The following is a 144,179-nucleotide window of genomic DNA, read 5'->3' on the forward strand; positions in this document are numbered from 1 at the left end:
TATTTATGCACAAACTTAAGAGGGAGCACTCAAAGCTTAATAATTTTGAATTTGTATATTCTGCTTTGAAAATGATTTATGCTATAGTCAAGTCTTTAAAATATGAAATTTTGTTTTAGCAACTTTTTAAGTGCAAAATGAATTTGAACATCTTGTATTCGATAGTTTAAACTTGCTCAAATAAATAAAACTTGATAACTTGCATTTGTTTTAATTTTTTATGGTGTTACATGCAAGTTTCAAAAGATTATAAAGCTTAAAAGGTCAAATTTTATTTTTGAATAATTTTGGGTATAAAAACTATTTGGGTAATTTTAAATTGTGATATAAAACTTTTCTAAATAATTTAAAGAATTTAAAATATATTTTTAACATTTTTACCCATCATAGTATCTTTTTTCAAAAAAATATAGGGTTTAGGAATTGACTTTTTGATGTCTTTATTTTTAAGGCCAATGACCACTTGAGTAACTTTGTTTTATTATTTAAAATTGTTGGAATGATTTAAGTTAGTTAAAAATGAGTTTGACTAGTTATGAGATTTTTCAAGGTCTTTTTCAAGCAAAAATGAGTTACAAAATTTTTAAAAATTAAAATCTTAAACATATTCAGCTTTGAATGGTTCATTCTAATTTCTTTTGGCATAAATGAATTTTTTTACATGAGTTTGGTGATAAAAATATGTTTTTATAGCTTTAGTACATTTTTTGTATGTATTGATCTTTAAATAGTATCAGGCCTAAAGAGCTTATTTGAGAAATTTGTTTATATTGCACATATTTTATAATTCAAACAAGTTTTCTTATTTATGAAAAATGCTTTCAAACTTGCTCCGAAGTTTTTTGAATAGAAGTTATAAAGGTTTAAATGTTTCAAGGGTGTTTTGGGCACTATTCATGCAAAAATGGGGTTTGGACCATTGAACTTTTGAAATACATGTATTTGTTAAATATTTGTGCTTTTATCATATTTATTTAATCATTTCAAACTTGTTTGAAGTGATTTCAATGCATAAACCTTATCCAAACATGTTTCCATGGCATAAGTTTCAAAATCATGCTAAATTTTGCTTCAAAATATTTTTGATCCAAATGCCTTATTTCTACAAGTCTAAAATAATGTTTTTAATATGTTTAAATTTTATTTTTGACTAAAAATATCAAAATCTTGGATTTTGAATCAAAAAATTGTAATTTTTCATTGTTTTATTGTTTCAGCAAAAAAAGGGATCAATTCCTTTTTAAAGGGATTGATTGATTGATTTTTTTTTTATGAAAAAGCAAATTAGATTTCAAAAAGCAAAAATGGATCAATAACCCTACATGGGGGATCAATCACCCAAATGATAAGATCGATCCCCTTATGGAGGCAATTGATTCATTCATGTAAAATGCCATCAAATTCATTTTGGCTATTTAAATGGGTTAGAATCACATGTGCAAAGCTTATGTTACACTCCTTTAACCTTTTAACTTTTGACCTTTGATTTTTTATTTTGATTTTGACATTAAATTTTCAATAATTTATTTTAAATAATAATAATAATGATATATATTTTTTAAAAGGGTATGCATTATGAATATTTATTTGATTATATTTTTTAATCTTGAAACAAGTATTTATGCTAAAATTAAGAATTTGTTTTCAATGCTTGAACTATTATTTCTCATTCAATTTCATTAATTTTATAAATCTCATATGCACATATGGTTGAAAAATATCTCTTGATGCAATACTTATGTGGTCAAAATACTTGATTCTTGAAAAATGCTAAATTGATTATTTCTTGATTTCTTGTGAAATTTTTTAAATATATTTTTGTGCTTGATTGTTATGTCACAATTTATTTGATTGTCTATAATTTTGGATTGTGATGAAATATTTTTCAAATATGCTTGCTCTTGTGTTTAATTGACTTATTTCTTGATTTGTGATTTTAATTTGATGCATGATGAGTTAATTAATTTTAAATGAAATATATTATTAGTTCATCAATTGCTCTTGTTAAGTGTGTGTGTTTATATAAAAATGATTGAGCTTTACTTGATATGCTTGCAACATAGCTTAAGTAACTAATTTTCTTATGATGTTTATTTTTGCTTTAAATCATTGTTGATTATGGCTTATAATTTATATAGACATACTTATGCTTTTACAATAAAATTCTTTTGATTATATATTTTTTATGATAAATATGTCTTTCTTGAGTTTTTGAATTCTATAAGGCCTCAAATTGGTTTTGACATATTCCTTGGTAATTTATTGAATATATATGATTATTGAATATGTCTATTTTGTGTTCATGAATGATCTAAAAGATTTGATTTTTGCACATTACATGAGAACTTTTAGCTTTAGTGCCAATATTGTGGTATTTGATACTTAACTTGATACATGGCATTTAGTTTAAGTTTATATATATCTCCTTTGCAACTGAAAAATTGAGCATAGTGCACAAAATTTTTTTTTGCCTACAATGACTTAGAATATTAATTTTATTTTCTAACAATTGGTATAATCTTTATCAATTTATATTCTTGATGCTATTAATGAACATTTTTTTATCAAGAATATTTTTTAAGTCTATGCTGAGAGAACTTGAAATAAGCATGATTGAGCTTACATTTTGGGATTTCAAGTTTAGCAAGCAAGCAAAGCATCTTTATCAATCAAACTCAAGTACCTTAAAGATTTGCTCAAAACATTTGAAATGAAGAACTCAAAGCCAAATGAGTAAAATAACATAGCTTGACATGGATGGAAGTAAATGTATTCTTTATGCTATGTGCCTATGATGATGAGTTTGAATACATGCTTGCTTTGATATGTGCTTAAAAGACTTATTTGTTTTGAATACTTGGTGTGTGTAAAAATGAGATATTGTGATTGAATTTGTGAAAACATTGTATTTTAGTTAATATTCATGCCTAGTTCTTAATTGATTTGATTAATAATTTTTAATGCATGAATATTGGGCATAAATGTGAGTTAAATAGATTGATTTTTTTTAACATGTTCATAGTTTGAAAATATTGAGATAGCGTGTACCAAATTGTGTCTAAATGATTGCATATCTTTTGAATTAAATACATTACTTATGAATGTGCATATGCTTGTATAATTAAATATATGTTTGAATTGTATTTAGATACTTGCATATGTTTAGATTAAGTACATTGCTTTGCATTGAAATAATTTGAATTATATTTGAACAATTATGCTTTTATTATTTTTTTGCTATAACATATACGTTCTTCATGTTTAAAAAAATAAATTTGTATAATTTTTTATTATAACATGATTATTTGAACCTTATTGCTCATTAATATTCATGCTTTATTAAATATATATGAGCTTATGGCTCTTATTTGGATAAGATTACTTATGAAAGATTGTTATTTGTTACTCTAAATTTATTAATTGAATCTTTCATATACATGAAATATGTTTACTTTATAAAAGTTGTTGAACAAAACTGCTAACAATTAGTATCAAAATTTTTAAAGAACTTTTTAGCTTTCATATATGCTTATTTATGTGCTTATCCTTTGATATAACTTATATTTTTCATGCAAAATTATGTGCACCTTAAATTGATTAATCCTTATTTTAAAAAGGAGAAAAAATCTTAGAATATAATTTTACTTGAATTAAAATGATTTATTTTGTGATAACAATTACTATGCTTTATGACAACATATCTTTAACAATTAGTATTCTTAACATTTGGTATAAGCTTGAATATGTATGTGCTTGAATTATATGCTTACATGATATTAATGTTCAAATTCTAAGCTAATTTTATGAAAACATGATTTGTGAGTAGCATTCATATTATTTTACTATCCTTTTGCTCATAAGTTTCTTGTAGTAAAAGTGATTTTTTTTGTGCTAAAATATTTTAAATTGGATACATTAGAAAATTATACTCTTGTGATTAAATACATGTATGTGAATTTCATTATGCATATTACACTTGATTATATGCATTCATTATACTCATGATGTTATTGGTATCATGTATTTTGTCCCATACCTTGAATTGATCTGTCTTTCTTTTGCTATAACAAAAAAATGAATAGTTTATAGATATTTCTTCTTGTATGCTTATAGCAATTGGTATATGAGCTTCAACCTTTGGATGTTTCATCACATTCATTAATGATTTTTTACATGTTTCGAGTTTGTCTATTGAATTTTTCACAAGTCTGAAACATTATAGTTTCTTAGAAAGTATGTGACCCTAGTAGATAATCAATTAGACAAAAACGTTAAAGCGTAAAGAGTAGACCAACATCATGAGTATTTGTCCAATCAGTTTAGATAATATGTGATGAAAAGGGTATTGATAAGTAGTTGACTATTCTAAGAACTCCATAACAAAATAGTATTATAAAGAAAAGAAATGGAACTCTTCTGAAAATAATGATATCTATGATGGCCTAAAAAAATTTGTCAATCACTTTTTGGGGTGATACATTAATAACCACTGCTATATACTCAATAAAATACCCTTCAAGTTAGTTATGTCTACTCCTTATAAATTATGGATTGAAAGAAACCTTAATCTCAGTAATGTAAGACTTTGGGGTTGTACTATCTAAGTTTATAAGTTCGCTCATCCACATGACAAGCTAAGTCTTCGAGGCAAAAAAAAGTATATTTGTAAGATATTCCAAGTATTCAAAGAGATATGTGTTCATAAATGAACAATCAAGTGAGAGGTAAATGAATTTGAATATCGGGATGCCACTTTTTTGGAAAATGAATTTTCAAAAAAAAGATTAGGAAATGTATTTTTACAATATTGAGGAAGTAAATTATTTGTTAGTTCTAAATCATTTAATCCATGTTATTAATCAAGAACCAACAATGTCTCATCTAAGTGGGAGTATGACTAAAGATAATGAATTTGATGAATTAATTTTTCAAGAATCAAAAATCTAGCAAAATAATTATAGAAATATTCCCCTACGTCATTTTGACATATAATGGGAAATGTTCTTCATTACCCTACTTGATGAAAAAGAGCCAAGAAATGTTAAAAAATCTCTTTTATCTTCTGTAAAAGAAAAATCGATAAAAGTGATAAAAGAAATAGCAGAGTCTATAAGATCAAATCGTGTATAAAAATTAATTGATCTTTCTAAAAAATGTAAAACAATTAGGAACAAATAGATCCTCAAGATTAAAAGTAAGTCAAATAAGACAATTAAAAGATATAAAGCCCATCTAGTAGCAATAGGGTATACTCAACAAGAAAAAATTGATTATGAAAAGTTTTTCTCTCATGTTGTAAGATTTACCTCAATACACTTAATTCTAGCAATTGTAGCTAGTTTCGATTTGGCATTACATCAAATGGATGTGAAAATTATCTTTTTAAATGGAAGATTGGAAGAGAAAATATATATGAAACAATCTATAAGTTTCATTGACAAAGGTCAAGAGTACAAAGTGTGCAAGCTATTAAAATCGATTTATGGGTCTTAGATAATCTTTCAAGCAATGGTATATTAGATTTCATCAAGTAATAATTTTATACAATTTTATCATAATTGATAAAGACCACTGTGTGTATGTCAAAAAGACAAAGATAAATTTGTGATCTTATCACTTTATGTGGATGACATACTATTGTTTGACAATGATATGGAGTATATCACTGAGGGAAATTTTGGTTGTTCTCAAATTTTGAAATGAATGATATGGATGAAGCAACTTACATATTTGATGTAAAAATTATAGGAGATTGTTCTAAGAAGTTGTTAGCTTTTCACAAGAGCACTACATTAAAATAATAGTAGAACAATTAATAAACAAAACTATAAGCCAATAGATACTTCTATATCAAAAGGTGAAAGCGTTAGCTAAAAAATGTTAATGTCGAGAATTGATGTTTGAGATGTGAAAATTAATTGTAAACAAAAAAATTAATAAAGAAGATAACTCACAAGAATTTAAATAAAGGTAAAATATGATTATTGGATTACAACGGATAAAAATTTATCACCAAGACTAGAAACTAACGGATACAGAAACACCACCTTAAGAATTCTAATCAAGGATACAAAACAATAGAAGTTCACCATTCTAAGAAATCCACCTAAGAGATACAAAATTTGAATAACAATATAAAAGATTGCCTAAGGATAAAGAAAACTATATTCTACTGCTACTAAAGAATAATAGCAAATAAATAGGTTAAGTACACCCTTTCAATAATAATGAATCTGACCATAATCTCATCCATATTCATGCTTTTCTTTTTTAGCTAATGTGAACACAATCTTCCTATTCCAGCTCACCTTATTTATGCATTTGTTTAATGGATTTAAACCAAAGATAGACCCATTTTATTTTTGGATAAGTCCTCTTTAGTCTCAACCCAAGTTGTAAGATGTGTTAACACTCCACTGTCAATCTCTTCTGATTGAAAAATACTTATCCTCAAGTCTAAATTAGTCTTCTCGCTATGATAAGGTGAGAAATTAACAACATTGAAGATGAAAGATACTCCATAAATATCGAAAAGCTCTATCTTGTAGGCATTCTCTTCAATTCATTATGAAACTTGAAATGGGCCATTTACTTGAGATTGTAGCTTACCAAATTTTTTTTGTGAAAACATTTTTTTTTTTTTGCAAGTAATCTTACACTAAATCATATTCTTTGACCTTCACATATCTTCGATGCATGATTATTACCCTTTTATATTTTTTAATTTTTTTGCAAAATCCAATTCTGAACCCATTCATGAAATATTTTGATACTCTTGGCTCTTTTTTCTACATCTTCATCAAAATACTGGTTAGTATAAAGTTGAATTAAATCTAAAGGATAGATTGCATTCTTACCAAGAACAATTTAAAAAAAGCTACAACCAATGGTTTGCCTTGATGAATGGTTGTAGGCAAACTCCACTTATAGTAAAATTAGTTCCCATTGTTTTAGTTTCTTTCCTTTATAACTTTTCAAGAAAATTTTCAAGTTGTGATTGATAACTTTAGTTTGGTCATCAGTTTAAGAATGACGACAAAGGCTGTAATTAAAGCTAGTAATAAGCTTCTTCCAAAGGGTGTACCAAAAATGACTTAAGAACTTGAAATCTCAATTGAACAATATGGACTTTGGAATATCATGTAAAAATGCTAGTGTTGGCTAATTTAAAATTGCCTCAACCTTGCTAGGATCCATCTTTATTCCTTTCTTTAACACCACAAACCTTAAAAACATAAGGCTGGAAGTAAAGAAGCTGCACTTTTTTAGGTTAGCATAAAGTTTTTGTTCCCTCAATTAATTTTATATTTTGTTAAAATTTAATATGTAATTTAATAAAGGTATTATAGTAATTTTAATCAATTATGGTAAAAAGGGCATTCCCATAATTATGATAGGAGAGACATAATAGTAATTGTGACTAATCATGGTAAGATGGAATTTTTATAATTATAGTAGGAGAGACAATATAGTAAGTTTAGTCAATTATATTATGAGGTTATTTTCATAATTATGGTAGAAGAGAATTATACTAATTTTTGCTAATTAAGGATGGAAGGGCATTATAGTAAATTTGGATACATGTCAGCTAGTAATCAATTAATTAAAGGGTGATTATAGTTATTTCTCTATGAGATTACTTTCAATATATTGTATAGATTAATTTTATTATAGTAATTTAATATGTAGTTAAGTATTATGTAATTTTCATTAAGAAATGGCAAGGCTATTTAGTAATTTAATATGTACTTAATTTTAGATTATGGTAAATTTTAATATATAATTTAGTAAGGGTATTATGTTATATTTCAAACAAAATATTACATGTCATTTTGTAATTATGATTGATGGGCCATTATAGTAATTTTGATCGATTATGATAAAAGGGATATTATAATATTTTAATCAATTATAGTAGAAAGGATATTATAGTAATTTTATCCGATTATGGGAATGGGGGTATTATTGTACTTTTGGATACGTGTCAAACAATTGTCAAAAATTAAAAGGGCAATATAATAATTTCCAAGAGGTTACTTATAATTATTATTGACCAATTATGATAAGAACGTATTTTCGTAATTATGATAAGATAAACATTATAATAATTTTGATCAATTATAATAAAAAAGATATTTTTATAATTATGATAAAAGATGTATTATAATAATTTAGATGATTATAGGAGAAAGGGTAATATTATACTTTTAGACATGTGTCAAACAATAGTCAAATATTTGGAGGAGTAATATAGTAATTTCGTAGGAATTGTTTTAATTATATAGTATAGATATTTCTTTTCCTAATTTTAAATATCAATATTCTATATATTAAAAGTATCCCTAAAAGTTTAGGGAGTTGGCAGTTGTCTTGGCTTATGGGTTTTGTGAGCTTTGAGGTATGAGAGACAGGTCTATGTTTAACTATTTGTATTTTTTTGGGTATTGTGAGCTTTAGAGTTTATGGTTTCTTAGTTATTGTTTATTGGGTTGCTTTAAATTGTTAATACTCTATATATTAAAAGTATCCCTAAAGGTTTAGGGAGTTGACAACTATCCTAACTTATGAGTTTTGTGGGCTTTGAGGTATGAGAAGTGGTTCTATGTTTAACTGCTTATATTTTTTGGGTGTGGTGGGTTTTAGAGCTTGTGGTATCTTAGTTATTGTTTGTCGGTTTGCTTTAAATTGTTAAACGAAAGCCCCGATTCAAAGGATAGATCAAAACATAAGTAGACATATTTTGTACACCATTTGGTTAGGGATTTTATTGTTGAATTAGTTTATACCTGGAAGAGAATTAAGAATTCCAAGGACTAAAGGCCATAAGCCTATGATTTCTCTCCTCCCATATGCCCAGTGAGGATGAAAAACAAAAGAAAAATAAGCAAGCATCTAAGCCAAAGCGAAAAGACTGCAAGGGCAACAGATTTCCATGTTTATTATAGACATTTATTTGGTTGACTCACAGGGGAAATATTTTTACCGAATGTTAAGGGTGAGTTAAGGAAAAAAATAAATTAGGAATGATTTATAAAATGAAGAGATTTGTCAGAAAATAAAGACAAAGGTTAGCTTAGCAAAAGAATAAAAAAAGATCTAGAACAGATGTATATATTAAAACATACAAAATAAAAATTATTTAAATATTATTTAAATTTAATAAAAAAAATCCTCAACAAAGCAGGGTCATCATTCCTATTTATTATTAGTTAAATGACTCACTTACTATGGTTTTTTACTATGATATTATTATTACTAGAATTAGGCTCGCGTTTCGTTGTATAATTGTTTTTCATTCTTTTAAATATTGTTTTAAAAATGAGAAAAATAAATTTTTTATGTTTAAGTCTTAATGGATGAAAATATATAGATAAATATAAGTATATTTATTTTTAATAAAATTATAATTTAATTATATATAAAATTTAGTTTTTTCATTAAATTAAAATATTAAATAATATCTTTATTAATATAATATATATATAAACTAAATAAATAATTAAATATATTTTTTATATATCCTAAAAAGAGTCAAAAGAGTACTATAAACCCAATCCCGATTTAATTTAAATGATTCAAAAGATAAAATTTAACCCAATTTTTATTAAAAAAAAAAAAATTGCATCAATTGGATCATTCACCATGCACCGAGCATCAATGGTATACTTGTAGTAATGGATCCACGTGAAAAGGTAGGGTGTTCATAGACAATTCACAGATTGAAAAAAAAATTGAAACAAAATTTTTTATTAAACATCCCAGATATTTTTTCCATACATCGATAGAATTAAAATTATATATTATAAGAGATCGCTAAGAAAGGTTTTTAAAATAAAAGAAATTATAGTTTATTTTTGGATAGTTAAAATGAGTAAAAGAAAGGAAATGAATGGATTAATTATAACCTTAGTTTAGTTAAATTTTGAAAAGAAAAGGAAAAAAGATTATATTATATTGCTTTAATTATATCTTTTTAAAATAAAATATTTTTTCTATCATGTGAATAATCTTAATATTAACTATTTTAAATAATTTTAAAAGTTAAAAACAATAGTTTTAATTAAAAAGAATATTATTAATAATTAATTCATAAAAAATATATATTTGAAATTTTTTTATACTACCATAATTTTTTTTAAATTAATCCATAAATGAAAAAATTAAATATTTAATTAAATATTTATTATTAAGATAAAATGAGCCCTAAATTTGTTTAAGTATTAGCATTTTCCCATATTTATACATGATTGGTCATGTTCTTTTATTTTTTTTATTTTTTAAAATTTGTCAAGTGATAACAAAATGAAAAAAAAAATTAAGATCTAAGTATAAATTAAAAAAATATAGAATTCGAAATTATTAATCAAAAAAAAAAAGTTGAGAAATGAGTTACAAAAGATTTAAAAGCATAATCAACGATTAATATCAATAATTAAGCTTGAATATTATAATAGTATTTTTTGAAAAAATGATAAAATATAATAAAAATATAAAAGAATTTTATATTTAAAAAATTTTAATTCTTTTTTATTTAAAAATTTTTAATTATTTCCTTTCTTTTTCGTTTATCTCAATTTTGGGTAATTAAAAATTGGAGCTTTTGAGGGAAGGGAGGGATTCTCAATTTTCTTTCCTTTCTTTATTAAAATGTAAATGATAAACCAAACAAAAAAAAATATATTTTTTTTTATTTTTCCTGTTTTCCTTTCCTTTTCCTTCCTATCCCTCGTCTCCCCCCAATTTAAACATAGCCTTGGAGAAAAAAAAAATATTGGATCCTCCCTGTATCATGCTCTAAGAAAATTAAACCAAGAAAAAAAAATCATTGTAACGTTCACAGGGCACAAAAGCTAAGAAGCTTTTAAGCAACATATTTCTATCTTGTTAATTCCATGCAATATCCAAATCAATTTCATTTTGACTTCCATTGATTAACAAATTTGTCAAGCAATCATGTACAAGAAAAAAGAAAAAAACCTTGTTAAAGAAAGACCCTCCAACCAGCTCTTGAGTCGTGAAGACTTTTTGTTTTCAATGAATGAACGCTTAATTCTCCTCTTCTTCCTCCGTGAATTGTGAAGGCCCAAATTCATGCTAAGTAAAAGAGAGTTTCAGCCTTTTAAAATCGAAATCATAGCTGCACCCTTTTTTTCTAATCGATCTTATTAACCTCTTATCAAAAATCAACTATTGGGGTTGTTCTAAAATATTTTTTATTTATTTTTAATATTATTAAATTATATTTTCATCACCAATGAAATAATGAGACTTAATGAATTAAAGTGAATAATATTTTATAAATTGATATCGATCATGTCATTTGATATTAATGTCAATTCTAAGAGTTTTAGTGATATCCACCAAGAACAATACCAATGAACTCTCATTGAAATGTGGAAAGAGTTTGTGATCAGTTGTATTAAAATTAATTTTAAAATATAATTATTTATATCATTTTTAATTTATGAGATATTTTTTGTAAAATAAAATTATAAGATTCAATTAATAAAAAGAAAAATACATCACAATTTACTGTGAACCATAACATCTTGTTTGACTTTAATAAAGCATTAGATATGATTTTTTCTACCTAAGCCAAACTTAAAAGGATCTTATATTAATAAATAGCATAACTTAATTACATTTTAATTTTAAAATATATTTAAAATATAAAATTTTTAATAATGAACCTAATTTTCTAAAAAAGACTAAATACAAAAATGATCCATGTATTGTACATTTTTTTTGTCAATTTAATATTTTAAAAAATAAAATTTACAATTAAATACTTGAACTTTTATTCGATCGTATACTTTAATACTTCAAGTTAGTTACTAAGGTGGTATAAATATCCAAAAAATTATGATATTTATGAAAAATGTCCAATCATTGTCATGTTCATACTACAAAAAATTTTCAAAAATTCAAAAAGATTTAGAAAAATATCAAAAATTTTAAAATTTTCAAAAATTTTAAAAATTTGTAAAAGAAAATCCAAAAAAATTTTTTAAAAAAAATTTAATCAATTCAATTTTTTTGAAGAATTAAAAGACTCAAAAAAATTTTGAAAAATTAAAAAATCAAAAAAATTGCAAAAATTTTGAAAATTTAAATAAAAAAGGAAAAAGGAAGAAAAATAAAAAATTTTGAAAAAAATTCAAAATCAAATTCTATTCAAACAAAAATGGAAAAAATAAAAAATCGTAAAAATTTCACAAAAACTCTCAAAATCACAAAAAAAAAAAAGAAAAATTTTAAAAATTATTAAAAAGGTAAAAATATAGAAAAAAATAAAATTTAAAGAAAATTCAAAAAATTAATGTAAAATTTTAATAAATTTGAAAAACCAATCCTAAAAATTTTCAAAAATCTGAAAAAAGAAAATATTCCAAAATTTTTAGAAAATCTGAAAATTTTTATAAATACTCCAAGAAAGGGAAAAATCTAAAAAATTTTAAAAACTTATTATGAAAAAAAAATCCACAAATATCTACAAAAATTTTAAAAATCATAAGAATTTTTAAAAATCTCAAAATTTTTCCAAAAATCAGAAATATTTTTAAATAATCAACAAAATTGAAAAAGAAAAAGAAAAAAAAAGAAATTTTGAAAAAAGAAAAGAAAAGAAATATACACAACCAAACTTTATGTTTATTTTTTATATATTGATATTTTTTGAATTTTTCACATTTTAAATTTTTGTAATAATCTTTAAAGCTTTCAATTTTCATATTTTGAACTTTGAAATTTTTTTTAATTTTTATGGTTTTTTTAATATTCAAAATTATTTTTTATTTCTTTCAATTTTTTAAATATTTATGGATTTTTTTAAAAAAATTATTTTTTTCAAAATTTCTTATTTTTGACTTTTTAATTTTATAAAATTTTTCATATCTTTTGAATTTTTGTTATTTTTCAATTTTTTAAATTTTTTTAGTATTTTTACTTTTAACAATTTGTTTTTGAATTTTTTGGATTTCTAAATTTTTTTATTCAAAATTTTATAATTTTGAAAATTTTAAACTTTTGGGGAATTTTATTAATTTTTTGGATTTTTGGAGATTTTTAATATTTTTGTTTTTCATATTTTTTTGAAACATTTAAATTTTTTTAAATTTTTTATATTTTTAAAATTTTTTTAAAAAATTTATTTTAATATTAATGTAACAATGATGATATAGAAATAATTGAAATGTTTTACACACGTTATAATTTTATTAAGTATTGATGCTACGTTAGCAATTTAACTAATAGTATTAGTATGAAGTTTCAAAAAATTTAACAAAATAAAAAATTTAAATACCTAACTATTAATTTTATTTCTTTAAATATTAAATTAATAAAAAATATAATAATAATTTTTTTTATATTTAACCCTCTAAAAATAAATATTTACAAAGTTAAATTTAGTCTGATTCCGCGTGCTCCGCATTTTAATATCCCTACTACTCTATATGTACTACAAAATCATTGTGTCCGACCTCCAACCGCCACTTTTTAACCCCCAAAATCACTTTGATTTTATTACTGTAATTTCCATTCTTACTCAAGATTGTAAATAGAAGGGCAATTTGGCAATGCAATTTCTTTATTCTTAATGTGATCCAATCATGATTACAAGTTATGTGTTTGGTGGGATATTGACAGTTTGGCATTGGGCAAAACTTTGAATGTCCATTTCACAATGTTCAATTGTTAGACCATTTTTTTTTATTATTATTAAAGCAATACGCCTTTTTCCTCTCTGGTTAGTGACTTGACTACTAGAGGTGGCCAATCATAGGTCGGGTTGGATCAAATCATTTGAGTCAAAAGGTAGTGTGTAATTGGAGCGTGGGGGCTAAAAGTACCTTTAAGGCCAATACAGGAACAAGTCAAATGAGCAGCTAAAAAACAATATGGTAGAAGAATAAAAGAATACAAAGCATAGGGGCTTAATGTAAAGAAAATAAATAAATAAATATTTATACATATATGTATAAAGTTTGGGGTGAGAGCTATGATTTAATTGGTTCTCACATTAAAATTGTTTTTTTTTTTTTTTTTACCTTATTTTATATATTTTATTTTAAAAAATTAAAATCAAGTTATTATTTCTCTATTTATTATATTGTAATTATTATTCATTAACTCTTAAAAATAATAAATTTATGTCTTTTACCTTTTGATTTAATGATTAAAAAGATTAAAAAAAAATATGTGAGTGTGAATTCTAACCCCACTATCTTTTTTTTTTAATGTTTTACCTTATTATAAATAAATAAATAAAAAAGATTTGCAACAAATATTAAATCACACTCGTATAAACTTTAAAAAATTAAATTAACTTTTAAGTTTTCTTAACCAAGTTTCAAGTTTTCAACGTAGTATCCAACATCAGAGATATATTGTTTTTTTAGATTATTGTACTTATTTTTTATTTTTTGTGATTTATTTATGTTGGGCTAAAAGCCTTCAATTCAATCACACCAACGTAAGTGAAATCAAATAATAAATCAAATACACAAAAAACAATAATTTAACGTGATTCAATCCAATCAACCTACGTCTACGGATGAGAAACAAGATCCACTAGTTATAGAGAATTACAAACATACATCAAATCATCAACCTCACTCAACAATCAATACTCATAAAACACTTTTAATTTTCGTTAGTCCTATGGAGTATTCTCAACCCAAACAAACACAAATCCAAACCCTTGTGCACACTTTCAACATAACCAAATACATACTCATATGTTCTCATACATCATACCTATGTGAACCATTTCAATCTCCTCTAGTCCACTCACAAATAAACATACACACCCATAAGACGTAAAGCCTCAATACTCTTATGGAGTGTCTTATCCCACAAAACCCTATAACTCTCTTACATCTTTTTCTCATATCTAACCTTATAGAGACTTCACCTATTTATAACCATGCAAATTTGCCCATTAAGAATCAATCTCCTCTTAGAATTCTTTTCTTATAAGTCAAACTTGCCTATTAAGAATTACTTTCCTTTTAGAATTCTTCTCTTGCAAGTCAAACTTACCTATTAAAAATTTCCTTTCTTTTAGAATTCTTTTTTTGTAAGTCTTATTATTCATCAAGTAATATCTAACAAATCTCAAATAAATTCTAAACAAATTTCTTATGAAATTTAAGTCAATATTCTTAATAATTTATTTATTTTTTGTTTGATAAAATATTAAATCAACTATATTAAATAATCAAATTCTTTATTTTTTTTAAGATACTCATATTCGATACATATGCGATAAACGTAAAAATAAAAATTAGATATTTTAAATGTAAATAAAAACTTAAAATAAAAATGAGCATAGTTGTATGCATCTCACACTTACTCTCAAATTTGAGTAAAATAACAAATATACAAAATACTATATTTTAAATGATTTCTCAAAGTTATAGGTCAAGTTCTGTCATTGATTTGAGTCAAGGAAATATAAATCATTTCAATTCAAATAAAAAAAGTTTTGAATTATTTCCGACTCGAGTTAAAAAATATTTAAATCATTTCAAATTTAAATTATTTTTGACGAATTCAATTTAAATTTGAATTGATTTAAATTTAAATTATTTTAAATTTGAATCATTTCGTTCTCGGGTCATTTTTTATATCTAATAATTGTTTTAAGTCGTAATGTGCATGTGCATTTATTTTTTTTTTTGTTTAATTATTAATTTTTAAAGAAAAGGATCGAAAAGAAAAGCTTTGAGATTATCAGAGAAGAGATAGATCTAGCTAAGGGTACGAGAACTTTGCCACGGCGATAGAAAAAGATTTTAATATTGTGGATTAAATAAATTTGGATATGTAAAAGTTTAAATTGTTTCTTTGTATAAATAAAATTTGCAATATAATTATCTAGCATTTGGATTATTTTGATTATATATGACTATATTTACTTTGTGTAGAAATTTCCTTATACTTCATTATTATTGGTTTGCTTTGATAGTTGACATGCAGTAACTGTTACTACGTTTAGATGTTATAAAATTCGGATTAAGTTATATTCAAAAAAAAAAAATTCGGATTAAGTTTCATAGTTATTTATTTTAGATTATAGGTAAGACAGGATAATTTTCCTCTTTTAATTGGATGTGTCATGTGTTATAATTAACTTTACCAACGACTTGTTGTTAATTTTTTAAAGTTTATGGATCTTTTTGGCTTTTTAAAGTTATTGTCTATCTATTTAATTATTTTTTATTATATTGTTAGAGTAAAAAAAATAAGCAATGGATTTTTAATTTTTTAAACATAATTAAAAAATAATAGAAAAAGGAGATTGAAAAGTATTTAAATTTATTTTTTTAATTTCATGAAATTATTAAATTTTAATAAATTAATCATTTATGTTACATACTTATATTTTTTCAATTACATTATCATTTTTAAAAATAAAAATTAATTTTAAATTATTTAAAAAAATTTGTTTAAAAAAATAATTTAATAAGGATAAAAATTTTAACATATTTATATTAAAGACAATATTTTTAATTTCACGAATAAATTTATGAGTTACAACCTTGTTATATATCCATTATACAGTAATTAAATATAAATTAATTAATACATTTATGACATGAACATTTCCCAATTATATTAGTTTATAGAATAATAATTTATAAGCTAAATAAAAGAAAAAAAGAACTCAAAAATGCTTTTAATAAGAGTGAAATGCCAACCTCAAAGGCGTAAGTAAAGATAAATCATTTGTTTTTTTAATAAAAATATCTTTGTTTTTTTTTGGATGAGAAAGATAAATCGTGTTTAAAACCAGAACCCCGACAAGAACAATTCAAAGACCAGATTTTCCAATTCGGTTAGAAAACAAATTCATTAAGAAAAAAAACATAAAAAAGAAAACTAAAAATTGACCGACAAAGGAAAGAGAGAAGCCGTAACTTCCATCCACTTTCATGTGAAACCAAACCATCTGCCCCACGCGGCTTCCACTTTCGTGTTTCCTGGGCTTTAAAACATCCATCATGTAGACGATCAACCCAATTTTCTTTCTAATCTAATACCATTTCCCTTCAACCAAACAAACAACTCAAGAACTAGAATAAGAAAAGAAAAAGCTAGTTCTTTTTGCTTTTGTTTTTTGGGTTTTTTTACCATGCCTTTTCCATGGAAGAAAGCCAAAGTAACTCGTATTTCCCGGCTGGTTGCTGACCTCCATCAATCCCCCAAACGCGGCAGATCCCTTGTGGTGGAAACTGGGTTCCCAACCTCCCTCATCGATCTCTTCGTCAAAAACCGTGATCGCTTGAGAAAACAAAGGAAATCCAGCCCCCAGATCCAAACCCCTTCCACCCATGTACCCTCCTCGCCTCCCCAATCATTCCCTTCCCCTCCCTGCATTGAAGAGCTACAATCTCCTCAAATGGATGTTAGTAAGTTAGTGTTAGTTAAGACAGAATGCGAGGAGAAGATTCCTTTTCATGCAGCGTTTAAAGTTTTTTTGGTGGCGGCTCTGGCTGTTAGTACCAGAAATGTTGCGCTTTGGATCATGGTGGCTGCATTCTTGCTTGTGCTAATAGAGTTTGTTGGGACGCGTTTTTTTGGTTTCTTAAGACCAGAATGTAAGATGGTTTTCTTGGATTCTTTGATTCGAAAGGTTTTGTTGGTTTTGAAGACATGGGGTTGGGAACAAGGATCATCAGCCGAGGAATTGGTTGTCAAACAACAAGGAACTCTTTTCCCTGATTCTTGTCGGTCGATTGACTTGGAAGATAATTGCGTTGAGGAAATTCAGATTGCGGAATCAAAATTTGATTGCGTTACTGTTGGTAAAGGCTGTGAAAGTTTAGAGACACAGATAAAAGAGGATGAGATGGAGACAAGAAGGGAAATCTTAGCATGTAAGAGTGAGCGTAGTCGAAATGCTAGAATTCAAAGAGCTTTTATCAAGAAATTTGTTCCAAAGAAGCTGCGTCATGGAAAGAAGCAAGGAAAGAGTAACAATAAGGATGAATCATATAGTGAATTACATAAAATGAACGAGATTGAAGAGGAAAAGCGAGGAAAAGATGATGAAGAAGAAAGTTACAAAGAAGTTGGAGATGTGGTTTCAACTTCTGTTCAACATTTGTGGGTTGAGTCAGAAATTGGAATTGTTAAAGACAAGGTGGAGAATGTTAGAAAAGGGAAATCAGGGTATCTGATTCTGTTTGTGATTGTTCTTGCCGGACTTGTTGGAGGGCGAGGTGTTGCACTTTTGCTTACACTTGTATGGTGCTTGATACTAAGATGTGTAGGGAGACTAAGGAGATGTTGAAATGGGCACATGATCTTTGTCTTGTGTCTTGTCTGTCTCGTGTCTCAATCTCAAGCTAGATTTCTGGGTGGGTGGCCTCTCTTCGAAGAAGAAAAGCATGTTCAGATTCGGCTTCTGGTTGAATCTGCTGCTTGAAGCCTGGTTATGCCAAGGAATCCAACTTTTTTGTTGGCAAGGGGACTTGAATTTGTTGTAATTTGAACTGTAAATTTACGTATACAATTCAGAATCCAAAATATTCGTTGATTTAACTCTGAAATTCGCAATTTGACTTATATTTCTGTTTCTGTGAAAAATTTTGCTTAAAATGGTTAAATATATAACAAAGCAACTTGGAGAATGAGAAGCCCATATTCATGGCCCATTTTCGACATGTTGAAATTCCCGAAACACCCTCGAACGCCAGGCTGTCCTCGTCTGCCGCACTGCCTGTCACAAAATCCGGGTGCCAAATTAAAAACCCTAACCCTAAAAGACCCTTTCAGAAGCTAATTCTGGCTTTCAGCCGCTTCTTTTATACTTTTGTTATTCTTTGATAGAAATGGTTGGAAATTGTTGTTAGGCTGGTGAAAATCTAAAAATAAGAATATAAAAATCATGTCTTTGGAAGTGACTAGAAAGGAGACTTAACAGTCAACGCCACCGATAGATGGTCATAAGGGGAACGGCATGGCGGTGATGCCGGGCATGGCGACGATGCACCGGTTACGGCTGAACCCTAACACGGAGCACAAGCCGGAGAGCTACGAGGGTTTGCAGTTGGAGTTCAGTCCGTTTCTGTTCAGCTCGCTGGAACGTTACTTGCCTTCTCCGATGCTCTCATTCTCTCGCGACTCCAAGCTCTATTACATGCGCGATATTGTTCTTCGTTACTCTCCTGAAGGGGAACGATCTCGCGTAAGCTTCTTTCTTGTTTTTATTATTGCTTTTTCTTATATGTAACGTCGTACCTTACGTTGCTGATTGCCAATGAAATCACAATGTATTTATTATTATTATTATTATTATTATTATTATTGTTATGTTAATTTTCCAGTTAAACTTAAGCATTTTATGTTAATGAAGGTGAAAAATCAAATGAATTTTATAATACCATACAAGGGTTATATATATATAAATATATATAAATATTGCTAGAAACTCAAAATGATTAGTGTGTGACAGTCACAGATTTTAAATTAAAGGAGTGCTAAGAAGGAATGATTAACTGTTTTTAACTCTTTTTTATTGGTTGGGAAATAGTGGAGAACATATACTGGAACAATGGCGAAAAGGAAGGGATTTTTTCATGTAGTATTGTGGCTTTATCAGCTGCCAAGTGTTGTTTAGAGTGGGATGTAGCGATATACTAATTGATCAGTTAAAGGTTTTTGTGTTTCCTGTTGTCGTTGGAAAATTTAAGTTTCAATTTATATCTATTCTTATATTATTCTTCAGTATTTTTCTGCAATGTTAATGTTGGTCAATGTTTTCCATTACTCACTTCTTTTAACTTCTAGTTTATGCTAGTTCTCTAGTTTGTGGCTATCTATCTCTTTTAATTTTCCTTTTCCATTTACCTGTCCCTTTTTTGTGCTGTATAAAATTTTTTTGAACAGGTTCAAAGGCATCATGAATACAGCCAAAAGATTATATCACACTATCAGGTACATAGTGTAACTAAGCATTGACTAGGATTGCTTCTATTCAACCTGGAATACTTAATTTATGCCTGCAAAAATTCCAAACTATGCTAATTTATGAGATATATCATGATTGACCCTTTATGGGCCATGTAGAAGTGCCTTGTAGTGGCACTTTTTTATTTTTTATTTTATTTTACAGATTGCATTTTGGTTTGTTATCTTCGTAAGGTTTATATCTTGTTCCTGTTCAAGTGATCTCTACTTTTTGCAGCCTCTGCATAGGGAATTGTATGCAATGCATGCCTCAAACTTCTTTGTCCCCTCATTTCTCAAAGCAATTAATGAGAATAAAGAGGAAAGTTTTAGAAGTATAATGGCTGAACCTACTTTAGGAGTTTTACATTTGAAATGCTTCAGCAATGTTTCTGTGAATTGTTGTTGTTGTCTTAGGTATCATCTCTGCCTTCTTCTCTTCTGGTATTTTTTGCTTTAGCTCTCTTGTTTTTTTAATTTTGGTGCACGTTAAAATTTTAATTATTGATGCTTACTCCGACTTATTCCGTTAATCTGCTTGTTTATAATACCTTTGTGTTATCTTTTCTTTTATTGGTAATGCTGTTATAGTCTTTTAGCATAAAATCTTCGTGTAAAGTTGTAGCTTGACAAACTTCTGTTCTTTGTGTTTGTAGGTTTTCACGTGGATGATTCAGAAATCACCTTAAATGTTTGCTTGGGTAAAAAACTTTCTGGTGGAGACTTGTTCTTTCGAGGCTTCATTGTGATAAACATGTTAATACAGAAACCAAATCAGATGTATGGTAATCCTTCTAATGAATTTTTCCTTGATACTGTTCATTTTAAGGCACATGACTTGAAGCTTTCCTTTGACTTAACCATTCAGCTGTAATAGCTGCATGTTCTACAAAGCATTAGGATGAAGTTTAGTGTCAGTTTGATGAAAAGATTCCTATAGAAGCAAGTCAACAAGGAGAATAAGCCCCATCTCAGATGCAGCGCCACTCCCTCCCCCCTCCCCCCACCCCCCTCCCTTTTTTCTTATTACCTCTCTATGAAGTCAAAATCATGCAAATATCAAGATAGCCTTTTATGCTTTTTTTTAATCCAGTCCCTGGCTGCTCTCTTTTGTAAATGAGAACATAAAATTACAAATCGCTTAAACAGAATGGATTGCAGATTCCCCTTTCATTTTGTAATATAATAGACAACATGTGGTAGGCATATTATTTAAATTGGTTAGCAGATGTTGATTCATTAAAAAAAAATATATATACTGGTTCTTTTTCTGCTGTTAATTTGTTAGTCATTGTAACAAAATGCTCATTTAATGTGTTCTCTTTGTTGTGTATTATAGGAAATTTTGGATTATTCCCATGTTCCAGGATGTGCAGTTCTTCATCGAGGGCGCCATAGGCATGGTGCAAGAGCGACAACATCTGATCATTGGATCAACTTACTTTTGTGTTGCAGAAGGTATCTTTCTCTTGGCACTTCCTAGTATAAATGTACCACACATATAATAACCTTTTGGAGGGATAACTAGTCAGGCCTCTCTTAGAGTTGGTAATGTAGCAAGTTGGAAAGTGATTACCACTTCAATAAAACTTACTCATTGGTTTGCATTTGAATATCTTAATGTAATATTCAATATGGAAATACGAAGAACGGTATTGAAGAAATCTTAGAGGAAGCCTAAGAATTTAGAATATTGATGTATTTCTTGGACTAGATTTAGAGTCTAGACTTGTTTTTTTGGAGTTGAAATGTGATAAAATATCAGTGAATGACAAATTTTAATTTAGTAAGCACATGCATCCTTGGAGAATGGTGCTACTTGAATTCTCTATCTTGTTTTTGTTTTTTTTCATTTATGTATTTTGCTACAAATCTAAGTTGCGGAAAAGAAAATTATAAAGTCTTAAGTTGTCTAGTATAGAATGCTTTCTGGTTTCTTACTTGTGTAACTGTTGGGCTTTTGAGGATGAGAGTTTGTGCAATTTTGTTTTTGGCCAACTGTTTAAACTGCATGCAAAATTTTGTTCTAGTTTGGTCTTCCGCGAGCTGAGGAAATATCAGAAAGATTTCTCAAGCTGGTATGGAGAGTGCCAACACGAGAGAAAAGAGAGGCAGCGAGTCTCAATCGCTGCTACCAAACAGGTATAATAAGAAAGGTCATATGAATTGCTTTTGTACAAAATAAAAACATTAATCACGACATCTACCTTCATCAGAAACTACTGAAGAGGGAAGGGAAACCTGCGACTTGAACTCAAGTTTTTGCTTGTGAAATTGTTAATAGGTGGATCCTTGCCATTTATCACCCAAAAGGAAAATTCTTGTTCATATTTCGTAAGTGAAGCAGTTTTGCCAAATTGGGTTGGTAAAAGATGGAAGTCTTTTTGTGTGTCTTCATTGTACTTCAATGCTGTACATATATAGGCATCTTGTCTGAGTGTCCTGGCCGACTAAACTCTTTTGTAGTTACGGTTGAATGTGTCTTTAACATTTTAGAATGGCAGCAGCTTCTTCACATAAAAGTAAATACTCCATTGTTTTATGGATCTAATGTTGGCTGTTTCGAGCATCTGGAAATTGGGTTTTTTTTTTTGCCATTCTGGAAATTGGTTGGCTGAGTTTTCTTGTATCTAATCATCATGCTAATTTATGAGATTTCGAGAGAAAAAAATTAGAATTCGCAAATCAATCATTCTTTTAATATAAAATGCATTAAAATCAATGTTTATTTTTGTTTTAGTTCATTAAATATTGGTTAAAGCATAATTTATCTATTGGTTTTTGGTGCGAGCATCTTTAGGTCCTTTATATTTAGTATTTTATTTTTTTAATAATTTAAATAGTGTTATGAATAAATATTTTAATTAATTTTAAATAATGACCTTATTGTTCTCAATAGTAAAATCTTTTTTTATCTCATTTTTCATAGAATTTAAGCTTAGGTTTTTTAAATTTTCAAATGAAAAAAAAAAATGATCTCATTGGATTTTTCCTTCGGCTTCAAATGGACGATATTTATTCATAGTTGATTGACTTCGGCTTTTTGGGTGACGACAGTCCATTGAGACAGAAGCCTAACTCGTGAAGGCAGAAACGAAGAAAATGCAAAGCAAACAACCCAATTATTCAAACAGATCACGAGTGTCTTCACACGATCATCTTCTTACCAACAAAATAATAATAAACTCTACCATCAAATACCATATATTAAAAAAAAAATTAACTGTTATTTTTTTTACTTTATTAAAAAAATTATACAGTTTGATAAAATTTTAAATCAGTTAATATTATATTAAAGTTGAGTTTATGTTTGAAGACTACAAATTTCAAAAAATTTATATTTTTTATGTATTTTTCAATCATATAAAGAATAAAGGTTGAAGATAGATTAAAAATAATATCTAATTTATTAATAAACAAATAATAAAATACATCATTGACCATTTATTTATGATCATATTTTTAAAATGATTATTTACTTATTAAATTTTTTGATTTAATCACGTAAATGTAATTTAATTATTTAGTCGTTAATATCTAATTATATACTTACATGACAATTATACGTCGCTAAACAAGTATTATGTGATATTATCACATCATCTATCATATCAACCATTGGTAATGTTATGTGACTAATTAGATAATGTGACAATGTTTAGTAACATATGATAATTTACGTGATAATATCACATCAATACGTAAAAAATATTTAAATTTTAGTAATTAAATTAGAAAATGACTTAAATTTAAGTGATTAAGTTAAAAAAAATTAATAGTTAAGTGATTTTTTAAAATACATATATAATTAGATATATTTTAGCTAATAAATAATTTTTTTATATTTTATTTTTAAAAATTATATATTTATCACATACTATTTATTTTTAATTATAAGAATAAAAATTTAAAAAATATTTTGGGCCATTAATATTAATGCATTCATTTTAATAAATAAATTCGCATCAACTAAATACATTTATTTATAAATTAAAAGATTTAATATACCAAAATAAGTTTTATCATTATATTAATTCCGACAAAAAAATTTAGACTTGTTTTACTTTTTCTATAACGAAAAGTAAGGCAAACCATATGCTGGTATAACCCTTTCGCTTTTTCCATATTAAACTTGTTTTACTTTTTTTGGGGTTTTTAAACTAAATTTCAATTATGAAAAAAAAAAAAACTTATTTAAGAAAGATAAAAAAAAAATTTCTGATATTATTACATGCTATATGGTGGACACTTGTTATTCATAAGATAATTACATTTATTTAAATCACAAAGACTTAAAATATCCATGAAATTTAACAAACAAGACTTCCAAAAAATATAAAACAAATCTCCATTAAAAAAATAAGTTGAATTATAATTTACTATTAACAACTTTTTTAACCTCTTCAAAGTTTTCTAATACCTAAATCATAATTTACTATTCACAATTTTTTTTACCTCTTTGACTTTTATAAGTATGACAACAAATTACCAACACCTATACAATATTATAATATAAGAAAAAAATTATAACTAAATATTTTTATTTTATTTATCACACTCCATGAAAATCCTGTATCTATCCTTAATTCAGTTGTTCTCCCAAATGTATGATTAATTTTTATTTTTATTTTTTTTGAAAACACATCATAGATATAAATAGCTTTATTTCCCAGTATTAAAAGCCCTTTTTCTTCCCTGTTCATAGCTAATAATACTTCATCAGAGCAAATGGTGTCCTCCATTCATGAGTTTCTCAGGAATCATCCAATGAAATGGAAAATTAAAAGAAACCCAAGTCTCTAAGATCACCTGCATGGCAGTGCAAGGGACAGCAATGGGATCTGTTGGACATACATCATCTCACACTTGAAGCATGATTGGCCGCGATATCTTCAAGTCTGAGAGTCACGGCGCGTTTGTGAGCATCCAGCCCCTCAACTTGAGCCATGGTGGCCACATATGGGCCAAGGTTTCTTAAGCCTTCTTCTGTCAAAGATTGTACTGTCATGTACTTAAGGAAAGAATCAAGAGACACCCCACCATACATCCTTGCATAGCCATATGTTGGAAGAACATGGTTTGTCCCACTTGCATAGTCTCCCACACTCTCTGGCGTCCACTGCCCTAGGAACACAGAACCTGCAGGAGCAGAAGGAAAGCTCTTTACAAATACTTGCCATCAAAAGCTCAACAAATATAATTTGGCACTAAAAAAAAGCTTCTTATATAGGCTAACATTACTTGTAGACCCAACAAATGCAACTACATTAGTTGCATGCCCAACAAATGTGGATGTAGCACTTTAAAAATGTCAGCATACAACAACCTAGAACTTCTTTGGCTTAAACTGATGGTAATAAGGAGCTATAACGTTTTACGATGCATGTATACTGCATTCCAAACTCCTATCAACAGCTCTCCAACAAATCTATAACATTCAGACTTCCTGATTGAAGCATACGAATATATATGTATATTGTATTCAGAAGAGCTATCAACAACTTTCTGACAAGTCTCTAACATTCAGACTTCTTGATTGAAGCATGAGAATACATGTATATTGCATTCAGAATTGCTATCAACAGCTTTCCAACAAATCTATAACATTTAGACTTCCTGATCGGAGCATGAAAATAAATGTATATTGCATGTTCTCCACTTAGATCTGGACCAATTACACCATACATGTATAAAACAGGATGCAAGGAAATTTAAAGATGCAAATGAGAAACCAGCTGGAGCATGACATTCAAATGTTTGACCAATAAAATGTTGTAGTGATATAGCAACAAACTCAAAAGGGGAATTTTCAAGCTAGAAATTAACAGCCATATTGATATCATAATGCTTATTGTGACAACGAGAAAAATGCTATAATGAGATAATATAGCCAACAGATGCAGTTTAGAAAAATACCAGCATTCTCAACAAAACCCTCCCATTTCTCCGCATCCTTCACATTCATGATCAGGTGCTCTGGTGCATATAAATTTGAGAAGGAGATTGCCTAAAAGAAAAAGATCATGAGAAATTCCATAAAACAGTAGATAAGATATTTTATATGCTTCGGTTTGAATTGCATGATTGCTAGAACCAAATCAGAAATAAACAAGAAGTAGGAAAAAGTTAGAACTTCTGGAATTTAGACATATAGCCAAAATTTTATTCACCATTTAAAGTTATTGCATGCAAATAGGGATAAAAAAAAGATTAGTGTATGAGCTTTGAACAACCAGGCAGGAAAATGAAAACTAACCTCAATGATATCATGAGCAAGAACAGTGAAACTATGGCTTAGTGCTTTTGATGCAAAATCTCCCCTCGGAAGGCTTTGGCACTGTTTATTAATTTCCTCCTCGATAGCCTTGAGATCCACACCATCACCAGCTGTTACAAGAACAACCTGGCTATCAGGGCCATGCTCAGCCTGAGAATAGCAGATTCAATACATCAGGTCCAATAGAAGCAAGATTTTTTATGTTGTGGACAGATGGGGCCAACCTGGACCTTCAGCTCTAAAGGAAGACAACCTTGTTCTATTCCCATAATCCTACCCTCCCTTCCCAAGGTTCAAATTTGATGGTTGTAAACTGAAAATCCCAAGTTTAGCCAGTGACACATCCCTAGGGGACATAAAAGTCGCAAGTTTATATCAAGACTATGCTTTATGCTCCAACACATATATTTTCTAACAATAATATGGGTGTCACAATAAGAAGGATTGAATAGTCTATTTCGCAAACTTTTGGTTTGACAAATAATTCTCCATTTTAAAATTAAAATTAAAACTCGAGAAAATTGAAAAGTAGGAAAAAAGGGATTATTAAAAAAACACACGCACATGTAACTTGGAAGGTCAACTAAAACTGTGAAAAGCAATGTTTAAAAGAAAAAAAAACTGTGAAAAGCAATAGATTATGTTGCGCTAACTCTTCATTTTGCCTAAAATGCCCATGTCAGAGAAGGGTATGGGGCTTGACCCTCCAAATACAAGGAAAAACTTTAAAAAGTTCAATAGATCAGTGTCAAAAACATTTTAATGCTCAACACTCACTCCCAAGTCCAAGCACCAAAGACCATAGATGATCTTGCACTTCAACTCCCCTATCTGAAAGATGAAAAATCTTGACTGATCCTTGACCACAAAATAGTAGATTATAACTAGCTAGCAAGATCCAATCCCTTCACTAAAGGCTAAATAAACTTTGGCCAGTTCAATCCAATATACTCTTTTGGTTTCAACAGGCCTGACTACAATTCATATGATTAACTCTTATTTTGTAAACATGGTGACCAAAAAGAATTCTTTCACTGTAAATAGTGATATTCAATCCAGAAGTTATCCATTAATAGCAATAAAAGCGCTATAAAAATCATAAATGCACAAACTGACCTTGAACTTGTGAGGTTCTAGCATCTGGATTTCCAGAAAGAAAGTCATCATACCACTTACAAGTTCATGATAAAGGCCAAAAAAAATCCTACTAAATATATAAGTGTATAAGGTCATTAACTTCAGTTTGCTTTAGAAATTATGTAAATTACAAAGCCTTTGCTGTCCTGGAGTATTTCATGAAGAAGCAGAAACCTTGAGTTGGTACTTTGACTGCCCATCAATATAGTAAAGACAAATGATGACAAAAACCTTAAGCTAAAATTTAAGTAAAAAAGTAGCTAATTTCAAAAAAAAAAAAAAAGGTAAAAAAGGAGCTAATTCGAACTAAAGAGAAACAAGTGAAAACCTGGGATAGCAAATCTGCAGCTATATGTACAGGACTGGCATGTTTGTCAGCAATAACCAAAACTTCTGAAGGGCCAGCCGGCATGTCAATTGAAATCATAGCCTCACTATTCTGTGAGGAAATAGGAACAGCAGTAGAATCAAATCAAGCAGAGGAAAATGCGTTTCTACAACTTTCTTTGATTGGATCAAACTTACAAGTTCCAAGAGCAAGTAACAGAACTTACTTGGAGCATCATTTTGGCAGCTGTTACATACTGATTTCCAGGTCCGAGAATTTTCTCAACCTGCAATAAAGGCAAAATTTTTAACACCAATAAAAACCTGAAAAAGATGCATTCATGATAAATCAAATATTATCTTTCTCCCTAAAACATACACTATTATGTCTGAGTTATAATGCCTTCAACAACTAATTATATTTGAAGTCTTGAACAACCCATCCGTTGTTGTAGAAGTACTTTGACATAGGGTATAATAGACACCTCTTAGTCTGGTATACATGATCAAATGGCTAAATAACTGGACCATAAACATGTTGCATAGCTTTCTGATCATATACAAGTTAACTGATCATCATTATAACTTTCTAAAGTCATGGCATTTCAGCATCTTTTGTCATAACTACCTATCTTATTTACATTAGCATGCTATTAATTTATCCACACAGAAACACAGAGAGAGCTGTGAAAGGGAAATTGATTGTGCATGATGAGTCTTGCCAAAGATTTGCACTTGTGTCGGATTAATTAAATTATCACTCTAGCATAAATAACTGAAGGCTTGTGCAATTCCCCAGACACTTGCATGAAATCGATGCATAAAAACAGATTAGTCACGGAGAAACACAATGTACAAACCTCAGGTTAGAGATATCATAGTAAAAACATACAAAAGAATTTGATCAATCAATTAAGCACAAAGGAAAAGACTCTTGGTTTCTGATTAATAACTTACTCATAGGAAATCACTACTCACAAGTCTTTAAAAAATTGCCATAGATAACTATCAGTATTAAAACTCAATAAAGAAAAAGTTAATGAGAAATCATTACCTTTGGGCAAGATTCTGTTCCCCAAGCCATGGCTGAAATGGCCTATTAATTCAGTTTTTTTTTTTTTTATAAAGAAAGTTAAGACCTGATAGGAATTTTATATATAAAAAAAAAGCTAAAAATAGAAGTTCAAACACAAAATGTGTAAGCATATCTTTCATGCTTTCAGACCTGAGCTCCACCAGCTTTAAGAATGTGAGTCACACCAGCCTTTTTGGCACAATATAGTACCTCCTATATAGGAAAACACTAATCAGCTCTTTCTCTCTCTTTATATGTTATTTCAATATAAGAAAAAAAATAAAAATACCTTACATATGCCACCATCTTGGCTTGGAGGAGTTGCTAGAACAACAGTTTTACATCCAGCAATCTGTGCAGGCTGGAGTGAGAAATAAACCAAGGTCAAACAAATCTATCTAGATCTACTGTTAAACATACAGAGAACTAGAAATATAATTGATGAAATTCGTTTGATCAACTTACAACAGAAAGCATTAGAGCAGTTGAAGGCAAAACAGCAGTTCCCCCTGGTACATAAAGACCAACAGAACCAATACTCCTAGCCACCCTTTTGCATTTAACACCCTATCAAAGTACTGAGATGTTTATTATGTTGACAATATAAGGAATATGCAATAATGAAGCAGTAATATTAACTTACTTTCATATTCTCAACACTCTTCTCTGCTGACTTTTGGGCAAGATGAAATGCATATATATTGTTGTATGCCACATCAAACGCCTCTTTAATAGTTGGGTCAAGCTGAGACATGGCAGCACACAAAGGCATAGCCAGGAACTTTTGTCAGTGGGTCAATATAATAGTATTATCTTCTTTATTTATAATGTTTGTTATTTAATACAACATTGACAAAATTAAACATAGAAGAAAATATCCCAAAATATAATACAATTTTCAAATAAATAAATATTTTCTTACAATTTATCCATAAAGTAAAGTTATCTCAATCGTTTCAGTAGCGGTGCTATATAAATTTTTTTTTTTCATTTTTCTCTCATGTCAATCAAAATCTTAGAAAATAATACAAGTAGATAGATGATATAATTTTTTTTTTCTTTCATAACAAAATAACATTTGTAGTATTGAATAACTAACTACATATAAAATAATTATTACATCAAGTACAACATACCAATCATTTCTAAATTGGATCAAACTCATAATATGTATTATAGAGATAATTATGGATAAAAATTATAGCCAGTAAGTGTGATGACAACAAGGTGAAAAAGACAGAATTTCAACAAGAAACAAGTAACGAAACTAAATAAAAATAAGTATTAACATGAGATTAATAAAAGATCAATAGAAATGCATGCTAAAATTTTTTTCAAACTCACAAGTTAAACTTATAATCATAGTGAAAGAACTATTGGAATTCTCAAATTAAAATGAATGTAAAAGTGAAGATGAATTTATTTTTTGACCCCTTCCTTAACAAAATTTAAAAAATTTTAGTGGTGTCAATATCCTAATTATATAGGAAAAACACTTATTTTTTATACTAATTATATATATTCTTCAATTTCAAAAGTAGGTGGCTACACCACCAACAGCATAGCAATAAAAGCCAAGTGAAGACAAAATAAAATCAATAAACAAACTAGAAATTTAATGAAATTCCAAGGACAATACATCTTCAAAAAAGTACCTCTGGATAAGGAAGCTTTGAGACATTTTCAACAATTTTCTCTAGCTTAACTTTATCAAACTTTTCGGTATAACTGCAAAAGATATATATTTGTAAACAACTGCATTCTAACCACATTACCGAAAATGCTCAGAGGAAAAAAAAGGTATATAAAGAATGAAAGCAGCACCGACACTTTAACTGCAGCATCGCCTCTGGTGCGGACATCGTCAACTATCGGCTGGATCTGAGAAGCATATCATATATGAACATTAAAAGCTAGCAGGGGTGGAATAAAGACAATGTATCAGAAAAGAGTAAATGATGATACAGGAAAGAAGAGATAGGCCCACCATGCCAAATATGGAAGAAAAATCTATGCGAGGACGAGCCTTCAAGCTTTCTACTTCAGCATGACTAAGTTCAGATAACTTGTAAGACTTCATTGCACACTTTATTCTCTTAGAATCCAATCCTGTAAGGATGTGTTTGGTACACAAGATTATGATAGAATAGGATAAGATGATATTATGAATAGGATTAGATTAAATAATGTCATCCTATCTTATATTTGATGTGTGCAAAGATTAAGATAGGATAATTTATTTATTGGCTAAAATTATCCTTTCTCAAAGTTTACACAATTTAAATTATTGATGTAATTTTTAAGGGTATAATAAGATATGTAAATTCAATCCCATGGATTAAAAGTAATCCTTTATAGGAGGATTGAATCATCCTATACGAAGAGGATGATTAATCCTCCTTATAATCCTATCCCTTTCTTTAGATGCAAATCAAACATAATATAAGATGATTATCATCCTATCCTATCCATCATCACATGCATCAAACATGGCCTAAAAGTAATCGATTACAGAAATTAAAATGGCCTAAACCCTAGACACCCAGAAATTAACATATATGTGAACAAGCATTCTTTTTTAATCAATACAAAAATAACAATTTTAGAGTAAATGAGATTCAAAACCAGAAATTATCCCCAAAAAACAGAAAGAGATTCAAACCTAGCTCTTTGAGCATGCAACAACGATTGAGCCAAATGCTCGGATGCAATGAACAAACCAATCCATTGGAAACTCAATTATGGAAATATAATCAGTAATACAAGCTTCCAATCATGTTCATATCATCTCAACAACTGCAATAGCATTTAAGAAAGTCAAAAAAGAAAGAGGAAGTACCTGAAGGAAAAGAGAGTGATGAAATACGGATGAAATGAGGGGCAGTGAAGGAACGAAAATGGAGAGAGTGTGCTGGTTTAAATCGTAGAAGCTGAGAATCCATAACAACCTTCAACTCAAATTAATCTATCAATATCAGCTGATTATTATATTAATGAAATTATTTTTAGAATTTTATGATGATAAGAATACCTGTGAGTGACAGATGGCGGCGACAGCCACTGCATTTCACCCAGCCACACTGCGGAGCGAGACAGATGACACACAAGTGAGCCCTGATTTTGTTTCCTTTTAGTTTAAAAATGAACTTTCTTTTTCGACAATAAGTAACTAAAAAATCTTAATGTCCAAACTAGGAACTTTGACTCTTATTTCCTAAACCCGTGTATTTATTTCAAATAACTCCAAATACCATTTTCTTTCTTTAACTCATGGTTTAGATTGAGATGTCAATTAAGGTTGTCAACGGGTAGGGTCAATGCGAGTTTTTATTCACCTTAAATTTGATTCAATTTTATAATCATAAAATTCGAATTCGATTAGATTCGAAAATTTTTTATTTTTTTATACTTGAACTTGATCCGATCTGATATTTATATAAATTGTATCCGATCTTACCAGAAATTAATAAAATATTATTTTTTAAAATATAAAATATTATTTTTTAAATATAAATATATAATTATATATAAATAAAAAATTAAAAAAATAATTAAAAATAATTTTTAATATAATATCAGGTTGGGTTGAGTTTGCCTAAAACCTGAATCCGACCAAACCTGAGTTTTTTTAATAATATTTAATCCAACCCGACTCGAAACTTGATTTTTAAAAAAAAAAAAAAACCCTATGAGGTCCGGTCGGGTCGAAAACCGTCGGGCTCGAGTTGGGCTGCCAACCCTAATGGCAACCCAATTCATTTCAAAGAGTTTTGATTCGATATGATTTTAGAAAGTCAATTTTTTTTAATTGAGTTTCGGTTCGAATCAAGTCATAATGACAAAAAATAGAAATCGGGTCGGGGTCAGGGTTTTTAGTAAACTTACTTTGATTTGATCCAGCATATATAAAAAAATTTATTTTTTAAATTATTAATTTAATTTTATATTTATATATATTATATATTTAATTTTTATTTATATTAAAAAATAATATTTTATTAATTTTCAATCGGATCAGATTGAGTACAATTTTATATAATATCAAGTTGGATCAAATTATGATATAAAAAATAAAAAAAAATTATCAGATTTGAGACAAATAAAAACCCACCTCATTGCCATCCCTAGTTTATACTAGAAATCAACAATACCTTCGTATATGAGATTAAGTTGATCAATGATGTTTTTTGTATTGTATTTATATCATGTTATAATTTGAGTTATATATAAAATATATTTTTATATTTTTATCATATCAAAATTTTAAACAATATTATTTTCAGCTTTCATATCTTTTTTAATATTATTTTATAGACAAGAAAATTGAGAAAGAAAAATGAAGAAAATAAAAAAAATGGAGTGCTCAACCTGTTTTCACTACTCAACTTTGGGCTGTGTTCTTGATTTTTGGATTTATAATCTTGAAATCTAAATTCAAAATTATTGTTTACAAGGTGCATAATTTTCATTTCTTTATTAACTATAAAGAATGAGATTATTCGAAGAAATTGGAATTTTCATATAGTTATGTTTTGTACAAATTGAATATGTGAATTCTCACTTTGAGCATGTTTTACCAAGTTTCTATGAATTTGATTATATTTTAGTACATGGGAGTTATGGACAAGACAAGTACAATCAAGTTTGATTGAGAACTCCTCAACGTGCAATGAACACAAGCTGAAGATATACAAGAATAGTGGCTATGGCAATAAAAGCTGGGCTCATTGAGGCTGTTCAATGAGAATAAATCAAACTGTCAAACGAAAATCGGTTTTCATGGACTGGTTATTGTTAGGAAAATGTAATTCAATCCCATGTAAGTGGTTTTGGACAAAGTAAAGGCCATGGGCCTTGATCTTTTATTTTACACAGAGCTCTAGCTACTTAATAAAAAAAGATGTGAGGTTGTTTTAGGTGTGTGTCGAAAACCAAGTAGAGAAAGAAGAAAAGCCAGGAAAAGCAGAGAGAGAAAAAAGAGAAGGGAGAGTTGGTTGAACGGAAGTCGATCCGTGGTCTGATTGAGTTGGAACCTTGTCAGGAGGTTTATGATTCAGAGTTCTACATTCTGAACGATGAAGATCGGGTTTGAAGCTCTCTATGAACAAATCCATGGTGTATTTGTTGAGTCACTTATTTGGTGAGATTTCTTTAATTGTTTCTCTAGTTGTTGATTAGCTCTAGTTTTAGCTAGAGAAGAACTTTGTATAATTATTATTTGATAGTGAAGATTTTTCTGGTGGCCCGTGATTTTTTTTTTCTCTACACTGGAGGGTTTTTCACATAAATCTTGGTGTGCTTTATTTTTTCTGCGTATTTGATTATTGATTGTTGTCTATTGCTTCTGTATTGTTGTGATTATTGCTTCAGGCGCAACAAATGGTATCAGAGCGAGGGTTATTTTGAGACATCGATACAAAAGTAACCTAAGATAGAAGTAAATTCTGTTTGGGATTATGGAGGGTGATACAAGTTCCATGATAAAATTGACAGCATCGAATTATTCAATTTGAAAGCCTATGATGGAGGATCATCTATGCTACAAAGATTTGTATGAGCCAGTATTGGGTAATTTGGCTAAACCAACAGATATGAAAGATGAAAGCTAGAAGAAGCTAGATAGAAAGACGTTGGCTATAATTAAAAAATGGGTTGATATCAGCGTGTTCCATCATGTAGCGCCGGAGTCAGATGCTCACATTATTTGAAAAAAATTGGCGGCATTGTATGAGAGAAAAATAGGTATGAATAAAGTTATGCTTGTTAAAAAGCTTGTAACTTTACAGTACAGGGATAAACGATCTGTTACAAAGTACTTGAGTGATTTTTAAGATATATTTAATCGGATGACTACTATAGAGCTTAAAATGGATGATGAAATGAAGGCATTATTTCTTTTGGGTTCATTGCTAGACAGCTGAAATACTCTAATTGTGACTGTTCTTAATTCAGCTCCTGATTATAAGGTGATATTGGAGATGGTAAAAGATAATATGCTTAATGAAAAAGTAAGGCGAAAAGATGTAGACTTTGGGAATCAAGCTCTGGTTACAGAGAACAAGGGTAGAAACATCGACAGAAGTCAAGACCCAAAAGGTCGTGGTAAATTTAAACATAGATCCAAGTCTAGAGGTAAAGTGAAGTGTTTTTATTGTGGTAAGGCAGGTCATATAAAACGAAATTGTAAAATCTTGAAGCAAGAGCGAAAAGATGAGAAAGGCAAGAGTTCAGATGATGGCAATGTTGCAGCAGTGAATTCAGATAGTGATTCAGTTACTTTGATTTGTACACATGGTGATTGTAATCATGTTAGTGATCCCGACATTGAGTGAATAGTTGACACAGGAACGACATATCATTGTGTTCCTAAGAGAGAGTTGTTTACAACTTACAAAGCAGGAGACTTTGGTTGTACCAAGATGGAAAACAAAAATGTGTCACAGATTGTTGGGATTGGTGATATTGTTGTACAAACTAGTACCGATTGCATGTTAACTTTGAGGGATGTCAGACACATTCCAGATATGAGAATGAACTTGCTTGCTATTAATGTCTTTGATAAGGAGGGATATAAAAGCCGACAAAAGAATGGACAGTGGAAGCTTCTCAAAGGATCTATGGTAGTTACAAGGGAAAAACTATGCTGCACAATGTATAAGACATGGATGCAATTAAACAGTAACCAGGTAAATACCGTTGAAAATGATGCTTCAGCAAACTTGTGGCACAAGAGGCTGGCACACATGAGTGAAAAAGAGTTACAAGTTTTGGTAAGACAGTCTCTCATTCCCTTGACCAAAGGTATGTCTCTCGATTCATGTGATTATTATTTGTTTGGTAAGCATCATAGAGTTTCTTTTCGTAAAAGTTCTCAGAGAAAAGAAAATAGATTGAAATTAATTTATTCTGACGTATGTGGTCTCATTGAAGTTGAGTCATTAGGTGGTAGCAGATATTTTGTTACTTTTATTGATGATGCTTCACGTAAGACTTGGGTGTATATGTTGAAATACAAAAGTCAGGTACTGTAGTATTTTTAAAAATTTCATGCCATGGTTGAAAGGATGACAGGGTTATCCTTGAAGTGTATTCGAACTGATAATGGTGGGGAATACACATCTAAAGGCTTTGAAGAGTATTGCTCAAAGCAAGGGATCAGGCATGAGAAGACAGAACCTGAAACACCGCAGCATAATGGTATAGCTGAAAGAATGAATCGCACAATTATAGAAAAAGTCAGATGTATGTTGAGGATGGCAAAATTACCAAAGTCATTCTGGGGTGAAGCAGTCAACACAGCTTGTTATTTACTTAACAGGTCACCATCAGTTCCTTTGGGCTTTGACATTCCAGAAAGAGTGTGGACAGAAAAAGATACTTCATACTCTCATTTGAAAGTTTTTGGGTGTAAAACATTAATGCATGTTCCGAAAGAGCAGAGATCAAAGCTTGACAGTAAAGCCACACAATGTGTGTTTGTAGGATATGGTGATGAAGAATTTGGTTACAAGGTATGGGATCCAGTAAAGAGAAAGATAGTCAGAAGCAGAGATGTGGTCTTTTATGAAAAAGAAACCATAGCAGACCTTGAGAAAAATGAGAAGACTACACGAGTTACTATTGAGTGTGATGTTTCAACACCGATAGAGATTTCATAGGAAAGAGCCACAGATGGTGAAAATGAGCAAGAAACAGAACTTGAAGATATGAATGAGCCAGCCACAGTTGGTGATCAGCCAGATGCTATTAGTTTTGAGCAGGAGGAGCAATCCTCTCTACCTGAGAGTGTTGAGCAGGGAGAGCTACCTTCGGTATTAAGTGATGTAGAGTCTCAGCCCAGGAGATCTAATAGAGAGCGCAGGCCATCTACCAGGTATTCAAGTTCAGATTTTATTTTAGTTACCAGTGAAAGGGAGCCAGAAAGCTTCCAAGATGTGCAGGCTATTTCGGATAGAGAGCACTGGTTAAAAGCAATGAAAGAAGAGATGGAGTCATTGCGAAAGAATAGTACTTATGATCTTGTTAAACTTTCAACAAGGAAGAGGCCATTAAAGAATAAATGGGTGTTCAAGTTGAAAAATGATGGTGACAAACTAGTGAGGTACAAAGCTCGATTGATAGTAAAAGATTTTTCTCAGAAACCAGGCATCGATTTTAATGAGATTTTTGCTTCAGTTGTAAAAATGAGTTATATTCGAGTGGTACTGGGATTGACAGCTAGTTTGAATCTTGAACTTGAGCAACTTGATGTTAAAACTACATTTTTGCATGGTGATTTGCAGGATGACATTTATATGAATCAGCCTGAGGGTTTTGAAGTGAAAGGGAAAGAGCACTTAGTTTGTAAATTGAAGAAAAGCTTGTATGGCTTGAAACAAGCTTCGCGACAATGGTACAAGAAGTTTGATTCTTTTATGGTGAGTCATAGCTATAAAAGAACAGCAACGGATTCTTGTGTGTATGTTAAACAATTCCCTAATGGTAACTTCATTATCCTATTATTATATGTTGATGATATGTTGATTGTAGGACAAGATGCTAGTATGGTTTGCAGGTTGAAAGAACAATTATCTAAGTCCTTTGATATGAAGGATTTAGGTCCAGCAAAGCAGATTCTTGGTATGAACATTATTCGGGATAGAAGAGCTGGAAAGCTGTGGTTGTCACAGGAAAAGTATGTTGAACGAGTACTTGGTAGATTTAACATGCAACATGTTAAATCAGTTAGCAGTTCACTTGTCAACCATTTTCATCTAAGTAAGAAATCTTGTCCAGTGTCTAAGGAAGAGCAACTAGCTATGTCTAGTATTCCTTATTCTTCTGCAGTCGGTTCTTTAATGTATCTTATGATTTGTACAAGGCCTGACATTGCTCATACAATTGGTGTAGTGAGCAGATTTCTTTCTAATCCAGGGAAGGTTCACTGAAAAGCAGTGAAATAAATTTTTAGATATTTGAGGGGTACCTCAAAAATATGCTTAACTTATGGAGTTTCACAATCAGTTCTAGAAAAGTTTACTGATGCTGACATGGCAGGCGATCTTGATGGTAGAAAATCTATTTCAGGGTATTTGTTCACTTTTACAGGAGGAGTTGTATCTTGGCAATCTAAGTTACAGAAGTGTGTTGCTTTATCAACTACAGAGGCTGAGTATATTACAGCAACTAAAGCATGTAAAGAAATGCTTTGGATGAAACGTTTTCTTCTTGAATTGGGGTTGAATAAGAAAGAGTATGTGGTATTTTGTAATAGCCAGAGTGCTTTAGATTTGAGTAAGAATACAATGTACCATGCTAAAACAAAGCACATTGATGTTAGATATCATTGGTTACTTCAGTGATTGAAGAACAGCAGATGTTATTGAAGAAAGTCCATACTGATAAGAATGTAGCAGATATGTTGACTAAGATACTTCCCAGGGAAAAGCTTGAGCTTTGCAGTAACTTGGCCGGAATGAGTTCCTTGGCCAAGGTAAGTTCCAAATGAAATTGCTATGGTGATGAATCTCCTCCTAATGGGGCTGGAGGGGGAAATTGTTAGGAAAATGTGGTCCAGTCCCATGTAAGTGGTTTTGGACCAAGTAAAAGCTATGGGCCTTGATCTTTTATTTTACACAGAGCCCTAGCTACTTAATAAAAAAAGAGGTGGGATTGTTTTAGGTGTGTGTCGAAAACCAAGCAGAGAAAGAAGAAAAGCCAGGAAAAGCAGAAAGAGAAAAAAGAGAAGGGAGAGTTGGTTGAACGGAAGTCGATCCGTGATCCGATTGAGTTGAAACCTTGTCAAGAGGTTTATGATTCAGAGTTCTACATTCTGAACGGTGAAGATCGGGTTTGAAGCTCTCTATGAACAAATCCATGGTGTATTTGTTGAGTCACTTATTTGGTGAGATTTCTCCAATTGTTTCTCTAGTTGTTGATTAGCTCTAATTTTAGCTAGAGAAGAACTTTGTATAACTATTATTTGATAGTGAAGATTTTTTTGGTGGCCCGTGATTTTTTTTTTCTCTACACTGGAGGATTTTTCACGTAAATCTTGATATGCTTTATTTTTTCTGCGTATTTAATTATTAATTGTTATCTATTACTTCTGTATTGTTGTGATTATTGCTTCAGGCGTAACAGTTATGTCCCCGAAAACCTGCGGGCGATTCCTCCTTGATGAAACAGTGTTGGCTGATGCACTTTATTCACCTTTCATATCAAATGATTCAAGCTGTCATGTTATATTCCCAATATGATCCTTAGAATCATGATGATGTTGATAAATTATGTTGGAATTCAGATTTTCATCATTGAACTCCTCTTCCCTGTTATATAGTAATTCTTCTTTTTCTTCTTCTTCAACCATGTCTGCCAAACTTTTCTTGTTTCGTGCATTTGACGGCTTTTCCACTCCAATTTCTTATTCATCTCTACTTGAAACCAATGGTTCTCCATCAAGATTCTGAGCTGAATCCCAAGTTACACTGTTTATAGTCCTCTCGAATGATAGCTTGCGAAATGAACTGCCAACAAACTCTTCTGCCCATCTTCCCATTCTTTGATCTCCATTATTTAGCCACAACAAAGAGTTTCTTGGCTGTGTGAATAGAAGGTGAAAGCACACTTTCAGTGGTTTCAGTTTGCTCAAACAATAGTTTTCGAATTGAATTTCCAACTGTATCTTCTCCCTATCTTCCTCCTCTCATCGGATCTCGTCTTGGTTGGGTAAATAAAGCTTCTGAGTGCTTTCTACTAGCTGCTGAGGAAACATACATTTGCTTCCATGCAGAACCTACTTCTTGTCCTGTCGAATATCTCCAGTTCTCCCTCAGCTTTCTGGAATACACTGACCCTCCACAAGGGCTTTCCAAATATGAACCTTTTCTCCACTTCTCAGTGAATGTGGTTGGTGATGAAGACTGCAACTTACCTTTCAATCCAATTAGTGTGCATTGTGAACTTTTGTCATCATATCTATAGAAGTTATCATTCTTCTGAAGGTCATTTCTACAGCTTAATCACTATTTTGCTCATCTGACAGCATCTTCCCTTGCATATGGCAACCTTCTGGTTTCCATATAGCCAGAGATGTTATCCTCATTTCTGGAAAGAAAAACACTAGCTTCCTTCAAACTTCTATCCCTGCATGATGTAGAGGATCTTCGAGTTTATGTCCCCTTATCTGGTTTGTGTGCCACCGGCTCTAACATCGGTTGGGATTCTACTTGGATCAGCATTTCAAGAGCACGACCATAAGATTTAGAATACGATTCATCCATCTGTTGAGTTCCTGATGAAGCTTTATCATCCTGAAGCAGTGATTTTGCTTCACTGATCCTGTTCATGTGCATCAAGCATATTGCCAGGTTGCATTGCTTATTCTTATCTGGCTCCAGAGACAAAGCTTTTCTGTGATGATACAAACTCAATGTAAAAATACACACATTTTTCTGGAAAAAAAAAAAAAGTGATGCATGTATATATTTTTAAGGAAAATAAAAAAGCATTATGCTGCTCAGCAATTCCATAATTATGTAATAGGCCCAGGCCAAATTCCCCTAGTATCCTGAAGCCTTAACAGATAATGATTTGCAGAAAATATAGGTAGAAAGAATTAGAGTAATAAAGAGCATGAGTGCAACATCCAACTTGATTTATCTTGTTCAATAGTTATCTGAATCTTCTTCCCTTGAGATCTTGCAGTCTTTGTCTTCTTTCCACCAAAAACTGTTCCTTCATCAATGTTCCTCGGTTTGTTCTGAAGGATTTCAATCTCGTCTTCAACCCTTCCAGACCTCTGCAAAAACAAGCAATTGCAGAAAGCAAATATGCCCTCAGTCTCTAAACAAAGACAATAATCTGAGCAACATATCATCATAAAATACAACTGGAGCCAGCTACACATAGAATGCCAGATAAACTCTCCAAAATAAATGAACCTGATAAAAATCGTCAGACAGACATGCACCATATCAATATATAGTTTTACAGAAGGGAAAAACAATACTGTTTTACCTCTTAGGTAGAGTTATAAATTTTTTCAGAACTAAGTTTGTACTGCTGCAGCTATGTATTTTTCCTTTATGTAACTATATACAGTTTTATCTTCTTGTGAATTCCTTTAAACTTCTCAAATTCCTGCTAGACTACATACTATGTAGTTCCTGCATTGTCGGAAAATATCACATGTATAAGCAAAATTCCTAGTGAATTTCACTAGGAGAAAACTCAGTGCAAAAATACCATGTTCTAAGCCTGGTCCCTCCATCTATGCTGAAGTGTTATTTTTTGGAGTATTGATCAATGGTAAGAAATTAAAATGACAGAATTCACAAATAATCTAAGGTGACGACGCTAACTATAAGATGTTAATAATCTTATTTCTCTGAAATTTTGAAACCCTCTACTATGATTGTTCAGAAAAGAGAAATTAAAAATGAAGAATGAACTATGCATTTCCATTCATTCCAAATGGTTATGACATTCTGATCCTCATACTGCGACCATCAAGTCTATAAGCATAGCCGGATCGGGATCAGTTCTCATTCACCCTTGCTGATTTTGTCAAATTTTAACTCCACTAGATCCTCTAAGAATAATTAAAATGAGGCAATAAGTTTATGACATTTACATCAAAATGGCATGAATTGAAAGAAAAGGAGGACATGATTCATGAGCTCCTATGCTTCCTGTACTAGACTCATTCAACTAAACTGCAAATGAAAAATAAGCTTGATAGCAACAGATATACATTGTAGATGAGATTTGCCATTGCACCATGTAGAGTTCAACAATGACATTATCAAGAGACTCCTGAGAATCACAAGGACAAAGATGACGGAAAGATTTGATTGCCTCAATAGCCTCAGCTTCATCACAATAGCCATGTCTTTCAATACACTATCAACACGATCTCCAGCATTAATAGCTGCCGAGAACAGTGAAATGGCCTTACTTGGATCCTTGTCTATCAACTGTAGGTCCAGAATACAACATTCGTATATTCAAACAAAAGCAATGAAGCTCACCCAAAGGCTAAACTACTAACTAGTAACCATTGATATGGTAATAAAGATAAAGATATTATTAAGCCCAATGTTGTCAGTCATTTATTTGGTTTTTATATTTATTTTATTGTTGTATTTGGTGTTTATCAAGGTTGATTTTCACACAAAATCAATTTTAACTCAAATGATTATAATATTATATCCAATTTAACCCTCACATCATAATTTAAGACGAATATTATTTGGCCATTTAAAATTCTCCACATAAAAATAAGTTTTTTAGATATTAATAAGGGTGAAAGTGAAAAAAAAATAAAAAGCAGTCATGTTTGTTAGGTAATTTAAAAAATTCATGATAATAAGAAGCTAGAAAATGGTAGAAAATTTCTTGGGATTTGTTTGGGTGAGATATTTGGAAGAGAGATGTCATTTCAATTAAGATTTTCAAAAGTTCAAAAAAAAATTATTTGTTTGAGAAAAGATAAAGAATAATTTCAAATTTTAAGACAAAATTTAAGAGGAGATTTGAAGACTTGATTTTTTTTTTTTTTTAAATTCCATGTAAAGAATTGATTTTTTAAAATTCTTTTAAACCTTTTCACTTTTACAATAAGATACAAAAATTAAAAACTAAAAATCATTTTATTTAACTCTAATATATATTTTTTATGTTATTAAAATATCTATTATTTTTACAAATATAATAATACTCGTATTGCATATTCTTATATTTATATGTATTTTTATTTTCAATATCATTATTCTTCTTTTATAATTAATTTTATCTCACAAAATTTAATTACCTAAATCTTTTTGTAAGAAATATTTATCTAAACAAAACAATTACAAATGTTAATTTTTTGAAATTATGCATTTTAAATGCATTTATTTCAAGATTTTTTTCTAAATTTTCAAATTTCTCATTCAAATACACTCCTAAAAAAAAACAATAAAAGGAAAATCATGTAAGGAGGATAAAGATTCAATTATTTGTGATAAGGTTATTTGGTTTACTAGTAGGTCCAAATATCTATGTTTAAAAGAATTGAGTTATGAGTTTTACCTTTCTTGAAATTAGAAAAAAAAATCAATTATTTGCTATAAATGCAAGAAGTTTAAGCATATAAAATGTGATCTCTTTTTGTAAATGAAGAGTCATTTTAAGAAAGTAACTAAAAGTTATTGTCACATGACTCACATAATTCAATTTCATTCTATTTTTTTATTAATTAAAAATAAATATTTAAGAATTCAATTGATTCGATAAAAAAATAGAAAATAAAAGTTTTTTAGATTTTAAAATACTTTTTCAATCATGTTATATAAAACTTAAATATATTATTGTAAAAAATTTATTTTCTAAAAGAATAAGATCTAAATAGTAATTTTATATTATCCATATATAATTATTATTGAATTCATCCAATCTTTCATTGTTGCTATAGAAAAAGTTGTCATATACAAATAATATAAACAAAAATTTTAGTTTTAGTTTTACTTTTTCCTTTAATTTGTTAATGGATTGTGATATATTGATATTTAATAAAATAATAAATTTTAATTTCAATAACTAATATTCAATTCTTATAGCCTTCAATATATAAAAAATTCATTGAAAATCAAGATTGATTGTTTTTTATTTGTTGAGTCCAACTCTGCTTGACTTTTCTTTTTTGTTCTTTTCACATTAGAAAATAAGAAATGAAACATTTACTTATAGGTATAGAGTCCTACTAATCTATACTTAGCTTAACAATTATCCCAAGGAGAAATCTATTTACCTTTTTTGTTTTTAATTTTATACATCCTACTACTAAATATATTTTAAATTCAAACTTAGGCTTTGTTTGGTTTAAGAAAATTTTTTATTTTTTTATTTTCATTTTCTAGAAAATAATTTTTAATTTTTGTTTTATAAAAATTTAATTAGTAAGTGAAAATAAAAACTGTTTTCTAGAAATGCAAAATTAAAAAAAAATAAAATATTTAATGATATTATTATTAATGGCATCTAATTATAAATATAATATATATTAATTAATTAATGACATTAAAAAAGTGTTTAAATATGATAACTTGTAAAAAATAAGAAAAAAAGTAATGAGTATTCCTTATTTTCACAATTAAAAAAATATATTTTTTTTCATATTTCAACCCATTTTCATTTTTATTTTTTAAAAATTATTTTCATTTTCAATTACTAAACACGTTTTCACTCATATTTTTCATCTTGCAATAAAATGAAAAGAGAAAATGACTCTATTTTCTATAACCAAACACTACCTAAGTTTTTTATTTTTACTAAATACACCTCACAACCCATTTTTCTATTTTTCGTTCTACTCTTTCACTTTTCCATTCTCTTTTCTTTTATCTTCATTTTTAATTAAAAAAACCCCTATAAATCTATCGTGTTAAACTAAAATCACCAGTGCTTTTTAGTTTTTCATTAATTAAAGGAAATATTTCTAGCTTTTTTTTTATTAATTTGGTTTAAATTTTGGTTGAAATGCATGTAAATATAGGTTAAGATTTATGATAGAATTTAGGGTGAATTCGAGTTTTTTGAAAATTCAAAATCGAAAAGCTTAAAGGATTCTCAGAAATAAAATTTTGAGAAGTTTAAAGATTGATCCCCTATGCAAGGATGATTGATCCTGTCCAAACTCGAGAGTTTACATGTTTTTAACAAGGAAGAAATTGAACTTTTTATCTAATGTCATTTTTTTTTCATTTATGAAAGTTTGTTAAATATATTCTGTAAGCATAATAAGTTTTTTTTTTTGTTACAAATATGCCTTGTACACAAGGATAAGGTATAGTCAAAGGCATCCGACTACCTCTGAGAAAACATGGTAAGTATAGGGGGCGATGAGTTGGAAAACCGTATAGTCAATGACATTCCTCGAGCTAGGCCTTCAACTTCCACCACGGATGAACATCACATGAAGTCTTTTCCAAGAGGTCTGATTGATGCCTCCATTATATCTAGTTTCATTTCTCATGTTGCATTCCAAATTTGAAATGGCCAGGTAATCACTCAAATCATAGAATATTAGTTTATGTCTTTAGAGTGTCTTAGTTGATTGTTGTTTTTTATGTTATTGTGTATGTTATTTTTTATTTTTGTAACATTGTTGATTTGTTTATTGTTGTTGTTGTTGTTATTGTTACAAAAGTGAGATATATTGAAATCGATTAGCCACGAGTCAAAGTTACAATAATGACGTTTAAATGATACACGCAGTAGGATTCGAGCCCATATTGTCTGGTCAAGGTTGTTCTCACTCGTCGACTGCATATATCATACCATCAACAACACGATACTGTCCATTTTTGTTGAGAGGTGGCAACTAAAAATGAACACATTTCATATGTCAATTGGAGAAATGAGTATCATGCTTGACGATGTGTTTACCCTTCTATACATACTGATCAAGAGAACCATAATTTCATTGAATTATTTGACGATGCATAAGGGCAACACAGTTTTTGTCAAGGTTGCTTGTAGTTCTTTATGAGGTGGCTAAATCCAAGATGTAGTGGGGTAAAAGATCTACTATTCAACTATCTTGGTTGCATGATACCTTTAAGCATATCACTAATGTATCAGATGATAACATAATTGTTTATGCATCTTGGGTTATTCTATTATATTTGATAGGGTGTATGCTATTCTATGACAAAACCATGACGAAAGTCTTGATAATGTACTTACCCCTACTAGTGGACCTCATTGCTACAAGTACCTATAGTTGAGGGATAGTTGGTCTCACTTACTTAGATAGGTAGCTTGAGATTACGAATAAGGCAGACATGCATCTGATCATTAGATATTTGACACTTATTTAGGTATGTATTTATAATTAGTTAACATATTATAATTATTTGATTTATTTATTGTTACTCATATATGTGATTATTTAATTAAATATTATTTATGTATTTCATGTAAGCATGGATTTAAGAGCATTTTTCATCATTGGGCCCAATTGTCGTATTGACATACTCAGATGATTTACAATGTGTTTGACAATGGAAGGTTCATACTTACACTGATACATTGCAAGCTTTATGGAAGCACTAGGATGGGTTGACAGTATTGGACATATGTTGGGAACCATACACCATTCGATAAGAGGCACATCCATTGCATGATAATGCTTTTTTCACTGAATGCATCAAGTGCAGGGCAATCATAGAGCCGTATCACCTGAAAAAGGTTCTATAATTGTTTGACTTTGTATGAACTATTCCATCAAGATCGTTGACTCTATCCCATGCTGATCGAATACCATCATCCAACCAGTATAATATTACATATAGCTTTCTGCACCAATATTGGGAACAATGGAATATACACATTATGTTAGTTGAGTATCGAAGCCAAAGATGTTAGAGGCTGAAAAAGTGTTCATCTGACTATGATGCTTGGTTAGCAACTATTTCACACATTTAAATTCAAAATCTGAAGCATCGATCTAGATTTCAACCTTAATCGATTGATACTACACATATGAGTAATTCAGTAAGTTATAAATTTTACCATTTTAAAGTTTTTTATTAATTGGTTAATTTTGATTATATAATATCAATATTAATAGCGTTGTTAATATTTTTATAGTGAAATTCAACTACTTTATCTTTTGTTGATCATATTTTTGACTAGCAAATCTGGTTAGAGTATTGATTATTGGAGAGTGTCATTATCTAAGTACGAGTCATATTAGACAAGTCTTACCATATTGTAACAGGTAATAACAATCATCTAAATCGATTTTGACTTCTACACCATCAGTTCATGCATTCAAATCGTCTACACCATCTAGGCTGCCCTTACCTACTTCATCTACAATTTCATTGGCACCTCTAAGCCCGCTCATGCATGCTCCATTAGCACCTCCTAGCCCACTCACAGTCGTGATCTCTCCACCATCACTAGCATTGGCCATATCATCATCTTTGCTCGATTCTCTCTCCTACGAAGATGATAATACCAGTCCTACCAGAGACGATAATACCAATCTTACCAAAAACTTCCATGCAGATAGTATAGCCCACTTATTCTATACCACATGTATATCTTTGAGACAAGAAGACAAGAGAGAGATCGAAGGAGAGGGATTGACATTAATGATTTATTATTAGCATGTACTGATACTAATTTTATATTTAGTTAATTATGTTTAGGGTATTGATTTTATATTCACTTCATTTAGTTTATATTTATCAAATATTCGTTAGATTATTACCTATGCAATATGACATATCCCATTACAAAAATATAAAATATAACAATCGTCCATATAAAATGTCCATCTGTTGCAATGTCAACGATACTCTGTATATATAAAACATGCTCATTCATTGCATAACATAAACAAATATATAAAAAAAAAATTGAATAATATCTATTGTTTCTCGAGTGGCCATATCAGAATTTGAACTAAACAATATTGGAAATCTTCAATACGAGGTACATATGGAATCTTTCACCCTCGAGCATAATTATATCGACCCTTACGTTAGTTGTATGCAATATGATGTATTTGTGAGAATGGTTTTCATAAACACCTACATAAAATATGAACGTTATTTATATAATGTCATTAATACTTGCATAAAATATGAACAATTTATAAAAAGTAACATAATCACTTTGAAACCAATTAAACTCTTTAATTAAATCTTGTTGCACCTATACCCAACCATCCACCTCAACATCAACTATGCTCTGTATATACAAATGTAACTCCACTAGCAAACTATCTAAATCACATTTTTTATTTACTATAGGGTGACAAATAGAAAGTTTAGTGATCTGTTTTGTTGATTTTATTGAGTTTGCTATGGTTGTTAGTGATGTACTAACTTAAGCTAATAACACAATCTCTTAGTGTGATAAGTAGTGTCATGTAGAGATATATGCTTTTATAGTTCTGCAACATTTTGGCTTTACTATCTCTAATGGTGGTATCAAGGCAGTTGTGGACAGATCACCAAGTTCTCGTAGTTTTCTTTTCATTGCTAACTTACCAAACTTATCACATTCATTGAAACATTTGATGATTTGATCAACCTCAGACTGGATGGTTAACTCTTTAGATATTTCATTATCTAAGCTCTTCATTAAATCCAACTTCTTCCAATGCAAATGTGCTTTAGATAAAAAAAATTGGACTTCCCACCCTTAAATGTTTTGTAACTTCATTAGCATAAGGTAATCCATACGTGCTTTTGATCACACAACCAAAAGCATTTACATCAAGTCCAACATGATTAGCTCATATCATAATATGTTAAACAAATTTTATTAAAAAAAATAAAAATTACAAAAAATTATATTGTATTTTCAAAAATCCATTTCCATGAATCATTTTGTATTCATTTCTGTGAATCATTTTGTATTTTCAAAAATGAATTTTTTATTTTGAAAATATAATATAATATTCAAAAATAAATTTTGGAGAATGTAGTATAATTCTTCAAAATGGATTATATTGCATTATCAAAAACGAATTTATGAAAACATAAAAAATTGAGACTTGACTGGTGAGTTTCCATTACCTCGTTGAGCTCATCTCTTTTATCGTTGTTTTTCATTTTTGAATTCATTCTTATACAATTTGCAGGATTTAACAAATGTTTCAAAATTTTTCTTTTAATTTTAAAGATTTAGGGTTTAGTATATGAGAAAGAGAGATGAAAAAAGAAGAAAATGAGAAAGAAGAATAAGACGAAGGTATAAAGGTATATAAGATATTGAAGGTATTTTTATCATTTACTAAAAGCTAAAATTGATATTTGCTATGTGAGTAATTTTGAAAAAAATTTTATGCATGTATAAAGAAGATTTTGTGATGCATTTAAAACACCTTTTATCCTGATAGAAAGCATTTCTTATTACCCTTTAACGAAAAAATCCCCAAGCTACAATAAAAACAAAAGAATGACCTTAAGGAGCACGTTTCTAGCGTAACCTTTTTTTTTTAATTTTTTATTAATTGAATGTTTATGGTATTTAATAAAATAATATTAAATATTTAATTTGATAATTGATACATGTATCATGTTAGGAGCTTCTAAATAAACTCAACTTTTTCCTCACGTTTCACCTTTTTTTTTATATTTTTTGTAAATAAAATTGACTGATTATCTTTCTCATAAGTTTTTAGATATTTATATTTGGTAAGTTTTATAACTTACCAAATATAGATTTCCAATAAATTTTATAATTTACTAGAAATAAATATTCGAAAAAAGCTATAAAATAAAATTTTAAGAAAAATTACAAAAAAAAAGAATTTTGTTAGAAATTTTTATTACTTGGTGTAATTAAAAAATTTTATTATTGAAAAAATCATAAATTTTAAAATTAATAAAAAAAGTTAATTTTACTATTTTTATCTTAGAAAAAATATCTTATGAGACCCTAGATAAATTTTTCAAAAACTTATTTCTATAAAGAAATGTTACAAAATTTTTAAGCAAAATTACAAAAAATAGATTTTATTAAAGATTTTTATTAAAGATTTTTATTAATTAATAAATAAATAATTATTATTGAAAAAATCATAAATTTTAAAATTAATAAAAAAGTTGATTTTACTATTTTGACCTTAAGAAAAAAACAAATTTTATGAGATCTTAATTAAACATTTCATCTCTTAATATTACGAGGGATGATTATGTAACTATTACGTCTAATCAACATTTGAGAGTTGGAACTCTTTAAAGTTGTACAAATAATACTGCTAAATACTAAATAATGTTATCAAAATCTAATATGCTAGTAAAATAAAATTATCGTGATAAATAGATAGAGAAACTTTTTTAAAGAGTTTAGTTTAGTTAAAATTATTATAAAATTTTAATAATAGATATAAAACATATATTTATTAAAAATAAATAATAAATTTTAAATTTATAAAAAATTATATTTACTATTTTATCTTTAATTTGTTTAGTATCTCATTGGATTTTATTTTTAAAAATTAAAATAATAAAATTAACTTTTTTATTAATTTTAAAATTTATAATTTTTTCAATAATAACTTTTTTATTACACCAATTAATAAAAATTTCTAATAATTTTTTTTTTTGTAATTTTTCTTAAAAGTTTACTTTCTCACTTTTTGAAAATAAATTTTAGAAATAAATTTTTCGAGTTATAAAATTTATTGGAAATAAGTTTTTAGTAAATTATAAAACTTATCAAATATTTGATATTCGAAAACTTGTGAGAAAGAAATTAAATAATTTTATTTACAAAAAATTTTGAAAAAAATAGTGTGAAATGTAAAAAGTGAAATGCATTTAGAAGCTACCAAATTTATAAAGGGGTCTTCTAAATACACTGTCAAATTTTTTATATACACCTTCAAATTTTTCTTCCAAAATTACCATATACCAAATGCCAATTTTAATCTTTAGTAAATGAAAAAAAAATACTCTTAATAGCTTAACACCTCAAAATCATCCGTATTTTTTTAAAATGAATTTTCAAGAGTCATATTATGTTTTAAAAAATCCATTTATGAGAAGAAATATAATTCTCGAAAATGGATTACCAAGAATAAAAATATATTTTCGAGTTTTTGAAAATGAATTTTTGAAAGTCATCTTGTATTCTCGAAAATCTATTTTCGATAATATATAATTTTTTTAAATATATATTTAATTATAAACTCTTAATAATAGAATAATCAGGATCTTTAATATTTGGGTCATTGAAAAATGTCATTAATAAATTATCAAATCAACAATAAAAACTGATGATTAAAAGATTAAATATTGTCGGATTTGTTAGTTTGTTGACGACATTGTCATTGTCAATATTATATGGGATGTTCAAGCTCAAATTAGCATGTATGCACATACAAGTAATTAATGTGCTCATTCTCACTTGATCATATGTTCGAATAGAAAAAATATATTAGTTCTCAAGCATACATGAAAGTAAAAATATTTTTATCCTGAGTCCAAAAAACCAAAAACTCCATTTTGCTCATGCAAAACCAAAAAAACAAAAAAAATGGTGTTATTGATTTTCTAAAGGCTTAAAAGAAAAAACAAGTTTATGCTATGTATGTTGAGAATATTGATTTCAGTTTTATTCGCAAACATGATCATTTAAATGGGTTTATAAACATATGATTAAAATTTTTTAGTAATTAAAAGTGAAATCAATTTTCTCAAAAATAGAGATTCGAGAAGTCTCAAATCTTATCGAATATTCATTTTCGAAAAATTTTATTCATTTTCGATGAATTTGATTTTAGAAAGTGAAAATAGAAGAAAAAAGAAAGAGAAGGAATAAAAAATAGAAAAATATTGAATAAAAAATTAAATTTTAAATTTGAGGTGTATTTAATAAAAAGAAAAAATTTAAATTTAAATTTGAGATATATCTAGGGTGTGGTATATAGCATTAAATGGGTGTAAATAGAATTGCCTAATTTAAAATCTAAAATGATGTTTAACATTAATTATAAGTTTCCAATAATACCCTCCCTGCCTTTCCCTCCTACTGATCCCCTCCTTCGGCCTGAAGTAAAGTAAGCCAAACAACAAAAACTCGCTCACTACCCCAGGGATAGAAAGGAAGCCCAAAAGCCAAACAGAAATTCCCTCTGTACTTCTTGTATACACACGCCTATACGCATACGTATACGCCATTTCTGCTCCGGAGGTACGATATTCACATTACTCCCTTTGATTATCACTTTACTATTTCCTTCAGGTTTGATTGGAATTTTATGTTTTTCAGTTTCATTGTTTCTGCAATTTGAACCCACTTGCATTGCCTTTCTATACGCTTTGATCTTTATTTTTCAGGTTGAGTGGCATAAAAGAATATGCAATTTTTGAGCTTTATCGAATTTTTCTGTTTTTGTATTATAAATTTCGATTTTGAGAGGCTTCAATTGTGATTTTCATAGGTTTTTGTATGAATCTTTTGAATTTGAGCCCAATATAGTATCATCAACTGCAGTTATTTTGTTGATCCTGTAGTGTGTTAATTTTCTGTTCTTTGGCTGGCTCATATTGTGCCATTAGTAAATTGCAACTCTTATTGAGTTCTCTTGGCATTTTATTTGCATAGATGATAAAATAGCTTTTTGTTTAACTTCTTCTTTTTCCAGATTTATTTATTCAAACACCTGGCGGTCGTATGGAAACTGGAGGATCGTTGACGCAGGCAATAAGAAAGCCAACTCTTACTCCTAAGGCTATTATACACCAGAAGTTTGGAAACAAAGCCTCTTATAAGGTAGAGGAAATAGAGGAACCTACTCAAAATGGATGCCCAGGATTGGCAATCCTTCAGAAGGGTCCCTCCCTTTATCGCTGCAGCTTGGAGCTTCCAGATTTTTCTGTTGTGTCTGGGTCCTTTAAGAAGAAGAAAGATGCTGAGCAGTGTGCTGCTCAGATGGCGTTGGAGAAGGTTGGTATCATCTTGCTCACCAGTCTTGTTCCTTAAAAATCTAGTTTGACAGATATTGTTTGTAGCTGCATTCATTGCTTCATTGTGAGTTTTGGTGAAAGGTTGTGGAATATATAGTGAAACTCAAGAAAAAATAAACATAGTTGCTCTTTGTATCAGTTAAATAGGTATTCCTTAATTCCTTGTCAGGTTTGCCATTGTTTAATATTTGCTTCACTTTAACAAGGTTAGTGTCTTGAAGCATGAGTTTAAAGTAAGCTTTTCATGATGAAAAATTTGATGATCCATTGAATTAAAATAAGAAAGGATTGATTGCATATTTGGTTCTCGAACTATAGTTAAATTTTTTATCTTGTACTTAAAGTTTAAAAGTTCGCAATTAGGTATTCGAACTATGCTTCTGTTAATCATTTTGCACACGAGACTAAACGCGTTATTCCACTACTTTATGTGCTTGAAATATCTAATAAAATTGCATTTAGTTTTTTTAAAAAATTAAAAAGTCAAAGAAAAATCTGAAAATTTCCAAAATGAAAATTGAGAAGAGAGAAAATGGGGAAAGGGAGGGGAAAGGAGGAGAGAGAGAGAAAGAAAGGAAGGGAAAGGAAAGGGAGTGGAAGGGGAAGGCTGGCCAGTGCTGGTCTGGCCATCTTGAGGCATATCAGTATTAATTTGGCTGGGGTGCCGATCTGCCTTGGGCTAGCCAGATCAGTGTCATCAGGCCATTCTCCTTCCCTTCCCTTCTCTATCTCTTTTTCTCTCCTTCAGTCCATCTTCCCAAATTCTTTTTAATTTTTTTTTTTATTTTTATATTTGAAAATAGAAAAAATAAATATAATTTGTTTCCAATTTTTTAATTTTCTCTTTTTCATTTTTTATTTTTAATTCAAAATTAGAAAAGAAATTAAGACAACAAGAAAAAAGGCATGGCATTTTAGACATGTGGTATGTTTCCAGCCATTTGACTAATAGTGTAGTCTGGTGGGCAAACTAATAAATGGAAGCAAAGTTCAATTACCTAATTTCGAATTTTGAAACTTTATGTACTAAATTTAAATTTTGACTATAATTCTAGTACCAAATGTGTAATTAACTCTATAAGAAACAATGGTTTTGTATGAATTTGATCTATTCATAGAAGTTTTTTCAAAAGAGTCGGATCATGAAAGCTTGCTACCATTGCAGCATCACCGCTAACATGTTGACAATTACTGCTATTGCTACCATCACCTTCACCACCATCTATATTGTCATCAATATTCCACTGTCATTGCCACCATATAGATTGGCCATAATTATATCCATTATCAATTTCTAAATCATTGTTACCCCTTTTTCCACTGTAATTTAACTAATTTCAACATAATAACTAAACAATGAATTTTACAAATGGCAGGGTTCCAACTGATGGGGTTCTGAATCTCATAATTTCCGATTTTCTGATATTTACAATTTCGTCCAGATGTGCCCTGAAAGAAAATTGCAATTAATGAAGCTTTTATGTTGGAAGATCAACTTCTAGTTAATTTCTATTTGAAGTTTGTGTTGCATAGATATTTAAAATCAACTAGGTACTGCCATTGTCAATTTGTAGCCATGTGATTGATTGTTTGCAACTGGAATATCTCTTTTTTTTTTCTGTACATGCGTATCCAGGTCATGATTCCTTGTCTGAGTCTATGATACCTGGATGCTGAGCTGCCCTACCTTGCCTTTGAACTCTTTGTTCATTAGAGGTTGCTATCCTATTGGCATCCTATTAAGTTTGGGCTTATTATATGCTTTCTTTCACTAGTTATGATAATACAGCAGCTTTCTTCTTCATCCTTATCTTGTTCCTCTGTACTTTTCAAATAAATATCTAAAAAATTATGCCTGATAATACAAAATTTATTATTACTGAAGTTTGACTTTTGCATTATGGAAACTTGGAACCAACTTGTCTGTAAGGAACATAGGGACATGTTTGAGTATCTCAATTTCTTAGTAGTCTGGTATCAACTCCTATAGCTATTGATGATGGCATACTACTTGTATATTTCTTTTTAATAAATCTTATTAAATCTACATTTTTGATATGATCATATTTTTTTTTCAAGCTTTAGCGTTTACTACGTTTAGGGCCAACTGCTTAGATTTCTAACATTGCCATCTCTCTCTTTTTCCCTTTTTTTTTGGTTTAAAATTGTTAGTTCAATAGCTCCAAAATCTACAAGTCATTAATCAGTATGAGCACTAATGATTGGAACTATTCATCATGCATATTGGGATAGATCTTGTTCCTAGATTTCAACTCTTCTTGGGATTTTTTTTGTTAATTTTTTTAGTTTATTTTTTTCTTCAAAAGATCGAATTATTATTATATTTTTCTTTTTTATCCATGCAAAAATTGTCAGTAATTTGTCCAAATAAAGCTGTCACTTTTTTTTCATTTTCTTAATTTTCTTTATTCTATGTAAAATTGCAGCTTGGCATCCGTCCTTCTGCGGATAGTCCCACAGCAGAGGAAGCATGGACAGAGTTGATTGCCCGTGTCAAATTTATATTCTCAAATGAGGTTGGTGGACAATCTGTTTGTTTGGTTGGTGTCATCAATGACATGGATTTGTGCATTTACATGTGCACAGTAGGTGTATTTATGCATGTGTATACTACTTTTATTTTTTTCTTAAGTTATACTCAACTAATAACCATGGGACATTTAGGCATTGAATTGTCTGTGGACTTTTATTTTTGTTTTGTCATACAGCAAGCAATCAATTGTTAGCATTGAACTCTACAACTTTCTACTAGAATAGAAGAAAGGATTCTAGATAACAGTATAAGGCATTTATATTAAACTTGCTCGTGGGAAACTTAGGCAAGTTAACTCTTTCCAACCTGTGTCCAACTTTTATATGAGCAAGTTTGAAAAGGTTTTTTCTTTTTATTTTTTTCAACGTTTTTTAAAACTGCATTGACTTCCTGATTCATCTTTACCAAGTGAGTTAAATGGAGTAATATTCCTCTGCACCTGGCCTTTTCCATTAGTACTTCAAGAACTATTTTGTTTTGATGGCAAGTTTTCTTGATTCTGCTTTATCCTCTCATAGGTGAAGTTGTTTTCATCTCTTTATCATGCATTTATGCTCATTTTTATCTATTTTTTATATTATGAGAGCACACTGCTATTGCTTTAAAGTAAATCATTTTCATTCTAATCTGTTCTCTCATTGGTGAAGTTTTTTCATCTCTTTATCAGGCATTATGTTCATTTTTATCTATTTTTTATATTATGAAGGAACACTGCTATTGCTTTAAAGTAAATAATTTTCATTCTGATGTTTTCTCCCTTTATCTTTTTCATCAATGAATTAGTTCCTTTCAGCTCTTCATCCTCTGAGCAGTCACCTTAAAGCAGCTTTACGCAGAGTTGGTGATGTTAATGGTTCAGTTCCTGCTTCTGTTATTGCTATATGCGATGGAAAACCTAATTATCTCTTCAAAATAATTAATCCTACAGTGGAGTCTCATCCTTTCTTGGTCATATCATATATTATGAGAGCTGCTGCAGGATTACCAGAGTTGGTTGTTAGTCCTGAGGGAGAGCTTTCAATTCGGAAGAAAGATCCTTACCTTCCTGATGTCATAGAATCATCAGTATCTCAACAATCTGGTGTTGCTGAAGGCATAACGACTATGGCCATATATATCCCATGTTCACTTGAAAAGGCTGTTGAAACAATGATTCTTAATTTTTCATCAGCAGGTTATTACCTTGATGTTATTGCACAAAAACTTGGATTGTCAGATGCCAACAAAGTTTTGATCTCAAGGTATGTTGAAACTGTTATATGATTGATGATACCTGCAATGGTAATGTTCATTGTATAGTAGGCTCCTTAAAGAGTATCTGTCCTCTGTAAGGCACTAATGATCATTTGTTCTTCAACAGGACTATTGGTAAAGCTTCATCCGAAACGAGATTTTACTTTGCTGCTCCCAAGTCATATCCACTAGACATGTCATCTGATCTTCTAAATACTAAGGTTTTTACATTTGGAGGACCTTTGAATGTAAGGGCCAGCTACATTTGTGGCCAAGATATATATGGTGATTCAATTTTGGCATCCATTGGTTACACTTGGAAATGCCAAGACCTTTTTCATGAAGATGTCACCTTGCAATCATATTACAGGTCTGTTCTTCCTTCATATATAAAATTTCTTCTGATACTATTTTCATCTGTTAAAGCTTTTTATTTTGGGGTTTAAATTATTTCATGGTGCTTGTGAAACCTCAGCCCGCAAATGACCTCGGCTGAAAAGACTGCTAGTGTGTCTTGCCTTGATTTGTTTGAAGGACCTAAAATTCCAGCTTACCCTTATCTTTTAAAGTTTTTTGCTGTTATAGAATTCAAGAACAACCCATAGGAAATTTTCTAAGCTCCAGCTAGGCTTAGGTCTTCCCGTTTAATGTTTCTAGCTTAGATAAGCTCAACACTAACTCAATGGACTGATCTAAGAAAGAAATTACCAGCCACCAGCTCTATTATCAACTGCATTTTAAAAATTTCCAAATCACTACTTATGCACATATGTAAAATGGAATTTCAATATACATTTCCTCAACAATACCAGTGCTCGGATGAACCATTTTGGTATTCTGGTGCTCTGGACAAATTTTCCAAGTATTTAATTTCCATAAAAACAAACAAGGTGTCAATTACCATGGAAAACTTTTCTTTAACACAGTTACACAGTAAAGCATGACCAATGCTTCATTGTTGGGTGATGAAATGTCAAGTTGTTGGAAGAAGTGGGAATGAGGGACAATTCTCTCTACACGTGAGCCAAGCCCTTGATAATCAGGTTGAGCGCAAGGGATGATGAAGTGTCCTGTTAGACACAACCTTTATTTGCTGCAATTTGGCCGCTTATTCTATCAGTTATCTTCCTTTAGGGTATTTCTCGTATTATGCATCTGTTTGAGTTTATAACTGTCAGTGTATAATCGTTTTGGATTTTCTTATGCAGGATGCTTATAAGTAAAACACCAAGTGGAATTTACAAGTTGTCCAGAGAGGCAATACTTGCAGCAGAGTTGCCTCTGAGATTTACTACAAGGATAAACTGGAGGGGTTCCTTCCCAAGAGAAATTCTCAGTTCATTCTGTCGCCAGCACTGGCTATTAGAACCTGTCTTTTCTATCTCAAGTTTTCCTACAAAAACATCATCGGAGTTGTCATCAAACAAGAAAGTAAAGGTTTCAGAATCAGCTGAGCAAGAGACAGAGTATGCAAATGAAAATGGTGCTGTTGATGCAGATGCTAAACCGGTGGGATTGGAAAGCAGTTTTACTTGTGAAGTAAAATTATATTCTAAGTGTCAAGATTTGATTTTGGAGTGTGCACCCAATGTTTTCTATAAGAAGCAAAACGATGCTGTCCAAAGTGTTTCTTTAAAAGTTTTATCAGGATTGAATGCATATTTTAAGGATATAGATATCTCTTTAGAGGAGCAAAAACAATTAGCCAACATCTTTGACATTAAGTTTTATCCTCAAAATTTTTCTAAGGAAGTTGTATCGTGCCTATCTGTTCATAACTTTCAGGATAATGAAACTTTGGGAGGCAAAGAACCTGAATCAAACAAAATTAATATTCTAGATGATGTGGTGGAAATTGATGTGAGTTCTATAGATATAGAAGGTCCAGATTCTGGTGTTGGTCCATCTAATGGGTCCCTTTTGTGTGTATGTTATTCTGTATCTTTAGTGATAAAAGGTGAACTTCAGAAAGAGCTTCTTGAAAGTACTGAGGAGTTTGAGTTTGAGATGGGGACTGGAGCAGTGATTCCCTGTCTTGAAGATGTTGTCTCCCAGATGTCTGTTGGCCAATCTGCTTGTTTCTATACAGATTTGCCTTCTCAAGATCTGGTTTTGGCTGCAGCTAAGGATTCTGCAAATGCTCTTGCATTCTTATCTTCACGTGAGTACATACATCTGTTAAATCCTAAATAATTTAATTTGATGCTATTAGTTGTCTTCCAAGGTTGAAAGATGACTAGGGATGTTGACTGCCTGGTGCCTGCAATGTTTTGATAGTGTCTCAATCTTTGCATTGCATGTTGAATAAAAGTATCACTTAGATTAAAAATTGTTTTGGTGTAGATAGGGGGGCATTTGTTCATTTCTGATTTTAGTTTGATCCTTAGCCATTTGTTAGGGAGTGATAGCTAAAGACTTGGGTGACATGTAATGTGGTGGATTAAAATTTGTTTGTGGTGTGCATGGGGGCATATGTTCATATCTGATATTCTTTGATGCTTAGCCATTTGTTGAGGAATGATAGCTATAGACTCGGATGACATGTAGTATGGTGGTTATCCCTTACTGTTTCTTTAAACATTGTTTAATATTTGAATCCATTAGATTGAAAATATGCCTGTTTATGGCTTCTGAAGTATTCTTATTTTGGATCAACAAGTTATTGCTATCTGTTAGGAATTCTAATTCTAGCACAAAATTTCCCCTTGCAGTTCTATAATAGCATTTTATGAACCTTTTGTGGCAATGATTAGGTGCTACACACTGGCTCTAATTAGATAACATAGAAAGCCCTTTTTGTTTTTAATATATTAATGTTGCTAAAAATGTTCGAATATCTTATCTGGGTGATGCTTTGCCTAAATGGTAACGCCCCAAAAAAGAGTTTGTGAGATTTTATGTTCATTTCCATAGAGTAACAAGGTAAACACAATTCCATTTTTTTTTCCAAAAAAAAAAAAAGTTAAAATCTTAAATGTGACTTTGTTGCTTGGCCAAAACACAGGATTCTATTTTGCTAAAGCTTTGAATTGCTGCAAGGTTAACCTAATCATATTTTATATTTAAAAGCAAAAATTTTCTATCTATAATACATACAACACATGTGGCAACAAATACTAGTGGCAATAAATGGAGCTTGTATAACTCCTCTTTTGTGGCATTGTTGTTTTAAATTGGTTGAGAGATCTGATTGACTGTACATTGTTTTCTTTGCGTAAGCCTGCTGCTTGGAGTACTCTATCATCTTGTTGCGGGTGACAGAACCCCCAGAAGACAGAATGGAGCAGGCTCTTTTCAGCCCACCACTTTCAAAACAACGTGTAGAATATGCAGTGCAGCACATTAAAGAATCTGGTGCTACTTCTTTGGTATTTGTCTTGTTTCCTCTTTTTTTTGTTAATGTTGATTATAACAAGTTCAGTTTCAGATCGTGCTATGTTTCTGTCATAGGTTGATTTTGGATGTGGCTCTGGTAGTTTACTGGAGTCTTTGTTGGATTATCCAACTTCTTTGGAAACAATTGTTGGTGTTGACATTTCACAGAAGAGTCTTAGCCGTGCAGCAAAGGTGTGTGCCAGTATATTTGGCTTTACATATATAGCCAAATGAATTTGATTATGTCATTTGTGAGCATTATATGAAAGATATGGACAAAAGCAATAATTTTCATTGTTGCATATCATAAATGAATGGATAAGGATTTTAAATCATCTTATATTTGTGCTGTATTATTCTTTCACAAGTTAAAATGTGCCTTAGCTACATATCTTTGATTTTTCTTCATTATGCAGGTTCTTCATTCAAAACTAACCATGAATTCAGATCCTGATGCACCATGTAGGAGTATAAAATCTGCAGTTCTTTATGATGGTTCTATCACAGATTTTGATTCTCGGTTGTGTGGATTTGATCTTGGCACTTGCTTAGAGGTATTTAGAACCAACCCTTTTACTGAACCTATTTTTAGTGAACCATTGGTAATTAATGCTATACTGATGATGTAATAAACTGTTAATTTGCAGATTATATTTTTAAGAAACTGTGATCTTACTTGCTGTTTGTTATGTGTTATTCCTTTGTACTTTGTTCTTTATTCAAAAGCTTAGGTTCATCTATATATGTTCAATTCCTTTTCCTTACCTGGTTTTGGAAATTAAGTTCTCCAAGTAAGCTAATAATGTTTGGGCATGTCACTTGGTTAGCCATGTTACATATTTGATTTGCACAAACAAGATTGGCAAGAACCTACTTCTTACCTGTAGACAAGAAATGTTGGAATTTATAATATATTTTCCCAAGTTTATAGATGGCTCTTAAACTTTGATTATGTTAGGTTGTGTTGAATATTACATTTAACAGAAAGGGTGAATTTTTTTTTTTTGGGGGGGGGGGGGGGGGTTAAGAACAGAGTTTGAATTGATAGCTTAAAAGATGATTGAAATATATATTGAACAGCATAAATTTGTGGATACCTGTTGGGAAAATGAATACCGATGGTAGATAATAGTTAAATTGGCCAAAGGAAAGGAATAAAAAGAAATCACTGCCTCATTGCCTATGTATTCTCTTACATTGTTGTCATGAGACAAAGTAATGAACCGGCTATAGTAAGCTCGGAATGCATGAATTATGAGGAACACATATTAGATTGCATATTCCTAAAAGTGGTTGCATCATGAAATAGAAATACCAGTGTTTCAGGATAAAGAGAGGATATTTACAGAAAATTAACTCCTTGTTGTGCCATATTATCGGTTGTGCTTAACTTTTGAAGATTTTGATCACAATTTTTTCATTATATAGAGTTAGTTGTATGGAAATTTTAAAAACAATATACATTTATCTATATTGCACACATTATGCTTCTATGAATTTAAATATGCAGAGACATATGCATGATGTGTTTATGTGTCCATGTATGTGTACATGCACATATGCTTATGTATTGAAGCTTTTGGGCACTGTAACTAATAATAAGGCATGGATGGTACTCATCTCATACAGCATGTAACTACTGGCACAAAATCCCTGAGGTCCTAAGAATTGTTGTAAGATTGGTGTCGAAACCAATGCTTTATCTGATCCTTAATGCAAACAGATTAGCCAATGGTTCCAACTTCTTGGGGGTGAAGGAAAAAATTTTATGATATGAAAATTTAACATATTCTTGATGATTATCTATTGGAATGATTGAAAATGGAGTCTGAATAGCATGCAGGGCATAGCTTCTAGTACTGAAAGCTAATCGTATCATGTTGGTATTAACAATAAATTGAACCTGTTTCCCATTCTTTTTTGCTGCTGACATTTTGAAAATGAATAGGTGATTGAGCATATGGAGGAGGATCAAGCCTGTCTGTTTGGTGATGTTGTGCTAAGTTCTTTTCGTCCAAGGATTCTTATTGTTTCGACTCCCAACTATGAATACAATGTAATACTCCAGAAATCCAATCTAACAAGCCAAGAAGATGATCCAGAAGAGAAGATTCAGTCACAATCATGTAAATTTCGCAACCACGACCACAAGTTTGAGTGGACAAGGGAGCAATTCAACCGTTGGGCATCTGAACTAGCTGTCAGGCACAATTATAGCGTTGAGTTCAGTGGGGTTGGTGGTTCTGCTGGCCTGGAACCGGGATTTGCTTCGCAGATTGCTGTCTTTGAAAGGGCTTTTCTACCTGGGGAGGATCATCTTCAGGAGCATGAAGATTCAACGTTCCAATACAAAGCTATATGGGAGTGGAATAGGGTAAGCCCGCTCTGACAAATTAATAGAAACAGCCATAGAAAAAGATTTTGTTTTTAGTTTGATAGCTAGGCTAGCAGGGCATAAACACCAAAATTTGAGCATTGTGAATTTTCCATGAAATATATTCATGTTGCAAATGAGCCTAAATCTGGAAACTACATTTTACTGGCATTCAGGGTATATGGTAGCTGTGTGTCATACTATTATATCCATGCATAAACCTATACATATAGTAATTTGTGTATCTGTATTACGTAAAATATTAATAATTTGTGTATTCATATTTGTTTTACACGAAAATTACATTGCATAACTCATGTTGATAAGGAAAATACGAAATATACTTTTTAGATTTTTGCTAAAATTTTAGATCATATCACTTTTATAATTTTTTTTTTAATCATTTTGTCATATCCCAATGTTGTGTTTTAAATTATTAAATCTGTCTGTGTCATTGTTCTCCTCTAGTATATCTGTATTTTAAGTTTGGTTTATTTAATTTTTAGTTCACTCTGACTTTCTGCAAATTTTTGGCTTGGAAAAAGAGGGAAAAGAATAGTTCTGATACAGTGACCAAATCTATACCTATAGTTAAAAAAACAATCCCATAATAGTTCCTTGACACGTGACGAGTTTACTCGTCATATGATAAGTTCTTTTTGAAAGAATATTTATTTTTATGATAATATTGATTTTATTTTTATAATAGTTTTTATAATAATAATAATAATAATAATAATAACATTTATTTATTCTTTCAAATTAAAATATAAACAAAAATTAAAATAAAAAATTTATCAAAAAAATAAAAAAGGAAAATTAGGTACAAAGAAGATTTGGAATTTTTTTTTCAAAAAATATAATTTTCAAACAATCACAACAAAAAAACCATAACCAACAAAAAACTGAAATCTAAAAAAAAAAGGATGAGAATTTTTTAATTCAATTTTACCAAAAAAAAAAACACAACAAAAAAATTAAAATCTGGGAAAAATATTCTTTCAAAAGACTTTCATATTTTTTCTAAAAAGTTTGTTATTTTACTAAATTGATTTAAGAAAGCAAACTAAGGTTTATTTAGAAGCAGTTTGTGTGAGGCAAGATTACAGCAGCAAATCGCACTATTATTGTGTTTGGATAACTTTTTAGTGCTTCATGGCACTGCAACACCAGTCACAGACTCGACCTTTATGGATCCAGTGAAAATTTGTGAAGTTCAATTGTTAAGTTTTTTCATATTTAACCTTTTTTTGTTTTATTTTTTATTTTATTTTTATTTAAAAGTTAGGAAATGATTTCTTTCAAGATAAAATTACTAATTATTATTAATAAAATTATTATTTAACATATAAATAATTTATTAATTTTTATTAATTTATTAATTTTATAAATGTTTAATAATTTAAAATTTTTATTATATATAATTTTTAATTTAATGTTTTTTATAATTATTTTATTATTTTATTATAATTCACCTTATCGTTATCACCTCTTTTTAATCCAAATAAATATTTCATTACTAATTTTAATATTACTACTATAATAACTAAACTCAATTCCACCACTGTTTTCAATCTTATCGTAATCAATTCATTATTCATCTAAATGAGAAAAAGAGTAAGGATAAAATTATATTTTATTTACAAAATCCTTATATAAAATAATTTAAATAAATATGAATAAGTATCATAGAAATCTTGATAATTGTTTATAATAATTTAATATGAAGGAATTTCACTTTTTAGATTATATTTTAAATGATGATTTTATTTTATAATTACATTTGTTATTGTTAAGAGAATTTGATAACATAAAAAATAGGCTAATGGTATTAAAAGTTTGTGAATTATAATTAAAAAATTATCTAAACTATTGTTTTTTTTTTTATTTCAATCAATCAACTCTTTCAATATTTACTTGCATCCAATTAAATTCTTAATTAGATGAAAAAGTTAACACCATTAATTTTTTTAAATAAGATAAAATTTCAAGTAATATCAATAAAATAAATTAAAATTGATCACGTGACACAATTAATATGTCAAAATTAAATACAAATTTTTGTTTTCTTTCTTTTTTTTCTTTTTTTTTTCCTCTCTCTAAAATTTATCTAAAAGTTCAAATAACTGTAATTCAATAATTGATTAATTTAATTTTACCACATGATTAAATTTCATCTAATTAGAATTTTAATTGAGTTAAAATTAAAGATTAAGAACTCAATTGATTTAAATAAAATATTAAAGACATAAATAATTTTTTATTATAGTTTAAGGACATTGTTCTTCCTTTAACCTAAAAATTAATATACAAAAAAAAAAAAAAAAAACACGTTAAGTTATACAATAAAATATAAATATTTTGTAAAAAGATATAAAAATTACAGTTATAAATACATTTGTATTATGTAATTTGCAAATAATGAATTTTAATAATTAACAAAATATAATTATATTAAAAATAGATATTTTTAGGGTGAATAACGCTAAACTAAACATTAATAACCTTCCACACATTATTATGTTAACAATTAAGCATCCAAAATTTTCGCCTTCTTTGTCCTCTCCTCCCCTTCCACAAGCAAGAATTTTAACCTACAGCAACAGCATACTGCAACAATTCCCAAAAACACATTTCCACCTTTTTCTTTTGCTTCATGAAGAATATATATTGCGGGGCTGCATGTTCTCCCTTCTTCTCTCATAGTTTCTTGATCGAGGCCTATCATTTCGCCTATTTCTTTCATTTGCTCGAGCATTGTTCCTCACCCATTCCTCATGATACTTTGGATCATATGGAAGTGCTTGCCCGTTAATGAAAGGTTCCCCTGAAAAATGATAGCTTATTAAAAGTACTAATAGCTTAAAACAAAAACATCCAATGGAAGAAATATTAAAGATAAAAAATCAAAACAGACCTCCATAATCCTTATTCATCACATCCAAGTAGGAATCAGGAAGAACCTACCTAACCCCAGGAAGTTCTGTAGGAAAATAAAAAATTATGAAAACATCCGTAAAAGCTTTAGTTAAAACTTCATTTTGACAAGAAAATTTGATAACTTAAGAGGACATGCACCTTTGATCTTATATGAGACTTCCTCAGACACAAGAGCTCCAAAGGCATAGTAGTGTCTGGTAGAAACTGAATAAATTTTCATTCTTACTTCCTCCTCACTGTATACGGGAAACTCGGGAAATAAACAAACCATAATATACAAAGTAACGCATGCACTTCTCATTACAAATATCATTCCGTTGTGGAGTGATAATAAAACAAGTACATATAGAAAGCCATTACTAAAAATACTAAAATTGCAATGGTTAGATGATAAGTTACAATCACCATGCTGATAAATGGAGTTTTTGCCACTAATAGTAATCTAACATGACGCAGTGCATAAAATCTAACCTAAGAGACCTTGTAAAATAAGCATCATATACTTTCAAAACAAAGAGTAATCCAGCAATCTCTAATCTCAATAGAATCATTTTTCTCATAAAAAAGATATGGTAAAATATAACAATGAAACTATCGTAACTATTTCATCAGTATTATAAAACAAATACATGAATAAGTAAGGATCTATAAATATAACTAATAAAAACCAAAATCAATTAGTAAAAATAAGTTTAAAAATTTAACGCACACATAAAAGTAAAATCAATAATAATAACTGCCCCCCACTTGAGTCAGGGTTTTGATATAACGATCAATATTATCATCCCTCGTAGCATTCTCTGTAGGTGGCTCCATCACGACGAGCCAATGCTCAAAATCACAACCGTCCAGCAAAATAGTTTCTTTCGGGGGCCGATTCGAGTAGTTCGGATTTGGATCATTGAGGGAGGACCTGACTGTTCGGGTGGAGAACTATTTGACGGTAGGAGAAAGGGAGTCACCAACAAAAAGAGAAAAGAAAGGTGGGGCACGGAAGCGACGAAGGAAGAAGTGGGGAGAGGGTGGCGATGAAGTGCTTAGAGGTTTGGAGGAGAAAGCTACAGCGGAGGAAATGGAAGATAAATAACGGCAGACAGGGAAGAGGAAGGAAGAAGGGTTTTTGGTTTTGGAGAGGATAGCCATTCGGGAGACTGAGAATGTTCCGAGTATAGGAAGTAAAGAATGAAAAAGGAGGGTTTTGGGAGGGTTTATATAAAAGATGGGAAATTAGATATTTTATTTTACGTTGAATCTTTATTTAATTATTATTATCTCTCATTTCATTCATTTATTTTTTTTATATAATATTTTTTAGTGTTTTTATTTATATATATATATATATATATATAATGGCAGTGTATTTTTAAAATAAGAGAAAATAATTTTCATGCCAACAGAACAATGTTTCAAATTTTGTTCATGCATAAATTTTTTTTTTTAAGTTTTATAATGTTTTAATTTTAATTTTTTCTTTTTGCAACGAAAAAAATTATCAAATTGGTTTATAATAAATCATATCAAGTCTTAATAATATTTGTAACGATATTTTCATTAAATTAAAAAATCGAATGATAATTAAATTATATATGTCAAATTATTTTTTAATTATTAATATACTTATATAAAAATTTTATATGATAGGAGATTAAAGTTAGTTAAAACATACTTTATGCCACCTTACACGTTTAAGCTTTTAAATGTCCCAAACATATTTTTAAGAATATTTAAAAATATGAAGATATTAATTATAAAATGTATTTTAATATTAATTTTAAATCAAATAGTCTTAAAAATGATTTCATGAGCACGCTGGGCTATTGGCAAGGTTTTGGTGGCATTAATTGATGTTAATTCAATTCATGATCACTTTTAATATTAACGCCTAATATTTTATTATTTTTATATTAAAAAATAAGAAAATTGAAGTCGAATTCTTTATGTAGAGAAAACATACGTCAAATTTTGAGCCAAAGACTATATCACGTCAACAATTTATTTTAATTATTTACCTTCGCATTGTTATTGTTCATTTATTGCATATACGATCGTTAGTAACAAGAATAAAAGTCAAAGATATAGAATCAGTGTCGGTAATCTAATTTGTTTTTTATGAATTTTGATTCGATCATCAATTTTTTTTTAAAATTAAATTTTAAGTCAGATCAAGTTTTGTTAAAAAAAAATTGAGATCAAATTAAATTTGAGTTTTAGATAAATTAGATTCGATATTTATATAAAAGTTAATTTTTTTTATTTTTTTTATTTATATATATTTATATAATTATATATTTAAATATTTATATTTAAAAAATAATATTTTATATTTTAAAAAATAATATTTTATATTTTAAAAAATAATATTTTATTAATTTCGAGTAAGATCGAATATGATTTATACAATGTCAGATCGGATCAGAGTCTAATATAAAAAAATAAAAATATTCTGAATCGAGTCAGATTCAAATTTAATGGATACAAAGTCGGATCGAGTTCGAGACGAATAAAAACCTGTCTCGATTCGATCCGTTGTTAATCCTATATAGAAGTTGCATAAATTTTATTATTTTTTTTAATTTAAGATTTTTTATGTTTAATAATTATTTTAAATTTTAGCTAATTTAAAATCGAATCGGATTGAATCTCATAAAAAAATAAATTCTCCTAATGTCTATTTTTTGTATTTATAAAATTTAAAATCGATGTCTTATTTAAAGAGAATCGAGATCTTACCTAAATTATTTACTTTAATATTTATCTAATGTGTTGGAATATTCTGATTTTGGGATGTGATGGGAGTTTCATATGATAATATATGAAATTCCCATCACATCCCAAAATCAGAATTTCATATGATAATGTAATTAATAAGTGTATAAATTGTTTTTCATGAGACGTTAGAGAGATATCAAGATTTCCCGAATCTAATCTTCTTGTTGATGTTCCTTTTAGGGTTTATGAAATGAACCAGGGAAGGTTTTCTAATGGCGCATGTTTCCTTGTGACCTTTATTCAGTCAGTATGAATGGTAATAAATAGTAAATAAATAGATATTTATTATTATTATTATATTTATTTATATTGGATTTAAATAATTATAAAAAAATTAATTAATTCGTATAAAAAATTTATTATTCGTGATATATTTGAAATGAATATGAATAATATTTTTTTAAATATTTAATAGTAAAATTTGTCTAAATTTTAATAAATAGTATTGAATATATGAATTTATATTCATCTATTATCTATTTATATATGTAAAATATATAAAATTTTATATTTGTAGAAAGTTTAGACCATAAAAAATAATTTTTATTTATTATTAATTAAAAATAAACTTAAATTTTAAATTAAATTCTTATTTATTTTATATTTTAATAAAAAATTTAAATAAACAAATATTTTAATAATTTTAGATATTTAAACAAATAATACTTATGTAAACGGATTCGAATTTGAAATTATCCATTTATGTATTAAAATATATAAAATTTTATATTTATAGAAAGTTTTAAATCTTAAAAAATAAATTTTATTTATTATTAATTAAAAATAAACTTAAATTTTAAATTAAATTCTTATTTGTTTTATATTTTGATAAAAATTTCAAATAAATAAATATTTTAAAGATTTTATATATTTAAATAAATAATATTTATTTAAATAAATTTAAATTCAAATAATGATATTAAATTTAAATAAATATTATACAGATTTAAATATTATTAATATTAATCGGATATGAATATCTAAAAAAAAAAAAAACGCTCCACTCCCTGTCACTCCTCTTTCTATTTTATTCTATTTTATTAAATAAAATAACACGTGGCAACTACCTATTCCACACAAACGAAACAGAAGATTATCTAAAGTGTCAAGCAATTCCAAATCAATACGCATCAAGAGGAAGTGAGATAGAAGGGGAGCAGCGACGACATTGTGAAAATAAAAAAAGGTGTGTAATTTCTAATTTCATTTTTAAACTTAATTTCTCTTTTTTTTTTCTCTATCATTTTCAATTTACACCATTAAATTAATAAAAATTTGATGTTGCCGGCAATATCTTGAATTAGTTGAAGATTTTCCTGTTGTTTTATTTGGTATAAATTTATCACAGTTACGAAGATAGAAGACAATTATCAAAATTTGGAATGCTGGTGATGTTACTCTGTATATATGTTCAAGGTTTTCCTTTACTTTTAATTGGATTTAGGGTTTCATATCAAAATGTTTTAGGTTTAGTTGTTATAAGCATTAATTTTTATGGCATTTTGTGTTTTTATTTTTATTTTTTTTCCTGTATCTTGGAGCTGTGCTTGATCTGCTGTCTAATGGTTTTCAGTTTTTACCTTGGAAAAGACTTTGAAACAGAGGAGGGAATCTGCTGGTCCAGTTGGGGCTGGCTTTGTTGATTTAAAAACGGCTCTAAGGAAAGAAACTTGTGCAAAAATTACAAGGGGCAAGCAATGTATGCAGGCTTTTCCTAAATTCTTGATTGCATCCCCTTCATTTCATGGTGGTCGTGGTGCCCTACCTTCATCCGGTGGGCATCCCGCTGATCTTACTTTCCTCGCTGGTGGTGGCTGCTGATTCAACCATCTGCAAAGTTGTGAGTGGAGCTACAGTATTTTATTGTTGTTGTAGAATACTTTTTGTAAGGATGGTTACAGTGAAATGGCTTGAAGATAACTGCTTTCTGGTGAAGAATGAAAAGTCTGAGCAGCTAAAACATTCTCACTTCTTTCTTCAAGGTTAGTCCTTTTTCTGTCTTTGTTTTTGTTTTCTTCGGTGTTCATATATTGAATTAGAATGCATTACCGTTTAAGTGTTTTTAGTTATGTTATTGTAACAGGTAAAGTATTAGAGAGTTCCTTATTGACCAATATTTGTGTCAATTTTGAATTTCTGATTCTCCTTCTGAACAGAAATGTGATTCTAAGATTTTTGGTTTATTATTTTTTTCTCCCTCAACTATGTCTTATGTGTCACTGCATGTTCTACTGCCTTTCATTACCTCATTGCTTTTCCAGTTGTAGTGTATCTTCACCCTTCCGTGGTGTTTCTTTGCACTATTAGCATAATTCTTGTTTTTATCACCTCCAGTCAAAATGTGTCTTCACCTTTCCATGGTTTGAATAATTTTAATGTAAATTACAAATTCCCCCTGGCCTTGCAAACATATTGATGTTTTACATATATCCTTATGGTCCTAAAACATATGTTTTTCATCTGATATGCCACAAAGTGCCAATGATAATGTTCAGTGATGTCTGAGGGAGACAATCATAAAGGAGTTGACGATATTTAGGGGATTAGGTAATCCTTCAAGTTAAATTATGAAAAATCATAATCAATCACTATTCATTGGCTCATGTGTACAATAAGAAATAAAAATAATACTATTAAATGGATATAATTGATCTATTCAAGAGTTTAAAAAATTCTTGGTCGAGTTGAAGGTTTGCTCATAAATCAAATGAGTCTTGTAATAGAGCTAGAGTTTTATTCACACTGATGCAGAGTGAACAATGTCAAAATTGAATGCCAATGAAGTTAAACGATGTAGGAAGAATTTTGGTGATCTGAAATTCAAAGCACCAAGCCTAAAAACTCTAGTCTCAATATCTCAATTATCAGAAGCTCAATAATCCGAAAATCTTTTTTTTTTTTCAATTTGTTCAATGGGGGAATTTTGTTATTTACATTTTGTAGTATCATCATATATTTTAACTATTACCATCATAGCTGCGGTCTCCATTTCCCAACTGTTTTTTCAGCTTTTCTGTTTCAATGGATTTTAAAAATTAATGCAGGTATTCACTATCACTTCCTTAATGTGTTCTTTTTTTTCCTTTTACATAAATTTTAAAACCTCCTACTAGAAAACATTAGAACTGTGAAGGAATCAAACTATGTGTGTACTACTTGCCCAGTAAAAGCTTTTTAAATGTTTGTTTCTTTATTTAAATGAGCATGCTTAAGCTCCATTTTGAAGCTTATGAATAAGTAGTCTAGCTTGTAGTCCGTAGCCTAACTTTGCTCTTAGCGTAGTGGCCTTGTCATTTGTATTTGTTATTACTTTCAATTGTTTTTAATTTTATTTTTTTCTTCAATAAAAAATTGAAAACAACATATATATGAGAAGATTTCTTTCTCTCACCATTTTATACTGCAATGTGGTGATTAAGAGTTAGAATATTGGCTATATACAGGAGTGGAGAGGATCTGGCATTACAGCTTCCACTCCCTTATGCTTTAATATATTTTACTTAGTTCTATGTGGGTCCTGTTACTAGCGATTCTCCCAATTTAGTTGTGTAAGTTCCCTCATTGCTTGCTGTTTTTTTTTTTTTTTGGATATGATTAAGATTTTACGATGATCTAGGCCTACAAAGCTAAAATCACGCATTTAACGCATCAACATTGTGCTTGAAAATGACTTAGTGCATGCAGCATGAGAAAGGTGTTTCTTGAACTTAAGATTTTATTTTATGAGTTCAATTATAATTTTTATATAGATTTAAGATCGTGTTAGTTACCCATTTGTTACACAAACTATATGTTCAATTTGGTATCTAAAGCTAAAAGGGCATGCAATTAGGTATTCAAACTTTGTTTATGTTTATATATTTGCACATTTAACTAACATCATTAGTTTATGTTTGTCAACTTGCACATTTAACTAACTTCATTAGTCAAATGTGTGATATGTCCAAACATAGCAAATAAGAATGGGCCATGTGTCTAAAAATTGCCATGTCATTTTTTCTTTTTTTTTTAAATTATTTTAATTGTTGAAATTTAAATAATAATAAAATCTGGAAAAATTTTCAAAAGGAAAAAAATCCAGAAAAAAAAAGAAAAAATTAAATAAAAGGACAGAAAGAGGGAAATTGGGGAGAGAGGGGGAAGGGAAGAGATAGAAAGGGGAAGGGATGACCATCTTTGACTGCCACTTTCCTTACCCCTTAACTTCTCTTGCTCTCTTTCCTTCTATCTCCTTACTCAATTTCCCTCTTTCACTCCCCCCGGTTCTTTTGTAATTTTTTGTTTTTTATTTTCCAGACTTTTTAATTCCATGGAAATTTTTTTTTAAATGATGTGGATTTTCTAGACATATGTTGCGTTCTTATTAGCTGTCTTTGGATACATCACCCATTTAACTAATAAAGTTAGTTTCAAGTGCAAATTGATAATGGGAAGCATAGTTCGAGCACCTTATTGTGTATTTTCAAACTTTAGGTACCAAATTGAAATTTTGGTTATAGTTTGGGTATCAAATGATTATTTAAACCTTTTATATTATATTGTTTTTATATTAAATAGTTTTCCTTATTTTCTAAGTATAAGAACCTTAGGATATTTGGTATTTTGCATTTCTACTTGATGGTTAGAATGTGTAGAATGTCGATTGATATTTTTGAAATTATCTATTTGTATTATCGTTTGAGAGTCCTTGTCCTACATAATGTAGTATCTTGATATGTTGAGTTCGATCAGATTCATGAGTTGAACTAATGATAGAATGTTCAAGCCATGCTTGAACAATGGAAAACCTGGTTTGACTTGGCTTGGCTGTTCAACCTGGCAAGGCATGCTATGACTTCTGAAAACTGAAAGCAAAGGCCTTGTTCAACTCTCGGTCGATTTCTATCTTGTTGTGTACCTTTTTTTTCTTTTTTCTTCCGTACTCAGCTGGTCTGTTACCTGGTGTTTTATGCATCTAAAAAAATGTATTTGGTAAATAGTAACACGATTTGTATCATTTTTTACTCTAAAAGTTATGACATGTGTTTGATAGAATGAAAAGGGATGGTCATTTTTCTTATGTTTTCAGGTATCTGTAAATCTTAATGCAAAGCTACTCAAAAAATTAAAGAATGAAGAAAATTTGAAATCTTACGAAGAAAGTCAATAACCATTTTTCTTTTGTTTGTACCTGAAACAAAAAAGTAATGAATTTTAAATCTTAATACAAAGCTACTCAAAAAATTAAAGAATGAAGAAAATTTGAAATCTTACGAAGAAAGTCAATAACCATTTTTCTTTTGTTTGTACCTGAAACAAAAAAGTAATGAATTTACCTATTAGCAATGGGCTAAAATTTTTTTAAGGCAAGTTACTTGCCTTCTGTCATCCAATAAGAAAGCTTATGAGAATCCTAAAGAGATCCTTCGACTCTATTTGGTGTTTAGAATTGGTGTACAATTTAGATTACTAGGTTTGTGTATCCTTTGATTGATATGATAGATGGAAATTTGATTCTAAAGCATAGTAGTTACTTAGTTCAATGGAGAAGATATCTGAAAGAAAAACAGTTTCAGAGAAAGTCGTTTCGTGATTAAGTGGCACAATTTAATGTTTTCTACTCATGCTTAATGCATCTGTTTAGATGGTGAGAGAGAAAAAGAAGACCATGAATCTAGTAATCTCTGGAATATGTGGTATATTAATGTATAAAGGCTTGCTTCTTATTGTAAGATACGAAAATCAAATTCTTTATTGATTGGCATCATTTTATGATGTACACAAGTCTCATGCATTTTAGACTTTCAGTTCCTCTTGTGAGGAGTATAGTAAGTTTACTACACTTGCCCTTCATCAAATTAGGCGACATGCTGATGTTTGGCATTTTTTCTATAGAGCAAAGCTCTCTTTGTATCTAGCACAATGGATGTGCAATTCCATTTGCATTGGAGTAAATAGCACTATTTTTTTGTTACTGTTGTGCCGACACAGATGTTATAGCTATGTAAAGTAAGTTTTATTGAGGACATGCTAAAAGGATGACTAGTTCATTGGACTCTTAACATATGATAGTTTTTCTTTCCTTCAAATGTATTTTTGAATATCTTGAATGATTTTTACAGGTATGAACTTCCCTATTTACTGCTTTGGTAGCCAATCTCTTGAGGAAGACACTTCGTTTGAAGGTCTTTCATGCATCGCTGAGGAAGAACAAAGTATGTTGGATGCTTTTCTGCTATCTCAGGTATAGGACAAATATTTAGCTATACTTGTTGACGTCTATTCAACACCTTTATTCATCTTTCCTGTTACTTGGCAGTGGGAAGACCGGATGTGGAAAGGTTGTTTTAGATATGATGTGACAACCTCAGAAATTAAGGTACTAGTTACAGTAATAGGGCTCTTCCAGTTCTGAAAATACATACCTTTTCAGTCTTTGTTTATTTTTTAGTATAAATTTGGGACTATGGTAGAGATGCATATTTTCTGTGTTGCATTATGTAGGTCATAGCTGGAAAGATGAAGTTTTTCTCTCAGTTGAATGAAGCACAGATAACAGATCATCTTGCAAAATCTGAGGGCGCACTCCCTGCATGGGATCATTTTGTGTTTGATGGCATGAAACACCCAGAGGAATTGCTGTTTTGTCTTGCCGGCAGTAAGAAGGCAAAATCTGAGCTTATTCATGTGGCTTCTGTGCCTGATAGTGCCATCTTAGTCATCATCAATGTAAGGCCAAGTGTTGCTTAACTTTTGACTGCAAGTTTATTTATTTTGTGAAGATGGTATACACCCCTATTATCAATCTTGTGATATATGCTGTGAAACATTGCTACTTATTGTCCTGACAAATTACTGCAAATATTTAAATGGAGAGAAATTTTATTCCATCTAATCTTTTCTTTCAACAAAAGAGAATTGGAGGGGTTGGGATGTTCCACATAACATAAACTACAAACATGCAAATGATGCTGGAATGACTTGGATCCACACTGGCTTGGTTGTGTCATTCCCGTATCCCATCTGCATTAAGTTTCCCCTGAAGGAATGATGTGTCTACCTTGATACCAAACCTGTCAATCCAAACTTCATTAAGGTTCAGTCCCTTCTCTTTTTCATGATCTTTCAAAGTGGCTTCTATTTCTGTGGCAATGGAGAGCTCTTCCTGTGTTTTAACCTTCAAGCCTACCAGCTTGGGATGGGAACAAGAAAATACCATACAATAGGAGGTGGTATAACCCAAGAAGAACAACAGGCTGCCCCTTGTTGTGTCACTATATCTTAATGGCTGTTAGATATCCATTATAAGTATTAATTTATGTCAATGGTATTTTATTAATATAGTTGGTTCTTTAAGTTGTATTTGTCTGATACATGCAGTCTTTGGGTTTTTTTTTTTTTAAGGTAACTCCGGTTGAATATGGCCATGTCTACTTGGTACCTTGTACCTCAAACAGACGTTATCAGCACCTGGATGCAAGAACAGTTGAAATGGTCACAAGGATTGCTGCAGAAATTAATAACCACTCATTTCGCGTGTTCTACAATTGCTATAGACCTAATCGTTCTGATGTATATTTTCAGGTATTAAATCCTTTATGGCTGTTCAGTTTTGCTTTATTTTGCATGTCTAATGGTATGTTGTTTTGGCTTCAAAGTTAGTGAATTATATTTTAGAATATTACTACAATCTGTTATGGCTGTGTAGTGGTGCTTTATGCCATGAAAAAACTGAGATTTCAAATGTTTTTATGGGAAAATTTTGAATTTGAAATGCCTTCTTTTGATAAATTTAGAAAAAATTTTTTAGTCAATGATAAATTTAGAAATTGAAATTCAAGATTTTAAACAATCTTAGTTTAGAGAGAGTGGTGGTAATTCTAAATGGGTTGAATTTGGCTAATACAACCTCAAAAGTTAATTTGGAATATTGTGTTTGGACCTGTAAAATTCCAAGTGATTTGGCTCAAACTCAGACCCAGTTCTTTAGGTTGTTTTTAGGAACCAAAATTTGGTTTTTAATTTTATATTTTGGATTTCAATTATTTTGATTTAAAACTTTTGAATTTGAAATTCTTGTTTGGATAGATTTAGGATTTGACTTCAAAATTTTAAAATTGGTAGATTCTTAATTTTGCTAAATTTGACAAATGTTAACCTCAAAAAGTAATTTGAAATTTCAAGGTTTGAACCTTTTAAAATTCCTAGTAGATTTGGCCCAAATCTAAATTCATCTTTTTAAGTCATTCCCACATAATATATTTGGATTCTAAAATTCAAACCCAAATACCAACCCCTACTATTGGTTCCTGAACGGGCCATTAAATAATTCCTAAAAGTATTTTTTTTTAATTTTAAAATCCAAACCATACTGCAGCCTGTCCAAATGTTGATTTCCAATCCGATAATATGGTTGCATTGAGAGTTTGATTTTAAACAAAGGGATTGGAATTTGAAATTTAATATAAATTATATGATAAAAACATACGGGGCATTTCACAACAGTTAGAAGTATGGTTAAACGCCCCTGCCCCCGCCCCATAATAATAATAATAATAATAAGCTTGTTACCACAACAGTGTCAGCAACATCAACTTCAGATTATATGCAGCTGTAGACTTTATTATTGATATCTTTTTAATTTTAAATTTTTGGAGCGATGGGTTAAGAAATCTGTTTCAATCACTCTGCTTTATTCCTAGATTTGATAGAGCACTGGTCTAGTTGTTACTTAAGGTTTTATGCCTCTTAAAATTCCATCACTTTTTTCCTAATATGCAAGTTCTGGTTACTGAAACGTACCATTCTTGCTTCTTTTTGTTTAATGCTTTAGATTCTTTCACTGTAAATGAAGGTCTTGGTTGTAAATGTTAGTTATTTTTGCTTTGGGGGATCAATGAATGCGTGTAATGGATGGCCTGTAACAAAGTCAATTTCATAGATAAATACCTATATCCGTTTTTCAAATAATACCAGTATGCTATTCCTTTAAGTAGGTATATTCTTTGTTCTTGATACATCCTATAGCTATCATGATTCTTTAATTTAATGATGCAGGCTTGCTACTTCTCTGACCCTTTACCTGTGGAGTTCAGGCCTGTAGATACTCTCTTAAGTGGTGGGAGGAGAGGGATTCACATATGTTCTGTCATCGATTATCCTATTAAGACCATCTCTTTCCAAACCACCCGTAATCTCAAGATAATGGCAGTCGCTATTTCTGAGATTTGTTCTCATTTAGAGGAAAAGAACGTTCAGTATAATCTGATGATATCTGATTCTGGCAAAAAGATTTTTTTGTTTCTTCAGGTAAGTAAGTCTGTTCAAAGCTTGGAGATTTTTTTTTTTCCTCCTACTGGTGAAACTTGATATCTGATTAGTTTTTTTTTTCACAGTTGAGTAGAATGATTCACGTACATACATATGCATAGATTTATATGTACATGTGTTTGTATTTCTTGCTCCAGTATGAAAGGGGACTGTGTAGTCAGTTTCAACCTTTCCAAGGCAGTTGTCCTTTAAAACTTTGGGTTAATTATGCATTTGGTACTTGAATTATAGCCAAATGTTTGATTTGATACTTAAAGTTTAAAAATAGGCAATTAGGCACTTGAACATTGTGTCCATAAACCAAATTTCAAACGGAAGATTGTTAATTTTTGAGCATAAGAGGGTAGTGCAGCATCTGTAGCATCGATGCGGATGTCATTTTTGAAGAACAGCAGGACGAAAAATGCAAAGCTAATCTCACAGATGATGTATAATGGTTTCTATGATGCATATAAATAATCTGTAGTCACAATGAAATTCATGGCCACAAACTTTAGTTGCATTTCCCCCATACTCTGTTTGTTCTATGTTTTTGTCCAAATTTCAAAACATGTCACCCTAGATTCCATGACAGGTTCCTTTTCCAAAATTGATATTTTCTTGAATACTGATCATGGATTAATTTGAATCCATCCGACAGCAGCCATTTGCAGCCCCACATGCAATTTCAGCTTGGGAATGTGGGGGTTACTTTTTGTTCAAGAACAGGTATGAATTTGATGAAGTTACTGAGGATGCAATGCTTAAACGACTGAGCTGTTTCTCCCTCAACGATAACGACTTTGAAGCTGTGAAGCAGCTTTGTTGCAGCATTGCCAGTAAATTTGATATTTGATCTCAAAACTTTTCAATGCATGTTTGATGACCTACTTGCTATTGGCTTGTTATGCTTGTTTGTTTTTAGAGGACCAAATGCTATTGTTATATCTGTTTGTTTGTTCATGTATGTTGTTTTCGAGTCTTTCTTAACTTTCAGCATTAAATCCAAGCTTGCTTTTTTTTTTTTTATTAATTTCCTATTCCTATTTAAATCATTAAAAATTAGTAATAATTAACCTAATTATCATTGAAAATTAATCTTTTGTCTACTGAAATAAAAGATAATATAGATATGATAGCAATCATGAAGGTACAAATTTTTAACTTCTTATTTTCATATATACAAGTGTTAAGATTGGATTCCTATATTTGATTCTTTTCATACAAGAAATACAAAATATTACTTTCTAAAATCATAAAAATTTAATAAATACAAAATATTTATTCAATTATTACTGTTCACTTTATTTACTTTCACCGTTAACCTCCTTTCTTAACATACACTTAAGCTAACTTGCAAGTTAAACAACATTCAACTTCTTAACGAATTTCATCACTATCAATTGAAACTTATCATGGTTTTCTCATATTGCTGCATGGTGGTAATTACGCCAGGAAACTTCCGGGTTTAATACAGCAAAAATAAAAGAATTTTCAACTACTAGTATATGATAATAATAATAATATTGTGAAGGGAATACAATTACTATAATAGCTCTTCAATGGTCATCAGGCTAGCTGAGCTCACCATGAGAGTGACAGCCACCTGTAGCCGCTTCTGATAAACCAGAATTTCCATCAAACTGCCTATTTTCAGCTTCTCACTCTTCCATATCTCCCGAGGCCCGACTGCTTGAAAAGGAATTATCGTCCATGGTGTTGGCAGCACGCATCCATGCTTGATGAAGTTGCAAGACATACACCAAGTACCACAAAACTTCCCCCATGGTAGGCCGCTTCTTCCCTTCATCTTCAAGACATTTTTCTGCTCTCTCTCCAAACTTCTCCATTGATTCTGGAGAATATTTTCCCCTCAGATTTGGGTCAATAATGGTTTCAAGCGACCTTTGTCTCTGCCACCTCGTTGCTCACTCTGCAAGATTTATCTGGTCTTTTGGCAAGCTAGGATTTATAACAGCACGAGCACAAACAACTTCAAACAACACTACACCAAAAGACTAGACATCGGATCTCTCAGTCAACTGCTGCCTGTAAAAATACTCAGGGTCAAGATATCCGAAGCTCCCTTTCACTGCAGTACTAACATGGGTGTGGTTCAGAGAAGGACCAGTTCTCGAGAGCCCAAAATCTGACATTTTTGCCACAAAATTTTCATCCAACCAAATGTTGGTTGTTTTAACATCCCTGTGAATAATTCCCCTCTCTGATCCTGTATGAAGGCAGTGCAGTCCCCGGGCAGCACAAATGCATGCTTCTAATCGCTGCTTCCAAGTCAATGGTGGGACATCATTTCCAAAAGGATGACTTCTAAGAGTCCCATTGGCCATTTACTCATAGGCGAAGATCATCTCATTTTGTTCATCACAAAATCCAATCAAGGAGACCAAGTGCCTATGTCTAAGGTTTGAAAGCATCTCAATCTTAGTATGAAATTCAGCAAGCCCTTGTTCAGATTGTGGATTTGCCCGCTTTATTGCTGCAAGGGTGCCATCTTCCATCCCCCCCTTTGAATACTTTACCAAAGCCCCCTACACCAATCACTAAACTTTCATCAAAATTATTTGTTTCTGCCCGAATCTCTGCCAGTGTAAATTGCTTGCCAACTCCAGTGGAGGCCATAGATCCATTTGGATTTTGAAGTCTAGACGATCCCTAGGCATTAGCAGTGCTTTTTAAAATGGAGCCATGAAGGAACAACGGTCGCCACCCAGGCATGTTGTTTTTAGTGTCACCTGATTCTTTTCCTTGCTTTTTGCAGAAACGAAATATAAGAGTAACAGCAACTGCAAGAATGGCAACAGGGGCTACACCTGCAACAATTTCCACCCAAAGAACCCAAGATTTTGAAGTGTAAGTTGAACTCCCAGTTGAATCATATCTCTGCATGTGGGCAAGATTTCCATTTCGGCTAAGCTTGAAAATCTGCAGCCCGTTCAAGAGAGCATCAGTGTCTGAAGCACCTGCTGCTGTGTGACGACCAAGTTGAATCCAGAGGCTGTTGATTTTTGAAGAAACTGCATCAAAATAATCCTGATGATAAGCTTTATTTATTCCACCTGCCTTCACAACAAGGTCATAATTATTCGCTGCAGTCCGGTTATTTATGTAGATTCTGAAAATTCTCTGGCCTGGCTTATCATAAACCAGCTCACAGAAGTGTAAGCGGATTAAGTAATCAAAATCAGGACCCACTTCAAACCTCCAAGAATTGAACCTTTTCTCCAAGACTTGGGTGTTGGACATGCTTCTTGCTGTTTCGTACACAGGAAAAGGTGCCAATGAAGAAGCATTTGCAGAAGCATAGGTAATATTAGAACTGTTGTTTATTTCAGAACCTGCATTTGCTGTGATCATATAGCCAGAATCCACATCCCATGTTCTCCAATAATCCCAATCCTAACTAGGATTAATCTCAGGACCCCCCACATTCAACCTATACATAGTTTCAATTCCCCTACCACTTAGATTTAGATTTGCATCATTTCCACCACTTTACTAACTGAGTCTGCAAAAAGCTTATCAATCATAGGGACCATCTCTATGGCGTTAATGAAACCAAATGATTCTTTTTCCGGGGCGAACTCAATCCAAAGCATATCCGAATTGATAGGTAGAATATACTCGTTAACCAAAGAGAACGAGCTGGAATTGCTTCCTGAAGTTTGGAGGTACAAATTATTGTGTGCAATCTCACCAACAACATTAAATTGTGCTAGGAGTTTCAGACCTTTTGCAACAACATCGAAAGAAGATTCATTTACACTGTGGTCCTCAAAGGAGAAGGGACAGAAATGAAGCCTCAAGAAATAGTTCCCCTGGATTCCATTAAACGTGTAATTCAGTTCATCAATGAACAGGCGGGCAGATTTATAGAGTGGCACAAAGATTGAATCACCACTAAGGGTGAGATTATTATCAGAGGTCAAGTCACCAACGTATTTTCTACCATCCTCATTGACACTAGAATTTGAACCACAATTTATCAGCAAAGACTTTGACTGAGCTTCTCCACTTCTAAAAAGTGCAGATAATACCACAACAAGGAGCAAGGACAACAACTCCCTGCCTTGGACCTTCCCCATTATCACATTCCCTCAAGCAACTAAACCCTTTTTCCCTCTCTTTCTTCTATATTCTTATCAAGAAAACAAGATGAAAAGGTTCCTAATTGAATAGCAGCATGTTACATAAACTACTTTCAATTTCCAAGAAATGCATCAAAGCTTTACCCTTTATCATTAAGCCTTAACAGAAGAAGGAATTCATTAATAAAATGTACCACAAATATTTGGGATTTGTATCTCAGCAATTTGAACAACATGCATTTCCCTTTAGGAGCAAAAACATAAATTTACCTCAGTGGTTTCAATCTGGGCATTTGATTTTTCCCCTTGAAAACCATAAACAAAGTAGAAAATCCTGCCTGAAAACTCTCTTGAAAAACTTTTTGGTCAACTGAAAAAGAAGTAATCTTGCAGATCTACACCAAGTTGAGCTGAAAATAAAAATAAAGGAATGGAACATGAGAGGTAGAAAGATACCGAATCAGGTGAGTAGGAGGGCTAAGACAGATATCTCTAAGAGAACAAAAAAAAAAAAAAAAGAAAATAATGATAAGGTTGTCTGAATAAAAAACTAGAACATGGGCTGTTGTTTGGAAACATATTGGAAAAGTTCACTTCATCTGTTACATGTTTAGGAAAGAGCCAAGAATCTGACAAAATTAAATCTGCAGTTTTTTTATTCTATTAATTAAAAATGAATAATGTTTTGAAACTGTTGTTTCTCACTCTCTTCCAATGTCATTTTATATGTTCACCCTGTTTTAGAAGGCTGACATAAAAGAAGTGCTATTAGATACGGCAACGAGTCCGGCGGGTCAAAATGGGTTTTTCGTTTTTTTTTTTTTTGAATTTGATTTAATTTTATAAAATAAATATTTGAATTTAATTTGATATTAAAATATATTTTTTATATCCAATTTGATTTATATATATATTTATAATTGATGTCATTCAATTTGAAATTAATTTAATAATTTTAATTTAATATAATATTTATAAATTATTATTTTTAATATAAATTATATTTTAATTACATAAATATAGTTTTATTATTAATTTAATATCTTAAATTAAAGTATTACATTATAATTTTATTAATATAATATATATCAATATAAAATTAAATAAAAAATAAAAAATATTTTATATATACATATATATATTTTTTTTGATCGCAACATGTTTACCGACTTTATTTCAAAAAAATCTGACCTAACCCAAAATTTAATTTAAAAAAAATCTTGTAACCTCGAGTCAAATTAAAATTTAACAAATTCAAATATTATTGCTAACCCTAACTACTATAATTACAAGGGGTTTTTTTTTTTTTTAATGAAGTGATTTCAAGTTTCTGCACTTGTTTTGAACTTAGGTTGTCTTTGGCGACAACTTGAATTGTTAAGCCATGCTTATCTATACTAAATCCTCTATTATAAGTTAACTAAGGTCTAAATTCTAATATTCCCAAATCTCAAGAAAAAAAAAAACTTTCAAGGCTATGGGTCACAACAAAAAATAAATAAATATTAATAAAAAATAGTTATCATTATACCAAAGATTATCTTATTTACTGTCATTAAAATTTTTAAATTTTACCAGTAAAATTAACATGTATCATGTATTTGTCAAAAAGTTTTGATTTAGTAATAAATAAGAGATTTAAAAAATTTAAGGTCATAAGATCAAAATTTATTATATATGGGTTTAATTATTTAATTAAATTATAATTTATTAGTTGATTATTCAATTAATTATATAAATATAATATTTGATTATAATTGTAACTTTAAAAAATATATATCCTAATTAAGATATATTAAAAAATTAATTAAAAATAAAAATATATGATAATTTTTTATGAGTTTATAAATACAAAAGATATTATACATTGCATTACATTTATATAAATCACTGAATAATCAATTAATAAACCACGATGTAATAACCAGAAAATGATTTACTAAAGCTTCATTTGATAATACGATGAGAGGTACTTGACCGGATTAATTAGTACATAATTACATGATTTTTTTTGTTGAAAATAAAGTTTGAATTCCTATTTTGATTTTAAAATAAAAAATTGCAATTTGGTGGGTTACTAATAAATACATTTATTAAGAAATAAATTTAAAATATGTTGAATAAAAAATATTACGAAATAAATTTAAAATATGTTGAATAAAAGGAGAGGCATCAATGAGACATGTTGGAGAGTGAGGTTATTATGATTCATCAAAAGAATGATCTGATTAAGGTTTAAAATTATTTTTAAATTTTGTTTATGTATTTATAAATGAATATTTTTGAAAAATTATTTTGAATCTCTCATACTTATCATCCTAATTAAAACATATTGAGCCCATCGAGGAGAAAAAGAGTTATCAATTGCTAAGATTATTGGTGTAATCGATCTAATTTGAATTGATATAATATTAAATTTAAATTCAATTTTAATTTCAAATTCGAAACTCGAAATTTGATTTAAATTTAATTAAATTTTATTTTTTTAATTAAAACTGACTCAAAATAAAAATCGAATTATTCGAGCTTGTTTGATTAAGTTTGATTAATATATAAAAAAATTTGATTATTATATTCGATAAAAATTTGATTATTTGTACTTAAATTTAAAATCGAGTTTGAAATATTTTATTAATTAAAATAATTTAAATATATTAAAATATAAAAACTCATTTAGATTCGAAAGTTATTCAAATCAAATATAAAAATATTTAAATTTGACTCAATTGATAAATCAAATTATTCGAGCTCAAACTCGACTCAATAATAATCGAATCGAATTTAAATTTTATTCGAATCGAATTCAAATAATTTATAAATATTAATATATCATTTATATTTATAACTAAAATTATTCATAATCATATAGAGGTTTGACCCTCCATAAAAATTGCCACTAACTTAGAGGAAGTAAAGATATGGATGAAGGTCCTTTTTTAACTCTTGTGGTAACTTTGATGGACAAATGCAAATGGAGAATTTGGGTCAGGACAAGCATTTTGCGCTAAGAATAGTTGATGTGAAAGTGATATCATGGAATTGTAGAGATGCTATGATCCATGTATTCTAAGTTTATTTTATTATAAGCTATAAATAAAAATTGTTATGTTTTGTTCATTTTTTTTTAATTATGAACTCTTTTAATTAAGAAAAATTTATTTTAATTTGATCCATTATCATCACTACTCACATGGTTGGATGGAAATGGTTAGACTTTAGATGATACGTTTCAAAGATGAATATCATTTGAAATATTATTTTATTAATAAAATTTATTTTTTATTTAATTTTAGTTTTAAAACTATTTAAAATATTAATATAAAATATATTTTAAGTATTTTAAATAATAGGACTAAATGAACTTTTTATGACGGATGAATCAAACCTTAAACAAGTCCCCAGATGTGTTAGCATGATTTGGCAAACCCATAGACACCTTTTATTTATATTTAAGGATGATAAAATAATTTATAATTAACAAATTTTAACTTACTTTGATTTCATAAAAATGATTTTTTTTAAAAATCGAAGGTCGGGCTAGAGACAAAGTAAGCTTTTTTTTTTTTTCTAAATAAATTAAATTGGATTGAAGACGAGTTTTAATGAATTTTGTCTCAATTTATCTCAAGATATATATAAATAAATATTTTATTATTTATTTAATTTTATATTTATATATATGTATATATATTAATAAAATTATTATTTAATAACTTAATTTAAATATAATGAAGATATAATTTACATTAAAAAATAATAACTTTATGAATATAACATTAAATTAAAATAATTAAATTAATTTTGAGTTAAATAAAAATTATACATATATGTATTGAGTAAAAATCGAATATCTTTTATAGAAGTTGAATAAATTTTTAAAAATTTAATCAAATTTGAAACACATTAAAACTTTAACTCCACCCCTTGTCGTCCCTACTCCCTACTTATATTAAATCCACCTTACTTGCTAAGCTTTATGTAGTTTTATATTGCAAAATTTCACACTGATTAGTTCGATGGGAGCATTATTAAAGACTCAGGGCTTAGTGTAGTTGACAAGGAAAGAATCATTTTCTTTTCTTGTGAATTATGATTGATCGTTTGCGGGAAGTACTCCAAAAATAAAATTTTGAATGCATTATGATTGTTTTATTAAAAATAAAAAATCAAATAAATTTTCTAAAAGTATTATAAAAACAAGTTTAGATTGTGTTTTTTTTTTTTAATTTAAGAGTAAATAAATTATTCAATCTCTTAAATTAAAATAAAATATATCATATTTGACTGTTTAAGACAATTAATTACAGATCATATATTCGAGATGAAACTACAGATTGTATATTTAAGATGATTCCAACAAATGACTATCGACAAGACTTGAATCTAAAATTTTTTTATTGAAGAAAACGAACCTAACCTATTAAACTAATCACTTGTTGATTACGAGATTCGATTTCTTAATTAATGCATAAATGAAATTAGATGAAAAAAAAGATTTAATAATATTTTAATTTATTTTTAATCAATAAGAATAAGATTTAACTAATTTTATTAAATAAAATCATAAGTGTTAAAATGAATAAAATAAATAAATAAATACTTTTATTAATTAAAAATAAAAGAGAAAGAAATTAAACTCAATAAAAAATAAATGTGAAAAAAATATTAGATTTCTTATAATTTTATAAATTATTGAAAGATAAAAGTGAAACAATAAAAAATCTTAATAAATATTTGTTTTTTATATATTATCATTTTTTTAAGAAATTTTGAGTCAAAGCACTAGATTCTGCTTTTGAAGTGTAATGGCAAAGGAAAATAATAAATAAATAAACAAATAAAAAGGCCATTATAACGGCTAGTTTGAGGTGCGAGGGAGTCGTACCGTTGGACGAGTAGAAGAGGCCGACACTGGCACGCTCCCCGAGGCCGGGCCCTTTCACGCGCTCCCACTCTCCTTTTCTTACTGCTATTATTTCCATTTCCAATTCAAAGGGTTTTAGGGAAGCCTAGATTCTTTCCGCTTCACATTTTCTTAGGGTTTTTTTTTTTTTTTGAAGAAAAAAATCAGTCATTCCATGATGAACATCTTCAAGAAGAAGACATCTCCCAAAGGTATTTCAGTTTCCTACACTACTTTTCTACTTTTTATTCAGCATTTTGTTTTTTTTTTTTTTGTTATTATTATTATTTTTATTTTCCAGATGTTTTGCGGACTAGCAAGAGAGAAATGGCTGTTGCAACCAGAGGTATGTTTGGGTTTTCTTTACCTGAAAATGAAATTCTTATAATATTACACTGAAGTTTGATCATTCTTCCTCCATTGAACCTGAAATTACATTCCATGTATTGCTTGGGAATTCCAAAATACAAATCCTATGCTTATTTTGATTAAACAAGGCAATTTAAAACATGAGACGTAAAAATAGGATACCAACGTGACACAGCTTAAAATTTTAGCAATAACTATATATAAGTTTAACAAAACCAAAAAAATATATTTTATATTTTTGTGTTGACAGCAATTTATGACACGAATACACGAATCACTGGTCTAATTTTGATGTTTCAAACTGTCCTTTGCTCTCCTATTATTCATCTAGAGTTAAAAATATTAGTCATGTCTGTTTTAATCTAGATTCTTCAAATTTTTTTTTTCTAGGCATTGAACGTGAGATTGCATCTCTTCAGCTGGAGGAAAAGAAGTTGGTGGCAGAGATCAAGATGACGGCCAAAACTGGAAACGAGGCAAGTTTATTTCTAGTTTCAAAGAAATGTGCTACTGCTAGTGATATTTTTTGAAAACCATATAGATATGAGCTGTAATTTAGTTGAAAAGAGAAATAAATTTGAATGTTGAGGAAGTATTGATGAAATTTATCAACATATCAAGTCTGTTTATATTTCTAATTTTAAGTTAAGGTTATTTTAATGTTGGTAATGAGGTGTTTTTATTTTAAAGCATTACGATTGTTCCAAAACTAAAAGATGTGCTGAGTGCACATGTGAGACATAGCCTCAAGACTAACACATTTCTGTTTCTTGGTATGATGGAGTTGCACATGCTACAGTTCGATAAGCAATGAATAAGAACTGGCATATTTTGGGATTTAAACATTTAGAGTATCAAGGCTCAAGTTTTGTGCATAAACCCCATTGACTGTGTGTGTGGTTTGCAACCAGTCCCAAGTAGCATTATGTTATCAAGTAACAGGTGCATGTGTTAACTGTTAGTAGCTTTTGGGGCTGAAACATTTCGCATGAGTTAAGATTATAAAAGTTGCACTAACAGGCTTAAAATTTTATCTTGAGGATGTGCTAGCAATTACCATCGTTAACCTTTTTTCATATAAACAAGCTGTAAATGATTATATGCAGATTTTGAATTGCCTTTCCTTTGTATCTTGAACATTCAGGATGTGGAATAAATGCATACCTCATCTCTGGAAGCAGAACTTAAAATCTTATCATTGTGTGATTTCAAACACCTCACTGTATGTTTATGGAATTTGTTTGTTTATTTAAATACTTAACTGTATTTATCAAGAACTCTGCACTGGACTTTGCTCAAATGATTCCATTAATTCCCCAAACTCTCAGCTTGTTCTTTTGTATTTAATTTTCTGTTTGTGTTTCTTAGGCTGCTACTAGAATTTTAGCTCGCCAACTTGTTCGACTGCGGCAACAAATAACTAATTTGCAGGGGAGTCGTGCCCAAATCAGAGGTGTAGCAACTCATACACAGGTTGAGTTTCAACTATAAGAAATTAGTTGTTGGCATGATTAAAGTTTGTATCACCATTAATTTAAATATTTCATTTTATTTGTTCACAGGCATTATATGCCAGTACCTCAATATCTACAGGAATGAAAGGTGCAACTAAGGCAATGGTGGCGATGAACAAGGTATGCATTTAAAACCTTGCACTAGATAAATGTTATACATTGTTTTTTTGCAACCATGAAGTCCTTATGCAATGGCTGATCCATAGCAGCTGAGGGGGGCCATGCCCCCCAAACCCCCCCCCCCCCCCCCAAAAAAAAAATAAAAAATGAAGCTATATATATTATTTATTTATTTATATTAAATGAATTTAAGTGGCCTTCCAAACTAAAATTATTTTTTTAAATAAAAAAACTATATTTATGTTCTCATAACCTAATTTTATGCATTGCTATTTGTGCATTTATTGTACTCATTAGTCATTATTTACAAACTCTTAAAATCATCAACAAGTTTGTCACAATTGTTAAGTTACAATCATGTAAACTTAACAAAAGTCAAATTGACTTTCTAGCTTTCTCCATAAAATTCTAACCCAAATAGCCAAACGTGTTTTAATTACTTTTATTTTGTTTCTCTATGCATTTGTTTATGAATTGATAAAATTAATAATTTTTTGTGCTTGTTATTTTTTGTTAATATACTTCTTGCATATAGGTATACATTTAGATATTAGCACATATAATAAGATACGTTTTTCTTTGTTGGTACCCCAAAAACCAAATCTCAAGATCCGCTACTATTCTTGTGTAACAAAAAGTCATGCCAATCTGATGTTTACATACATAGCTGCTTAGCTTGGCCCTAGAAATAAGGAGTCAATGATCTGATTGGTGAAGAAGATTATATAGTGGAAAACATTATACTAGCCTCTTTTGTTCTACAAAATGGTTCATTGCATTTTCTTCTGCTTATTACTCATGGTTAGATGGTTCTCATATTTGATCATTGCATTTTCTGTCCTTTTGCAGCAAATGGCTCCTACAAAGCAAGCAAAAGTAATAAAAGAATTCCAAAAGCAGTCATCACAAATGGACATGACGGTAATACTCTTTGTTTTCTTGGAATATTTTTACTTTTAGATTCTCTCACATACAATCTTCAGCCTTGAGAACTATAATACCTGGTAACCATACCTAGAAAGTGATGCAACGTAGAATAAACATAACCAAGTCTCACAAATACGGTTCTGATTGCGAATAATTAATTAGATTGATCCACCTTGTCCTCAGTGCAAGGATGCATACCTTCCTTTATATTGAAATCTTTGCAGGAGAAACTTAGAGCTTGGATCAACTTGTGTGAGAGTGGCAGTTTCTCTTCATTGTTGGTGTCTAGCATGTCTTGTAATGGTTGTTTGCTTGTTCTTTTTGCAGATAGAGATGATGTCGGAAGCTATTGATGAAACTTTAGACAAAGATGAGGCTGAAGAGGAAACAGAGGAGCTCACCAACCAGGTGAGATATTTTATTTATTGACTATTTGTTTATTTATTTCATTTTAGTTTCATTGGAATAAATCCTATTCAGTTTTTCCTTACAACCCTAATTATATTGTTGATTATCAGGTGCTTGATGAGATTGGTGTGGATATTGCTTCTCAGGTTGGATTCTTGAAATTGATCTTATAAAAAATTTCTGTGATATGTTGCATTTTTCTAATTGCAAGAATGTGCATACAAATGCTTAATCTTGTCTCCTTTGAGCAGTTATCTTCAGCTCCAAAAGGTCGGATTGCATCAAGGAATGCTGCTCCCGAGGTTAATGCTAGGTATATATGACTCTTCTTCAGGAAAATCTTCATAATTGTACTATATTTAAAAATTTTTTGTTGTGCACTAAATTATTCTCCAGTAGATCTGCTTCTGTTTTTGGATAAAGTGCAAAAAAGTTGAGCATTTTTTTTCCATCATCGTTTACAAAGTACTATTGTGTATTCCATATCTTAGACTCCCACCAACCCCCAACTCCCCCCTCACCCATTTAAAAAAAAAAACCCTACCATTGCTGTCTCTCTCTTTTGATTTCTTCTTGTTTATCCCTTGCTCTTTTAGGTTTTAGGTTTTACCTTAAAGACATTAATGCCCTTTTCTTTATATAAGAGCCTTTTGGTTGCACCATTTTGCTTAACTTGCAATCAAAATGAAAGTTAGAGCTGATTACTTGAACTACTAAGAAGCATTTTTTGAAACTATTTCTGGAACTGTTTTTTTAAACTACTCATAATTGGTACTTTTTTATGATGATGCATCATCCAAGGAGCGAGCCTGTCAGCTATTCGTATGAGACATTTTTAAAGAAAATATAGAATTAATTTCTGTTTGACACTCACGCCAAAACCTTATCCTCTTTTGACTACAAAGTATATAGTTGTACCAAATTAAGACAAACCATCCTTGTACACCAATTCATACCTAGGCTGTAAATTGGAAACTTAATAGAAGGGCAAACAATTTACAGCTAGACAGAACAAGCCATCAAACATCTTTCTTGCAAGTCTTAAACTAGATGTAGGCAAACCATTCCAGAACAACCAAACAGCCTGAAATAACAGAGCCCTGCTCATGTCCCTGGATATATTATCCATAAAGTGAGCTAGCAAAGAACCAAGTGTCACGGGCGGGAGCTTGTCCTTCAGCTGCACCAGCTCGAACAAGCTGCATCTCTTGACCCACTAGGCTTAGGATTTGTGCACAGACCGTGACACAAGTGCATTCTCTCAATCACAACAATCACTTAGGCAGCTCCAAATCTGCAGCTTTTTTTGATAAAATAGATGCATAGACTACAGGCTCCAAATCTGGATATATTATTATTATTGTATAATATAATATAATAATATATAATATACATGTATAATTATGTAAGTATGTATATATATTGTATTGCACTTGATATAGTAGTTCTAATCCTATATCATTGATTTGGTTACTATAGTGGAATGAATAAGAAGCAGATATTTTTTTCCTTTTGTTTTGCAAAGTGGTGTATGCTGACAGAAGAAATTATACACATGCATGCGGTAGGGAGATGCATTCAAAGCAAAGATCATAGCTTTGACAAATCTACCTTTTTATTTGCTTGCTTGCAGGTCTGAATCTACAGATGTTAATGATCTTGAGAAAAGGTTGGCCTCTCTTCGCCGAATTTGATGGCAAAGCTATACAAATTAACTTGCTTGAAAAATCATTTCTCTATGTAAATTTTCTTGAGTGGAGGCAAGTCATATTCATGAAAAACTGAACTACCTGTAATAATAAGATTGTTATATCTGTTCTAAATACCTGATTAAATATATAAAATATTTATTTATTTATTTGCAAAAGGATAAAAAAACCGTTGAATAAAAATTTAATAATCATTTTAGTTCAATCAAATCTTGAATTTTTTTTATTTCAGATTAATTAAACTCTTAAACATCTATTTTTACTTCAATTAAGTCTTTTAACTATACGAAAATTGATGTTGAGGGTAAATAAATTTTTGTCTAATAAAAGTTTAATTGATAAAAATAAATATTTGAGGGTAAAATTAATTATAATAAAATAATAAAAACTTAAATAATTATTAAATTTTTATTCGAAGATATTTTAAATAGTTAAATAAAAATATGTCACCGTCTTATTAATGGTTTTCATATGCAAATAGATATGGAAATAAAGTTCGAGTATCATAATTATAAATTTATAAATTTTAAATATCAAATCAATAAATTTGATTATAATTCTGATATTAAATGTGTAATTAAAAAATCCTATGATGTTAAAATGCAAAATTATATTCCAAAAGAATGAGAGATTTTCTTTTGTGTTGTGACTTAAAGAAAACCCGAGGTCAATTTTGGGGATAAAGCAAACCAAGAGACCGTGTCAACAATTAAAAGAAATAATAAGTAAAAAATAGGAGGGTAAAAGTGCAAAATTCGGTAAAAGCAAAGGGGAAGGTTTGCTCTATGCTTTAGCCGTTTGAAGGATTCGTATAAATTAGTTTGAAATGTCCTCGTACATCCAAACGCACGCGAACTTTTGTTTATTAATTTATACACCCCCCCCCCCCCCAAAAAAAAAAAAAAAGAGAAGAAGAAGAATCTCGGCTTTCTGGTTTGACCCAAATCCACGTAATTACAGGATTCCTGATTTTGCGCGAATTTCATCGTATTTTTTAAAAATCAAAGCTTATAGTTTGCCTTTAGTAACATTATTTTTTTCTTATATTCGAATTCTCCGCCTTCCTCAAGGTAAAATCAAACTTCCTTATTTATTTTTTAAATTTACCTCTTAATTGCGATTTTTTTTGTTTGTAATTTGTTTGACAGAACTCTCAATTCGATTGCTCATCATAGAATTGGAATTGGTTCCTTGTTGAAGGAGGGGAAATCGGGTATTTCTTTAATTCAATTATATATAGGGTTTTAATTTACATCTTATCTGTGTTCGTCAATGGTTTTTTTTTTAAGAAATAGAATTGATGTATGTGAAAAAAATAAATGTTCTCTTTGTACAGTTGATTTCAAATAAAAATTAGGGGATGATCCCCAATCCCGTTATAACTTTTATTAGCTAGGGATTTGATTGAAGAAAAAGGGATTTTAGAAAAAAGAAGTGTTAATTGTGATGAGATGTTGTTAAATTCTTATTACAAGGGCAAAAGGAAAAAAATTGTTATAAGGGAAAAAGTGGTTGAAAAAAGACTTTGCAGCAGGTAGTAATATTTTGTTTTAATGATTTTTCTTTAGCTAATTTTTGAATTTCGAATTAAGAATCTCTGTTGTAGTTTTATTGTGAATATTATGATTTCAATATTATCTAATATTGTACTTTGAGATAGCACTCTCACTATGTTGCCTCTGAATGCTAGTTTTAAACGAGTCTTGCGCCTTCTTTTAGTCAAATTTTTATTACTATTAGATTTTTTTTCACTTGTAATTTCTGTATTAATGTTATGAATATTGACTGGATTGGGTTAATGGATGAGATTTTACTACCATCTGCTTTATATCGAATCTGCAGACTGACATTATTCAATTGCAAATGACTATTGACATTATGATGAGATTTTGGAAAAGCTTCTTTATTATGGTCCTTTTCAATGAAGGCAGATATGCAGAGTCAGCTTGTCTGTAGTGGGTGTAGGAGCATTCTTCTTTATCCTAGAGGAGCTACAAATGTTTGCTGCGCATTATGCAATACGATTACCCAAGTCCCTCCCCCTGGTAAACTTCATTTCTCACTCTTAGTATTTGCAAATATAAAGCCATCCATTAGTTTTCTGACATTGTGAACAGTTGCTAGTTTTCATTCATCGAAATGATTATTTTTAATTGAAACTCAAAAGAGATCTACTTCATAAAGTTGGTAAATTTTGGTTATTTTCTAAGTGGCCTTATCAATGTTCAGTTCGCGGCATCTAGAACTACTTCCAGTTAAAAAGAATACTTGGGACTAGTGGATTCCTATGCATTAGGCCTTGCCTTCTTGAACCGTCCTCTTAGAAACTACCTGTACCTCTTCATTAACAAAATGTGACTTGGGTTATCCCTACCGTGGTTCATCAAATCAACCCAATGTATAAAGCAACTCAATCCCAAAGCATAATTCTTAACTTCACTATTAGTCTCAGAAGTCTTCTGGTCCTAGTATTCCATGCATTGATGATTCAGCTCAATAGCTTGAATTATGAGCACTGCAAGAAATCCAAATATTCCAATCCCATTAATGCTTCAAAGAAACAGCAAAAGGAGCATTCCTTTCCCCTAGACTTATATGCCTTAGTGTTTCTTTATTTTGTTGCCACAGCACCATTTCTCGGCCATGAAGTTTACTAGGTTTTACTCTGGCATTCTTCTAAAATAAGCTCAAATAGAGATAACAATCCCCTTTTATGGTCATACAAAAATCTTATTTGCATTTTTGTTTTCTGAATTTGCTTCCTTGCCTAAATATTGGTCGTTGGTTTTATTACTAAATGTGGGCCTAAATGCTGAGATGAGATTTGACTTGAGTGTTACAACTGATGGAGCTGTTTTATTTTGTCCTTATGTTGGGTTTAGTCTGTCATTAGCTACACATGGCAGATATATTACAACTTTAGAAGCATGCTTGAATGCAACCAAAAGGCATGTATGTTTTTTCTTTGCAAAATTTTTAACAACTGTGATCGTGTTGGCTGCCCAAGTTGCTAACTCACTCATTTCAAACTCAATGACCATATTAAACAAGCTAACATGCAATATACGTAAACTTGGTATGGTTGAGTAAGCTGACTTGTTACCTTTTGAAGTGAAGTGTTGGCTCAACTATTAGCAATTCAACTTGATAATAGAACACACGAAATTAAACTCATGACAATTTGTTCGTGAGAACTGACTGCTATTTGTTTTAGAGATTTTGATGTTATATTCTTCGCTGATTGTTGAATATATTTTAAATTACACATAGGTTATTTCATTGCACAGTTTCTTTCTTTTATACTTGCTTTTTTATGTGAACTTGATTGTGTATAAGCTAGATAACAACTGAGCTCAAATTATATGAGCACTCCAGACAAATATCAAACTATTTTTTTGGTCCCCAAACCATTCTCCATTAGAACCTTTGGAAGTATGATTCCATCTTGGCCAGCTGCTTAAATCTACCATTTAACTTGGTTTGATTGTAGCCCACCCTTCTCTAGGTTGTTACCTTGACAAGATTATTGATGGCTTGCATTAATTGCAGGGTGATAACCAGCCAACTAGATTGATAATACTATAGGTAGTATTTTTTTTCTGATCCTTTTAATAGACATTTGATTGCAGTGTCACTCTATTGTATATTTAGATGAACTTTCTTTTTCCTTTTTCATGTTGGTTGCCTTGTTGATATATACTTTGAAACTATCTGGTAATGCTAATTATGTCGGTGTTGTTATCTAGAATGTTCTGCAAAAGCAAGAGACTTAATTTAAGGTGAAGGAAAAATTAATGTGGGGTGGCTAGTTACATTCCTCTTATTTAGATATGTAAATAAGTTAAATTAGAATCTTATGGCTTGATAACCCAACTTTGTAAATTAACCCTGCAGGGATGGAAATGGCTCAACTCATATGTGGAGGTTGTCGAACATTGCTAATGTATACACGTGGAGCAACAAGTGTAAGATGCTCTTGCTGTAACACCATTAACCTTGCACCAGGTACAATATAATGATTTTGTGCTTGTGATGTGTTTGGAATTGCAGAATTGATGCAATTAAAGAAGAATGGAAAATTATTTTTGGGAATTGAGGAAAATATAATGCTTGTGGATTGAATATTTGTTTCTTACATCAACTTTTTCTGCACTGTTAACAACGTTAAGGAGTCTTGTTCAGTTTTCTAAAAATAGGTGTGTGGTTCTGTTTGACGACTAGCGCTTCCCCATCGTATATTTGGTTTTCAAGCATAACAATGGGTTCCTCAGGGATGTCTTTTGTTACCATTGTATTCCTTATTGTTATTGTCATTGTCATCTTCTTTTATTAGTAGTCTGAGCTACTTTGAGTAGCTAAAGATCTTAGTATGCTTCTAAACTTTGTCTGCCATGTTCTGATCAAATATGCTTAGTCTTCTGATCAAATAGCTAAAGATCTTAGTAGCAGTCTGAGCTACTTTGAGTGGCTAAAGATAATGGCTGTTCTGATCAAATTAAGAACACTTCTTGTTTTTCATCTTCTAGCATGCAATTGCAGTTTTGTGTGGCTGTGGATCTTCTCTGTTAGAGTTGGAGCATGCACTTTCAGCCTGTGTGTTTGTGGTTGTTAATCAGAGCCTTGTTTGCTGCAATTTGGTTTATATCTGTAACTAATTAATCTTAATATGCTTATTGACAGAAAGTAGCTTAATCATTTAATCTAGTTCTGTGTTAGAAACTTTTGAAGTGGACTTTTAGCTTGAGCGAATTTCAGCCTAGCAGTTAATTAACTCTTGAAGTTTTAAGTACGATCACAATCATTCCCCCTTTGTTGATGAAGATACTTAGATGTTTTTCATTGGAGTTATATACTCTTCTATGAACTTTGGGGAGTGAGTACAAACCATACAGTATTTTCTTCTTTGGTCCCTCATTTAACTTGTTACCATTGCATTTCCAGGTTGCCTTGCAGTACTATTAGTAGTATATCTTATATGTTGCTTGTTCATTTTTTCTTCTTTTCTTCCACTTTCATGATCCCCATCTTGTTTACTGACTTTTTTCTTTCATGGGTCTCATGACCATGAAAAAAGCATCCACTGCTCACATCAATTGCGGGCACTGCCGTACAACCTTAATGTATCCATATGGAGCTCCATCCGTCAAATGTGCTGTCTGTCAATATGTTACTAATGTTGGCGTAAGTATGATTGAATTGATACAATTTTTCATATCGCATCTATCAATAACATATGAATATGTATCTAAGAATTTGCAGAGATTTAGAAATTTACTTTCATTTCACCAGAGGCTAAAAAAGGCCATTTTAATTCATAATTTGCTTTATATTAGTCATTCTTTCTGTTTGTATCTTATTTCTTGTTTTCCGATTTATAAAATCACGACACAAGTTTTGGTTTTTAAAATCTTTAAATTCTTTAGCAATATTTCTGTATGTATTTGGTCTATTTCTGAATGTCTCCATTTACTTGGTTTGTGTGCGCTGCATGCAGTTGCTTCAAGCTCTTTGCCCTAGTGATGTTCAAAACATAATCATGTTTTCTTGTTTTTGGGTTGTCTTCTGTCCTCTCGTGCTGAGAGAATTCAACTTTGGGGCAATACCTCTCAAACTTGGTCTTACTCCCTAGCTTAACTAAGTAGTAACTAGAAGATTCAGAAGCACCAGTTTTAGTGGAAATAGGATCAGGTCTCTTTCCTGAAACAGGATTTGGGTTCAGGATTGGATAGGGCAATTTTTGTTGGCACCCCTTTGATTGCCATCCAATTTAATGGTCATTTACTTCTCAAATATTCAAAATTTGTGCATCCCGTCATGCTGTGGTATAATTTTTCTTACATTGGCATATTTTAGATGTTAATGTTTTGATGATATTGAATGTCCCTGGTATAATAAATATTTAATTGGAAGGCTTTGTCTTTGCTATTTTTCCCAATGGAAGTGAATTAAATTATATATAATTAGAAGGATAAGTGCTTATTCTCAGCTTATGTCCATACAATAAATATTTTTGATCATTGTTGTGAGATGCAGTTTATAAATATTTCTATCTAGAGAAACTCTATTTGGAGGTTTACCCATTCCTCACTTCCTATTTCTCATCTATCTTTCAGTTGGGCAATGCGAGGGATACACTTCCCGTAAACAGACCTAACGGGATAGCTGCGGCAGGGACTATGCCATCTACTTCGACAGTAAGTTCATGAAGTTTATAAGTGTTTTTTATTCTGAGGAAATGTAGATGGTTTTGAGTTATCAACTGTTTACTTACTGAATCTAACCTTTTCGCATTCAATACTGAATTCTCAGAGCCAAACAGTTGTTGTTGAGAATCCCATGTCCGTTGACGAGAGTGGCAAATTGGTAAATATAGTTTAACTGCATATCTTTGGTAAATATGTTCTTCATTTTCTGAAAGTTATTCCACAGTAGTGGTAAAACTTATGATATTTGCAGGTGAGCAATGTCGTTGTTGGCGTAACAACAGGCAAAAAATGAATGATCGAATGAGAATTTTGAGTTTGATTGTTGTTTTTATATATAAGGAGAATGCAAACAAACATTGTTATATGATTGTGGGGAAATTGGTTGTGTATAACTGTATATCATGTTGAAAATGGGAACCATCGATAATTATTAAAGGAACTGTGTGATGAGGTTGGGAAAATGTGTAACGTACATTTTGTGTATGAGAGAGATGGAAAGTGTCATTTATATGAAATAATTGTTTGCTCCATATACAGTTTAGCTGACTGACTGTGTCCATCTAGTACATATTCTCTGCTTCTGTTCTATATTTTATAAATGAATTTGACTGAATTTTTTACTTAATTTTATAAATGAATGGACCCTGGTTTCCCATCATCAATTGCAACAATGGCTAGCTAGCCCTACCAAGAGGGGAGAAACTCATGTTTATGGTTATTAGGTACAATTAGGGAAGGTAGTTCAATTCGTACTTGATAAGTTTTAATTCTATTAGGAACGATTTCTCTTTTAAATTAGATTTCGAATTAGATAATAGTAAAAAAATTTAAAGTTGAGTTTTAGATAAATTCGTATCAACTTAATCAGATATATATATATATAAATTTATTTTTTAATTATTTATTAAATTTAATATTTATATTTTTATATTTATTTTTAAAAATAATATTTTATTAATTTTAAATTTAATTAAATTGAATATAATTTTATATAATATAAAATTAAATAAGGTTCAAGTATTAAAAAATAAAAAAAAAATTGAATCGGATCAAATTTAACTATTACAAATATAAAATTGAATCATATTTAAAACAAATAATAACTAGTCTTAGATTCAATTCATTGTCATCCCTAATTACAACGATTGTAAGAGACCTAGCTACGCTGGCTAGTTAAGCCATATTCATTTTCCTTCAAATGAATTAATCTTTTTAAAAATATACGGTCAAATATGTGTCCAACAGGTTCTTTGTTATAGCTAATGGACCAGTCAACATCCATAACCTGGTGATGACAATGGTGGATTTCTTAGGGACCAAGTTCCTATTACAAAGGGTTATTTTGCACATGGTAGCTATCTAACTAGGTTAACAAATACTATTGCTTAATTGCTTTTGTTATTGTACCACATCCACATGATTTAATTTTTTTGTATTTGTATTTACTTTCTAATTCCTAAAATGATTAAAATAAAAGTGATTTCATTAAAAAATGAGTAAATGGGCAAGAAACAATAAACACATTCAAACACAATTGCCAGCTTTACATGAATTCTCCAATATTTCAATAAATCAACACTATCATCAATTTCATTACTAACCTATCAAAATAGTACCTCAATGGTTAAGTTAGCAAGTTGTTAATATTTTTAACTTAAAAAATATAGCAGAATTAGTGATTAGATTAAAATTATTAAATTAATTTAATAAAAAACTATATTTGTATGAATTAAACTACAAAAATTAAATCTCAAAATGTGGCAAAAAAAAAACTACAAAAATTACGTAATTTTGATTTAAATTTGTGTTTTGTTGCGGGATTATTTTTTTTAAATTATCTTTTAAATATGAGAGAAGTAAATTTTTTATGTCATTTTAATGTATAACAACACAGACAAATATAAGTATATTTCTTTAAAAATAAATAATAAAACTATTTAAGAAATGCAAACATAAATTAAATGCAAATATAAATACATATATCCTAAAAAAGTAAAAAATTAAAAACAAAAATAAAAAAAAAGAGATGTGTCACATGAAAACCCGAATTTATGGTGAAATACTTTAAATCTGTTTTCAAAAATAAACTCGACTTGATTTTAAAATTTTTAAAAAAAATTATATTGAAACGATACAAATTGAAACTAATTGGATACGGTTTATTTTAATATTTATAGTTTAATTAATTTTTTTTACAAAATTTATCAAATAAAAAACCAAATTAAAAATTAAAAATTAATTTAATAAATAATAAAATAAAAGTAGATTTTTAGATTATGGTATGCACTCCTTCCTCCAAAATTGACGTTTTTAAATATATAGATTAACTAGTTCTTTAACCCATGCCATGTACAAATTTTTTTATTAATTTTCATAATTTAAAATTGCTTTTTTATTAACCTTAATTTTTTTTGTAATTTTTTGTATTACTTTAATTAAAGAATATGCAAACTTTTATTGACTTATTATGTATACATTCATAAAGGTTAAGATACAACTAAATAACAATTTACACATATTGTAATACTCTTTTAGAGTCAAAGTTTTTGTAAAATTTCAAAGAATTATAAAAATATTTTTTCATAAAAAATATTTTTATAATTCTTTAGGGCTTTATATTTTTTTTTCTGTAATCTATTATATTCTTAATTGTGATTGGATATTTATAATCATTTTGTTGTCTTTAATAAGATTTTACTTTGGCTTATTAAAAAAAATCAAGATTAATAATTGTTTATATGCTGATATGGATATATAAAAAATATATCACTTGATTAAATTGTAAAAGAAATTTATATCAGCATAATATTCTTAAACTATTAAATCTTATAAGCTAAACAAAAAAATAAAACACATAAAAATAAAATAATAATAATAATAATTTATATATATATATATTTGATTAAACTACAAAGCATAATTATTAATTTGATCATAATCATTTATTTTTTACATATATACTTTAACATACATAATTGTTTTTAATTAGAAAATAAATCAAATATACAAATTGAGAACGTATATATAATTTAGATCTCTTGTACTTTTGTATAGCAAATATCTAGGTTAATTAAATATACATAAAAACATATGAACCGATTTTTTTTTTTTAGAATAAATCAAATCTAAATGTATATATCATTTAATGCAAATAAAACTAAATAAAAGGTTTGAAAAAAAATAGAGAAAAAATAAAATAAAATAAAATAAAATAAAAAAAGTATAATGAACTATACTTATTACCTAGTTGAAATCAATCCAAATGTGTGCTTATTTCCCTTTCATTATTGAAATCTAAAAAAAAAAAAAATCAATATTATAAAAACAAAAAAAAATCAAACACCATAACAAAATTATTTTAAAACTAAATAATAAAAATGAAAGAAATAAAAAAAAATAAAAGGTATAAAATGAATTTACTTGCTTATGAGTATGATATATTTATTATTATTTTTAATTTTTGCTCATTCTTATCAACACCCATAAAACATAATAATCAAATAAAAAATTGTATTTTTTAATCTCTAATTCTAATAATAACAAACAAAATAACATTGGTTAGCAGTGAAGCTCTCACTTTATGAGCTATTTATTTTTATTTTGAGATTTTAATATTAACAATAAAATTTTATTAAGCTTATATACACATATATACATATATATATATGTAAAGTTATAATTAAATTTGATAAAAAAAAGATAGATTATGATTTAATATATTTAAATTTAAAATTTATGTAAAATTTTTAATTTTTGATAAAATTTGATTTGAATTTAAATACTTATATAAAAATATTAAATTTATATAATTTATTAAATAAAATTATTTCACAACAAATAAAAGTGTATTAAGCCTATATATATTTAGAATTATGATTAAATTATAAAAAAAGATAATTTACAATTTAATATATTTGAATTTAAAATCTATATAAAATTTTTAATATTTTTATAAATTTTGATTTAATTTTAAATAGTGATCCAAACATATTAAATTTAAATAATTTATTAAATAAAATTATTTAATAAATAATATAATATAAACATTATCTTATATATCATTAAAAAAATTTATCTACATAAACATACATATTAATATATTTTATTTATAACTTTATATCTTATAATATTATATATATTTCAAAATAAAGTCACCTTGGAAAAGACAATTCTTGGTTAGTTGGTTGGTTTCCGTCACCGTGTGCGTTTTGGAATCCGCGGTTTCTATTCTATTTTCCTTCTTTAATATATTTTAAATAATAATTTATTAATTTATCTCTCTATTTTTTATTAATAATAACACTTTTTGGTCTTTGTTTCAGATCCAACTTCCTCGTTTACTTTCTTTTTTTTTTTTTTATTCCTTCCTTTTTCTACTGTTATTCCCCAAATTTAAATTTTATTTTATTTAAAGAAACAAAATAAAACCTACTTCAGTAAGGAATCTCAGCTTTGTTCATTAAAAAAAAAAAGGAAAGAGACAAAGAAAAACTTGGAATCTCAGCCGTTCTTAAGCAACCTTTTTTTTCTTTTTTTTTTTAATTAAAATTTTTAGTATTGATAAATAAAAAATAAATATGTAACCCTATTTTTATATGTTATAATTAAAATAGCATATTTTAATGGATAATTTCCTTTTCTGGTTATTAATGCTAATTAATTCAGGAAATTGAGTTGCAGGATTTTTGATAAAAGAAGAAAAGAAACCCTTCCTTTGGTTTTAGAGTGGTATTGAAATTAGGGAAAATTAATTAATGCTATTTAAATAAGGAATGTGTTTTGAGCCGTTTTGATTTCTTCCAATTGCTAGGGTAGAATAAACATCTTTTTTTTTTAAAAATTTATTTGTTTATTATTTAGTTTTCATAAAATTTTTTCATTCCCAAGTGAATGTAACAGCTGGAAATGGCAGCAGATTCTCATGTGAAAGAGGTTATATTCTCTCTGTCTCTCTCTTTCTTTGTCCATATATTTGATTTCCTGTTTTAATCGTGCAGATCTGTTTACCACAATTTGCATCTTTCACATGTCAATTGTATCTGTTGTTTCTTTTTTCTATATGTTTTTTTTGCCTGATGTTGTTGAGTTTTTTAATAAATAATCAATGTTTCTAGTGAATGTTTATATGCATTATGGTATTCTTGGTTCAGAAAGTTTTGATATTTGATCATTAGATCAATCATACTGCTAATTAAAGTATATATATATATATATATATATATGTTTATGCTGCAAACAGATGGAATTAATACAAGAAAACATCACTCTTGAGATTTTACATTGTCAGTTATCTGTCTTGACTTTCTATTAACAGCCGACCCCAGAGTTATTGGATATAAGGCTTAGTTTGTTGTTGTTGTTGTTGTTGACTGTCTGTTATTAATTTTTCTTTAATATGATTGTTAGATGGAATTATTTCATCTGAATTTTTCTAATCCCTTGGAATGTAGAGGGAAAACAACAGTATAAATTATTCAGAATATCCTATTCATGAATTAGTAAAGGAATAAGTCACAAGTTACTAGCGACAATGGCTAGTCATTCCTATAGTACAAGGCAAGACCAAAGATCAATTTGTTAATGAAAGGATGGTGGATATTTCGTCTATATCAGGAAACTTTCTAGTGAACTTATTGTCAGGAATCCTTCTTAACTTGATATCTTGATTATCCTTCTTAACATGGTTGATAGCAACTTTTGCCAACTCCCTGTGATCAACTTAAATTGTGTACTTATTGCTGGGTGTGAGATATAAAGAGTGCTAAAACTGTGTCATATTCCATTTTTGTTATCTTCTATGTATTGGTTGATGTTGAATGATTTTTGTATATAGTTAAGGAACTATACTTAGACTGTTTGCTCATGTGTTGATATGCATATCTTCCCTGTTTTCAAATACGTGCATGTATGCATGTAGATATATTTGTATGCATTTGAAGTTGAATAATACACACACACACACACACAGACACATATATGTATACACACACATATATATGTATATATATACACATATATATATATATATACATATATATGTGTATTGTTAAAATGGATCATATTATGCCATTCATGATGCAATATACCGTTTTTTATGTGCTTAATTTTAGAATGTCCGTTTCAGGCTAACAACAATAAAATATATGAATCCTAACAAAAGATGATTTGCAGGATCATTCTTCACAACTTTCCTTGAAAAGAGAGAACAATATTGAGTCCTCGGGCAGTCCTCGAAGTCAAAAGGTAAGCTAATGCAGTTTGAGTCGACTCAATGTAATTTATACACTACAAATAACTCCTTTGTGCAGATATATATTTTTTACTCCTTGCAATAGCTTGGCCATAAATGACTTTTCTATTTTTGGATTAAAAGGTAACAGCTCAAAGCAGGCATTTTGAATCCAAGAAGAGTCTAGGTTTTCTGCATGGATTTGGATAGCAGTCATTTGAAATTTTAGGTCTCAGAATCTATAATTCAAAAGTTAGTAGAGGAAAATTTTCTCATGATACCTGAAATACTGCAGTTATAAATGTTCTGACAGAAGTATTAAGACTCACTTTTGCGGCCAGAAACATAATTATCTTATTTAAAGTGGTCGACATTGGGCTACATTGTTTAATGTGGAACCATCTGAAATCCCCTTCATCCTTCTAAATTCTGTTGTTTTATAAATGAGAGTGCTGTTGGTATGTTTTAGGTGTCAGCAAGATGGGATCCAGATAAATCATGCAGGCCTACCATTGATGATGCTCCAGTATTTTATCCTACTGTTGAGGTAATCTTCTCTTTTAAGAGTAAAGATCTGATGTCAACTTCTTATTTTATTTTATTTTTCAATCTTTCTTTCTGATAACACTACTTAGAATTTATGATGTTCCATTTATTAGGAGTTTGAAGACACACTTACCTACATAGAAAAGATTCGTTCACAAGCTGAATCATTTGGTATATGTCGGATTGTTCCACCACCTTCTTGGGCTCCACCTTGTCTTCTTAAAGAGAGACATATATGGGAACATGCTAAATTTTCAACACGAATTCAGCAAGTTGACTTGCTTCAAAATAGGGAACCAAGGAGAAAGAAAAGTAGAAGCCGGAAACGGAAACGGAGAAGGCATTCAAGAATGGGAGCCACTAGAAGACGTGCCAATTCTAGTTCAGAATCTATTCTTACTTCTGAGATTGATGGGAAGTTTGGCTTCAGTTCAGGATCAGACTTCACTCTTGAAGAATTTCAGAGATATGCAGATGAATTTAAGGAGACGTACTTTCGAAGGGGCTGTGATGAGGATTTTAAGCCTGGTGTGGTTGAATATAGTAAATGGGAACCATCTTGGGAGGATATTGAAGGTGAATACTGGAGGATAGTTGAGCAGCCAACGGATGAGGTTGAGGTATGGAGTATGGTCATCTAGTTGCTCTTCTCACTTATAGATTTCATTCATGGAAATCTCTATTTACTTACACTGGAGTTTGCTTTCATATTGCAGGTATATTATGGAGCTGACTTGGAAACAGGAACATTTGGCAGTGGGTTTCCTAAGGCGTCATCTATGCCAACTGGAAATGATGCAGATAAATATGCAATGTCAGGTTGGAACCTAAATAATTTCCCACGCCTACAAGGTTCAGTGTTATCTTTTGAAGGATGTGATATATCTGGAGTTCTAGTGCCGTGGCTCTATGTGGGGATGTGCTTCTCATCATTTTGTTGGGTAAGACATAAAAACTGCTCTAAAATTAGTGTTCATCTTAGATCAAATTAAGTAAAATTACTTCAGGGTATTTTTATTTTTCAATGATAATGATATAGGCATATAGCGCAGTCCCACTTTTCTTTCAGAAAATGCACAACGTGCTTCTTATAAACTCTTAATATTTTTGATTTGTCTGGCAGTATGGTGCCCTATTGTTGTAGGATGGTCTATGGTTGCTGAAGTGCAAAGAACTTAATATATTATATACTGGAAACAGGCTCACTAACTTGAAAATTTTCTGAAATATTCAACATGGACTGTGCTTTCTACAGTTGCTGTCTGAGTAATATAAAATTTACTCGTTGGACAATAGGGAGCTATGATGTCAAATTTTAAATAAAATGATCAAATTGCATGTATTTGTATGTTTAAAAGTTATATTTTGGTCTCAGTTCACCTAGTAGAAAAGCATGTTAAATGAAGATCCTAGCCTTGACTTTGATGGTCTTATCTATATAATTATTTCTATACCTTTTGAACGTAAATACAGGAATAATTTTATCATTTTGTTAAAAATCTAATATCATACTCTTCTTTATTTACCTGTGCAAGTTAGAGTTTAATATTTAAAAAATTTTATTCAAATTTTAGATGTCTTGCAATTTCAAGATTGTAACTAATTTTGAAGATAGCAGTATTTATAGGACTTCTTTTTACTGTTTGAATGACAATAGTAATACATACATACTTGCATAGTCTCTCGTCTTAAAAATGATTTCAGAAGACAGCATTGAGGATTCCAATTGTATCTTTTGTTTGACACCGGTCTTAGTTAGGGATGGCATCGGGTCGGGTTTGGGGCGGGTTTTGCTCGCCCCGAACCCGACCCGATTTTATGCTCTATCAAACCTGAACCCGACCGACCTGACATTATGTAAATCGTACCCGACCCGACTTGAAATTAATAAAATATTATTTTTTAAATATAAAATATTATTTTTTAAATATAAATATTTAAAAATATCATTATATAAATATATATATATATAATTAATTAATTAAAAAATAATTTTTTAATAATGTCGGGTCGGGTTTTAGGCATACCCGAACCCGACCCGAAACCCGAAATTCAAAAAAAAAAAAACCCGACCCTATAGGGTTGGGTCGGGCCGAAACCCGTCGGGGACGGGTTTGATTGCCGTCCCTAGTCTTAGTGGCTTAGTGTTGTCTAAGCCTCTCTGGGTTAGGGACCCCACATCTGGGAGGAATCTTTGTAAAGTTTTGAATAAATATTCTTAGAAGATATCTTTCTATTTCAAGAAGGTTCATCTGGGCTTTACTGCCTTCCATCACTCTTTGTGTTTCAGGTTTGAAATTTGGAATATCATTCTGTTATTATAAACATGCAAATAATAGGTTTTATTGAAGAATTGTTGTATATGTAGGAAGAAAGGGGAGAAGAGTAAAAAGTGGTTACCCATGATTAATAATTTGAATGTTGATTGGTGCCTATTTTTTCTTTCCTTTTCTCATTGTTACTGTATTATGGTTCAAACAGCATGTTGAGGACCACCATCTATATTCACTCAACTATATGCACTGGGGTGATCCCAAAATATGGTATGGTGTGCCTGGAAACCACGCTTCCTCTTTGGAGGCTGCAATGAGAAAGCATCTGCCTAATTTGTTTGAAGAACAACCAGACTTACTCCATGAATTGGTGAGAGATCTATATTTTTTTTATTTCTTTCTTTATTTTATTTTGTTGGACTGAAAAATAAATTTTGTCACCTTTTTTTGCATATTTTATACACTTTTTTGTTGCTTGTTGGAGCCATGTTTGTTTTCTCATTGGGTAGATAAAGTAGAACACATATTCTTAAATCAAAATTCCAATTCCTCAAGCGGCTTCTTTTCGTCCTGCATCAGTAGACTTCTGTACATTTTAAGAAATGAATAATGGCAAAGTTTTAGTATTTTTAGACACCTGATGTTCAATCTGGTGTCTACCAATCTCAATAGGTTATAGGTCATAGATGTAGAAGATCTGGACCCTGGCTTCAAAGGCATCAAGGGACCTAAGAAAGAGGATCAGGTATAAAAAGAAAGGCATATAGGTTACTTTATCAGCGGGCAGTTTATGTTTTGTAGAATTGTTATTCTCATTTATAGCCAAAACTATTAGTTATCCTTATGTGATTGTTAAATTATACCTTGGTATGTAATCCCAGGTGGTCTAGTTGCATTGATACCTGGTGATATTCGTTCATAGTCAACATCCAGTGTGTTTAACCAAACACTACTGAACAGAACCCTGTTAAATCATCTCTACTTGAAATTTCTGAACAAATACCTGTGAAATGATTTTGTATTTCTTTAATTTAATTTAAGTATTTTTTCCCTAGATGCCGTTCCTTGTCATTCCCTTGTCTAACATCTTTCTTTTAAAATGTTTCATTAGTGCATCACATACATGAAGTTTGTTCTTTGGGCAGGTTACTCAACTATCTCCTTCAGTTCTTAAAGCTGAGGGTGTACCAGTCTACCGAGCTGTGCAACATTCTGGGGAGTTTGTTCTTACCTTTCCAAGGGCATACCACTCAGGATTTAATTGTGGCTTCAACTGTGCAGAGGCAGTGAATGTTGCCCCTGTTGATTGGTTAGAACATGGTCAACTTGCAGTGGAGCTGTACAGTGAGCAGCATCGGAAGACATCACTATCCCATGACAAGCTGCTCTTAGGATCAGCTCGGCAAGCCATCCAAGCTCTGAGGGAGTTATTCATTCTTGGTAAAGAAACTCCAGGAAATTTGAGGTGGAAACAAGTCTGTGGGAAGGACGGAATGCTTACAAAGGCTGTTAGGGTAGAATCTTCTCTCTCTCTCTCTCTTTGACAAAAGAAAAAAAAAACTTATATTTTAACTTATTTAAATACATATGCACACGATAAGTGAAAAACTTACTCATGCCATTGTGTACTAATATATGTAAAATTATTACTGTTAACAGATGAGAATGCGGATGGAGGAGGAAAAAGTAAATTGCCTTCCACCTCATTTGCCCAAACGAAAGATGGAAAAAGACTTTGATTTAGAAAGTGAGAGGGAATGTTTCTCTTGTTTCTATGACTTGCATCTATCTGCCTGCAGCTGTAAATGCTCTCCTGGCCGATTTGCATGTCTGAAACATGTAAAGAATTTCTGCTCATGCCAAGACAAAGACAGATTTGTCCTCCTTCGCTACACCATTGATGAATTGCAAGTGCTAGTCAAAGCGCTGGAGAGAGGATTAGATGCTTTTAAAGTATGGGCATCCAAAGATCTTGGGTTGGTTTCTGTTAATGATTGTGATGCTCATGTGTCTATGTTGGTTCGGGATAGTGAGGTCTTAAAAACTGATTATTCTGAACTAAGGGAAAGTATGTCTTGCTTCCCGAGAATGGCAGAAAAGATGGATATTAATACCACTTACTCATATGGTCATGTTTCTTCAGAAGTATTGCCATCAGAGTGCCAGCATGGTACTAAATTAAAAGCTTCTCATGTCACCCTAGATAGTCAGAACGATGTCATAAATGTTGGCATTCTTGGCATGGAAAACAGAGTGAACTCGGAGCAGGATGCCTGCATTGACTTGAATCTTGATATTATATCTGATTATCCTGCAAGCAAGTCATTGTATGCTTCTGATAGCCCTAATAAGAACGGTGTCACTGATGTTGAGACATTTTTACCCCTTTTTAAGCGAGAGAAAATTTTTTGCTTTGATGAAGTAAGAGAACCTGTTCTAAAGAGACTTGGAAGCGATTGTAGCTCATTAGTTTCTCAAGAATCTCCCAAGAAGTGTCAGCATTCAACTTCTAGAGTTCATAAGGATTCTGATGGATTTGATTGCAAGAAATTGTTTAGCATTGAACTTCGGTCTCCATGTATCCATGCAGGACAATCTAATACCTTGTTGAAGACAGAAACTGTCAACAGCTCAGATATAAATGCATCTATGGCTGACCTTGGTGTTCTAGTCTTGAATTCTTCTGTTGAACCTTTAAATTTTGGATCTGTCATGTTTAGTAAGATATGGTACAGCAAGCAGACCATATTCCCAAAAGGTAAATGACAAAGGAATTTGATCGAACATTTTACTATTTAATTCACAGTTTCTTTCTTGCTGGTAGAAGGATTTTGCATTCATGCTTGAGTTTTACAGGATTTAGAAGCCGTGTGAAGTACTTTAGTGTGCTCAACCCAACAGAGATTTCTAGCTACATCTCAGAAATTTTAGATGCGGGGTTCCTTGGACCTCTATTTAAGGTGAGATTACCTCTTGTTTGTCTACTCTGCGGATAAAGATTCACTTGTAAAACTCCAGTAATGAATAAGGGAGAATGAAGCCAAAAAGGAAAAAAAAAGGGCAAATGGCGAAAGAAAAAAAAGAAAACCAGAGAGAGAGAGAGAGAGAGAGAGAGAGAGAGAGAGAGAGAGAGGGAATAGAGTGATATTTGACACATAAGCTTACAAGCAACCGAGATTAGTCAATGACGATTTATTGCTGAGTTAGCCTGCATGTAGAACCTTACATCTGTTATTGTATATTTCAGGTTACTTTAGAAGGCTGCCCCACTTTAACTTTCTCAAATGTGTCAGTGGAGAAATGCTGGGAAATGGTGCTGCAGCAACTAAATCAAGAAATTCTAAGAAGGAGCAACCTAGGGGAAAAAGGGCTCCATCCTTTGCAGAGCATTAATGGACTTGGAATGTTTGGATTTCTCTCACCACCCATAATTCAGGTATAAATGCCTTTATAAGGTTAATCTGATTAATATGGCTGGTAGTTTTCATAACACTGGTTGAATAAGTTTTCAGATACTTTCTACATAACATCATCTGAAATGGCATCTATCTTGTGGCTGCAGTCTACAATTGCTAATGCATTGTTTGCAACATGGCTGCCCTATTTATCTTTTAAGCTATTGAAAAAGGCTTCTACCAATGTTTCACCATTTGATAGTGTTCAAACACAGCAAAGACCAGAGACAGAGAGTGGGAAAATTTTGCATAGAGCATACATTCATGCAAACATGCATTTGTCAAAATAAACAAGCATACTGACACATAATAAATTTACTTCTCACTGATTTTCTTATCATTTTTAGTCGTGATATCTGAATTCAGTTATTTCTTAATAAATTTCTTTCCTCCAGGCTATTGAAGCACTTGATCCAAATCATCAATGCTTGGAGTACTGGAATCACAAGACTTCTAGTGATAACAATGAAGATAAAGAGTAGGCATTTAGATTAAGTTGCTCTGTAGGGGAAACAAAATCAAAAGTTTTTGGTGTTGATTTGACAGAGCCCGATGAGGATAATCTGAGTCACCAATCAGTTGATGAAGATACAGGTAGTTGTAAGAGAACTTTTCTAGAAGGTAAGTTCTGAAGAGTTGAAAATAATGCGTAGGATACTCTGCAGCGAGGCACAAAGTGCCGAATGGAGAGTGGCATATGAGACAATGAAAAGGGAGATCCGTAAAACATGTAGATAAATCGAAGAAGGTGGAGACAAGCAGCTTTAGAAGATAAGGGTAAAAAGGAACTAACCAGTTCTTGTTATTTGGAGTAGTTATTTAGCTTGATTGTTGATTTTTGAGGCTCATTCTTTTAACAAATCCATAAGAGGAAAACAGGTCCCATATGCTTGAGTCAGGCTGGCACAAGCATTGGCAATGTGCCACTCATAGATATGACTGCTTTGTACCTTGCAAAATTTTGCTAACCTTTCTGAATTAGGTGTCTTTTTTTTTTTTGGTAAATCCTATTTAACTATCAGGTTTTTTTCTTTTTTTTGGGTTTTATTTTTTGGTGCTACAATCATATATGATATGATGACCGATGAGGAAGAAGATTTAAGAGTTGGACACCTTGGGTGACTGACTGACAATAAAAAACTTGAAAATCAAATTATTTTTTTATTTAAGAGTTAGTATTTGGTATATTGTTTGTGTTGAATTTTAATTACGTATGTAAAATAGTCCATTCATTACCATTACATGATTGGCTTATTTCTAATCTTAATAGGTGTAGACATCTAATTTTATTTGAAATAATTTTATTATATTCAATAATGATTTAAATTTGGATGTATCAATTTTAAGCGGTCCAGTTATTTTGATTTTGTGAGTCAATATAGTTTTTAAGCTTAAATTAGGTTTATCTTGTAGCCCAAACATATTCCAATCAAGAGCCCAATTTAGTCATTAAAACCCAAGAAGGAAGCCCAAATCGCAAAAAAAATAAAAATAAAAATAAAGAATGAAGGCGGAAAACATGAACCCAAAAAGAAAAGAAAAGGGAGACCCATCGTTTTTTGCGTGAACGTTTGGGGGAGTCGGGAGCAGCCAAATAACCAAAAGAAGAAAACAGTGGAAGGAAGAAAGGAAGGCCATTTCTTTTTTAGAAATATAAATAAATAGAGTTTTTGATGAATTATTTGTGAATATATTTAATTTTTATTTATTTATATTCATTTATTAAGTTTAACAAATAATTTTTAATAATATTTTTATATTCATTTATTAAACGAATTGAATACGAATAAATGTTTATTTGATTTGTTTATATTTGTGAATAAACTCGTTTAAAATTAATTTAAAACTTATTCATTTATTGTTTATTTATTATTTATTTGCTGTTTGTTTATAATAGTATTAATAAAATTACATTTTTATCTTTTATCTTAATCATATTTTAAGGTTCATTTATATTTGTTTGGGTTCATTTATATTCGTTTAGGATTTATTTGTTTAAATTTATTTGGTTATTGTTTGTTTATTGTGTATAAATATGTTCGTTTAATATTCACTAACAAGCTTGTTTAAATTAATTGAATAGACACGAACTTAAAGTGAACAAACTATTATTTAAATGAATGAATATGAACGAATAGAACAGTTTTTTTAACGAACATGAATCAAATATGAATATCTCTAAAAATAAATAAACAAATCATAAACATACATTTATTCGTTAAAATTCAATTAATTTACAGCCCTTTTTTCTTTTATGTGAAAGCATGCATGACAAAAAAAGAGACAATTGACTAAAAACAAGCCGAGAGTCAATGTCAAAAATGAAAACTAGGCTGCAACAAAGGGACAAGAAGGTGATTCGTGTAAAAAAAAATGTAGAGAGTTTATAAAAGGAAAGGGAGAGTCTTTATCAAAAGAAAAAAACACACACAGAATAAGAGTAGTAAGGTTTTGAAGCTTGAAAAAAAAAAGAAAAAAGAAAGCTTAGCATGAAAAAAAGAGAGGGGTTTTGCTAGAGGAAAAAATGAAAAAGAGAGTTGAGAGCAAAAGAAAGAGAGCTTACTGAAAGAGAAAAAGAACGCTCGAAAAAAAGTTAGAAAAAGAAAGTTTCAAAAAAAGGTGAAAGTTTGGCCAAAATTACTGTCTTTGGTAAGAAGATAGAAAAAATTTAGTTTTTTTATTCCTTGTGTGTGTGTTTTTATGCACATAGTAACTTTCATACTTGTGATATGGGGTATTTGTGGAGACCTACACCAAACTTGTGAAATATTATCTATTTTGACTTGAAGGTCTCACGGTTTTGTCCAATAAAAAGTGCCTCATAAGTTTGAGTTTAACTATCTACATATATATATATTATACCATATTCACACATTCTTTGAATGTAGGATTGGGGGCATCATAGTATATGTTTACATCCAAGGGAAAAAAGTTCTTTATGTTATGGAGCTTTTCTGCCTTATCAAATCTTGTGTTTGTCATTTGTTCGTAGTTGCTGTGTAGGGATGATTATGACTGTTATTTTGTTCTTCATTCATGGTTTGTATCTAAAGTCTTAAAGGTCCATCTCATCATGTTTATTGCTTTGTTCCTTGCATGCGAGTTGTGTGCATAGGCATAAGATTCGTTTTCTTTCGTGATTGTTGTGTTTGTTGTGTTAGGATTGTTACAGAAGCTTCATTTTTCATTCTTCATTCTATGAAAGCTTAGGTCTTCATATTGAATGCATCTTTTTAAGTTGAGATAACAAAAGAAAAATATTTTCTAAAGAAAGTTACACCTACATGAAACAGTAAGCAAATGATGAACTTTCTTCTTTTTCTTTTTAACTTCCTGCATAACATTTCAAAAGCCTCATTTTCAAATCACAAGATCGGTTTAATGTTAAAAATGAAAGTTTTACTTTGGCTGATGTTTCTTCACTGAAAAGCTTAGTTTTTTTTTTTTAGGTTTCATATATTGTTTTGACGATAAATCAATAAACATTGTTTAAAAGTTCGAAACTTTTTGAAGTTAAAGAAAAGAAAAGGGTCTTATAGAGTCTTAAGGTTTTAGAATTTGCTTCATTAGGGTCATGGTTCTATCATTTTATCATGTGATTTTTGAAAGATTGAAACTTTATTTTAGGGCTCACTTTTTTAAAAGATAAAAAAATAAAAAAATTATCTCAAAATTTTTTAAGCCATGAAGGAAAATAGGGATTCAAAAGGCTCTAGTTTCAACAATTATTCTAAAGTTTGGATTTGATTGTGTCTCATTTAATATTATTGTTTATTGTCGTGTGATTAAATTTTTTATTTTTATTTTTTTAGCTATAACATATGATTGTAATAAATGGATTTACTTTGATAAATTTTAAGATTTGAATTATCTTATGTTTATTTAAAATTTTTTTAGCTATAACATATGAATGTAGTATATGGATTTATTTTGATAATTTTAAGATTTGAGTTATCTTATGTTTATTCAAATTTTAATTAGTTTTATATAAAATAATGATAACAACGATTTTAGAGACCCTACCTAAATGTTGAGGAAATTCAATTCATATTTTAAAAGATTAATTTTTTTTGAAATTTCGTTTAGATGTTGGAGAATTAAAGAATTTTTTTCATATAATAATAATAATAATAATAATAATAATAATAATTTCTTCATTGTTTATATTTGGTTTTTGGTTGTTTAATGACTTGTTACGTGCATTAGCATTATAAATTATCATTTATATGTCATCTTTAATTATGTTCATGCATTTATATTTGATATTTGCATTTTATTAATCTTTTCAAAAGATTGATAAAAATCAAATTTTTTAGAAAAAATATGAAATTTGAGCTTGCTTTGAAAGTCTGTCTAAATGTGAAAAATTTTAGAGAAGTTCGTAAAAACCCTAAACCCTAAACAAAAACTTAAGCTTTAAATCTTAAACCTTAAACCCTAAAATAAAAAATGTTAAACCCTAAACACAAGACCTAAACTCTAACCTTTAAACCCCTAAAACAAAGACTTAAATCCAAAATTTACCCAAACCCAAAATTCAATCCAAATACCAAAAATCATTTCAAAATTTAAGGATTTGTATGAAAACCACATATGAAATAATCTATTCTAAAATGTCGCCTAGAGGATGAAGTATTTAGAAAATTTTATTTCATTAAGTTTTTCATATGATTCCTTAATAAAAAATAATAATAAGATCAAACAAAAGAATAAAAATAAAAATAGGATCTTAAATATAAATAATTGCACCCAAACTCTGTTTAAAGGTTGGAGAGTATGGGTGGTCTCTTTATATTTAAGAACACAATCCCAAAATTGTATTTCATTGTCCTGCATTCATTTGTATATGTTTATTTTTAAATTATTATTTGCATTTATTCCATATGCTCATATTTTTTAATTGTTACTATTTTTTCTTTGTTAATTGTAATATCATCCTTTTTTTGCATAAAATTTTTTTTATGGAAAATGTTACTTAAAAAATGAATCTGAAAATAAAACTAAAATAATATTTCAAGAGAAATAATTTTTAGTAATTTGTCTAGATGTGTTATAACGATTTTGGGATTATCAGACGTAAAAGAGTTTTAAAATCGAAATAAATGAGGGAGTCGCTACCAGTATTTATTAGGGTGTGATTGACCATCCAAAAGTTTATCTTTTTAATAAAACTATAAAAAATGAGTTTAAAGTTTATTAAAAAGATAAATTTTAGTCTACGAAAAACTAGATTGGGTCTGGGAGTCGGTTACATATGGGAAATGATTAGCACCCCTACAATGCCCATAAATTGGTACCATTTAATTATGTGCTATTTTCGATGTTGGATAAAAATGGTTTCAATTCGAAATTCAACATTAATTCCCTTCATTTTAAAAAATAAATTTTGGTTAAAATTCATTTTTTAGGAATATTGAAGAAATCTTTAAGTTAAAAAATTATCTAAGAATTCTCCAACATCTAGGCAGAATTTAAAATAACTCTTTTCGCTTAAGATTTGACACAACATTCCTTAAAATAAAAAATAACACTCTTTGTGGAAGATAATTATTGGTGACTCTCCAACATCTAGGTAAAATACCAAGAATTATTTCCTTTGGGATGTTATTTTCGTTTTATTTTATAATATTATAATTTTTTTTAAAAAATTGTATTATTCTTTTTTATTATAAAATATTTTATCATCAAATAATAAATAAAAATTAAAGAGAGAATAACGCAGACAATTATCGATGATAACACGCTAACGTACGTATGTTAATGAATGTCATGTAAAATGAAATACAATTTAAAAATTAGATTCTTAAGTATAATGAGACCACCTTGACTTTTCAACATCTAGGCAGAGCTTAAGTGCGACTGTTTATATTTAAGATCTCAATTTACTGCTATACTTTTTATTTATTAAAGTTATTATTAATGTGAATTAAGAACTCGTATGAAAAACTTAATGAAATAAAGTTTCCTAAATACCCCATCATCTAGGCAGCATTCGAAAACAAATAATTTCAAATGAGATTTTCACACTCATACGTGTCTTTAGGATTTTTAGAATGTTTTTAGTAAGGGCTTGAGTAGAGGTTTTAAGGGTTAGGGTTTCAAGATTTTGAAAATTCAAAATTTAGGGTTTTGGTTTGAGTTTTGAGGGTTTTAGGGTTTGGTTTAAGATTTAGAGGGTCTTAAAGCTTGAATTTTAGGGTATGGAAGGTTTAGGATTTTGATTTTAGAGTTTGGAGATTTTAGGGTTTTAGTTTTAAAAAATAGAGGTTTGGGGTTTTGATTTAAGAGTTCGGATTTTAGGGGGTTTCAGATTAAAAGGATTTTGGATTTTAGGAGGTTTCAGATTTTAAGGGGTTTGGATTTTAAGGGTTTTAGAATCCTAGGATATTTAAGAATTAGTATTTAAGGTTTCGTTTTTAAGAAAATGTGAACGTATCTAAAAATCCCTAATATCTAGACGAATTTTCGGAGCAAGTTCGATTTTAGCGATTTTTGAAAATCAATCGAAAATTTCTCATATATATTTTTTTATGAAAATTTATTAATAATAATTCCCTAACATCTAGGCAGAATTATTTATTTAAGAATATGTTCTGATTCCTTCTAACATCTAGATAGGAAAAATAAGAAAAATTATTATTTTATTATTATTATTTTTTAGAGCCTTTTTAATATATATTTTTAATTATTATCTTACTTGTTTTCATTTTTATTATTATTAAAATAATTAAATATTTATTCTAACAAATTTAAAATTTTATCTTAACAAATTTAAAAATTTATCATGCATAAATATAAAAAAATACTCAAAATAACAATAATAATAATATATAAAAAAAATTAAAAAATTAAAAAAATTTTTTTTTTACTTGAATCAGATTGGTTAACGATCCGGTCAACGACAGTTTGGTTGGACCGAAAAGGGTTCTGTTCGACGTGCGATTCGGTTGAGCCAGCTGAAGAGCGGTTCGAGCCGGTTTAGGGAGCGGTTCGATCCGATCTGATCAAACTGGTTTAGAGCTGCTAAGGAGACGGGTTGGCGGGTCGATTACGTAGACCCTAGGTTGGGTTTGGGTCCACACGCGGATCCTTCCCTACCCAAACAATGTCGTTTTGAGCTTTACTTTTCTATATATAATGTAAAAAATTTTTTTGGTTCATTTTTCCTCTGTTTCAGAAAAAAAAAAAGAGAGCTTTGGGGAGAGCTCCAGAGCTCTCTCGCCGTCATATCATTGAACTGTCACGTAGCCGCCCCTGGGTCACCGTCGGCAGTCGTTTTCGATCGTAAAAAAATGTAAAAAATATTCTGAAAGCTCTCTTCAACGTCTTTTTTTCAGATCTGGCTTTCTTGTCGCCAGAAACAGCCCCGATCATTATAGATTAAGGCTCAAAGTTTTCTAAGTTTTTTGTTTTCCTTTTTTTTTTAAAACCCGTACTAACAGTCTCTTTTCTTTGTTGTAGGCAAACTTGGCGCTGAGGTTCCTCTCTACGGGGAGGACTGTGTTGTTATTTTTTTGGTTTTTCTGTTTGGGTATTGGGGGTGGTTTGTTTGCGTTTTTAGCTTATGTCTGAGAGGGTTTTTTTTTTTAGGGAACAAAATGAGCTGGATTTTTTTTTGGCGATTTTTGAGAGAGCGAAAGGGGAAAAAAGCTGGATATTTTATAGATGGGGATCTGGGTAGCTGTAGGTAGGCTGGGGTAGGTTGTAGAGGTGACTGTCTGATCTGATGGCTGGACAGGGGACTGGATAGGGGTCGAGGGTTGGATAAGGACGACGACGATGTCGTAACATCCTTCTATTTTTTATCCCTCTTCTCTTCTTCTTTTTGTTTTAATTATTATTTTAATAGTTTTAATTTTTAATTAAATCAATATTATTATTAATATTATTATCAAAATTATTATTAATATTAAACTGAAAATGAAAACAGTAGACCCAGACAAAATCGATGTCTACAAGATGTTGAAAAGTCATCAATAATTATCATCTCCAAAGAATTTTTTTTTTATTTTTAAGAAATGTCATAGTGAATCTTAAGCAAAAAAAGTTTTCTTTAAATTCTATCTAGACATTAAAAAATTTTGAGATAATTCTTTAGTTTAAAGATTTTTCTCAATATTCCTAAATAAAGATTCTTATAAATTGATTTTCTTTTTCAAAAAATGAAAGGAATTATTATTAAATTTCAAATTAAATCCAATTTTATTCAACATCCAAAACAACATATGGTTAATTGGTATTGCTTTTTAATGGGCGTTGTGGGGGTGTTAATCTTTTCGCACGCATAATTGTACTCTCGAATCCAACTCTATTTTCAAAGATCAAAAATATTTTTTGGATAAAGCTCAAATTAATTTTTTGATTTTATTAAAAGATAAACTTTTTAGGTGACTAATCACACTTAACAAAAAAGATTGTTGATGATTTCTTGTTTTTCTTAATTTTCAAAGTTTTTTATGTCTTGTGGTTAGGTTCATTGACTCACACATTGTGATAGCTTGGTGACTCTACTGGAATGCTTTTGAGAGTCAGGCAAAAAATTTATCATGCATTATCTGAAGTTTTGGATTTAATGGTTTAGTTGATATTTAATTTTAATTCCTTTCATTTTAATTATTTCGAAAAATAACGCATATTGGTTACATCCATACATCGATTTTATCATTTATTTTTCTTTACTTATATTATTTTAATTGTAATATTTTCCCATACACTTTGTATATTCACTTGTATGTATGAGTTATAGACTCGAGTTTTGTCCCTAGTAAGAGGAAGTAAAGTAGATACATTCTCGTAAGGTGATAACTTTTGTATTTGCTAACGAAACACTCTCACTCAGATTGAATCTTTTTCGTTTGTACCTTATAATAGATGATGATCAAAGTGCTTTACTAGTCTGTAATAGACGATAATGTGAATAACAATCTAAGAACTTTTAAATGTACAAATTCTAACCCAGCTTATAGTGAACCTTAGGAAGGCTAACTTAGGGTAGAGTCATGTGAAACCTTCTTGTAGAAAAATATTTTAGTTAGGACACATGAGGAACATTCGGATAGTATGTATTTAGGGGTAATAATAACTCAAATAAGGCTAAAATTTTGAAAAAAAAAAAAGAAACAAAAGAAAAATTTTCTTCCAATAATTTGTTTTAACATGCATTTTGATTCATCTAGTGCTTGTCTAAAATTTACATTTTCAAAAAAATATTTTTTTACTATTTTCTAATAAAAACAAAAGCATGTTTTTTTTAAAAAAGATGGGTTTCTTATTTTCTTTGTTTATTGGCCAAATAATAAAAGCATAAACATGAAAAAATTCTTGAATTTTAGTCATTTTATGTGCTTTTTTTTTTATAGGAAATGTTTTCTTGAATTATTATTTCTTTCTATAGAAAAAAATGAAGAAAAGAACGAAAGCTTTGATTTTGAAAGTTATTTATTTGATCTTTTTTATGTTCATTCTCATCATTTTTTACATTTAAAAATAATAAGTTTGTACATATACTTCATGGTAGTGTCGATTTTATTAGATTTGCATAACACATGCATTACACTTCATGTAAATATATTTTATTATGCATATAATATGTTAAGGCATTTTATAAAAATATGATTACATTAGTTATAGGAATATATCTTATTACTCAAAAAGTATGTCATTGCACTTCAAGCATGTGGATTCGTAAATGATATGATTTTATAAAACATACATTGTACAGATTGTATTTTTTGTAAACATATCTCATCACTCCTGCAATAGAACATTACATTTTTTGCATGCATAGTTACGGGAGATGTAACTTTTATCTTTTGGGCTTTGTACATATGAGAATCCATAATGTTGAATTTGTTCATATAGATAATTAAATATTTAGGATAACAAGTTCTAATATATCATATATGTTTAGAATAATTTGAAGTCCTTATTATTATTTTTTTTTGTGATTTTTTAAGTCAATTAGGATTGAAAAATGGATAGAGAGAGATCTTGCATTTATCATTAACTAGACTCATATTGGTACATTATTGATAAGTTCTTGAAAGGAGTGGAAGGAGTTGAAGGGTATATAAATTTTGTATTTTTCTCAAACGGAGTATGTTAATAGGATAGAATTAAATGTTTTTGCACCAAATGTTAAAATAAACAATTTTATCAATTGGATGGTGTACACAAACACCTTTATTATAAAATTTTTGCATTGATTACACAAATTGGTATGCATATAAAGAAGTTCAACAAGGTAATCATCAATAAGTAAAAGATGAAGAATTTGATTTAATATATCAAGTACAAAAACAAAATCTATATGCCAAAATGGTTATAGATGCTCTATTTTCAAATTTTGACTCAAGTGTTAATTTTGGTAATAAGTCAAGATTTGAGGAGTAACAACTGAATTCCAAGGCACCGAACTTTTGTTTTTTGATGAATGATGTAGATGAATTGTTGTGGCCAAGTTGCTATGTTACAATTTTTAAATAGCGAGTCACAGTTTAATATGAGTGAAACATGTTTTAATTGTTTCATGATGATGATAAGGGGTATACTTCTAAAAGATGATAATTTATTGAAAAACTTCCACCGAATGAAGAAAAAAGTGGTGAAATTTAATTTGATTTAGTAACAATATATGCATGTGAGAACAATTGCATCTTGTTTTATAAAAAGAATGCCAATTTAATTTATTGTTCAATATGTAGTCATCCTCGATAGAAACCGAGCAAATCAAATAGGTAAGACCAAAGAAAATTCTTTACAAGATTTTGCATTACTTGTCTCTTATACCAAGATTTCAAAGGCTTTATATATAAAAAATAATTACAAAATCTATGACATTACATGCACATAATTGGAGTCATAATGGAATGCTCATTCATTAGGTTAATTGCAAGGCTTTGCAGCCTTTTCAGTTGTACAGTTGAATCTTGAAATGTGAGATGAGGTTTATATGTTAATGGTTTTGTCTATTTCATTTGGCCATAAGATTTTATTATTGTTGGCAGGTTATGCTTGTTGTATATAATTTATCTTCATGGATGTGTATAAAACAACTGTATTTGTCTTTTAGCATGATCATTTTGGAAAAAAGTAGTCCATCATAAAGTATAGATATTTTTTTAAGGCTTTTAATAGATGAGATACAAATATTGTGGAATAATGGTGTTGGGAGTTATAATACTAATGTGAAACAAAATTTTTTTTTTATCTAAGAATAGTATTGTTATGGATAATTAATGATTTTTTTACGTATAGCATATTATCTGAATGGAATACCAATAGAAGATTATCATGTCTTTAATGATGGAGCATATAAAGGCATTTAGATTGAATTATGAAAAAAAACCTTACTTCGTTATTGTAATCTATGGTTTTTGTATCCTAATAATCTTTTTAGGAGAAAAAAAAAGAATTTTTGAGTATAATCCTTGATTAAGAAATTGTCAGATGAAGTACATATAAAATATCTCATTTGACACAAAATGCTCCGAATATAAAAACTAAGCATGCCACCGCTTGTTACTTTAATAGATCTTTTTGCTTTCGTATTAGATAATACACAACTCAAGTGTTGTTTAAGCTTTTGATTAGAAGAAAATTTTTACCACAATTTTGTCTAATAAGGATGAAATTAATAAAAATAAATGTTTAGAAATTTAATTGATTGAAAAAAATGATAAAAATTCAAATAATTATTGAATTTTGGTTGGAAAGTTTTTTTTTTTACGCTTTAAACTTTTATTCTAGTGCATTAATAAAGGAAAAAAGAATAAGCACGCCGAGAATATAGAAAACAAAATTCCTTTGGAATTTATTATTTTATTCTTAACTAAAATAACTTACCCCGTAAGAAAGAAAGAATAAATAGTGTGAGAAACATTCCCAAGAGTTGAATCAAATCGAAGAAGGATAGGATGTTGATTGTGTTCGTTGTTGGGTTGGTTGTCGGTGTGTTTGCATTCCTCAGTTTGGAAGTCTTGGGAGTGTTGTTTGTGTTAAATCGATTGAACCGGAAGATCAAACAAGAATCTGATGCAGCCCACAATCCCCAACCCCAACTGTCCCTTGATTTCCCTTACAACAAGCAGGTATTTCCCCATCTCCTCTCTTGGCTCTGATTTTTTTCTATCAAGCAGGTATTTCCCCATCTCCTCTCTTGGCTCTGATTTTTTTCTATCTAAGATTTTTACTTCATTTCTGTCCTGTCTTAGGGGATTGTCTGGGTTCTTGAATCGGACAAAATTCCACCCAGAGAGCACAAGCGGAAAAAGGACATGCCGTTGGAGGTTACTCCTGCTCGAAAACATGCCAAAATCCAACACACCAACCTTATTTTGACACATTCTGATGCTTCCCGCACAACTATTCCCCTCAAGGGCTGCGTCATTGAGGCTGTTTCTGCTACTAACTTACCCTCAAGGAAATGGTATTGTGCCCCTTTCTTTCACTTTTATTTCTTGTTTCAATGCCCATGTATTTAGAACACCATTTCTTACTTCAATCTCAAGCCTATCCATCCTGCTGGTGCCGAGCTCTCTTGGTGAGTGCAGAAACCTGAAATCACAAGTTGGTCTTGTGACAGGTCGGTTGATAGCAAAGGCCGGAGGTTTTTCTGGCGTTTGTACACCAACACTTAAGTCAGTGCTTGGAATGAGAAGGAGAGAAAACTGGAAAGTAGATATGAAAGAATGAATTGGTTATATCTATAGGAGTGGGGTTATTTATACCTGTGTAGTGAGGGTGTTGGACATAGGTTGCCCCAGGTCCAAGTCACAGTGTTAGGGCTGACGTTGCTGGCCAGAGTTGAGCTGGCAGCCAACGACCCAATTGGAGGTGACAAGTCAGCATTTCCACATGATATCAAGTGGTCAGCTGAGGTAGTGATGTGGAGCCCGGGACTTCAGGTTGGCTTGATATGTTAGCTTGGGTCAAATTAACAAAATTGCTCCCGTTTGATGACTCACATTCTAGGGCAAAATACTTGGACCACAAAATGCTCCTAACACATCCCATCCTTTTGCTTTAGGTTGTAAGTTCAAAGATTGGATTTCAAAAGGAATTCTTTTCAAAACTATCAACTTATCCCTCTGCAAATTATTATGTCCGCAATGAGTCAAACAGTAACATCAGTGATTATTTTCTCATTCTGTGAAATAAAGGTTTTGTTGACATGACATCATTGTCATTCTGAAGAATGTATGTGCCACACTTGGTTTGCCACCTTCATGTCATACTATACCATTCTGATGTGACATAATCTAACCTGTCGTTCTAGTTATGCACCTTCAAAATTTTGACGTTGCTTCATTCCTTTGCCTTGTATTGATGGTTTGACAGGGCCAAGAGATTTCCCATAAAAGTGGAAAGCAAGACTTCGCCAATCTACAATGGCGGTAAAATCATTTACCTGTATCTGGAGACTTCCTCGGAGAAGGAGTCATGGTGCAAAGGTCTTCGTCTTGCTTCATGTGAGGACAAAGAAAAGCTGAACTGGTTCACCAAGTTGAATGTGGACTTCCATGCTTACCTGGCATCTTTGAATGCTGGATATCCCTCATTTATGAAACCCTCCTTAGGTTTCAGTGCTGAGCCAACAGATAAGGGAAATAGGTTTGATGTATCTTCATCAAAAGTTAGATTATTTTGGAGAAAGCTGTCAAGAAAGACATCAAAACCTGGTATAGAAAATAAGGGAATTTGGACTTCTCAGTCTGCCCGTGAAGAGAGAAAGGCTTGTGAGAAACAGCCTCCATTCCAAGATTCAGTGACAAACAAGGTGACTAATAGTTCGACTGAAGAAAATATTGCATTTACATTACCACATGGTTTTCCTCGTTCAGCAAGTCAAAGTTGTACTTCTGTTGCTTCTGATGCTGATTCTGAACAAGACAGACTTAATTTCGATGAAGGAACACTCTGTTGGAACTTGTTAATTTCTCGAATCTTTTTTGATATCAAAGGCAATGAAGGGTTGAAAAGTTCCTTTCAAACACGGATTCAGGTTGGACAGTCACTAAATTCAGACTTGGTGTTTTTCTTTTTTGTTTGTGCGTGGTTTTGCTTCTTCATGTTTCTTGTTGGTTCATTAGTTGTATGTTTTGATTCAGTCTACTCTGGCTCTGCTTGTTTGATTCCACCCTGCTGAAGGATAAAATGGAACTTATTTTCTGCTGCTAGGTATAGTTATGTTTACATTTTTTTTTTGTTGTTAAAAAAATTGCATCTTGAGTATTTGATTTATTTTCATGCCAAAAAAGGAGAAAAGAAACTTGTTTTGTTCTTTTTTTCAAGGGTTGTATTTTTAGTTTCTTGGTTCAACCTCTCCTTTTATTCGTACATTTACCTGGGATGGCAAATTTCTGGTTTTTATCCAGTATTTTGGTTGTCAATGCAGAATACATTTCTCTTGTATGTACTATTATTGCTGCATTGATGTTTTGATTCAGATATTCAATGGCCATTTTACCTTCTTCTTTTTTATTTAAATAGCTCTTCTGAAAAGTATTTGAACGTGCATTCGAAGAAAGTTCTGATTATTTTTATGATTTGATATAACAGAGAACATTGTCCAATATGAGGACCCCTAGTTACATAGGTGAAGTCATTTGTACTGACATAGACATTGGGAATCTCCCACCTTATATCCATGCGATGAGGCTCCTTGCCACAGACATGAATGAGGTATGGGCATTTGAAGTTGATGCTGAATATTCTGGTGGAATTCTGTTAGATGTTGAGACAAGACTTGAAGTTCGTGACCTAGACTTTCAAAAAGGCATAGTAGATACAAATTCAGAATCAAATTCTGTTGAGAATATGTCTTCAGACCTTCTTGAAGGCTTTGAGCATTTTGGAAAGCATTTGAATCTTCCTAAAGAGGATGAGGTTGAACCTAAAGTTGGTTAGTATACTAATGATATTGAATATTTATGCACTTCCCCATCAACATGGCTCAACAGATCTGTGTGATACATAAATGTGGTTTGTTAATTGTTTAATTATGTAGTAATTGTCAAAAAACATGTATTTCCATTTATGTTGAAAACACTTGGACAAACGTTGGCAAAGATCAAAATTTGCACCCACTATAGGAGCTTATAAATCACTACTTGAAGAAATTCCTAGATGGAAGGCCTTGCTGACTCCAAATCTGTGTCTGGTGTTGTTTTCTCTTGGTATCTTTCCATTAATGATGTCCCTCTCTGTTCAGGAGGTTTATGTAGAGAAGCAGTAGTATGCGTATGAGATGCCTATTCCCAAATGTTTATGAAACACCTACTTTCTTGGTTTCTTGAAATCTGTTTGTATAAGATTACCTACATTAGCCTAGTAGTCAGCTTTGTCATTTGAGGTCCAGTAAACCATGAAAGAGTTATGCAAAGGGAATTAGCCATAGTTAATTGATTTGAGGAATTTTCCCTTAAAAAAATTTATGCTTCTTATTTCAAAGCTGAGATGAGACTGATGTAGGACAGCTTAGCACAGTGTTGAAGGTAGGATTTGAGAGTATGAGGCTAGCGTTTATAGTTAAATTATGCTCTGAAATTCTTAATCAAAACAGGAAAAAATTGAATAAAGAAAAGACCCCTAAGCTTCACATCCAGGGTTCTTTGATTGCATCATACCTAGGATTCCTTAGGAGTCACCTAAGATTGATTGCATCACACAGTAACAGTAGCAATAATGCTGAAAATATCTTCAAAATAATCTATCTTTAAAAAGAAAGAGTATTATTTAAATAGTGTCCTACCCACCCTAATGCTAAAAGAACTAGAACCCCGATTCCTAGTAGGACTTAAGATACTTAGATTCCAAGTAGAAAATTAACAAACTTGACTTAAATACAAAGCCTAGTAGTATAAAGAAAACCAAGCTTAGATACTAAACTGTAATTTTAATGTAAAATAAAAAATATAACATTGGGCCCAATAAATACAATCGAATAACAATATAAAATCTTATGTAAGTTAATCTCTAAATTCTTCTCCGCATTCTTTGCCAGAGATCTTTTCTGAAGTCTGCTTTTATGGCTCCATTAGGGCAGTCTAAAACTATATTGCACCTTATGGTTCTGCTTTTATTTGATCCTAAATATATGCTCATGGAACTGTTATGGTTGGTACCTTGACTTCATTCGCTATCTCCTTATCCGACACGGAAAGACACTTAAAAAAAAGAAATAACAGGAGAGAAATGAAGATTTTCTTAGTTGAAATTATCTCTCTCTAGTTGTTTGTATTTTAGCTGAGGAGAGAAACGAGATGATTTTACAATAATAGAAATTTATATCCTCGATTTATTGATGAACTTCATTGATGTATTTGTAAAATTCTAGTAAATTGTGTTAGTTAGTTTCCTTTATCTTCCAATCTATCTACATTTTGTAGATCTACAAAGTGGTTTAGGAGAGGAATGTATGCATAACGTTTTTTATCCTCTTTTCATTTCTTTCCACTCTTTAATTTTCTACCCTAATGAGTTCAACATTTCACTTTGTTTCCACCACTTTTCTTTATTCAAAGTTGACATATCTTTTACTTTGTGGGCTGCTCTTTGAAAAGCACCCCTTTTGTAGCTTCACCTAATTCATCTAACTATAATTCTGAATTGATCCTCTGCTTGTCTGTTTTTGCTTTCTGTTAATCTGGCTAGGAGAAGTGTGTTATTTTCATCCTTTGATTTCACTCTTTTCGGGTTTCAGATGGTCTAAAAGGCTCTAAAACTACATCGGCAACAAGTTATGTGTCTCAATGGAAGTCTGTACTAAATTCCTTAGCCAAACAAGTTTCACAGGTTTGTGTATAATCTCTTTATACGTATAGGTGTTTCTGCTTAAAGGAACTCATAAAAATGGCATTCAATGGTTATGAAGGTATTTATGTAATTAAAGAAGAAACTTTTGAATATTAATGTAAACGAACACCTCCATCTCCAATTTATAATTTAGCTAAAAATAGATAGTTTAAGATCTTGCAAATTGAAGAAAGAACTTTATAGCTGCCAATTGAAATTCTTTCAACCTGGTATTTGAGGATCTAGAGGGAACCCTTATTTTGTTTCTCAATTGAATGTAGAATAAGGTAACCTATCCTTTCTGCATCTAAATAGTATGCTATTGAACATAGCATAAGACATTTGGATATTAGTTTGTTAGCAAAGGATACTTTAGAAGAGGATTCCCACAAAAATGAAAATGTTGAGATTCATCTATGCACCATAAGAAGTGATAAGAGAAGAGATTCAGTGATAAGAAGGTGCAACTAGCACTATTCATGAAGGTAGTCATGTAATTGCGGAAGAATTATATTAACATTGATTTAAACTGAAAATATTTTATCCCTAAATATATAGTGGTCTAGGAACTTGCAAATTGAAGAATTTTATAGTCATTCCGCAAAATATCTTTTGGCTGGTATCCAAATATCATAGAAAACTTTAGTTGCATGTTATGAAGCACAGAAACAGATATACCCTCCACATATTCGTGTTGTTTCTATGTCTGACATGGATATGCCGTACATTGCTGGATAGGTGTTTTATACTTCCCAATACATTGAAAAATTAAACAAATGAATTTGTTATTTTGGATACAATGTGGATTAAGTTACAAAAATTGAAAGAGAGACAGAAGAAAAGAGGGAGAGAAGTATAAAACAATTCAATCTTCCTTTGGGATTGAGTGATGTTGTTCTACACAGCTGAGACTCAAATTAGAGGTGAAATGTTGGTTAGAAGATTATGTGACACATGGAATGAAAGGAGATGCTGCAGCTGCTAAAGAATATGGAGTTGAAGGAGATGCATCTGTTGTTAAAGAAGATGGAGTTGGAGATGCAACGCTGGTGTTCTGGAGAAGAAGATGAGAAATGAGTTAATAGAGATAGGGCTTAAGTATAAAATTGGGTTGGCTCAAATGGGCTTTTGGGTGGAAGGTTTTAAAGCTTATTGCGTTAGAATTTTAGGCTTACAAAACAATTGACTAGATGAAACAAAATGCCATAATTTTATTTAAGTTATAGTAAAATTATCTGAAGACTCTATGATAACAAAATGCTATAATTTATCAATTAATATATTTGATAGATTTTAATGCATACCGTCTAAATTTATATAAAAATTAATAAAAATTTATTTTAAAATATTTTCTAATGAATAATTAATTAAATTATACACATTAAATTTATATTTTATTGTTGGATCCCACTGTGTCATGTCCTAATTTTTCAAAAGTTGTTGTGTCATTGTATTCATATCATGTTGTACCCTTTTCCGCATCTGTATTCGTGCTTCCTAGGTTAAATGCATTAATTAATTGTAGTACTGGAGCATAAACATGGACACATGACACAAGTACGACACAATACGGATATGGGAACATGTCAGATTTTTTAAAAATTAGGATACAATATATAACAAGATATGGCAAGATACTTCAAATACAAAAAATGATATTCTGAAATATGAGGAAGAAAAAAAGAGATTGTGAAATGATGCAAAACAATCATAAGTTAGTTTAGTTGAACATCATCTGGTTTAGTAACGGGAAAAGGGAATCAAATACTCTGTAAAAATTGTCATATGCTGACTTTGCTTTGATCAAAAAATTTTCAACTTTGACCTCTATCATTTTAAATATTCTAATTAGTTAAATTTTATAAAATATATTTGAAAACTAGCTCATTCAAAGTTTTTAGAAAATATTATTCATATTTTATCTTTTACAAAAATAAAATACAAAAGGGTCAAAGTTTTAAATCTTTTACCAATAAAAAGTCAACTTGCAACAAGTTTTTTTGGGATGGAGGGAGTAATAGTTAGTTCAGTTTGATTGAAAAATATCAGTAATAAGAATAATACAATCATAAGAGTGGAACTGTTATATTGTTGGATAGATCAAACATGTTACTGGATTAGGAGGTCAGGGCTGCTGAAATTATTGCCGGAAGCAATTAGCATATGTGCTTTTGGATTAGCATTTAGGTGTCATGATTGTTTCCAGCTGATTTTGTGGAAACTGGCTTTTATGAATTGGGAATGGTTTAAAAATATGAAATATTGTAGCAAATTTGAAGCTATGGGTCTGTGTATGTTGCTGTGAATTGTAATTGAAGGGCAATAGCAGGCTTTGATTTGTGATTCTGGGGTTTCTGATCAATGGCAAGGAGGGTTATGTCTTGGAATATTAGAAATTTAAGCATCTGGATCTGACTAGTGAGGCTAGTAGCCTGCAGAAAATCATATGAAACCAGACGAGTAAACCATTACAAAATAGAGATTTTAACCAAATAATCATATTTCAATAGGAAAATGATTCTTGAATTTGGTTGACAATTAAAAAACTCAGATCATGAAGATCAGAAAGCAGGCAAATGAGATTTGCTGAAGCAAAAATATGATTCATTTGTTGTTGTAGGGGCTTCTGATTCGGCCCCTCAATCTCAGTAGGATGGTTCATATATTATTAATGTAATGATTTGTCATGCCATAATGTTCTTAACAAACTCAGCTGATATTTGTGTATTAGCGTTATCCCAGGTCATCAAATGGATTATGGATGGACTAGTAAACTATGTAAACAAAAAACTGCTACTATATGGATGTTTCATCATGTTATAATGAGTTGAACGTACTATTAATATATCACTATTAAAATTTATTCCATAACATCTGTCACTGAAAAGAAAATGTTTTCTTTTATGTGCTTAAACTAATTGATATATCAAACTGTAGGTGCCTTTGTCTTTGTCAATAAAGGTTGCATCTCTTCGAGGAACATTGCGGTTATATATAAAGCCACCTCCTTCTGATCAGTTATGGTTTGGCTTCACATCCATGCCTGATATAGAGTTTGACCTTGAGTCTTCTGTTGGGGAACACAAGATTACTAGTACACATATTGCTTTATTCTTGATCAGTCGGTTTAAGGTATGAATATCATTTGTTACATAGTGACATATTGCTGGAAGAGAAACGTATTTCTTATTATTTTGTTTTATTCCTTAGTTGGCTTAATTAAAATTTCCTTGTGGAAGAGTAAAAAAGATGTTTATAAAAAAATGGAATTGTGTTTTAAAAGAAAAGAGGAAGTTACGTGATTATTGATTAAAAAGAAGTGATTAGTTGTCTTTTTTTTGCACGAGCATGTGAAACAAAAAAAAATAAAATGAAAAGACATGTGTCCCTACTTTTATATTTATTATTGTAATTTTATTTGGTTTTGAATAAAAAGAAGTGATTAGTTGTCTCTTTTTTTTCAAGTGCATGTGAAACACAAAAGAAGATGAAAAGATATGTGTCCCTAGTTTTATATTTATTATTGCAAGTTTATTTGGTTTTAAAGTAATTTTATCAGCTGAGTTGATCTTATCTAACTTGCAATACCAAACTAAGAAATTGACATTATGTATTATTAATATAAATTCTCTCCCCACCACCCCTCCCCTAGCAAGAGAAGGAGAAGGCTTACAGTCCTACTGTCTTTTCTAATACACTTTATGTTCCCTAGTGTTTTAAGAAAGAAAAGATTTTAACTTTGTTACTGTATTTTATCCAACTTTTATCTTTCTCCTTTTATGCTGATACACACTTTGTTCAGCAAATAGGAAAATCTTGGAGTATTTTGTTTTACCACATTTCCACTTGTTAGGGTGTTTGCTGCACGTCATATCTTTTTCTAATCTTCTATTGCATAGACATATTTTGGAATACTGAGATTGAAGATGGTATGGTTCTTGATTGTTCATATTGTTAAGTTTTGTTGGCTAAATTTGCCCCTTCAATTGTTTATATAATATTATTTTGGTCAATCACAATCATCTTCTTACAAGTCAACTCATGCCTATGTAAAGTATTTTCCCTGAGTATGATCTTTTATCTCTTGCCTCTGGGCATTGCCCCAGCTATAGAAAACATATAATGAGCTATTTGTCTCAATTTTCATTGCTGGACTTAGCATTGATCCAATGAAAGAAAACTGCCGAGTAGGCTTCTGCTGATGGTTCCGTCACTTGCGCAGGCAGCTATACGGGAAACTATGGTGCTTCCAAACTGTGAAAGTGTTTGCATTCCCTGGATGTTAGCAGAAAAAGATGATTGGGTCCCAAGGAAAGTTGCCCCATATATATGGCTTAATCAAGAAGCAGTTGCTGATAATAACATTGTGCGTGAAGCTCTAGGTCCTCAACTTACTGAATCAAAAGCAAAGGAAAATAGTAGATCCTCGAGTTCTCATCCAGAAAGCAAGCATCTAAAGCCAAATGCGGATTCCTTTCAGCTGCCAGTCATTGAGCCAAAAGCCATACCGTCATCAGGCTCTGAGGTGTCTTCTTCTTCTTCTTCTACTGTAAGGAATAAGTCCTTGCAAGATCTAAAAACTCCCCTTCTTGCAACTGATGAAGCAGGCCAGCAGAATAGACAGGAAGCTTTGGATTCTCAGTCATTATCTAGGTCTTTGACAGAGGTTGAAAGGCTGAGTGATGTAATTGATGAGAATGATTCGAGGGCAAAGAAGATGGGGAGGAGGGCAAGGATGCTTGACTTGGGGAAGAAAATGGGAGAGAAACTTGAAGAAAAGAGGCGTCACATTGAAGAAAAGAGTAGGCATATTGTTGAGAAGATGAGAGGACCTTGACTCAACTGAAACAAAAACTAACAGCGGAAATTCACAAGGCATTCTTCATGCTTTCTCTCGTTTTCTGCTTAAAATGTCCTAAATGAAGAGCTAGCTATATCAAAGGAATAGTATTACTATAGGAGGATGAGTGAGCTTTATTTGGTTATTAGTTAACCCATTCAAATACTTTTGTTATCTAATTTTCACCATGGTTATAAATTACATATGTAAATGTATAGAAAGTTGAGAAGATATCTTTGGCTTCAACTACACGTATCATGTGTATTTTTAAAATATGAAATAATTTATTTTGCTATGGACTCATAAGTAGATCTGATAATTTAAAATATTATACGGTGACATGATATAAACATAATACGAATAAAGTATATAAAGATAATATGATTTAAAATTTTAAAAAAATCATAAAAAGATTTAATAAAATCAAAAAATTATATTTTATATTTTCATATTCACAAAAATTGTGATATGTAATTTTGGTGTAAAATATGATATAAATGTAATAATTTATACGATACGATAATACGAATTGTTAGGTTTAATCATAAGTCTCTTTGTTTGTTGAAACCTTGGAAGTCCACTCATGCATGCCTGTCGAAACCTTGCCACAAACTTCATTCAAACACAGAAAACTGCCCTAACCCAATCAATGATTGCTCACTCGAGACTAAGAGAAGCAATAACCAGAAAGCCAAAAATCTTCTTCTGGTTGGTATTATCTTACGTAGTTGAAAGTTGTGTTCATTGGTCATTTCAATCTTCTATGGCACAAAATTGGTTGACCATCTTCAATTGAACAGCTACTTATTATTATTATTATTTTGTCTTACAGTGTGATGGAAGAAGATATATGATTTTATAGCATGAGTAGTGTTTTATTTAGCTAGTTGAATACAATGGAATGCCTCAGGATTTGAAATTCTAACCACATGATGGATCAGTCTAGGAATTTTTCATAGGAGCAGGATCCTCAGGTTATCTATTGGATAGCCAAAATGTTGTAGAAATTTTAGATAGGGTGGGTTTGGTTTTAATTATTTGTTAATCTGTACTTGATTGGAACATTGATTAGATTATCTTCCACCCATTATATGAGGTAGTAAAGCTAGCTCAACCCAAATATGCATCAATGATCTTTAAAATGATGTAAAACTTTGAAATGACCTATCATTAATCGAATGAACCCAAGCTTGAATTGACGTTGAATCAAATATGGACCTGAGTTTTAACATAATTAAAGAAGCTTTCATCATTTTTTCCCTAATATTAAAAATAAAGTTTATAGGATAAGAAAGGCATTTTCGTCCTTGTACAAAATTCATAGCTCATTAGACTACTTTTTATGATTTATAATACTAAATCAAATATAATATGAATTTGATATATAATGACGGATCTTAATAATTAATTTTAAAAAAATCAATTAATATTATATTAAATTTTAATTTTTTTTATAAAATATGTTTTATTATATTAATATATATATATATATATATATATATAAGATAAGATCAACTTAGATCAATGTAAAATTTTTTTGTTTTATATCTTTTTTTAATAATTTATTTTAATAAATATAGTGGATGAGAGAGATAAGTAAAAAAAAAAAATAGTTTAATAACATATCTTGAATTTATTAAAATTAATTGTTAAAATAATATATAAAACTAAAAAATTTCACACAAATATAAATTGATTTCTTCCTTAAATATATATACATATATATATATATATATGCAAGTAATATATTAACAAAATATATTAATTTTCTAAATTATAAAATTTATCGATTAATAAACCATTGTACAAAAAACATAATACATGGAATAAATAACTTTACTTAAAATTGTAAGTAATTTTCGTTTTAAAAAATATAAATAAATCCATTTTAAATAATATATTTTTCATTAAAACAAAAATAAAATAAAATAAAATATATCATTAAAAGAATAAAATTTGAAATTTGAGCTTAGAAGTAAAGTGTTTGTTAACCTTTTACGAAGAAGTTTCATATGACTTTTGTGTTGAAAAAATTGGCATTATAGCAAGAGAAAAAAAATTAAGATAAAATTAAAAGTTAAAAATTATGCATATATATATTTATATGTTTAACACTTGATTGAAGATTTTAAATATTTGTAAGTAATGATTGATTAGTATAATAAATAAATAATGTGATTTTAATACATCTTAGATTATTATGAATAAAACTAAATTATGAGATCACATAAAAATAAATAAAATTATAATTAATTTTATTATAATATATATGTAAGGGGATCTAAAAATTTTGGGCAACCAATATCTACCATCCGCCTCCGCCCTAATTGAAGCAACTAAATTTAATGTCAAGTCTTTTTCCCCCTCTTTAAATTTTAATTAATTATCAGAGAATAATTATAAAGAGCACAATCACTTCAATTTGACAGATATGTATATAAATCCCTACTTATATCTATTATTTGGCCCAACTGATGAAACTAAATTTAATGTTGAGCCTTTTTATTAGAGAATAATTATAAAGAGCACAATCATTTCAATTTGATAGATGAGTATATAAATAATATTAATTTTGTAGATAATGAAGGAAGGTCGGGTGTCCACGTGGTACCTTTATCTTCCTTTATTATTATTTTTTTAAATATTTTTTTAATTAATTAATTTTTTTATTAAATATATATATATTTTTTAAAATAATGGTAGTAGGGATCATGAAATAATTCATATTTGATTGATTTTAATTCGTATCGATTTAATATAAATTTATTTTGTTTAAAAAAATCGAGATTATATTAATTTTCTTTTTAAAAAATGAGATCAGATTGGAGATAAATTTAAGATGATTCGTTTCATCTCAAGTGTTCATGTGATACCTACACCTTTTTTTTATTTTCTTTGTTTTTTAAAACTTTTGTTTTTTTATTATCCTTTTTTAAAACTTTTTTTATTTTTTATTTTTATTAGATTAATTGTGTAATAAAAATGTCAATTGAGATGAAGATGACAAAAGAGCTCATATCTTATGGGTTTTGATTCGTCTTAATCCAATTGATTTTTTTTTTCTTTTAATTAGAGATAATTGGGTTGAGTTTTTTCTAAAACGAGTTTAAATTAGAGCTAAATTTTAAAATTTATATCTTAGCCTTAGTATATATAAAAAATATATTTTATTAGTTATTTAACTTTATATTTATATATTATTAAACATAATATTTAATATATTAATTTAATAAATTTACGTACCATCTCATTTGATTTTGTAGACATCTTATTTTATCTGAGAATTTTTTGAGATTCATTGAGCTTTGAATTTTAATTTTAATTATACAATTCAGCTTTAATTAGAAAAGTGAATTTTGAGTTTAAAGCTTAAGTCTTAAAATTTATTTGTATTTTAATTTTTTTTAGTTTAATTTTTGTTTTTTTTATCAAAAAAGTCAAAGTCAATTGATAAAAAAAGTACAAAAAGGGTAAAAAAGAAAAAAATATAGGATTTTGTACAAAAAACCTTAAATTCAATTTAACTCTTGGATTCTATATTAGATTTTAACTTTAATGGTTAAATAATTTTGAAAAGATTTGAGGTTCAATCTATTGAAAAAAGAAAGATTACATAGAGAATAAAATTTGAAGAGAAATCTTAAATTTGGTTGAATTAATTTCTTCCAACTCGAAAAGGATTCAATCTCTATATAACGACTTTGAATCTAAGATCAAAAGGAGAAGCCTGATAGTAATTGACTTCAAGATCAAACGGAGGTCATTGAAAAGAGAGAAAATTTGGTCAAAATTTTGAATTAATAAGGAATAAGCAATCAAGCAAAAAAAAAATTGCAAGAAAATCCAGTTGGACTTTTTAGAAAGAAAGTTAAGATTTATGATAGAAAACATTAGTTGGTGAAGAATTGTTGGAACTCGTGATCCATTGAGGTAATGTTATTATTATTATTTTTTGCATAATTTTTTTAATATTTAATTGCTTACTCTTATTTTTATATTTATTGCATGATATTTATTTTTACATGAATTTGCATGACTAATATTATATTTACATGCTAATTTATTTGCCTAATATATTTGTTTGCATAATTAATATATTTATTTATGTGATTTATTATTATATTTGCATGACTATTAATATATTTATTTGCATGATTATATTTAATTTAATTGCATGATTATTAATATATTTAATTGCTTAATGATTAATATATTTATTGGCATGATTATATATTTAATTGTATATTTTTTTGCATGATTTATATATTATTATTTGCATGATTATATAGTTAATTTCATGTTTATTTGCATGATTAATACATTACTATTTGCATGATTATATGTTTAATTCCATATTTATTTGCATTGTTTATATGTTTTATTTGCTTGATTATATATTTAATTGCATGTTTATTTGCATGATTATTAATATTATTATTTGCATGATTATATATTTAATTACATGTCTAATTGTATGATTATTAATTTATTTATTTGTGTGATTGTATGGTTATTAATATTTTTATTTGCGTGATTATATATTTAATTGCATGTTTATTTGCATGATTTACATTATTGATTGCATGATTATATATTTAATTACATGATTATTAATTTATTTGTTTGTGTGATTGTATGAGTATTAATATATTTATTTTCATAGTTATTCATTTATTTATTATTATTGCATGATTTTATATTTATTACATGATATGATATTACATGTTATTGCATGATTAATATTAAATTTGAATGATATTTAATTGCATGTTTCTACATTTATTGTGTGCATAATTGTATGATTATACATAATATATCTGTGTGATTATATTTGATTTTTTGATTATATATTTGCATGAATAGTTATTAATATATTTGCATGGTATTTTATATATTACATTATAATATTTTTACATGATATTATATATTTACATGATTGTTATTATTGCATGATAATTAATATATTTGCATGACATTCTTGCATGAATACTTTAGCATGATCTAGGCATGATATTATTACATGATATTTGGTAAGATTTATAATATATTTGCATGATAATTTTTGCATGGTATGATTTAATATTTTTTGCATGGTTGTATGATTGTTTGATATTTTGATAGAATTTTTGTATCACCATATTTTGTAAATAAATAAAAGGATTGGAATTGATTTATTTGCATGATAAAACTATCTTTGATAAGGCTTAGGTAAGATAACACATAATTAACTTGGTACTAATTTTGGGCGTAAAGAGGTGCTAATACATTGCTTGCACGTAATTGACTCTTGAACCTTAGTTCTGTTGACATAGACCAGAATCTATTCTTTTTAGGGACCCTCAACTTAGGCTTAGGATAACCTTAAAAATGATAGATTCACATAGGTGGCTAATCACACCTAGCTGAAAAAGATTGGTGGCCATTCCATGATTTTTATATCTAATAGGTAGGTTCTCTCAACCTAAACATTATGACAGTTTGGTGACTTCATTGAAAATATTAGAGTCAAGCCATTAGTTAGTTATGTGTTATCTTAAAGCTTGCTTTGATAGTTTTATTATGTAATTACTTACGATTTTCATATTATTAACCTATTTGTTTTTGTTTTCTTATTTTGTAGATTTTAATTTTTTATGTGCATTAATATATTTGATTTTTTGGCATGTCCCTTTATACAAACTACACTTGCATTCATGCATAAGTTTATACTCGGGTTTTATCATTTATTAGGAGGGAGCAAATATCTACACTTTTGAGGTGATAACCTCCATGTGAGCTAGTGAAAACTCTCACTCAAATTGAACCATTTCCATTTAAGCTTATAATGGTGAGTGATGATTGTAGTGCTTTACTAGTCTATAATGGATGATAATGTAGGGAACAATTTAGGAGTCTTTAAATTATCAAGCCTTTGAACCTAACATGTACATAAACTCTAAAGATCCAAATCTAGGTTAGAAACCCTGCCTTCCTTTTTATTAGAAAAAACTTAAATAAGACACGTGATGAGAAAGTTATTATTTTTGTAAATTTATGTTATTCCTTGCATATATTTTTGCATACTAACTTTTTATATTATGCTATTCCTTATTTTTATTATATTATGTTAACTAACCATTTTTTTTCAACTTTATTGTGCATGCATGCATCATTAGATTTTTCATAAGAAGTAATTACCACAAAATAATCTTAATAAAAAGAATCTTAATTACATCCATAGAGAGCCTATCAAAGTTTTCTATGTACCTTAGAATGAAATCCAAGAAAGCTCAGCTTAAAAGAGATGATTGTTTGCCAATTAATTATATAACTATTCTACCTACAAAAGTCCATCTCAATTTCAAATGAAATGATCTTAATGATTTGGTTAGTATTTGGAACCAATGGGGTGTCACTGTCAAGGAGACCTTCCAAAAGAAATTTGGAAAACTTGCATTACTTCTTTCAATCCCTATTGATGATAAGCTTATTAAGGCCATGGTTCAGTTTTAGAATTTTTCATATTGCTGCTTTATTTTTAATGAGGTTTATATGGTAACAACTATTGAAGAATATTCAATTCTCCTTCACTTGGATCTCTTTAATCTTAATAAGGTATATTGAAAAAATAACAAGATTGGTTATCGAAAAAAGCTTGCTCAAATTATGGCCACAGATGTCTAAATAATTGATACTTTGGTAAAAGAAAAATGTGAAAGTATTGGTATTCCTTGGTCAATTGTTTATGACTTTATATACAAATATGTTGGCATTAAAAAATGAATTGATTTGATGGCATTGGCACTATATGGGATAATGGTATTTTCAAAAGTAATTAGTTGTATTGATGTTGTAGTGTTGAATTTTTTTGATCAACTTGGTTACCAAATCAACTTTATTCTTGCAATTTTGGCTGAGACTATTATATATTTAAATCATTGTTGCCAAAATGGAGATAGGCGTTTTATTGAATGTGCTCAATTGTTAACCATTTAGATGAAAAGTCATATTGAAAATAATGGTGGTAAATTTCACAAGTCATATTTCACTACAAGCACTCCAATCAAGGAATTCTGTGAAAATGAATGGCCTACACAAAAATCCAAGGAAACATGGATCTTATTTCTATGCAAGCTCACTAACTAAGATGTAATATGGAGAGCTCTGTAGATGCCTTATGGACTAGTATTTTATGGTTGTGAATATAAACTTTGGGTTCCTTTTTTAGGCCTTTGGGGTGCAATGAGTTATTTTTCCATCATAGTGCAAAAACGATATGGCTATAAACAATTTATCTCAACCACTTCCGGACTTAGTAAAATAAAGTTCTCATATGTTGAAATTGATGCCTCCATTAAGATAGCCAAAGCCTTGCAAGATTGGAATTTGTCTCAAAGTGAAGATAAGAGGAGATGCTCAAGTGAAGTTACCCTTGAGTACTTTGTGTTGCACATTAGGCGAGGTAAATATATTAAAATCCTTGAGAAATAACACCAAATGGCCTAATGAAATCACCACTTCTCGATCCCCCATTGATAGTGGAAACCACCAAAAAAAAGCTCCAAGTTGAAAAAGATGAATTGGAGCTTGAAAACAAAAGGTTAAAAGGGGAGTTAGAGGGAAGAATAGACAAAAAGGTTCAAGCACTTAAACGAGAAAATGATGAATAAAAGAGTTTTTTTTTTTTTCTAATCTCAACATCACACAGTCATTCACCAAGAGTTAATCCAACTTTTGAAAGAAAATGGAAAATTGCAAGCAAGGATGTAGGAAAAAGATGAAGCACATATTGAAGCACAAAAGTACATCCAAATGCTTAATGGGGTAGTGGTTGAAATTGGAACACAAATGGATATTATGAATGAAGAAAGTGAACAAGCCAATGAAGCATATGTGAGAAAACATAACTGGTTGGAGTGCTTGTTTGATCAAATCACTATAGCTATTTACAAAAGCCAAGGATATGGTAGAAAAGTTGAAAATTGGAAGACAAAGGTGCCACCAATGAGAGCTCGTGGCCAAGAGCTATTAGTTTTCCTTAATGAAGTGTAAGGCCAATATCAACAAATTAGGGATTTCTTTCCACAATAAATTTTAGATTTTTCATAGATGTAATATTGGATTTGGTTAAAAATAACTTTCAATTCAATAAATATTTTTTTCGTTAATAATTGTTATATGGTAAATCTTTCTTATTGCATTCATACATAAATATTTCTCCAAAGTGCATGATAATAAGTCATCTTAATTCTTAAAAGTTATGAAAAATCATGATTCAAGGATGGCTCAATCTTCAAACAATTCAAGGCATTACAACTTTAGATATCAAGTAAGGATCATGAAAGAAAAAAAATACTTTTCACTTTCAAAAGCTAGAGAAAGCACAAGAAGAACTGAATGGGTAGTTGGAAACTATTACTAAATTATTGAAAAACATAAGTAAAAGGAAGAAAATGGTGGAAGAGGTGGTGATACAAAATGAGACTGATCCATTATATTCTCTTAATTTTAGCTTATATTCAGCACATGCATCTTAAGAGGCCCAACACCAAATGCCATTCACTATAAGTTATCCTTATATTTAAAATGAAATGCCAACAATTACTATTCATGTTCTCATTTCTCTTATTTTTGACATCAAGACATTTGATCTTACACAAGTTTCAAATCTTGACGATTTTAAATAACAAGAAAAGTTAAGCCCTATTGAAACTAAAGAAAGCTCTGGTTCTCAAAAGATAGATCTTATAGAAGAAAGGCTTAGAGTTATTGAAGGAACAAACTTTTATAGATCAATAGATGCTATGGATTATACCTGGTTCTTGATGTCGTGATTTCACCAAAGTTTAAAGTGGTTGAATTTGAAAAGTATGATGGGACCAAATGCCCTATCACACATATTATGATATATTATTGCAATACGATTGCATACGCTCATAATGAAAAGTTGTTCATCTATGTTTTTCAAAATCGTCTTATTGGTTTAACTGCTAAGTGATATATACAACTGGATAGATCTCGCATTCGTGGATGAAAAGAACTTGCAAGGGCTTTCATTACATAATATAAACACATTACAGATCTAGTACCGAATCGTATGTATCTACAAAGCATACAAAAGAAGCATACTAAAAGTTTTAAAGAATATGCCCAAAGATAGAGGGATATTATTGCCCAAGTTTAACCACCACTCACAGAAAAAAAGATCACAATCCTGTTTGTCAATGCTCTCAAGACTCTTTACTATGAAAGAATGATTGGAAATGCCACTAAAAATTTAAATGATATGATAATTTCTGGAGAGATCATTGAAAATGCTATCAAGAATGAAAAGTTTAAAAGTGGCAATGCAAAAAAATGGAGATGTGCTAAAAAAAAAAAAGAGATGCTCAAGTTATAATTCATTAGAGGCAACAGGCTGGAGGCTTCACTTCATATTTTTCTTACTCGGTGTACCAACCTTACTATCCAACTATCAACAATATCTCCCCAAGTTTTTATGCTTATCAACCAGTCATATAATCACCCAACTTTATGTCAGTTACTCAACCTGAGAATTGGGTGAAAAGAGAAAAAGCTCTTATATATCCAATTCCTATGACATACATTGAGCTACTCCCTCAATTCATTGAGAACTATTTGGTCGCACCAATTTATTTAAAACTTATGAAGCCTTCCTACCCTAAATGAAATGATGCTAATGCTACTTGTGACTATCCCCTTGGATTATTGGCCATCCTATAAAAAATTACACAACATTGAAGTATAAAGTACAAAGTTTAGTTAAAAATGGATTGGTGAATTTTGATCAAGAAGCAGGGACATAAGTCATCAGGAAACCTTTGTTTAACCACACTGGGGCATAATTTTGAAGGAGTTTTTATAAATATGTCACTTCAGGACTTTTAAGAAATAATGCGAGTTTGGAACAATTGAGTCTTTTATGTTAATCTTTTATTTATCTTTCATTATTTCAATAAAGTGATATATGCATTTTCATTGCATTTCCTGATTTATTCCATTGTTTTTATATACATGCCTTTCATATTTCACCCACTCTTATGTTCAACTAATAAATGTTCAGACAATCATAACAATAATTTAGGATTCGATTTTGAAAGCATCATTCATATTGATGAAATTGATAAGTTAAGACTCTTAATCTATTAGGATCATTGAAGTAAAAAAAGACAAGTTTCATGAAATGAAACTAATATAAGATTTCGTTTATTCATAGACGAAAGTGATGTAGTGTGAGGTTTTTTATGAAGGTTCGCTCACAAGTTTATTTTTAGTCAATAAATGTTCTTCATTGAGAGTATTGATATTTGAAATAAAAAATGATCATTTTTCTTCTACCTTTCATAGAGTAAAATTATCCATTTGCTATCCCATTTGAGCCTATTAAATTTTTTTTAGAAAAAATTCCTAACCAAGGATCCCCCTCTATAATGAGGGCAAAGTTTAAAAAAAGCTTGATCACAAAGAGAAAAACAAAGAAAAAAGAAAGTGAAGGTTCCTAATGACTTTAAGGGCAACAAAAAAATTTTTTTTTTTTGGTGCTCAGATCTTTCTTGAAAAAAGATGAAAAGTGCAAATAAAAAAATGTGAAGAAAAGAAAGAAAAAAAAAAGAGAATTGATGGAAAATGGCGTAAAAAACTAAGTTGTTCCATATGATAATAAATGATTATTTGGTTTATAACCTTTTGAATTAATTTTGGGACTACTTTATCTATTTATTTTATAATCCCTCACCCTAGCTTACATTACGTTCCTTAAAAGTCCATTTTGATCGAATGTGAATGCCCGAAGTGAAAAATCATAAATCAAACTAAGACAAACTTGTAATGAGAATATTGAGAATTTTGATCAAAATATCATTGATGAATTCAAGGAAAAGGGAAAACAAGAAAGAAATGATGTACAAAAAGCAAAAAAAAAAAAAAATGAAGAAGGAAAACTTAAATTGAAAACCCGAAAAGAGTGAATTAAGTAACAAAAAGAAAACTTGAAAAAGTAGCATTGATGAAAATCCTCAAGAAATAAGGATACTACTTGAATTGATGAAAAATCAAGAATATAAATGGAATGAGCTTTTGAAAAAGAATTCAGAATTAATTTGTCTAAAATTGTTTGAATATTCATTATCTTAGATGTTGCGTACTCTTTTCAGTATTTATCTTGATGATTCATCCTAAAGTGATTTGTTTACCTATTTATTCTTTACCAGAGTTGTTCTTATAATGAATACCCTTTCTTTAATTGTTCTTTACCATTTATTTCTTCTCATGATGAATTAAAGAAATATGATGGATTATATTTGGCATTGAATTGAAATGATGATGAATGAATAAATGACTATTATGAAAGATCCTTGCATTATTTTGAAGTGACTGAGGCATATTGAAAATGAAATGTAAAAGATGAAAGAAGTTTAAAATGATGTTGATCCTTATGGCTTACAAATGAAAAAAAAAATTCCAAATGTTGAAATCAATTAATGAAGCTAATGAAGAGAAAATTTGGGTTATAAATCAGTTAATACATTTGCTTGCCAATTCCAAAGAAATTGAAGAAAAACATAATGAAAAACTAAAAAAATGACATGAAGAAAAATATTGAGATCCTATTGAAAGAAAGAAACTTTAAATTTAGATAATAAAATGGATGGGATTATTTGATAGGGTATGACAAGTCATGTTGAAAATCACAAATGTTGAAGAGTTAAAAAAAGTAAAAAGATAAATCAAGAACCTTAAGAATCCTTTGATTTACCATAATTGAAAAAATAAATGAAATGCATAGCATACATTGCATTCACCATATGCATTACATACATACATCATACTAAGAATATTGCACTCATTTATGTCATTCATCATGCATATTTGAAAACGAAAAGAAAGTTTAAAGTTTGAAATTGGGTAAGAATTTAGCATTCATGCATTGTATTCATTGCATTCATTACATGTTGTATATATCATTGCATTTATTGCACTCATGCACTTCATGTTTGAAAAAGAAATATCAAAGTTTAAGTTGTGAAATTAGGATAGAATTTTAAAAAATCTTTAGCTCATGCATTCATTGTATGTATACATTGTGTTTATCATATTCATTCCATGCATTATACATGTTTGAAAGGAAGAAAAATTAAACTTTGAATCTTAAAATTGAATTTGAGAATTGTTGAGAATCTTTTCATTCATTGCATGCATTCATTGCATATATTTGGAAAGCAAAAAGGAAAAACTAAATGATGAAATAGTTTTAGAAGAGACATAGAAGGCAATCAATGATGATTCAGATGATATGCAAAAACTCAATTCAAGGTTAAATTTTTTAAAGTTTCAACGCCTTTATCAAGGAGGAGATTTTTTGAAAGTAAGAATGATCTTATTTTATTTTTTGACAGTTTCAAAGCCTCAGTTATGGGTGAGCATTTTTACTTTTCCAAAGTTCTAAAGCTTTAATTGTGGGGGAGCATTTTAGTTTTCCAAAGTTCTAAAGCCTCAATTATGTGAGAGTATTTTATTTTTCAAAAGTTTCAAAGCCTTAGTTGTGAGGGAGCATTTGACTTTTCCAAAGTTCCAAAGCCTTTGGGAACATTTTATTTTTCTAAAGTTCCAAAGCTTTGATTGTGGGGAAACATTTTATTTTTAAAAGTTTCAAAGCCTCAGTTGTGGGAAAGCATTTTATTTTTAAAAGTTTCAAAACCTCAGTTGTAGAAGAGCATTTTATTTTAAAAGTTTCAAAACCTCAGTTGTAGGAGAGCATTTTATTTCCAAAAGTTTCAAAGCCTCAATTATGGGGGAGCATTTTATTTTCAAATATTTCAAAGCCTTATTTTTAGGGGCATATTTTGAAATCAAAAGTTAAAGCCCCAGTGGAGGAGTTTTTTATTTTTTCAAAGTTGAAGCCTCGATTGAGGAGTATTTTATTTTCTCGAAGTTGAAGCCTCAGTGGAAGAGTACTTTTATTTAAAGTTTCAAGCCTCAATTATGATGGACCACTTTCTTTTCTAAAAGTTTCAATGCCT

The 144,179-nt window shown here is 29.8% G+C and overlaps 8 protein-coding genes and 4 pseudogenes across 27 annotated transcripts; 8 read left to right on the forward strand and 4 right to left on the reverse strand.

Moving 5' to 3' along the window:
* The first annotated feature begins 16,771 nt into the window (after nt 1–16,771).
* On the forward strand, nt 16,772–18,549 carry LOC111280675 (uncharacterized). Its single transcript, XM_089757024.1, has one exon. It carries the CDS (start codon nt 17,138–17,140, stop codon nt 18,296–18,298), a length of 1,161 nt encoding a protein of 386 aa, XP_089613150.1. The 5' UTR covers nt 16,772–17,137; the 3' UTR covers nt 18,299–18,549.
* A 153-nt stretch (nt 18,550–18,702) lies between these two features.
* LOC111280865 (2-oxoglutarate and iron-dependent oxygenase domain-containing protein CP2-like) lies at nt 18,703–22,525 on the forward strand (annotated as a pseudogene). Its single transcript, XR_016335064.1, has 8 exons — nt 18,703–19,195; nt 19,897–19,944; nt 20,195–20,357; nt 20,556–20,569; nt 20,613–20,736; nt 21,296–21,414; nt 21,987–22,098; nt 22,173–22,525. The product of XR_016335064.1 is annotated as a 2-oxoglutarate and iron-dependent oxygenase domain-containing protein CP2-like (transcript).
* Nucleotides 22,526–24,469: 1,944 nt separating this feature from the next.
* Nucleotides 24,470–31,877, reverse strand: LOC111281189 (histidinol dehydrogenase, chloroplastic-like). 3 transcript variants are annotated; one of them, XM_022868837.2, is made up of 15 exons: nt 31,804–31,877; nt 31,612–31,702; nt 30,760–30,881; nt 30,601–30,653; nt 30,428–30,500; nt 29,416–29,517; nt 29,238–29,339; nt 29,062–29,133; nt 28,923–28,985; nt 28,752–28,793; nt 27,925–27,984; nt 27,699–27,809; nt 26,213–26,383; nt 25,873–25,963; nt 24,470–25,095 (listed from the first exon to the last, which is right to left on the reverse strand). In XM_022868837.2, exons 3-15 carry the CDS (start codon nt 30,850–30,852, stop codon nt 24,812–24,814), a joined length of 1,317 nt encoding a protein of 438 aa, XP_022724572.2. In that variant the 5' UTR covers nt 30,853–30,881; nt 31,612–31,702; nt 31,804–31,877; the 3' UTR covers nt 24,470–24,811. The 3 variants fall into 3 exon arrangements, with proteins under 3 accessions (XP_022724572.2, XP_022724571.2, XP_089613131.1); XM_022868836.2 differs by having other exon boundaries at nt 31,612–31,720; XM_089757005.1 differs by having other exon boundaries at nt 30,597–30,653; nt 31,612–31,720.
* A 7,111-nt stretch (nt 31,878–38,988) lies between these two features.
* Nucleotides 38,989–51,439, reverse strand: LOC111280676 (uncharacterized; annotated as a pseudogene).
* Nucleotides 51,279–62,263, forward strand: LOC111280713 (small RNA 2'-O-methyltransferase-like). 2 transcript variants are annotated; one of them, XM_022868136.2, is made up of 10 exons: nt 51,279–51,452; nt 51,907–52,208; nt 54,676–54,765; nt 55,566–56,023; nt 56,143–56,385; nt 57,224–58,176; nt 59,235–59,383; nt 59,466–59,582; nt 59,807–59,944; nt 61,339–62,263. In XM_022868136.2, exons 2-10 carry the CDS (start codon nt 51,936–51,938, stop codon nt 61,777–61,779), a joined length of 2,862 nt encoding a protein of 953 aa, XP_022723871.1. In that variant the 5' UTR covers nt 51,279–51,452; nt 51,907–51,935; the 3' UTR covers nt 61,780–62,263. The 2 variants fall into 2 exon arrangements, with proteins under 2 accessions (XP_022723871.1, XP_022723872.1); XM_022868137.2 differs by lacking the exon at nt 51,279–51,452 and adding an exon at nt 51,517–51,598.
* A 1,795-nt stretch (nt 62,264–64,058) lies between these two features.
* Nucleotides 64,059–65,922, reverse strand: LOC111280678 (multiple organellar RNA editing factor 8, chloroplastic/mitochondrial-like; annotated as a pseudogene).
* A 2,639-nt stretch (nt 65,923–68,561) lies between these two features.
* Nucleotides 68,562–77,789, forward strand: LOC111280429 (GDP-L-galactose phosphorylase 1-like). 7 transcript variants are annotated; one of them, XM_022867814.2, is made up of 9 exons: nt 68,604–68,659; nt 68,822–68,889; nt 69,047–69,455; nt 73,575–73,696; nt 73,772–73,831; nt 73,957–74,181; nt 74,857–75,036; nt 76,510–76,761; nt 77,423–77,789. In XM_022867814.2, exons 3-9 carry the CDS (start codon nt 69,218–69,220, stop codon nt 77,615–77,617), a joined length of 1,272 nt encoding a protein of 423 aa, XP_022723549.2. In that variant the 5' UTR covers nt 68,604–68,659; nt 68,822–68,889; nt 69,047–69,217; the 3' UTR covers nt 77,618–77,789. The 7 variants fall into 7 exon arrangements, with proteins under 7 accessions (XP_022723548.2, XP_089613059.1, XP_022723552.2 ...); XM_089756935.1 differs by having other exon boundaries at nt 68,608–68,659; nt 69,064–69,455; nt 77,426–77,789; XM_022867813.2 differs by lacking the exon at nt 68,822–68,889 and having other exon boundaries at nt 68,562–68,659.
* Nucleotides 77,790–78,160: 371 nt separating this feature from the next.
* LOC111280428 (putative receptor-like protein kinase At1g30570 pseudogene) lies at nt 78,161–80,864 on the reverse strand (annotated as a pseudogene).
* A 4,880-nt stretch (nt 80,865–85,744) lies between these two features.
* On the forward strand, nt 85,745–90,966 carry LOC111280919 (vacuolar protein sorting-associated protein 2 homolog 2). Of its 2 annotated transcripts, XM_089757475.1 has the most exons (10): nt 85,745–85,982; nt 86,072–86,116; nt 86,530–86,615; nt 87,508–87,612; nt 87,702–87,773; nt 88,623–88,694; nt 89,028–89,108; nt 89,219–89,254; nt 89,360–89,421; nt 90,742–90,966. In XM_089757475.1, exons 1-10 carry the CDS (start codon nt 85,946–85,948, stop codon nt 90,800–90,802), a joined length of 657 nt encoding a protein of 218 aa, XP_089613601.1. In that variant the 5' UTR covers nt 85,745–85,945; the 3' UTR covers nt 90,803–90,966. The 2 variants fall into 2 exon arrangements, with proteins under 2 accessions (XP_089613601.1, XP_089613602.1); XM_089757476.1 differs by lacking the exons at nt 85,745–85,982; nt 86,072–86,116; nt 86,530–86,615 and adding an exon at nt 87,186–87,361.
* Nucleotides 90,967–91,662: 696 nt separating this feature from the next.
* Nucleotides 91,663–97,553, forward strand: LOC149510803 (protein LSD1-like). 8 transcript variants are annotated; one of them, XM_089757477.1, is made up of 8 exons: nt 91,663–91,767; nt 91,966–92,030; nt 92,660–92,862; nt 94,712–94,822; nt 95,892–95,998; nt 96,931–97,011; nt 97,127–97,180; nt 97,274–97,553. In XM_089757477.1, the coding sequence occupies exons 3-8, from the start codon at nt 92,739–92,741 to the stop codon at nt 97,313–97,315; spliced, it is 519 nt and encodes a 172-aa protein (XP_089613603.1). In that variant the 5' UTR covers nt 91,663–91,767; nt 91,966–92,030; nt 92,660–92,738; the 3' UTR covers nt 97,316–97,553. The 8 variants fall into 8 exon arrangements, with proteins under 8 accessions (XP_089613603.1, XP_089613607.1, XP_089613605.1 ...); XM_089757481.1 differs by having other exon boundaries at nt 91,664–91,767; nt 92,745–92,862; XM_089757479.1 differs by having other exon boundaries at nt 91,665–91,887; nt 92,749–92,862.
* Nucleotides 97,554–101,340: 3,787 nt separating this feature from the next.
* On the forward strand, nt 101,341–110,711 carry LOC149510804 (lysine-specific demethylase JMJ18-like). The gene is made up of 11 exons (XM_089757474.1): nt 101,341–101,955; nt 103,195–103,266; nt 103,722–103,799; nt 103,912–104,418; nt 104,515–104,739; nt 106,280–106,441; nt 107,217–107,585; nt 107,731–108,829; nt 108,928–109,031; nt 109,319–109,507; nt 109,922–110,711. The coding sequence occupies exons 1-11, from the start codon at nt 101,929–101,931 to the stop codon at nt 110,006–110,008; spliced, it is 2,919 nt and encodes a 972-aa protein (XP_089613600.1). The 5' UTR covers nt 101,341–101,928; the 3' UTR covers nt 110,009–110,711.
* Nucleotides 110,712–121,418: 10,707 nt separating this feature from the next.
* On the forward strand, nt 121,419–131,411 carry LOC111280366 (uncharacterized). 2 transcript variants are annotated; one of them, XM_022867681.2, is made up of 7 exons: nt 121,419–121,615; nt 121,739–121,953; nt 122,865–123,528; nt 124,086–124,428; nt 126,229–126,320; nt 129,258–129,452; nt 130,543–131,411. In XM_022867681.2, the coding sequence occupies exons 1-7, from the start codon at nt 121,442–121,444 to the stop codon at nt 131,155–131,157; spliced, it is 2,298 nt and encodes a 765-aa protein (XP_022723416.2). In that variant the 5' UTR covers nt 121,419–121,441; the 3' UTR covers nt 131,158–131,411. The 2 variants fall into 2 exon arrangements, with proteins under 2 accessions (XP_022723416.2, XP_089612999.1); XM_089756873.1 differs by lacking the exon at nt 129,258–129,452.
* The last annotated feature ends 12,768 nt before the right edge of the window (nt 131,412–144,179 follow it).

This window comes from Durio zibethinus, chromosome 28 (assembly GCF_047325235.1).
Source record: "Durio zibethinus cultivar Kanyao isolate XHJ-2024 chromosome 28, ASM4732523v1, whole genome shotgun sequence".
NCBI classification, from domain to species: Eukaryota; Viridiplantae; Streptophyta; class Magnoliopsida; order Malvales; family Malvaceae; genus Durio; species Durio zibethinus.

What these genes read in the sequence shown, in the direction of transcription:
- LOC149510803 (XM_089757477.1), top strand. Translation starts at nt 92,739, where the DNA reads ATGAAGGCAGATATGCAGAGTCAGCTTGTCTGTAGTGGGTGTAGGAGC. An exon ending in TACCCAAGTCCCTCCCCCTG is followed by an intron (nt 92,863 to 94,711) that starts GTAAACTTCATT and finishes TTAACCCTGCAG; the next exon opens with GGATGGAAATGGCTCAACTC. An exon ending in CTATGCCATCTACTTCGACA is followed by an intron (nt 97,012 to 97,126) that starts GTAAGTTCATGA and finishes CTGAATTCTCAG; the next exon opens with AGCCAAACAGTTGTTGTTGA.
- LOC111280713 (XM_022868136.2), top strand. Translation starts at nt 51,936, where the DNA reads ATGGAAACTGGAGGATCGTTGACGCAGGCAATAAGAAAGCCAACTCTT. An exon ending in AATTTATATTCTCAAATGAG is followed by an intron (nt 54,766 to 55,565) that starts GTTGGTGGACAA and finishes TCAATGAATTAG; the next exon opens with TTCCTTTCAGCTCTTCATCC. An exon ending in AATCTGGTGCTACTTCTTTG is followed by an intron (nt 59,384 to 59,465) that starts GTATTTGTCTTG and finishes TTTCTGTCATAG; the next exon opens with GTTGATTTTGGATGTGGCTC.
- LOC111280919 (XM_089757475.1), top strand. Translation starts at nt 85,946, where the DNA reads ATGATGAACATCTTCAAGAAGAAGACATCTCCCAAAG. An exon ending in GAAGAAGACATCTCCCAAAG is followed by an intron (nt 85,983 to 86,071) that starts GTATTTCAGTTT and finishes TTTATTTTCCAG; the next exon opens with ATGTTTTGCGGACTAGCAAG. An exon ending in CAATGGTGGCGATGAACAAG is followed by an intron (nt 87,774 to 88,622) that starts GTATGCATTTAA and finishes GTCCTTTTGCAG; the next exon opens with CAAATGGCTCCTACAAAGCA.
- LOC111280675 (XM_089757024.1), top strand. Translation starts at nt 17,138, where the DNA reads ATGCCTTTTCCATGGAAGAAAGCCAAAGTAACTCGTATTTCCCGGCTG.
- LOC149510804 (XM_089757474.1), top strand. Translation starts at nt 101,929, where the DNA reads ATGGCAGCAGATTCTCATGTGAAAGAG. An exon ending in TATTTTATCCTACTGTTGAG is followed by an intron (nt 103,800 to 103,911) that starts GTAATCTTCTCT and finishes TCCATTTATTAG; the next exon opens with GAGTTTGAAGACACACTTAC. An exon ending in TGCTTACAAAGGCTGTTAGG is followed by an intron (nt 107,586 to 107,730) that starts GTAGAATCTTCT and finishes TACTGTTAACAG; the next exon opens with ATGAGAATGCGGATGGAGGA.
- LOC111280429 (XM_022867813.2), top strand. Translation starts at nt 69,218, where the DNA reads ATGGTGGTCGTGGTGCCCTACCTTCATCCGGTGGGCATCCCGCTGATC. An exon ending in TGACAACCTCAGAAATTAAG is followed by an intron (nt 73,832 to 73,956) that starts GTACTAGTTACA and finishes TGCATTATGTAG; the next exon opens with GTCATAGCTGGAAAGATGAA. An exon ending in GTTCTGATGTATATTTTCAG is followed by an intron (nt 75,037 to 76,509) that starts GTATTAAATCCT and finishes TTAATGATGCAG; the next exon opens with GCTTGCTACTTCTCTGACCC.
- LOC111280366 (XM_022867681.2), top strand. Translation starts at nt 121,442, where the DNA reads ATGTTGATTGTGTTCGTTGTTGGGTTGGTTGTCGGTGTGTTTGCATTC. An exon ending in TGAGGTTGAACCTAAAGTTG is followed by an intron (nt 124,429 to 126,228) that starts GTTAGTATACTA and finishes TTCGGGTTTCAG; the next exon opens with ATGGTCTAAAAGGCTCTAAA. An exon ending in TAGCCAAACAAGTTTCACAG is followed by an intron (nt 126,321 to 129,257) that starts GTTTGTGTATAA and finishes ATCAAACTGTAG; the next exon opens with GTGCCTTTGTCTTTGTCAAT.
- LOC111281189 (XM_022868836.2), bottom strand. Translation starts at nt 31,714, where the DNA reads ATGGATTCTCAGCTTCTACGATTTAAACCAGCACACTCTCTCCATTTT. An exon ending in AAGATGGTGGCATATGTAAG is followed by an intron (nt 28,986 to 29,061) that starts GTATTTTTATTT and finishes TTTCCTATATAG; the next exon opens with GAGGTACTATATTGTGCCAA. An exon ending in TTAAAGCTGGTGGAGCTCAG is followed by an intron (nt 28,794 to 28,922) that starts GTCTGAAAGCAT and finishes CTGAATTAATAG; the next exon opens with GCCATTTCAGCCATGGCTTG.